Source organism: Homalodisca vitripennis, chromosome 2 (genome assembly GCF_021130785.1).
Source record: "Homalodisca vitripennis isolate AUS2020 chromosome 2, UT_GWSS_2.1, whole genome shotgun sequence".
Classification (NCBI taxonomy): Eukaryota; Metazoa; Arthropoda; class Insecta; order Hemiptera; family Cicadellidae; genus Homalodisca; species Homalodisca vitripennis.
In genome coordinates this window covers 100002444-100129069 of record NC_060208.1, presented here as the reverse complement: position 1 = coordinate 100129069, position 126626 = coordinate 100002444, and the positions used below count along the sequence as shown (strand labels likewise).

Sequence of the window (126626 nt, the reverse complement as noted above, 5' to 3'; positions counted from 1 at the left end):
AATACAAAATAATTGAATCGGAAAAAGTAAGCGCTCTGTGGTGTAATGGTAGCACATTCACCCGACAAGTGAGAGATCCGGGTTCGACTCCCGGCGGAGCAAGTACTTTTTGTGATTCAATGTGATTGTATATATAGGATAGTCGATGCCAGATGATGTGGAAGGGCTACAGATTAAAATAGATTTTTTTCTTCTCTTTTAAGCCTCAGCTTTATGCTATGTTGGCTTCGATGTACACTGATTTATTACACTGGTATTTATTTGCAAAGTACTCTATCAATCGTGTCTATGCCTAATTGGACCTCCCCGGGATTTGAACCCGTGATCTCTCAGTTAGAGAGCCGAGACTATATCCATTAGTCTACGGAGGACGAAAATAGATTTTCTTTAGTTCTCAGTTTTTGAAGTGAAAACTTCTTTAGGCGCGTTGAGCGTTTTGGTAGAGGGTAAAATCCTCGGTTCGCGTCACCGACATGCTAATGATACTAACCTGCATGAAAAAGTCAGTCTCGCTGTGTTTTTTAACCGTACACTTGGCCGCGGACTACTAACCTGCATGAAAAAGTCAGTCTCGCTGTGTTAAAACTGTCCCGGCGGAGTATGAAAACAGACTGCGAAAATCAGTGACCTTTACGGCTTCCTCTCGCGATTTAAAAGTGAAGCCAATGTCGTACAATTCTGTAAGATGCGTCAAATTAAAGCTCTTAATATTGGCAATCTATTGGTTACATTTTTAAATATTAAAAAAATTTCGAAATAATTTTGATTATTGTTTACATTTTACATAGCGTTTACAATGACAAGAAAAAAGTAGTAAGCGAGGATTTTTTTTATTTTTTGGTCAGACAAAATTTGTCAGCGAGAAAGTTGTGTGAAAATAGATGAATATTTTCTTTGTAATTTATCATTTTTTTTATTGGAAGTTTAGTTTAGCCTGTAGTAGCGTATGAAGTGATGAGTGAACGTTTCTGCCGGAACTGTAGTTGGCGCATTGGCTCACTGATACCGTATTAACTCAATAAATTAGTTTATTGTGCAATAAAAATACCTTTACGAAAGAACCAAGTTAATTTAACTAATTTATTAGTTTTAAAAATATTGTGGGTTTAATTGTTATTGCAATTATATACTTTATCCGTAGCAATAACTGTATAATTACAACGGTGTTCAACTCACTGTTGTTCACTCGGTGTTTACTCACTTATAAATGAATAATGAAAACAACGAATATATTTTTAAACATTTTTAATATTTGTACGAATATTTGTATTTAAAATTTAGCATTATTCATTTTAATTATGTTTTTAATATTTAACCTCTTCATCATGAAATGAGTATTATTACGGTGTAAGATTTATCTTACTAGCGTAGTAAAATAGATTTCTAGTTATTTGATAATATTTTTTCGTGGATTTTAAAATTGGAAAATTAAAAACGCGTCACATTTACAATTACAGATGTACTGCTACTATAACGTATTGTTAATTACTCTCAACTTAATTTATTATTTAACCTCTTCATCATGAAATGAGTATTATTACGGTATAAGATTTATCTTACTAGCGTGGTAAAATAGATTTCTAGTTATTTGATAATATTTTTTCGTGGATTTTAAAATTGGAAAATTAAAAACGCGTCACATTTACAATTACAGATGTACTGCTACTATAACGTATTGTTAATTACTCTCAACTTAATAGTTCCGTTTTCACTTCTATCGGCAGTCCCACGACTGCTACTGTTTTTTTTTTTTTTTTCAGAATTAACTTATGTTCAACTCAGAAATCGGAGGTTACTATCTAAGGGACAGGGAGTTTATGAACAAGAATTGTGAGTTTAAAATCAGAATTCTGAGTTTTCTTGACAATTCTAACTCGGAAAAAAATTGAAATGTTTATAATTTTTCCTCTTTTTGCCACTCACGAACCTGCCGTCCTAAGTAGGCCACCTAGTTTGCTTAATGGACACACCTTTCCTGAATCAGAATTGTTAAAACTTCAGAATCGTTACTTAAAATCTGAACTCTGTGTGTTTTTTCATGTCTAAATTTTCCCTTCTTCTAACTGTATTCTTGAACTTTGATTTTAGACTTAGAACATTTTTAAAGTAGAATTTATATAAAAAACTCAAAGGTGTGGAAAATTTTCGTTTAAACGTTCTGTAACCGTGACCGTGGCCCTTTCACGCCATTTGTAGAGTATACAAGGATGTCATCGGAGTACAATACTATTACTAACCAAGCAAAATAAATACACATGCAACCCGTTAGTGGATACCATGTTATGTTACCTTGGTTATGGATAAATCTTCAACACCCATGGTCAATGTGGCCGAATGTCACTGTGTTCAGTAAGTTTAGGTGTAGTGTTCTAAACATTTTTCTGCTGGTCTAATTCACTTTTATTGTTTGTTTGTGACTTTTTCTTCAGTGCATATATTTCCCTTATAAAAAACCAAAGCTAACTAATCAGGTTTCACAGAGTTTTTAAGAAAACTGGGATATAATTACACATGTGGCAAGATAACCTGCAAATAGTTTGTACAACATACTCGTTATTTTTCTGCGATGAAGGATAAAGTTGTTAAAACATATTTGAAAATAATATAAATAAAAAAAGAAGGTACTTGTAATTTTGCTTAATTTTTGAACCTATACATTCAACATTTCTGTGCAGTACAACAGTCATTTTATTAATTACAGCAATACCGTGAAGAATTGAAACATTGAAGGGAAACAAGTGGTTTAAAGTCATAGGCGTATATGTAATGACCAAATAATTGGGGAGAGGGTACCACTACTGGGGAACCTGAGAATTTTCCGCATCTCCCTGTCAAGCTGGGGTCCGGGAGCATTCTCAGCAGTTAGTTTAAATGCTATTGATATTAAAATCTAAAAATTTAGTATCATCTTAGATCAAATTATTATTCACTTATGCTCTTAAAAAATGCTATAAATTAAGTAAAGATAAGCTAGGAAAACTACGCTATCTGAAAGGGATTTGCGGAGAACTCTAGAACTGTGGTCTAAAACATGGCTATATCTTAATAACTACATGAACGTAGTATCATGCTTGTATAATAGTTGTAATATATACAGTAGAGTAGGTTTTATTATTCAACATTCATTAGAAAACTCTTGATAGCAGTGGAAATAGTTTAAAGCATTCATATGCTAAAATAAATAATTGGTGAGCTTATTGTGACCATTGGATATAATTTAACGGCCGTTTCTCATTGATTCGTAGTAAATTATAACTTATATAGCTATGTGATAGTCAAAAGTCGATAAAAACAAATGTTTTTATATGAATTGAGGAAATACCTTAAAATTGAAATGTTGTCTTGCGTACTATGACTACTGTAATAATAAGCAGATTCGTTGCTCTCATGCAATATACTGTCATAGATACGTGCAGAAACTACTGTTACACATTTTACGTCTTAGCTCAGAGAAATTAACCTAGTATTTTGGTATTATAACTCATTCAAGCCTTAACATTTCATTTCCTAGATTTTCGTGGTTTCCATGTAGTTTCCTTCTTTCGCCGCAAGATAGCGTACATTTACAACGCATCAAGTGGCAACATAAGCAGTATCTTCGTATAAACTGATTGGTACACAATCAAACATTAAACTCTAATTGATTTACAAATTATAAAAGTTTTGACAACCGTAGTAGTTAACATAAAGACACGTGTGATGGTGAGTATATTCATACTACGTTTTACTGCCGATATCGTAGCCGATGTATTAAAAGGAACTCAAATGATGACACTAGCTGCTGCACAAAGTCTACAAACACCTTGTAGAGCACCTTGCGAATTAAAATCTTACACGTGTCTTTGACTGGCTAAATATACACTCAAAGAGCATATAGAGACAACAATAAAAATAACTCCTTTCCATCGCTTAAACCACGTTTAGCTGCTGTCTTACCACAAATTTACATTAAACAAGAATAAAGCGGGCAAACTAATAGAATTATTGAGTCGTGTATTTCACTATTACAAGAACACAGTCCGTAATTTATGCTGGTCATGCAGTTAAAAAGGCTCCGTTCTAATGTCAATATTAGTGTGACAGAAATCATAGTATTAGCAAAACAAATTTCATATAATAACATTCCCACTCCTGTGCTTAGGATGGTTTGGTGGTTTGATTGTGTACCAAAATGTATTTTGTGCCTTAGCAGTATTTTGGTAATTTTTTTGGTTTTAAATATTCTTATAAATTAACTAACCTGGGCTCATTTTTATATCCATCGTCTGATAAACATTGTTATAGTTTACTATGTTTGTTATTGAATGGTCGAGTTTCTATAGTTTATATTCATGTTAAAGAGGAACTTTATCCCACCCAAAGATGTGTCGTATTTTATGGTAAAAACATTTTATATCTGTGAACGTTCATAATTTTCGAAATTCTGTTTCTTGAATTTGTTTGTATATTAATTTAAGGAATTTGTAAATTTGAGAAACGCAAAGTGCAGTAAATGGTATACATATTGACTTACCCATTATTCGCTGTTATAAGTAAGTTAAGTGACATTTCTTTAGAATTGGTACTTGGAACGCTAGTAGCTCCACCCAACCAAAATATTCAGTTTTATTAAATTCAACTCATGAATTAGATATTATGATTTTATTTGAATTGTTTTACTGATCTTTTTGTGGTGATAGGTTTCTTACGGTTTCACTCGTATTCAAACAATTATACTGAAATTCTACATGGTCATTCTTAAGTTAACATATAGGCCTATTTTGATTTTTTTTATCCCTCCGGGCTACGCCCGAATGGTTTCTAATGTTGCGAAATATTTCATCTTGGTTTCTAATGTTGTATTACAGCAAACACATTTCATAAATTTAGTTTATTAAGTGTAATTATCTGTACTGTGTAAACACTGATTTATGACAGCACAACTATACTTTATGTCGAATTAAATTACACTACAATTCGTTTACAATTAATTATAGTTAAAACATTTCTTATTTGAGACTTTTCTGCAACCACTATTGAATACATAATAAATAAATATCCACTTAAGAAAATTAAAACGTTTAGTAAAAATATACTTTTAAATATTCATTTTGGCAAATATTCAGTGCTTTGTCGGTAGGTACTGTAATATAGATATAAAAGACAAAGTAACTATTTATTTCTGTTCTTATCTATTTCTTTTTTAAAGTGTTATAAAACCCATCTTAGTTGTCTTTTAGCAGAAGTAGGTTTCTCAGACCTGATGTGTATGTGTATATATTTTCTTGATAAGGAAACAAGGCGAAATCTACTATGGGACAAAAATACCAAGACCAGAGTAAATTAAAATGACTATAAATATACTTTTTGACAGATTCTCTTGGTCATGGTAACAAGGGAAACTAAACATTAGAGTTGGAAATATAATAATATCAAAGCGCAATCCTAGAAATGCTAAGCATCCGAAATTGCATTCGAAGTCGAGGTATTAGGTGATTGCTAATAATATTATTTAACCTTATGTACAAAATATATATCTCTCTTTAGTTAAATTTCGTGGTGTACATTTAAAATTTGAATGGCATTGGATCAGTTGATTTATAAATTGGTATATTTAGGTCTGTTAGTATATTCAATAAACATAGCTGATGTGTCAAGTTGTAACCCAGGAACGGCAATTGTAACACTTTCCGATAACATAACAGTGTTTACATACTTTTTTACTCTATGGTGTGAATAATCCCAGTTCTAGTTATACCAATAAGAACTATAACTTAATGTTTCTAAATTTATTAAGGATAGACTTCAGTGGCTTTATATTCGGTTTGGGAGTCCCTGTCTTACAACTGGGAGAGCGAACGAGTCACGCCTGGAGGTTGGAGCAGGGAGGCTGAGAAGTAGCTACAAACAATAGACAATATTCTTTATTTATAAATTCATAGAGATTTGTAACAGCGTCATTAAACTAAAAATAAAAATTGATATTTACAAAGTCAAGTTACATATTAGGTTAAGGTGATTTTATTTATCAGTTTTGTAATGGTCTTCAGTTTTTATCATATCATACAAAATCTCTTCTAAAATATTCTTCAACGGTGTACAGGGAGTTTTATAGCAGTCACTTCTTTACTGTACTCTTGAAACTAATTGCTTTACACTTCTTGATGTCTTCTGGTAAATAATTCCATATCTTTATTTATGGAACTCAAACAGAGCTAGTCTATGCACAGGAAATTTGAAGTTTGTTGGACCTCGAGTGTTGTGATTGATACTGGAACTGCCAGGTAATCCGCTCTCATGAACAAATACTACCGTCTCCAGAATATACAGAGCTACAACCGTTAATATTGACAAGTTGATGAACGATGGGCGACAGCTCTCTCTCGGCTGCAAGCCAGCAAGTGTCCTCACTGCCTTCTTTTGCATCACTAAGATGCGATGTAAGTTGCCTGTTGAAGATTTACCCCTCACTAAGAGACATAGCAGAGATGAGTTTCAAACAGTGCATGCTATGCTGTTTTAACAGTGGTAGTGGGAGGATGTTTATCCCTGAACGTCTGAATGGCGAGTGAATAGTACGGGCTTTGTGTCGATATTTTGACGCACTGTTTACAATGTTTGTTGTCAGACAATAAATAAATATTATTACCATTAAAACAATATTATCCTTAATTTACATTTTCAAAATGTGTATTCATGAATTATGGTGAATGAAACCATAAATAATAGTTTTCATGTCTCTTCACCAGAAAAAATGTAATTGTCCATATCAAGTTATAGCGTGTTAAACTGAAAACTGTAACAATGTTTAACTCCCTCAACAGGATAACATGAAGACTTCAGGCATTTATCTGTGCAGATGTGTTACATACAAAGCGTTATATTTTAAACACATAATGATAGCAAATGGTTAAAATACTGTTAACCTTTCAAATTCAGGATATGATTCCTCCGATTTAGGTCTTTATCTAATAATACTCCAAAGTACCTACTATATTTAGAAAATTTTACCTCAGCTCATGCAATGTTGCAATTTTTCATATCTAAATATATCGCCAGTATCTTAAAAAATCATTGTTTTTGAGCTTTTTTATGCACAAAACTATTTTAATATAAGTTTTGTAAAGATATTACGTCTTTACGGTAATTTACAGTTTGCGTGATACAGTTAAAGTGCTTGCAAATATAAATTTACTTCTAAATCAATAACCTTCCAATTTCAAGTCACTTAGAATTTACCTCCAACAGATTTTATGCGATATATATAATTTATAAAAATTAAAAAGCTTTTAGTATGGATAGCTTCAGTATCTACTTTGAATCTTTGATTAACCATACGAATTTCAGCCTATGTATTAAAGCCTCGTAATAGTTTTAACCAATTTACTAATAATAGTAATCACTCAATTCATTCTTGAAGTTCCTCTTTGTATTTTTAGAAAAGTTAGTGACAGTAGTTTATATTAGAAATGTAGTCTTAGAAGAGTTTAATATAACTAACAAGAATAAACCTTAGAACACTTTTGTAGTTTTTATTATTTATAAATACGTGAATATAGATTCTTCAAACCTAAAATGTACATTGTATAAATAAATACTACAAAAGTGTTCAAAGGTGTATTTTTGTTAGTTACAATAATTTACATCTAAACGGAAAGGAATAGCTGTTTTCAAGTATATAAATATCCAACTTTAATGTATTTATAAATGTAATGAATAATATAGTCGTTAGTATTGTTTTACTGTATTTGAGTACTTTTCAATATAGAGTTTTAATTAATTAGTAAATGACACAACTTTTATATATTTACTAACTAAATTACATAGCACTTTTTATGATATCATTTTCCACCTTTTTAATTGATAAACCACAAAAGATATTTGTACAGTAATAATAAATAACTTAATCTTATTTACATAGTGTCACTGTTGTTACTCTTTAGATAAATAATAGCTTGCACTAATTTACCAAAATAATGAGTATATCGTCACAATTGTTTTTGTTAGCTGTTGGCGTGATTGGTACCGTAACTTTTTTTTATTTCAAACTTAAAAATAATGAACCAAAATAGAAATCTGGAAATCTTGAGAAGTGCCGAAGGTTTGATGTTAGTGAGAGCGTGTGTTACTGTTTGTTGATTATTATTGTATTTAATCGAATAAGTCTAAAACTATTTGTTATCGTTGTGTAGAATATCAAGTAAATATGTGGTATTTTAAATATGTTATGTATTATTAATTTGTATTCTGTATGGCGTAACTCCCTTGTAACGGATTAAATATATTTTAAGTGTGATCTAGCTTATCTTCCGGCAATTAATACGCTGTTTGGCTTAACCCTTATGGTTACTTGGCTAAATACAAGTTTAAAATTATAATAGGCTACCAATAGCTTATATTAAATGTTACTAGATTACTTATTTTAAAGGTAGTTGTTGTTCTAATGTATAAAGTGTAACTTCAACTTGAATACCATGGAAAATAATCACAGGTTAGAAAATTCAGAAGATCAAGAACTTTCTGAATCATCAAAACACTATCAGGAATGTGATCAAACATCTCCCTTACACCATGATAATTTACAAAGTGACAGTGTGGCAACACAAGATAGTGAACCTAAGAGGGAATTAGATACCCAACATGAAGATGGTTCACCAGCACCTGGACCCTCTGATAGCCCTACTTTAGCCGAAAAGAATGGCTACAATGTGAATGAAGAGAGTGAAAATTGTAATGAAGAAGCAGCAGTATCTTTATTAGGAAATGAAATTGATCAAAACCACGAGGAAGAACCAATGGAAACAAATGAAGAATGTGGAATAGAGGAGGATAATGATCAAAGAATGTCAGACTCCCAGTTGGAGAATGATAAATTATTTGCTGAGAAAGCAGATCTAGACAACATCAATACTGAAGTAGAAGATGGAGATGGCATTAAAAATAGTGATGAGTATATGGAAGATGAAAGAGAAGGAATTAGCCCAACCATGGATCGAAGTAGCTGTGTTGGTAATTCAACAGAACAAAGTCAAGAGGTAGAGGATAATGAAAAAGATAAAATAGGAATTGATGAGAAATGTTTACCTGTACCCAGTACACCAGAAATTGGAGAAGAGATCAATAAAACTACGAAAGTTAGTAAAGTTACTGAAAGTGCTTTCCAGAAGTTGGCAAGTTTAGGTGTTATAACAGAGGAAAAACCATTTGTGGACACTAAAGAAAATGTTCTCAAGAAACTTGCAAGTCGAAGTGGCATATCAATTACACCAGCAGGGGGAACGTCATCATCTTTAAACTCTTCCATTTTAATCACTCGTACAAAACCTAAACACAAACCTGGTCCAAAATCTGCCATGCTGAAGCAAAAAGCAAAGAAAATAAAGATCGATTTGACTAAAGAGTCAACAGATATTGATAAAGACTTCAATTCACTTATAAGTTTTCTTTCTACAGCAGCTAAAGCAGAAGAAATTTCTGATCAACTTGATACTGTTCCAAAACATTCAAGTAATACAGAAATAGATGATGCAGATGATATTGAAGTAGATCCCAACTTAAATATCAATGATTCATGTGTTAATCAAGATCAAAATGAAAGTAGTGGTAGGGAAGTGAATGTAAGTGTAGTTGACAATCAGTCACTACAGGACATGGATGGAGAAAGTCATGATGAATCAAAATCCTTCAGCCATAGTTCTGAGCATCCAGATGACAGTGATGATAAGATTACAACAACCATTTCTAAAGTAAAGAATGTCATAGAAGAAGGATCAGCAGAAATTTTGCTATCAGCAACAAAAAATGTATTTTACAACAAAGTTCAGGAGTTCAATAGGGATATGAGGTAAATTTTCTTATACTTAAAATATAAGCTAACTTGTTTTATAATTTGTTCCCTTTTAATCATAAACACTCATAGAATAATAAACTTGACTTGTGAGAAATATCTTACAAATTTTCCTCATATTCATCGCCATTTTCAAAGTCTCAATATATTAGTTACTTCTTGTTGTTTATTGCATACATTAAAAATTACTATAACTAATAAGTTGAAATCAGATTCTAAGTTAAATAAATTGTAATATTGAATTATCCTTTGGATAAAAACAATCGAACCATTTGATAATAGCAAATTTTTTAAGTAGGCCTACATAGTATACTGTTAATATATTTATTTTGATATCATTGTTTATATTGTCAATCTTGTTACTTCCTATTGTGATGTGAAAAATATTTTGAAATGTTTTGTGAAGTACCATGGATAGGCTTTCAATATTTTAAAGGATGATCTTTAATAACTAAAATATTTTAGACAGGCATGAATAATTTATGCCAATAACTTAATTTTGTGTTACAGTATAGCTGCATTGACTGTGTTTTCTGAGATGCATCAGCAGGATCCACGTACTCGTAACAGAGGCAAGAAGCGCAAGGCAGCAGCTAACAGTGAAACCCTCGTAGATGACTCCGATCCTTCAGAAGAGAATGTGTTTGAGGCGGGAAAGAAATGTGAAGTAAGTAGGTCAAAAGCAAATGAGAAGTGTTATTTATTAGTGAATTTAGGATATTTTTCAAATGATCATTTGTATGTTAGTGCTCAGTAAGTATAAAAAAATAAGTGCCACTTGTGTTTAATTTCATGTTTCTCCGTAATAAATTTATTGATCAAATATTACACAAATTTTAACAACAGCTATTAACAGTGTAGCAGATTAAATTATATAACAATAAAATTGTAATAACATTAAACATTTTAAAGTAAATAGCTTAATAAGTATTATGACATGCAATACAAAAAAAAAATGTGCTCAGCTGAAATAAAATATATAGGGCCTACTGTTAAAATGATACAATTTGTATCATTACTGTGAATGTAGAAAAGACAAAAATATTTTATTCAGTTTTGGATGTTTGTATTAATCAGATCCAGATGTGGAGACATAGCCAACAAAAACCTAAAAATATCAAACATAAGAAAAAATATGAGGTAAAGCTGAATTTCACCCCATAAATTGACCTCTACCAAAGGAACATTTTTTCAAAAGACGCCAAAACTCCCCCTTGTGCTAACCTTCTTAAAGCTTGAAAATGTAAGTCTTACGGAGTTCCTAATATCTATCTCCTTTATGATTAATAGATTACTTTTGGGGTAAATATTTACTTTCGCAACTTCACACTATTTGCAAAAAGTCTATTTAAAACAAGAAAATAAATGTATAGGAGAGTAGTATAATACAGGGTTTGTCCGGAAAGTAATAGGACTGAGTCGATTTAAAAAAATTTATTGAGCAAATCATTACAATTCTTTAAAAACTTTAAAAATCGGCTCTTTCTGCGTCGATGCAGCGCTGCCAGCGCGATTTCCAAGCATTGAAGGTGTCACAGAAGGCATTCTCCGGAATAGCCTTGAGAGCCGCGGTGCAAGCTGCTTGGATCCCCTCTGTCGTCTCAAAATGCTTGCCTTTCAGGCCCTCTACCAAATCCAGTCGGTGCGCGCACTCTCCGAAGTACAGTCTCGGCGAAAGAAAATCAGTCCTATTACTTTCCGGACAAACCCTGTATGTATAAAAGGGAGGAAAGCCTAAAATAATAACTGTAATTACGTTAGAAATACCTTTGGCCACAGTGCTTGGCCAAAAGGAAAACATCCTCTAGAAAGTACCTAAATTCTAGTTCAGATCATGTGAGTGCTCGTTTCCGCCTAAGCCATAGTTAATTCAACATGACAAAGAAAGTAGACTTAGGAAAGTAGCCTACACGGGAACAGTCAACCAACACAAGGAGAAGTACTAAAATTTCAAACATAATTAAAATAATAATAATAGAGTAAAGAAGTAAAAATTATAAAAATTTACAGAATATTAAATGAAGAGTTCTCTTGAAAAGTTATGAAGAGAACTTCCAGTGACTAAAACGACAAAACAACAGACATTTGAAAACTATTTATTTCCACAACTTTTGTAGATAGTTTTGCCTTTGACATTTAAGCACTTATATTTTTTGACTAACTTAGAAATGCCTTCTTTAAAAATTCTGCCACACCTGCGCCTTTAACCAGCCAGTGACAGTGTCTTTGAGTTCATCATCGTCAACTTTTAGAGCCAAGCCAGAGCCAAACAAACTAGTCTTGGAAATTTGTGGAAATTGATCCAAAGCTCAGAGATTGTGAAACGTCAGTGTTTTCTAACTGTTTAATTGGTCTTCTCGATAAGTTCATCATTCACTGCTGATTAGAGGTGTGCCAAAAGAACTGGAACAGTTCCATCGGAACGTTCTGGAATCGGAACGGACCTGGAACAATTAACTTCTTCGAAACTCCATGTTCTGTTGGAACAGGTTACGTGCCTAGAAGTTCTGGGCGTTCCGATTCTGTTCAGCTTGGAACTCCATGTTCCGTTGGAACATTTTACTAGATCTGCCAAAATGGTTCCGACAGAACGACTAGGCTGGTAAATGTTCCATTAATTAACAAAGATTAATTTTATGGAGCTCTGTATCTATTTGCATCATAGATACAACTTGAGCAGATAGACTTTGTTTTTAAAATTCAAATATCAGAACTTGGTATTATATCGTACCGGAACGAAATCGGCCAGAAACTTAAATAAGTAGACAACCACTGTCGGAACGAAACGCATGGAACTAGAGCCTGGAATGTCCCGGTCGGAATGGTTCCAGTTCTGGCTAGCACACCTCAACTGTTGATGGCCTGCCACTCCTTTCTTCGTCGTGAATCAACTTTTTTTCTCTTTTTTTGTTTATCCATTTTAAAACAAACCCATTCAAGTATGCTTTGCAAAGCTATAGAAAATGAACAAGCACTTGTATGACTTTCTAACTGTCATGGCTGTATGCCGACTGACATGCCGTGCATGCCAATGTGTGAGATTGCACTACTACCAATGATGTAAGCGAACTGCGGTTACTTTTGTAGTATTTCTACAACAATAGTTAGGATTAAATATGGTTTTCTTTTTAATTTGTGAGGATTAAAAGGAAATATAGGTATTATTTAGTTTTAGTCCTTCATAGAGCATTACATAGTTATTGCACAATACACTTACTGTGAGGATCTTTGTCCTTTTGCTATGTAGAATAATATAGTTCGTTGAGTTTGTAATACTGTACTTTTAGTTAAGTCAATCATTTGTGATCAGATATATAGATATTACTGATCGATAGGCCTACTATTTCGAGGGATGTGTTTTATTCATCACCATCTGCAATGCATGCTGCTTTATGATAATGGCCAAAGGCATTACTGTTAGCCCATTCAATTAATAATTCTATTATGAAAAAAATATTCAAATTTTCTGAAATTAAATTTTTGTTGTAGTTTGTTTTAATTAAATTTTGTATAATTTTTTGCAGTAAAACAACTAATAATATGAAGTGGTTAAATTAAATAGTTATGTATTTTTATTTCTGTAATTATAATGCTATATTTTACAATTACCATATTACAAAATATGTAAAAAAAAGACATGTAAATGAAGCTTAACTCAATATTTGCATTGAAGAATCAACCCTTTCCACCGTAGCTACGCTATGTGTAAAAAGCTCAAGTTTGTGCCGTTGCTATTTGGCAGGTGGTCCAAAATCTTAATTTTTATCCAGAAGGAAGACATGTTGGTCTGAAAAAACTCTGCATGTTTCCTTTTTCTGTCAGAAAAACCCCTACATGTTTTCTTTTTCTGTCAGAAAAAAATAGCAAGGGCTGACTTATTGGCCACTCTGTATGTTCTTTAATATATTCATCTTATCCATAAGGGAATGTAGTTTAAAGCAGCAGCTATTCAAATTTGTTTTATTCTGTGATTAACCCTTATGTTTATATCCAGAACGGTATCACAATACTGGAAGCACTGTCAGCCACAGGTCTGAGGTCCATTCGCTACGCCCGGGAGATACCTGGGGTGAAGGAAGTGATTGCCAACGATCTCTCAGAGGATGCTGTAGAGGCCATCAAAAAGAATCTAGAACATAACGGAGTCCAAGATTTGGTCACTACTTCAAGAAGTGATGCCTCGTGAGTTCCACATTTTTTTATATAGATTATTTAAAACCAAATCAAATAACACAAATGTTTAAATTTTATCAGGATATAATCAACCAGGTCATGAAAAATCAAATGAAAGGTTATCTGATCTCAAATTCTAAGATTTTCCAGAAATAATAGTGGACATATTTTCACTGTTTTTCAAACTATTCAGGCTGGTAGTACAATACACTTTCTTTTCTTTTAAACATTGGCTAACCATTTTCTGTCACTTTTCAGCTGTTTATAAAACTGATTATGTACTACTTTAAGTTAAAGCAGTAGATGGTTATATGTAATTTTTCTAAAAAAAAATTTAAGGCACAATAATATATTGGTGAAATTGGGGTTTTATGAGTTTCATCTTTATAGTTTTGAGTCTTTGATTATATGTAATGTTTATTTACAAAAACATCAGATTTTCTACTAATTTACCATATATTTTGCTTTGTCATTTTTGCAATCTAGAGGATTTTAAAGTTTTTTTTGTATGAATCCTTTAGTAGGAAAGGATAATTTTTCTATCAATAGTATGGAAACAAACTTCTGCAAAATTAAAAATTATGTAATAAGCGGTTCAAACTTATTCTCGTACAACATGTTTTAATAAAATATCTTGTTTTAAAAACTACAATAAAATTAAGGAAAATGTGGTTTTGAAAGTATTTACCTTTTGAAGTTCATATATTCTACGGTATGTCTTTTTTTGTTAATCTCTGTACATCTGTGTCTGTTACGATTGCAGATTGGTAGCAAACAAACAATCTTTAAATTGTGGTTTTTTTTTACTTTATGTGTAGAAGACCATACTTTATAGATGAAAGTAGGAAAATATCATAGCTTTGTAAATAATATTTGACTTGAAGTTCATTCTTTTATTTCTACAAAAAAAGATTACTCATGTGATCTGGTGTGTCTATGCACAGATGTCAGCTGCTCGGAAGTAATCAAACAAATGATTCGTACAATGTATGTAAATTTGACTTTGTTTGTTTGTATATAAATTTATCCTCTATAACAGCACATGTAGCTTGAGTCTGAATAATTTTGTAACAAATTTTGAGATATTTTGAAATGTATTTGTTATATTTTTTATGTTGACATTATAAGTAATACAGATATATAACTATGTATGTTTTCTAAGCTATATATTAAGGAAGACCATTTTATAATTTATCAAATAAAAATAAAATGTAGAGAATATGATATAGATTTTATATTATAGCCATTTCCCTGAAAGTATGCAAATCCTTTTGGTAGCCTTATTATAAATAGTATTGTATTTTATTGTTTGCTTACTTTTTATATTATCAGGTAATTTTCAAAAGGGTAAATATTGTTAAGTATGTGAATAATACAAACATCCTAATATCAAGGAAAGCATAAGAAACCATTAAAATTGTATTTGTCATTGGCCTGTAAATGGTTATCAATGTTTTGACATTAAACTTTCATTATAAATTGTATAAACCCAATTTGATGTACCATATAATATAATATTTTTATATATATAATATAATTTATATTTTTATAACCAAACAGATTAAGAATCAAGATATTCATTACAACATAACATTCACAATTATACAATTATAAATAATGTTGTGTTAATGGGTTGCTCGTCAATATACAATGTCAATGACGGTCTTATATATTGATAAAGTCAGTGTTGTACCAGAATGCCAAGTCTAAATATATGTCTGAGTACTACTAAATTTTAAAAGCAATAATTATATGTTAAATTTCATTTACATGTTTAACAGTTACATCATTAACGAACAATACCAGTTAGTTAAAATAAGTAATTAAAATTGTATGACATATAAAAAAAATCCTAATTCACAAAATAACAAAACTACAATTCAACAGTTAATAAAATATTTATAAATTAAATAACGTCAACAAAATAATATACTATAATAACAACCAGTCAATAAACAACCTTAAAACACAAGATAAAATGCATTAATTAATCAACAACAATAACAGGTTACTAAAATATGTTCTATTCTAAAACCAAATCGGTTTAGTAAAAACTGCATTACAAAATAACACATAAATAACATAATATGAATAAACCTTTAACACTTTTAAACTTTTATTTTTCTTACTACTAGTAAGAAAAATAAAAGTTTAAAAGTGTTAAAGGTTTATTCATATTATGTTATTTATATTTATAAAACACTTTTCGAGGCTACATCTCTAACAAAATAACACATTTATACTACGGATTGTCATGCAAAAATTCAGACTCACTGTAGTAAGTTTTACAACTACTGCATTTTAAAAAATAAACATTTTAAGCTTCTTTAAATGATCAGGAAATCTTGATGGGTAAAAATCTAGATTTATTCCAGAATATATACAAATGTTAGATTGATCCTAGCTGAAAAGTTAAGAATACAACATTTTATTGACTTATCACCAGTAGAAATTTATTTTGGGTAGGCACGTTTATTAAGTTATTACAAATGTTCTCTGGCCTCAGCCTTATACGTACCAAATAACTATAATGTTAATATATAGACGTTAACCTTAGAGACATAAAATATTGTTAAGTTTGAAGAAAATTTGTACAACCATTGTACTCTTTACACGAGTTCTTTTTTACGAGGGTTAGGCTTTGTTGATTGCTTTGACTGGTGGCTTACTTAAAATTTGTTATTTCATTGTTACATTAAGACTAAAGTATTAGTACAATATGTATGATTCTATTCAATGTGTGGTATTCAAAAAATATATTTTGGACTTGATAACGCTGTAATAAAAGTGAACCCACCTGTTCATTTCATTTAACTAAATAACACTTTCTTTCATCAATTAACTGTTTTCCAATAATAATAATAAGTTTGTTTATTTGTCTTAAAACATGTTACATGCATTGACAAAGTCTAATTCAGCTAAAGACTAAATAGCATTGTCTCTAAATTATATTGAATAAGTGTAATACAAAAATATTATGTATATAATAATATAAGACATTAATCGTCTAGTTGAGAATAACACTGATTATATCATGAGTTTATCTTGAAACAATCATTAAAAGTCTTATTTTGTTAATATAAAAAAAATTCATCAATATTATAGAAAGGATTTTGTAACAGCTATTCATAAAGTTTATTTTTATAGATTTTAAGACGGTATTTTTCAATCAGATGTTTCAATTTGTTATGCACTTTTAAGTCAATTACAGCATAACTATTTAAAGATTTGCTCAGCCGACAATAGTCAATTGAAATGCTATTTCTGTTTCTGGTGTTGTAATTATGTGTTTGTGTATAGTTTATTAAGTCCTTATTATTTAAAATGTAACCTGATTAGTCAAACAAGTATAAATTAACTATTGTAAGAATTCCTTGGTCAATAAAAACAGGTATACAATGATCGAGATATTCAGCTTTACCAACTATTCTAACAGCTTTCTTTTGAAGCACCAGTATTTCCTGAACTCTAGCACTAATTTCCCTCAATCCATATCTCAAAATTGACTGAAAGTAGTCAAAATATGCAGTCCAAACATAATTTTCACTTATGCAACAAGATAGACGTCTCAGTAAAAAAAAATTCTAAATAATTTAGCAGACATAAAATCAATGTGAGGTCCCTGTAAAAGATCAATATGAGTTTCTAAAATTTTGATTACACTTGATTCAAGGTTAAAACTATTTTCAGGAATTGATTTTAAAGTAAACAAAATGTTTTGAGTTTTAGTTTCATTCATTAAAAAACCGTTTTCTTTCAACCATATTGATGCTTTGTTTATTGTGGTGTCGGTTAATTTCTTTAGTTTATTAAGGTTATTACTACTATTGAAAAAAGTTGTGTCATCAGTGTAGAGAAGCGTATTACCATCAACAGCCAATATTATCTCATTGATATATATGATAAAAAGTAAGGGTCCAAGTACTGATCCCAGAGGGACACCGTACTCTATTTTGACTTTCTGTGACCAATTTCCTTTGATATATACTTTTTGTGTTCTATTGGATGAGGTATGATTTTATAAAATCAAAGGCACATCTATGAATTCCATAATGCTTCTATTTGATTAAAAGAGTACAGTACTGTGTTCTACACAATCAAAGGCCTTACTTAGGTCACATAAAGTGGCCTTAGCAAAGGCTTTATTTTCAAAAGTTGACAGTATGTTTCGTATTAGCTTATCAATGGCATCAATAGTGGATTTACCTCTTCTGAAACCAAATTGTGATGGACTTAAAATTTTCTTTTCTTTTAAATAGTCACTTACTTGGTCATAGACCAATATTTATAGTAATTTAGACAAGGTTGGTATGACTGAGGTAGGGCGGTAGCTACTTGGATCATTATAGGGGCCTTTTTTTAAAGACTGGACAAAGTCTTTAAAAGACCGTAAGATTTTCCAGTAATAATTACTGAAACTTATCCAGTTGTGTTGATGTCCTTGCCGCAGTGTGAGGCCCGAATTTCAGCAATATACATAAATCTGTTTTTTTTTTTTTTTTTTTTTTTTTTTTTTTTATAACCAAAACAGTTGGCTTCACAGGATATAAGATTATTAATTAACATGGCAGTAAACAATGTGCAATGTAACCAAACAATATATGCAGACAGAAGTTTGAATGTATGTAACTGACTGATTTTGACTCTGCAATACTTAACACTCTGTTTAAAAATTATGTGTGATTTGTTTTTTCTTACTTAAAAATTATCCAAAATTAATTTCTTCACCCGTAACAGACTAGTGTAGTCATATGGACAGTTGTATGTGCAGCACTGATACAGAAAATAGTTACTGTCTGTATTAATGTGGGCTGTGGCTTGTTAATCATTTGGCAAAATTGGTTTCTGTTTAATAATTTTACATAATCGGTTCCTATTTAAGAAGTATTCACAATCTATTTCTAACTTACACAATTTTTCAATCATTTCTACTTAAAAATTTTACGCAATTGGTTAAAAATTTGTTGTACATTTTTATATTCTCCATTTTATTTTTTTGTTATAGGATGCTCATGTACCAGCGTCAGGCAAACCAGGAGTGGTATGATGCCATTGACTTGGACCCATATGGATGTCCTTCTCGTTTCCTTGATAGTGCTGTACAGGTATATACATGTAATTAATGTATTCACAATATTAACAAGCAATAATATTAAATGATAAGAAAGTTATGCAACATTTAATGTAACTGCTCCATGTGTCAGACTATAGACTATAGACAATTCTTTATTAACAATATCTTTGAGATATGTTACAGAGCAGGAAAAAAGAAAAAAAAGATTGGGAAGTGATAGGGAAATGTATGATCTGGATGAGGTCATATTCCAGTTTAAAGTTGATCATTCCATGTGAAGAACTCGTTCAGCGTGTAGAAAGCCCTCTCTTCCGTTCAGCATTGAAAAGTTCTCTTCATGGTAGCAGTGTCGTCCCTTTTCAGCCTGTCTGGCAGCTTATTGAACAGCTTCACTCCAGCATATGATGGGTTTCTTTGGTAATACATAGTAGGGTAGTTTCCAGGATATAAATTGATGTCACAGTCAGGATCATGCAGGTTTTGAAAATATCTCTGCACCTATCTGTAACTCTAATCCTGCCATTACTCTTTTTACTTTTTTCTGCTTAAACAGGACTCAGCGGAGGTTACCTTCTTTGTTTAGGGTGGTTCTTCAGCGAAGAACCACTCCAAACGGCAATTCCATAATGCAGATGGCTTTCTTATGGCTTCATGAGTGCTGGTTACTTTAATTCTTTTTAAAGCAAACAATGCGGAGCTAAGCTTTAGGCAGAGGCTGTCTGTGTGACTCTTCCAGCTTAAGTTTTTATTCACGATAACTCCCAGGTGTTTAACTTTATTTGTTGAATGGAGGCCAGGCATTTCATTTATGGACCCTTTTTTGCTACCCAGTGACATTTGTTTTGTTTTTTGCTCATGAAGGACAAGATAATTTTGTATGGTGCATTCTTGTGCTAGGTTCATAGCTATCTAGGTGTTTATTTCTAGTTGTTCTATATTACTGTTAGATGTTAGTAGAACACTGTCCTCAGCATACAAGATCATTTTCCAATATTCACTTAAATGTTCTGGAAAGTCATTAATGAACAAAATAAACAAAACTGGTCTAGGTACTGAGCCTTGTGGAACACCTCTGCTTACTGGCAGAGACTCAGACTGAACTGGTCTTGTACCTCCTTTTGAAGTTTCCTTTAGTTCCACAATTTGTCTTGTAGCTAGTAAACCACCTGAGTGCAGTGCCCAAACTTTGGAGTTTAGCCTGGTATAATATCGAAGGCTTTGCTAATGTCAAGGTATAAACTAGTAATAGTATTGCCAATTTCAATATTGTCTATTATGTATTCAATTAGGTCTATTATTGCAGTTTCCAGAAATAAATCCATGCTGGTAATCAATGAGTAATTGATTCTGTTGTATGTAGTTTGAAAGTCTAGTAAGTATGATTTTTTTCAATGAGCTTGGAAACTTAGGGGAATTAGATATGAGGGTAAATGAGATCGGTCTATAGTTAGTTATGTTTTATGTTTTTGAGGTCACCTTGTTTCAATTTCAGATGGATTTTTGATGTTTTTAGTTTTGTTGGAAAGATATCTTTTCCCATGAACAAATTTGTAATTTTTACTAGGGGTGTTAGTAACTCGTCTGCACAAGATTTAAGGATCTTCATTGATATCTTGTCTGTACCAGCAGATGTTGAGTTCTTTGCAGATCTTAGCAAGGCAGGCAAGTGATCTTATCTTTGCTTGCTGGACAATGATGGTGGTTCAGAAGTCACCTTTAAGTCTTTGATCCCAAAGTTAAATGCTTGAGTTTGTATTATTTTATTTGTATGTGTACTATAATTTAAAGACACTTTTAACACAAAATAATAACAATTAAACCAACACAATTGAAGGAGCAAATGAAACTTAATAAAAGTCTTAATGATCAATCTAACAAAGTAACTTCATTACATGTAGTACTATGTTACATGTCAAGATTTAAAATGTACTCAGTTTGTTTACAAAATTGTTTATTCTATGATTTTCTTGTTATCGTCATGGTTACCCTTAAGAGTAATGAACAATGTTTGTTTTATGCTTAGTCAAATCTCATGCAGTTACATGCACATGATCAAACTTGATGTTGCATATATAGAAATTAAGTGTTGTGCAAAATTTCAAATATTAATAGGTCAATTTGTTTTCAAGAAATCATATGAACAAACGGATATAAATTATATTTTTTCAACTTCTTGAGTGTTAGACTTTGTTGACGCTCAGTTAACTAGGTTACTACAGTTAGCTTTTATTTATAACTAGCTGGTTCCCGCGGCTTTGCACGCTTTTCGTGAGTTTGGCCCGTACATGAGCATTTCTGGTTCAAGTGAATTATATTTCCAACGCCGATTTAGAGTTTGCCTTGTTGCCACGATCAAGAAAATCTGTAAAAAGTGTATCTTTATATTCATTGTACACGTATATGTACTTTATTCTTAAGTGGTCTAACACTCAAGCTTTAAGTTCATCCAGAAATTTATTTAAAGACAAATATTAGTGTTATTAATGGAAAATAACAACTAAAGTGTGGGAGGAGAAGGTGCTTGCTACTCTCTTACTAAAAATATGCCTAATAATAGTAATGATAACATACATACGCGTTAAAGATTTTACAGTTTTAAAACAATTACAGAATATATGTTGTTTATTAGTCTTCCTTTAAATAATAAAAATGCATCATTCACTTCTGAAACTTTTTTTCTGAAATTCAGGTTAGACAGACTAGATCTCTTTAATTCTAACTTCTATTGTAACAACTCTGAAATTATTTTACATACATTTGCCATGGTTTCACTTACTAAAGGCAGAATTTTTAATTAAAATTCAAAATACCATTGTATTTATAAACCTTGTGTATTTACCCTTATTGATACATACCTAGGTATTTTACATAACTAAATATAACAGTTGGGCAATAAAGATACTTGTAATCATAAAAGCATCACTGGTGTAATTTCGGAAGTTAATGCATTTTTTGGTTTATCACATTTTAATGTTTATTATATTTATTTGAATTTATTACTTATTGCTTTTAGTTGATGTTGGCCCCTCCTTTTTAACAATATTTTTAACCGTCTGATATATTTATTTTTTATTATTATTTTATGTTTTCAAATAATGTATAATGTAGTTCAAAATAGTGATTGCATTAGTCCTAAATATATTATCCCATTAAATTTTTAGTTTTGTAAATTATTTAGTTTACTAACAATAATTGTAATATAAAATAACATTTTATGAGGTATTTTGAAAGAATGGATAATTCTAGAAACTGTGAAAAGTGGAAAAATTGTATAAAAATCAATAGATCTAAACTTTTATTAAATTTTATGCCATATTGGAATAGTTTTATTGATACATTTCTATTTCTTAATTAAGATGAGTGAATTCATCCAGGAAGATTGTTATAGATCAATACCTAGTTAAGCTGTTAGTCTATCAATAGAAGTTATTGCACATACAGGCAGACTGCCCTCTGATTTTTTTACCCGAAATCTGTAGGATTTTTCCTTAGATCAAGTGGAACCTGTATACTAAGTTTCAATTTCCTAGGACCTTTTTGTTTAACCCTTTGAACCCCAGGCGACGAAATATCGTCGCCGAGAAGATATGCGAAGACCCCGCGGCGACGATGTATCGTCGCCAATGAAGTTGCGAGAATCCCCGGGCGACGTAATATCGTCGCCATGGTATATGCGTTTAATACATATTTATTTGAAATCGTAAAATACTTATTTTATGAGTATTAATACATATTTATATGTATTTTATTAAAATACTAATTTTTTTTATTTATTTATTTACTAATTTATTTATTTAGGTAATATCAGTGATTTTTGTGTTGTACGCCTAGAGGTTTTTACAAGTCACATACTTTTATATAAAAAATTCAAAAAAAGTTTATTTTTAGAGATATCAATATAATTTTTTTTGTACATACACAAAACTAAATTTAGAAAAATAAAATGTGGGTGCCCATAGTAAAAATATTTCTTATTTTTTAATTTAAAAAATCTTAAAATCAATTTTTTTGCCTAAAAAATCTATATACATATATTTTAAAATTATTTTAATGCTGTTAAACATTTTTTTATACTTCAGACTAATCTTTTTCTGTGTATACAATTTCATTCTGGACATTTTGGTGTGTAATACAAGACAATAGCATAAAAAATAGCAAAAGTATTAATTTTTTACAAACAGTATGCAAAACAGCTGTTTTTGCTCCGGGGATTCTCGGTAGTTCTTAGGTCAAATGATTTTGGTACGTTTTTTCCACCATCAATATTTTGGTCTGGGGTTCAAAGGGTTAAATTCGTTGGAACAATACAAGATGGCTATTTTAGGCTTATGGCTATTTTAGTGACAAATTACTCTTTTTACAGGTGGAAAGACTCTTAGATCCAAGTGCTGTTTTTTCTCATTATTGGTTTTATTAACATCTGTTTTTAACTAAAATTTATCCTCATGGAAATTTATTTTTTTTATATTCACCTAGAGGCTTTAACCATATTGAATTTAGTTTTTTGTATAGTCTTTGGATTAATAAAAGTTGTTGTCCAATAACACAGGCTGTAAGGGATGGAGGACTGTTACTTGTGACGTGTACGGACATGGCAGTACTGGCTGGCAACTCGCCCGAGACTTGTTACGTCAAGTATGGAGCAATCAGCATCCGTAGTCCGGCCTGTCATGAGATGGTGAGTTACTTGTTATCATTGAGAATGCAACAATTATAACAAATTTCACTAAAAAACTTCCATATGTACTAAAGATAAATAAAAGTTTGTTTTTGAAAGGAGAATGTTACATCATGACAAGATACATTTACAATTGTTGATAGAACAGAAACTGTTAAATATTATCACATCATTTGCGTGTACATGCAATCTAATTCTAAGTAGCATTTCATTCTTTATGTACAAGATTGTATCTTTAGAGAAATAAAAGTACTGTATTGTATTGTATTCAGGGTGGCCACCTGACCGGAAATAATCCAGGAATTTAACAAACCTTAATTTTTCCATTTCTAAGAACTTATGAAATCAAAAAATAATTTGACACCTCTTTGAATCAGGACATGATTAATCTAAACACATCATATTTTGCATGACATGGTCTGTATAACTGTGAATAAAGATATACATATGTTTGTGAGTCCCATCTGACTCTGGTTGTCTCCACTAGTGTAGTGGAGTTTATCTTAGTTAGTTCTACCCCTAATTTGCGGCAAGCCCCCGAACACGTAACATACCATTGGACCATTGGAGAGTCGGCTGACCGATCATCTCGGGCCTCGGCCACAATATGAGCGGTAGCTGAGAGTGGTAAAGCGATAGTGGACCCGATACAAACTTTCTTTTTCTGTTTGTTATATTCAGTCACCAAAATGGTCTCTGAACAAAGTTGTCTAACTCTTATTCTTGAGTGAAAATAGCATTTTGATAAAACGTTTATTAGATAGATTGCTCAGGCCCATAATGTAGTGTCCACCATATAAACAGTCTTAGAGTTTGGTTTGGTGAATATTATCATCTATTTGACAGTTTGATAAGAGATGTAACCCGGCTTTTTGAGTACACCAGAATGTCAGTTGGATTTTTTTATAAGACACCTTTTCCAGAAGAAAATAGCGGGTTTGCTACAAGTAAAGCTGAGAAGGGAGCATTTGGGTCCGACATGATGCACGGCAATGAGAGAATGAGCTGAGGGCTGAGCACAAGGAGAAAAAAATATAGTGCAGTCATTGAAGCATTATTGCTCCGAATTTTTTTACTGTGAACCGAATTGCATACAATTTTGGAATTAGGTTCATCTTACCTTTAACTTCAAAAGTGAAAATGATTTGAACTCCGCAACCACCCTGGGGGTGGTTGCCACCCCTTCTCGGGGGTGAATTTTTTATTTTTCAAAATAACCTCGGATATCGATAGAAGGCCTAATTTTAAGCAAAAAAATCGTCTATAAAGTTTTTCGAAAAATCCAATACTTTTCAAGTTATTGGCAATTGAAAATTCACAATTTTTTCACGTTTTTCATCGGGTTTTTGCAAATATCTCCAAAAATATACGTTTTATCGAAAAATTTATAAAAACAAAATTGTAGCAGGTAAATAAGTAAACAATTTGGTTTTTTATAAAGTATTCTAAGTGCAATATTAAGCTAGATATTAAAGATCAAAGCCGTTTTTTTATTTTGTCTGAAATTTGATCGGTGTGGTCAATGCCATCTAGCGGCGAGCAGATGCATTTTAGGCATTCTAATAAAAAAGGGTTTTGTAGTGCTTGAAATAACTTTACAATGAGCACTATTAAAAGTCTTTTGCACGTAAAATAAGTGAGCTGTATTGCAAATAAGAGGAGCATCTAATGTTTTTTATTTTAAATCAATGGGTTTCATAAGTGCAATTTCCACCATAATTAAAATTAAACGTATTCCGCCTAGAATTAACTTTATTATGAAGAGTTTGATAGATTTTATCAGTTTGGCTGCTTCAGGACAAATATTTTTTTTTAAAGTCACGATTAAAAATAATTTCAAATTTTTAAAAAACCACCTTTTTTCATAATATCTCAAAAATGACGACAGATACGTATAAAAGTGTAAGATGAATAATGTAGGTATTTTTCTGACAAACAATTTGGTTTTTTTGTTTTTCCTGTCAAACAGAAAATTGATGGAGATATGATTGTTTAAAGAGCGCGTGGCAGCGCAATCACAGCCTCTCTTAAGCCCTTTAACCCTTCACCGTTTTAGAAAAAGGTTTTTTACTACATATTGCAATTAAGTATGTTGTAGCTCTCTTAATTACCTTTACAGTGGTTTTTTATAAATTGTGATAGCATGAAAATTGTAGGAGTTATGGTCCAGAAACTTATCATATTTTTTCTACTTAGTAACTGAAGATTTCGGAGTGTGAATATTTGGAGCAATGTGAAAGTACACAGTATAATAGAGACCCAAAACTATTGTAATGTGTGTATATATATATATATACGTAATATGGCTCATATATTTTGGAAACGTAGGCATGAATACATACCAATGTTCTTATATGTATATATAACACATTTGAGTGAATTTTATATAATTTGTAAATATTTTATTCAATAAATGGCAATTTTTTACTCTAAATTAAATTATTTTTAAATATGTAATCATAAATATTTACTGTTTTAATTTAGGGGTAGTTTTAAGGGTAGAAAAGCTTAAGAATACGATAATCATTTTCGAGAGTGTGGAATAATATTTAAATCCTTTTCATTTTATAAAAAAAACTTTTTAAACAATTTTTTACCAAGGGGTAGTTTTCAAGGGTTGAAAGGGGGTTAAAAATTTGATAATTATTATTGAGAATATAAAATATTACTTACTCTATACTTACATCTTTTTATGTCGTACCAAAGTATTTTTTGTGATTTTTTCAATTTAGGGGTTGTTTGCAAGGGTTGTATGATTTTAAAGGGGTTGAAAATGATTTTAATATAGTGCGCCAGGCGCGGCTCTGGACTGTTGTCTTAATCTCGCCCCCCTGGACATTGTCATTCGAGCTATGGCCAGGAAGAGTGCCTACTGTCTTCAGTAGACGGGACTCTGGTCGGGCTGCAGCGGTGGGCACTGCAGAATTGGCACTCTGATACAGGAGGATGTTTTGCACATGATCTCTGATCAGATGCCACAAAAGTTTTCCTTTGACAAACCCTTTAGGATTATTTTACCCTCAAGGGATGATTGGTCAGAGGGGAAGAAACCTCTTCCACCAGCGGAGCTCGAATGGTACACAGACGGCTCCAAAACAAAAAGCGGCACAGGCGCTGGAATTCTGGGAGTGAGACCATGTAGGGAGCTGGTGGTTCCTATGGGTCCGTATCCGACAGTCTTTCAAGCGGAGGTCGCAGCCATTATGGAATGTGCTCGTGAGAATCTTCGTCTGCGATATAGGGGCAAGACGATTAACATTTTCACGGACAGTCAGGCAGCGCTGATGGCGCTGGATTCTTGCGCAATCAAATCAAATTGGGCTGATTGGGATTGCTATCAGACCGTTTCCTCCCTTGCCAGAATCAACAATGTAACCGTTTGTTGGGTTCCTGGTCATGAGGGGATTCCTGGGAACGAAAGAGCTGATGCCCTGGCCAACCAGGGCTCAGCAACAATTATGACGGGCCCTCAACCGTTGTGCGGTGTTCCAAGGTGTGAATCCTCTAGGGTTGTCTCGAAATGGATTCGCGCGGAGCATGGGAGAAGGTGGAGGTTGCATCCGGGTTTGAGAGTGAGTAGAATGGTATTACAGTCACCTTCCCCCAAGGTGGCTTCGGACCTTCTCTCATTAAACAGATCAATGTCTTCTAAGGTCATTGGTCTCATTACGGGGCATGGTCACCTGAAGAAGCATCTACACAGAGTTGGCATCCTTCAGGAGGATCCGCTCTGTGGAAGGTGTAATGAGCAGGAGGAGACTGCTGAGCACCTGCTCTTTGATTGCCCTGCAATAGCAAGAGAGCGGTATGCCATCTTTGGTAGCTTGAACAGGGGTGGTGAGTTTTCCCAGGAGGACTTGATAGGTTGTTTTCGGCGTTGAACTGCTGAAGTTGTAGACTGGTAGGCCTCATGGTGTTTCCGGGGTGCGCAAAAGGCCCTTGAGGCTTAAGTGCATGGCAGTAGGCCGCCCCAAGGAAAAAAAAATAAAATAAAATAAGTGTTAGAAAACACACTACAATTACACCACTTACTATTAGATATGTTTTCTAGCAATAAAATGGCTCAATGTCAATTTTTCCATTAAGGGGTTCTTTACACCCCTTAAAAATAATAGGCGGAGTTCAGATCATTTTCACTTTTGAAGTTAAGGGTAAGATGAGCCTAATTCCAAAATTTCATGCAAATCGGTTCACAGTAAAAAAATTCGGAGGTAAGACCGTATTTTTCGCTTCAATGACTGCACTAATAGTCTGAAATTAGCAGTGGATTAGTGGCACCATGGTGCCACTATGCTGCTCACGTCTGTCGTGGCCAGTGTCGAACGTTCTTTGTCTGTGCAATACAAACATTAAACTTTAAATCGCCACTCTAACGCTCACTGCCCACCACTTGTCACTTGTATTGCGTCTCAGGTTGGTCATTGAACGATTGCTCCTCACACACATGTTCTAGTTGGACATCATATTACATAGGTTAAAAAAGAAAGTAATGTGTTTTAATATCACAGTCACTTCCAAACCTCGAATAAACTTTCTGCATTTAAACTGGCAAAAAGTCTTCTTCTTCTTTTAAGACTATTGCCACTTAAGCCTCAAGGGCCTTTTCACACTCCAGAAGTATACCATGAGGCTAACCATTCCATGTTTTCAGCAGATCGACAAACCGCCAAAAACAATCGATCAGGTCCTCCGGGGAAAATTCACCACCCTTGTCCAGACTACCAAAGATAGCATAGTGCTCCCTTGCTGTGGCAGTACAGTCAAAGAGCAGGTGTTCATCCTGCTCGTAACACATTCTACAGAGCGGTTCCTCCCAAAGAATGCTGACTCTGAAGATGTTTCCTCAGATGACCATTTCCTGTAGTCAGACCCATAACCCCAGAAGACACCGATATACTTAAGGAGAGAAGGTCAGATGCCACTCTGGGGGAATGACTGTAGGACCATTCTGCTCATTCTCGAATCCGTATGCAGCCTCCACTTTCTCTCATATTTAGCCTGAACCCATTTCGAGATAGATCCAAAGGATTCACACTTAGAAATACCACAGAACGGTTGAGGTCCCGTCATGTTGGACACTGAGCCAAAGTTGGCCAGGGCATCAGCTCTTTCGTTCTCAGATTCACTCATGACCAGGAACCCAACAGTCACATTATTGATACTGGTAAGGGAAGAAACTACTTTATGGCAATCCCATACAAGTTTGGAGTTGAACACACGAGAGTCCAACACCTTCACTTCAATGCTGCATGGCTATAGGTGAAAATGCTAATTGTCTTACTCCTATACTGCAGACGAAGATTCTCACGAGCACATTATATAATGGCTGTGACTTTTGCCTCAAAGACTGTGGGATAGGGACCACCAGCTCCGTACATGGTATAACCCCCACAATTCGACATCTGATTGACAGAATGCAAATTACTGATTGCTAACACACTTTTTACTTTTGTATGAAAAAAATATAGGTAGATAACAAATTACAGTAGTTTAATAAATAATATTTTAATTATAAGTATTTTCTATATTTATTTTGGCTTATCTTCATGAGTGTTGTGTCTATTCGTGGACAACTGTTGGCAGTACGCAAATTACCGATTACTAAAATGTGTTTTTTTATTTCTATTAATATTTCTATTATTAGTTTTGTAAAACTATTAATAAACATACAGTAATAAAATAACGTGATGCATAAATAATATTTTTATTAAAGTTTGTATTTTCCATATCTGTATTTGTTAACACTAGCTTGTCTGCTGGTTCTATGCGTAGACGGTAGCTGCTCGATGGTAGACAGATCCTGAATCTCTGTGAATTCTTTTAAAGTAGCATGGGATTCTTAGACGTTTCCCAAAAGGAAAAAGTTAAAGTTAAAAGTAAGAGTTCAGATAAAAGTATTTGGTTTATTTGTTGGTTGTACCGAACAGACCTTGTGTACCTGCAAAATCTCGCACTGAGTGTTCGTGCATCGCAGACCTTTGACCCTCAATGCTGGACTGGAGTCTGCCCCACAGTAGTTGTTCTCTTTATATTACGGTAATTATGAAGTTAACGACTGGTGCGGGAGTTTCATTTTATTAACCTATGCCTATCACACTTCTGAACAAAACAATACAAGGTTTCAGTGGGTGGAAATTACAAATAACAAAGTTATAAAACATTACTATGTACCACTTGGTAACTTCCAAAAAATAATGACCAATTAAAAGGAATAAATTAATTTCCAAATATTTTAACTGCTCACATAATCCACAATCAAACACGTAAATAACTTTCAAAACTAATTCAGTATATTAGAGTTAACATGCCGCGATTGTGTAATAGATACCATTGTTGAAGAGACTACACGAAATTGTAGATGGTGCATAACTTAACTGTCTGAGCACAGAACACTCAGATAAGCTATCTGGAGCAGATAACCCTGTAAATCATAGACAAGAAGCACAGTAAATAAATATAACTAATATATATATGTACATTTACATTAAATTATTATCAAAAATATCATTATTATAAATTTTATGAAAAATTATTAAAAAACAAAGTTATTTGTGACTTCAAACCCTAAAACCATATATATTTTTGTTCAGGAGGGTGAACAGAATACATTAATAACGTTGAAATTTTAATTGGTTTGTCCGACCTTTAACCCCACTCATACCTATTTTTCAAAACTGGTTATATGTATTTTCTAAAAATCACGGGAAAGTTATTAGGTACACATGATGTTATGTCGAGAAATGAGAAGACACAGAGATAAAAACTGAGGGGTTTATGTAGTGATGAAATGCTGCCAAATTTCTCGCATACCGCTAGCGACAAAATTTGCTAGACCACCCCAGCTTTGTAGCATTTCCTGCAAATACTGCTGGTGATGATAAACCTTCACCTTTGCACATAGTATAAGGATTAAATTGTTACAGTGTTTTATTTTATTTAAAAATGGTTTAGAGAATTAGAAATTTTTGACTGGGAAAACTGGGAATCAGAGGTTATCAGTGGCCACCCTGTCTGTCTATTGTAGTATTTACTTGTTTATGCTTATACAGTTATCTGTAAATTAGATATTGAATGCTGGCACGTATACTGTCACCTAATTTAGTAGGAATCCAGGGATTGCACAGTTTTGGTTAAAAAGAGTTTTTTTATATGGGAGCCAGCACCCTTCTATTCTATCCCTTTCTGAGTCTCTTTTCATCCTTTTCCTCTTGCCTTACAATACATGTTTGTGCTGTAGTAATTTGAAAGAAATAATAAGCTACAGAGCGTGACCAAATTATCTGTGACAGGCACTGAGGATAGCATTGCAGTGTATCGAGTCTCACGCAAACCGGTACGGGCGGTACATTGTGCCTCTGGTGTCGTTTAGTGCAGACTTCTACATCAGATTGATAGTGCAGGTCTACACATCGCCCGTCACATGCAAGCGAACCACCAGGTGAGTCTAGACTGGATATTTGTGAAGAGTTCTAGATCTTGGAATCTCATTATAACAAATTTCAATTATATAATACAAAATCCGTTACTGAAAATTCTTAAAAGTGGCATAATTATTAAGTTCTTAGCCACTGGTGCAGTGTAGCGAGTATGTGGTTATTGTGAAATAACTGTGGCTGCTAACCGCATAAAAATAAACCTGGAATATTCACAACATAAATTAAATAACCATATTCAAGCACTACGTTATATACATAATATCGAATCCAGAAGAAATTCCAAATTAAGTCGTGTAGGAACAAATAAATGAGGTAAAATATAACACGTAAGGTTGAGCATGTAGTTTTGTATATTTTTAATTCCTTGTACTATTAGAAACAACTTGTTTAAAATTTCTGAAACAAATTTGTTTACAAAGTGTACTCAGCTTTGTGCTACATTCACCTCTTTTAATATGGTTCACTTGATAATTATAATTAATTGCATCTGCTGGGCTATATGTTCCAGTAAACTGTCGATGGTGTACCAGTGCGCTGGATGTCATACGCACACGCTACAGCCGCTTGGGCTCGCTTCACAGTCAGGGACGAGCACACAACCCAAGTTTCACCTGGGCCATGGACCCCCGGTCAACACAAATTGCTTCCACTGTAATTATAAACACCATGTGAGTACTTTTATATGGTGCTTTATTCACCACATTTGCAACTTCTCTCACTAAAACCTATGAAATGTTTAATTACCCACAGAGTCACTGTTTATGATCACTTTATGTTCAAAACTGCTTTTTGAGATAGCATTGATATTGTAGATTTTTTGGGGAAGGTTATTACTTTAAGTTAAAATTTGTTAATGGTTAAATTCTTACAGAAGTTTTTAGTGTTCTTTTTTCATTAGGTTTTGAAATTACATAATTTTTATTTATTTGATATTTTTTGCCTTGTGAATCAAGCAATTCTTATTTATAAAAAAAATAATGTTAGTAAATTATGTCCTTGTACATTGTCAGGTTTTGGATAAAGGTATATGTTTTGGGTTAGTTTCTAAAGATTTTTTCAAAGTCTGTTAATTTTTGGGACTACTGGTACTAAGATTTACTATTTTCTTAAGAACTAACGACATAGATAGTTGGAGTTAATTTTGGTATGATACATAGCTTTGTTAGTTTTTAAATGTTGTATTGTAGTGATCACTTTATTAATTTTATTCATCTACACATTTTTATTGATTGTATGATTATATTAACACATACAATATGGCGAAGATGGCGCCGACTAGCAAAATCAAGTGTGGAACCTGTGCGAAAAATGTTCCTAAAAATAGTATGGCGATTTTGTGTGAGGGAAATTGTCAGTTGTGGTATCATAGTAAATGTGTTGGAATTGATGAAAAAGAATATGATTGCATAATAACGCTGGGCCGTAAAGTTGTATGGATGTGTGATATGTGCCGGCCATGATAACATCAAAGTGCCTGAAGTGAAAGACACTTCAATTGAAACTATTTCAGTTGAAAAGAACAATACATATTGTAATGACACTATAAAAATATTAACTGATCAAATTTTCCATCTGAGTGAAAATCAAAAAGGAATAAGTGAACAGTATAGTATCTTAAAAAAAGACAATGATAATTTACATCAATCATTAAATAATCAAGCTGACGCCATCAGTGAAATTTTTACTTATAACAGTGACAGGAGGCAGTCATGTGCAGGTAGATTGATGTTTCATGATAAAAACACATTTTCTAATATAGATAATAGACTTAATAATACTAGAACGTTGACTAATAGTAATAGAAGTAATAAACCCTATGATAGGCCTAACAGCCCTTCCAAACTTATACTCTCAGTCTCAGGGGATGAGCAAGTGTACTTGGATAATAAGGACATTAAAAACTCTAATCAAGAAAGTAATGGAGGATTTCAACTGTACAAGTCACGAAGAAAGCTAAGAGAAGAAAATAAAATTGAAAGTGATAGGCCTAGGCCTACACATAATGATAACTGGTTGAAATTTCAAGCTGGGCCTAATCTAGGTCGAGAAGTGGATGCAAAGAAAAGGAACCAAGTCATCACTGGAAAATCAACAGAGAAACATAACCTTACAACATCTGATAAAATGAGGTTCTTATTTGTTTCTAGGCTGAGTGCTCGAACTGAGTGTGAAGACCTGAAAACATTTCTGGATAGCTGTAAAGCGGGTGATTACACGGTAGAAAAGCTTAATTCAAAACATCCTGAGTTATATTCATCATTTAAAGTTGGCATTCCATCCAATTACTACAGTGACATATACTCATCTGATTTTTGGCCAGAGAATGTATTCGTCTCAAGATTTATAAACAAAATAAGAAAGACTAGATCTACTGAATCTTTAAACCGGGAGAATGGTCTAGCCCAAAAGGTTTCTTAACAAGTAGGCCTAGATCAAACCTTAAATTAGGTTAATGGAAAGTAGTTGACCCATATAAATATCAGTGTAGGCCCACAGCTTACCCTGAAAAAAATCAGTACGACTGCTTGGTTCCTATGCCTGCCATAAACCAAGAGTTAGCTAAAATTTTCTTCATAAATATACAAGGTTTAAGGGAAAAATGCGAAGAACTGGAACTCCTGTTATGTCAAAACAAATACTTTGTTGCATGCCTTGCAGAACATTGGCTAAATACAGATGAAATTGAACTATGGGTACCTGAAGGCTTTTCTCTGGGCAGCAGTTTTTGTCACAGTGTTCATATTCACGGAGGGGTAAGCATATATGTTGCTAATAACCATATTTTTAAGGAAATTGACCTGAAGAATTTCTGCAATGAACTCCATTTTGAAGTTACTGGTATAGAACTCACAGAATTCAATCTGATCGTGGTGTCCCTTTATAGATCACCAGATGGTAGTACTGAAATATTTCTGCAGTCATTGGAGAAACTTTTAATCTTTCTCTTTCGATTAAAGTGCAAGTTAACTTGTGTGGAGATGTAAATGCTCATTTTGACGTTACTACTAATAAAGCTACAGTAGAAAGATTTCTGAATGTATTAAGGCAATTTGACATATATTGCACAAACAACAAGCTTACACGTGGAAATTCATGCTTGGATAACATAATTACCAATTTGAAACCACATGAATATATTACAGAAGTCATACGACCATCTTTATCTGATCATTATGCCTTACATTTTGAGTTTTCAGTGAGTAAGCCAATTGTTTACACACATGATAGGCCTAGTCAATTAAAAACCGTTAGATTGATTACTCCCAAGAACATAAGTTACTTTATGCAACTCCTCGAATAGGAACAGTGGTGCCAGTCTTTTTCACCTGATTTAACAGCTAGTAACTGCTTTGAAAATTTTTTCGAACGATTTTTGACCTTATTTGAGACTAGTTTTTCACTCAAGAAGGTTAAAAAGTTAAAAGCTAGTACAGCTAATATGAGTTTTAAAAAAGGTTCTGTTTCAACTGGTTGGTATTCACCGGAGCTAACAGCAATGAAGAACCAAATACTACTTTTTAAAGACATGTGTAATAAATATAACAACGATCAGCTCTTGCTATTATTTAATAACCTGAAAAGACACTACAGACTTGCACTACGAGCGGCTAAAATACAGAAAAATGAAGAAATAATTGAACATTCGTACAACAAATGTAAAGCGGCCTGGAATATCATAAATAAAACAGCTAAACGCAGTCCGGTCAACAATCTTGGTAGCAGCATCCAGCCTGATGACTTCAACAACTATTTCATCACTGCTGTAGAAGATATAAGTTCAAAAGTCAAAGCTTCCCCGGAGAGTGCAGTGCAGTGTCTTAAAAGTGTAAATTTGGTGTCAGCCAATTCGTGTTGTGTCTTTTCACCAGTTAGCTCGAATGAGGTGTTTAACATAATAATCTCGTTAAAAAATTCTTCATCCAGAGATGTCTACGGACTGTCCAGTGACTTAATAAAAAAGGTTGCTTCGGTAATTATTGAACCATTAACTTATTGTTTTAATAGATGTATAAATTATGGTGTTTTTCCAAATAGTTTAAAGTTTTCTAGAGTGGTACCTATCTTTAAAAAGGGTAATCCAGATGTACCCAGTAGTTACCGTCCGATCTCTTGTATCCCAGTCATAGGGAAAGTCTTAGAAAAAATTCTTAAAATACAAATTTGTAAATATTTTGAGTCTTCTGGTTTGTTTAATGATAGTCAGTATGGTTATCGTCCTGGTAGATCAACTACACATGCCATTGATGGCTTAATTAATCAATTTTTACTGACCTTAGAGAAAAAAATGCTGCCCAGGTCACCTTATGTGACCTGAGTAAAGCATTTGACACAGTCAACCATGTAATTTTATTGAGTAAGTTGGAGTATTATGGTTTCTATGGCAAAGATTTGGAAATTTTGAAGTCATATCTTTCAGAGCGTAAGCAAGTGGTCGACCACAATGGCAGTTTGTCTGAAGTTTTAGAATTTAAGTTAGGAGTACCTCAGGGGTCTGTTTTAGGGCCTATACTCTTTCTAGTTTTAATTAATGACCTAAGCAATAATTTGTCCTGTTACTCTACAATATATGCAGATGATACAACATTGTTATCTTATCATAATGATGTGGATCAGCTAAACTAATTTCAGAAAACACATTGTTAGAGGCAACTAACTTATTGGTTTGAAACTAATGGACTATTCCTAAATAAAGAAAAAATGCAGCATCTGTTGGTAACCTTAAAACCAGAAGATCTCTTAGATTCATTAAGTACAGTGAAGCTTTTAGGTGTAAATATTGATTCTAATCTGTCATGGAAAACTCATATAGCCTATATTTGTAAGAGATTGTCTAGAGTAATTTATTTACTTGCAAACCTTAAAAATAAAGTGTCTCCAAGATATTTAAGAATGGCCTATTTTTCATTTTTTGAAAGTATTATAAGATATTGTTTAATTGTGTGGGGTAATGGAATAGGCATTCAAAAGGTTCTTATTGTACAAAAATAGCTATACGATTCATAACTGGCTCTAATCCGCGTGATCACTGTCGACCTCTTTTTAGGCAATTAAACATTTTAACTGTTGTAAATTTGTATATTTTTGATGTATTAATGGTAATAAAGAAAAGTCTGCATCTTTATACACAAAGAAATGCCATACACTCTCATAATACACGAAACCAACAAAGAATTGAGCTGCCTAGATTAAGACTTTCAAAATCAATGAATTACCATAAAAACATGGGAATAAGGCTTTCCAATAAGTTACCAGTTTCTTGGAAAAATTTAAACCATCGTAAATTTTCAGAGAGATTACATGAATGGCTTGTAAATAATCCACTGTACAACCTAGAAGAATATTTTTAATTTAATTTTAACACTTAGTCTAGATTGTGTATAGGCTAGTGAGTACTATTGCTTAATAGGATTAAGTTTTTTAAAACACTATTGTGACAAATTAGTCAACTAATAGTTTCTAATATTGACGATGTCTATTGCTTGTCATGTGACTTGCCGAAGGATAAATAAATGTCTTTATTGTCTTTACAATAAAATTGTCAGTTAAAATTTAAGAAACAATGTTTACTGCAATCAGATGGGAGGTCCTATCTGGTCAGCACCTATGTACAGTGCCAAGTTTTTGGAGAGCATGCTCAAAGTCGTCGAGAACGGGAGGTTCACCACTTCTAAAAGAATGCAAGGTAAGTTTAAACGTCTAATTTACTGATATATAAAATTTTTAATCAGTAGTAAAAAAAGGGACTAATGTCTCTAGTTATAGTCTCGTAATTTTGTTATTTTCAAACCATCTGGAAACTTGGACCCAACAATGTTTGGGTCCCCTTGATATTAGTGGCATTTTTAGACTAAATAAAATTTTAAAAGTAATTTCTATGCATATGTGATGTAATGTTGTTTTCAGTCACACTATTCATTGTAAAAATGATGTGAATTTATTACTAGTCTGTTTTTTATACCAAATACAACCTAATTTATAAGGGACTTTACATTTATTATCATGGCAGTTCAATTTATTTATTTATCTAATAGCCTATTTTATAATTATCTTATCATACAAAATTTGGTGATGAAATAGTGTTAATGGACTGGGGTGTTGGACAGGTATGCTGGAAGTGATACGAGAAGAGCTGCCCGAAGTCCCTTTGTATTATACTATCTCTGGTCTCTGTACAAAACTGCACTGTCAAGCCATTCCTCTCATAGACATCAGGTGAGTTGGCACAATAAACATTCAGAGGAACCAACTCATCAAATTTCTGTGAGCTTTTCTGTGACTTTTGCATTTTATATGAATTCTATATAGAGTATGATCTTAGTTACACTATGCACTATTAGAATGTGCAGGCTGTTGTTATTCTTAAGCTTGTCCATAAGATACGTATGAGCTTTTATTTCTTAACCCTTTGCACGCCAATAATAAATCCATTAACTTTCCTATGCCAAGACAAGTAAAAACAATTGTTTCCTATTCAAAGCTAATTTTTGTTATAACTAAAGTAGAAAAGTTGAAAGCAAAAAAGTCTGAAATGACATTTTTCTTAAAATTATTGTTTTATTAATAAAAATAAAAAAGAACTATTTACAAAACTGTTTATTTAAAATAAATTTAAATTTCACTGTAAAATGTAATGAAACTGAGAAGTTTGATAAACTACTAATTATTAGTATATTGTATAATCACAACACTATCACACGATGAAGAATAATAACGAGATACATGATAGATGCGCACTTGTGACAAGCGAGAAGGTAGTAAGTAATACACGCCACCGATATGTTTGGTTATGGCTCTGTAGGAGACGTAGATCTGACGAGCAGGTGGTCGGAGTTAGACAAAGGTCGTTCCCCTCCCCCAGCTGCAGAGTGAAGGTCGTTTATAAATACTTTATTGGCAACTGCGATAAGCACGGAGCGTGCACCAGGCATTTCAGAGGGCTTTTGTAAAATTAACACTCCATCAGTCGCGCGGATTACAAATGTACTCCAATTACAATGTTTTTTTTAATGTACCAGTTTAGGCATAAAACCATATTTCATCATCATAACGGATTAAATAAGTATTTTGAAGAGTTGTTTTAACAATGAATAACTTTATTTTGTAATGTTTAGATCTTGACAATTTTGTCTTATGTATCATGTATTTTTAAGCAAAGTATCATACTGTGGGCAAAGATATCATTAATATGTAAACTAAAATAAAATATAACTGTTTTTAAAAATTAAGAAGTTATTGGCGTATTGATAGCAACTTGTATGTAACATATTTGCAATAAAAACAAGAACAAATCAATAATAGAAGCAGATTGCTAGTTCAAACTTTTTTGTTATACAAATAAAATTGAGATATAAAGTAATGCTACACATTAATTTGCTTGTAATTAATTGTTTTATTTTAATTGCCACCACCACTTTTTATTTAAATTTTTCAGGTATATTAAAACACTTAACTATAACTAACTTACTATACACACTTAGGCCTAAAAAAGTGTATCATAATAACAGAGCTTTGTAAATTACTGTATGTTCAGTTTTGTGTTCTTTTATTCTTGGCACTGTACACACACACTTCTCAGGTGATCAGGACATACCCACTTATGGCACTTATTACACGTTTTCCTTGTTGACTTGTTCCTGGCTCTGCCGCAGATGTGACATCGACCATGCGTCCCTGCGGGTACTGCTGGTTGAGGCTGATTTTGATGTGCTCCGTCCCCATCAAGTTTCAATAGCAATCTTCCTGAGTTTCTTGCAGTGTCATACTGGCGACACATTTTATCAAGAACGTCTACACCATACTTGGTGTTATTATAAGTTGTAATGATAACTGGCTTCCTGTCGTCCCCTGTGGCTGGGTCAATGGCAGCATTGTTGAAATGGCCAACACGACCTTCTTCTTTTTAGGTACATACGAAACCAATGTACAATTCTTTTGAAATCCAAAGATACTACTTTTCAATTCCCTAGCTGCATCTGGTAAAAAGTTTGGAGGAACTTCACGTTTGTTTTTCCGTAAAGTTCCAACCATTGTAAGTCTCTTTTCTTCGCGCAGCTTCATAGCAAGTGGTACAGAGGTAAACCAATTATCAAGTGTAACATTCCTGTTTGTTCCTGAAATTGGCTCTACTAACCTCAGAACTAAGTCTTGTGTGGAGTTACTAATATTGAAAGGGCCATTTGGTTGCTTACGCACATACACCTCCAGGTTTGAAGCATAATAGTTAGTTGTAGATACAAGGGCAAAGATTTTCAGCCCGTATTTAGCAGGCTTACTTGGTATATAAACCCTAAAGATACAATTACCTCTAAACGCCACCAGCTGCTCGTCAATAGTCAGATAATCAGTGGGTTTGTAGGATGTCTTGCAATTTGAAACAAATATTTCCCGGAATGCAGCCAAATTGTCCAAGGACTTCCTTTGTTCTCTGCTATGCACATTATCGAATCTGAGGCAACGTAATAAAAATCTAAACCGGCTATTGCTTATAGTGAGATATACTGCTTCTACACCAGAGTCCGAGGAGTTATCCCACATGTCGTCTATGTTTCTTCTTCTGGCTTTCAGAACACCAGCAATATATAATATCCCAATCACAGCTCTTATTTCTCGATAATCTCTCGGCCTTTCAAATTTTGGTCTTACTTTTTGAATGTAGATATTTGTATAATCAACAATTTTTGTTATCATTTCATCAGTAATCATGCATTGAAGTGCCATTACAGGACTTTGTGCGTTTCTGGCGTTACCTTGAGGTCCTGGTCGATGAAAAGTGGGTATTATGATGTGTCTTGGAGTGCGTGATCTTTGAGGAACTTGTGGGTCCAAATACCATCTTGTTTCACGATCGTTACCCAAATAAAATTCAGGATTTACGAATGGGCCTTGTAGACCTGCTACTAGAGCGATACCTGGTATATCTGGTTCTTCTTCCATCCCCATGTCTGGAACCTCAACACAACCAGCTGGTGGAGTGTCTGGAGGGTTGCCTTCTTCATCGATTTCATCAGACGTATTCTCGTCGAAATATTCCACGTCGTCCTCTTCTGATTCATCTGGATCTTGGACACCAAGAACACTTTCACTGTCATCCTCAGTTTCTCGCAACCAACGTTGCAACTGCTCACGATCACGATCAGCCATTGTTAAATATAAATACTTTGTTTATTAATCAAATAACATAGTAGTATTGCAAATATCAATTATTTAGGATTAAAAAAAAAAACCATTACACAGATTACCATTTGATAAATTTGGAACATATTTAGTCACGCGGAGTACAACTGTACTCCAACACTGCAGTGCTTGACAAAACAATATGTGAACAATAGACACACTCCCCGAGACAGTTGCCTTCGCACTGGTGTAAGGGTGAAGAGGTGGGGGCCGCTGAAGGTCATCAGTGTTACCAACACTCGGGAAAATGCAAAACAAAACGCTTGTAGTACAACTGTACTCCGCGCGACTGATGAAGTGTTAAAAAAACTTTCTAAGAGACATAATCTATAATATCGGATATAACTGTATTTGGCATTTCGGTCAGTCTACTATTCTAATATATCCATGTACATCGTTCAAAGGGTTAATTTTGTTTGTTTTCATCATGTCAATCAATGTTAAAATAACACATTGTAAATGTACAATATTTTTAAAATAACAGTCTAGTAAAAGTAGTTGCATGGGAAATGAACCATTTGAACAATCATAAATGCAAAACGTGTTCCATAAACCAACAAAGTCTTGTAAAACTGTTAAATAAAAAGTATTGACAGTATTTGTCACATGCTTTTGTTTCACATGAATTATTTGAAACTTTATAGATTGCTTCGTTTAATAAAACTTGTATTGTTAGAAATGCTTTTCCTTAAAATGTGTATTTAACAGAGTGTTTGCCTGTCCTGGAAAAGTCACAGATTATGACTTTAAACCACAGATATGTTTTGTTTAAAATATCAGTTTTATGGCCTAATGATAATAAAAAGTTATGTGTCAAATTTTCATAAAAGATTCAGATTGAAGAATCTCTACGGAGACTCACTGTATTATTGGTTATCAGCTGCTTGGTAGTAGGTAAATTACCGATTGCTAATAACGATTTGAAAAATGATAAATAGATAATCATGCACTGAAATAATTAGTTTGATTTTTAGGTTCTGGAAGAGTGGGGAAAATTGGTTGTGTTCTCTATGCAAACTTGGGGGGGGGGGGGGTGGAGGGTGGGAGGGGGGGGGGGGGGGGAGGGGGTTGTAGGGGGGAAGAGGGTGGGGGGGTAGGGAGGCGAGAGGGGGAGGGGGGGGGGGGGGGTGGGGGAAGGGTGGCTAGGTGTTTTTAAAATGGTAAGTTAATTTTTTGGGTTTTCACTGTAAGGATGGATTCAAAAATGTATTGACTATAAATAGTAAAAAAAAATTTAATATTTAAAGCGTTCTTTAGCTGAATCGTCATGTTTTAGCCTTAGCATTATACGTATTGCCTGTTTTTGTTGTTTTAAAATATTATCCATATTTATTTATTTCGTTGGTTGAACCACACACTGCAATGCAAAAGGAAGCATGAGAATGAACCTTAGAAAATGTATGCTGTTTTTCTTTTCAATGGGTCCTTTAACATTCTCTTTTGGGGTGTTTTTAAATTTAAACAAAGTTTGTATTTTTTAATTTAATAAAGTAACTAAAATTATTTAGCTTTTTCGTTTTTATATATTTTTAACTTTTTTATAAAATTAAATTTGTCAAGATTTGGTTTTATATTTTTTCTGTAAAAACTAGTATTAATAGGAAATAAAATAATTGGCCTGATAATAAAAAATAGAGTTATGAAATTACAAAAAAATACTCTTTCAATAAAAAATAGAGTTATGAAATTACAAAAAAATACTCTTTCATTTAATTTAAAATAGGCTTGGGATTCCTCATGTGTTCCTTGAGAAAAGTCCAGTGTTAAAAGTATTAACAATAATACTTTCTCTCAAAACAAAATGAAACAGGTTGTGATGATTGGAAAGGTACAACTTCATATATACTGAGGGACAAAAAAAGTGGGATATAAAAAAGGGCCTGGCCAAGCTGTTGCAAAGAGTGTAACTCACCTCGACGATTTCTAATTGCTCTTCCCATGACATCCCAGATATGTTCTAATGGATTAAGATCTGGGCTGTGTGCGGGCCATTCCATTACTTCGATTCCACCTTAACGTAAGTAATTTTGCACCACCCTTGCAGTGTGTGGACGAGCATTATCTTGCATCAGCATGAATCTAGGACCCACAAATCCCGCAAAAACCACTACATGTTCTGACTAAACCTCTTCCACATACCTTTCAGCATTTAATGTAACAATTACAAGCTCAGTGTGAGCCTCTCTTGAAATTCCTCCCCAAACCATTATGGACCCACCATCAAAACTGTCTCTTGGCGATATTGCACATTGAGCAAACCTTTCTCCAGCCCGTCTCCACACTCTTTCACGATCGTCTGGTGATCTCAGGGAGAACCGAGACTCATCGGTCCACAGCACTGGGCTCCACTGCTCTGCGGTCCAATTTACGTGAGTTTGAGCAAACTCCAAACGAGCTCTTCGGTGGCGCGGGTGCAGCCTAGGACCTGTAGCTGGGCGATAAGCTCCAATTTCCACCTCCTATAACCTTCTTCTAATTGTTCGTGTGGAAACATTCACTCCACGGTCTCTCATAAGCTCAATATGAACTTCAACAGAAGTTCGGAACCGATTTCGCAAACTTACTGACACAACAAAACGATCATCTCTGGCACTTGTTGTTCTGTTACGGCCTGATCCCTGCCTCCTTTCATAACTTCCTGTTAATCTAAAGCGAATCATAGCTCTGCTTATGCTGGATCTAGGGAACCCTGTGATGTTTTCTACTTCTCGCAATGTTAAGCCACTATCATCTAGAGCAACGGCTCTGGCACAATCTGTTGGTGACAGAGGCATTTTCTGTTGTTGTCTAAGCTGGGAATGACCTGCAGTAATGGATAGACACACAGACTAAGGCAGGCAATGATCACAAACGGGTTGAAAGTTCACTTCTGAGCTGATAAGGAAGACATTATTTTAGACTCATGATAAGATTAGCATTATTAATAAAGTAAGCAAGATGTTTCAGGATAGATTTGAAGCAATCATGTGAGGAATCAGCTACAGATAAGAGAAATGTAGAAATATTTAATTTTAAATAAAATATTACACAGTTAAAATAATTTAAAAGCTTGTCCCACTTTTTTTGTCCCTCAGTGTATATTTGTTGTCAGCCGGTTATCATTTTACTTTGTGAATGTTCCATTAGACGGCCTCACAGTATCATTTTACTTTGTGAGTGTTCCATTAGACGACCTCACAGTATCATTTTACCTTTATAGTGTCCCCATTAAACGACCTCACAGTATCATTTTACTTTTTGAGTGTCCCATTAGATGGCCTCACAGTGCATTGGTGGAAACCATTTCTTGCATCTGTAATGACTGTTTAAGCTGGCCCATTCTCAGAAATTATTTAACTTTTAGTTTTTCAAACGAGATAGGTCCCCTCACCTAGTTCATACAGTGGAAAATGGTCCTGCGTCCGTACTAACAAAGAGAAACACAACAGTAGAAAAAACAATTTTACATTTCTGAATTGTTAAAAAATGGACAGCAACAAATATGTCATCAATTTATTATTATTTAACAATAATACAATAATTTAATTAATAATAAAACAATACCTGGCAAACAATATTCACTTTCTTTAGTATCATTACAAATTTTGATGTGCACTAGTCAAACTTTACCCATTTTATTAATTTTTAACAAATTTGGACTATTAATAATAATTGAAAAATATATCTAAAATAATGTAATTAAACGATTCACTCACATAAGCATAATTGTTTCATAATAAATTCAAACAGCTAATGATGTTATATATTTTCTTAGTGATTCGATTCCATTGTGCTTCTTCTCTCTTCCTTTTTTTCGTGATGTCAACGTAAGGCTGTCTTTCCTGTTCACTCATGGTTCGCCACTTTGCTGCAGCTAATGCAGCCATTACAGTATTTGTCACTTCCTCCCCTTTATATTTTGCACGGAAATCCTGAATGAAGTTCATGTAGGGGTCTGATGTTGGTAGTGGAACATTTAGAGAATTCTTTGGACTTTCACTTACTTTTCCGTAAGTATTTTTTGGGTTCCTTGAATTTTTATCCAATTTTCCTTGGGCCTCTGTGACATTCCTGGGACTTACTGTGACTTTTTCTTGAACATGTTCGAGATCTCTTGGGGTTTCTTTCATTTCTCCTTGAGCATTTTCCAAGCTCTTTGGACTTTCAGTTATATTTTCTGAAGCAATTTCTGAGTCGCTTGGACTTGCATTTATTTTTTCTGAAACATTTTCAATGTCCTTATTGTTTACAGTTAATTCCCCTTGAGAATAATTCTGGCTCAAAGTAGATTCCAACTTGTTGACACTCTCGTTTTCCATGTTTTACTTTTTGTTGTGGAGTTTAGAAACAGAACTACATTGGTAAATCAGGGCAAGTTTGCTTAACCTATTCTGTTGTAGGAAGTTTATTGTTTATAACAAACAAACAGGTGTATCATCAGTTAATAGTAAAGTTTACATATGATTACTCAATCTGTACAACAGTTTTAATTTGGTTTATTAGCATATTTTTATATTGTTTTGACAGCTGAACTATATTTTAGATTATTATATTTTATTATTATATTATATTTTAGATTATATTTTAGCATAAATAATTATAAGAAGTGTTTATTTTAGAGGTGTAAATAAAATGAGCAATTATATGCAAGTGACAAAATTATTATTTAATTAATCGGATTTCGTTTTACCACCAGTTTATTATTATTTATTAATATTTTTGTTTTGTCATTTGGTAATATTGTCGTTGATATACAATTTGTCTAATTATTGAGCTTTAATGGTAGGTTTTTTATAAACATTTACTATAATTATAAAATTTACCTACCTTAAAACTGTATTAACATTATGGTAGGTTTTACTTTTACTTGCTTTTTTTCCAACTTCCGTAATTGGAATTTCTTCCATAACTGCTCAGATATAAAGGAAAGGGAATGGTTGAGCACAGCCATGTACATGGAGATACATGAAACCCCTAATTAAATACCATTTTATCATTAAATAGTACTACTTTTTCAAACCTTAAAGGAATCTAACTCTGAAAATGTGTGATAAATTTCAGAGTACATCCTAGAATTTTTTTGTGTCAGTTTCAAGTCCTATATTATGTTCCAGTTTTATACACCAATAATGATAATTTCAGGGGGAGTGTTGCTCAGTCTGGAGGAAGGCACGAGCTTCTGGAGTCTTTCACTCATCTGGAAGATCTTCCTTTCCTCAATGGTGGCAACTTTCACCCTCAATTTGTCACTCAGCGCTTTTGAAGGACATCCAGGTATGATATTCCAAGATTAATTTTTGTAAGTAGACAAGATTAACAAATTATGAGGGTCATTTGGAAAGTAAGTCGCCAAGCCGTCTGGTAGCCGAACGAGTGGGAGTAGTCGCACAATCTGTGGTGGTGATTCGTAGCTACGTAGCACTGTGCATCTGGCTGTGTTACATTGAAGGTTGTTTATTCCAACCTAAGAGCTCTACAACAGTGTCCAAAATGGCCTCCACAATCAACTCCCTTTGACCATGAAATATGTAGTATAAACTGTGAAATATAGGTTACCGGTGAGAATTCATCTTGAATTTTGTCATGTTTATGAAGTGCAGTTTAAAAATTGTGTCAATTGTTTCATGAAGACCAAAATAATAATCATTATTAAAAGTGAAGTGGCTTACTGTTTGTTGTTTACTTATGACCTCGTCGAACAAATCAGTCATGAGGTTTAAAGAAAATTGAAGGTATTCAATCACAGATGTTATCAAAAAATTTGGTGCATGAATAGTTTAAGAGTTATTCTTTCAAATTTATAGTTTTTATTGCTGAAAAGTTACGTCTGTTTTATTTTTTAAAACAACTCTTAATTAACTGTTAAACATTTTTTTTTCCATGGCTATTTTGTCTAAACTTTGCTAAATGTACGTGGTTTTAAAAGGTGAAAACTAGTTTTCTGTAAATTCAATCTGTTTTATTAGATTTTATTTTGTGTTTTGTATATTTATTTTAAATTTTGTACCCATACTATTAAGTATTGTACACTATTTTATTTATTTAGATTAATTCAAATATAAATAATGTCCGGAATGATGTTTTTCTTAGCTTTTTTATAAACAATAAAAATTAAGTAAAATACACAAATTGTTTATAATTTTTGTTTATGAGTAAAAAATATTAAACATATATGCAAATATCAAATGTATTAACAATTATTTGTATTTTTAACTTTACAGATTGTTACATGATTAGATTAATTGGTTTGCAATCAATCAGTTGATCAGTGCATGAGCAAGCAAGAATAAAAAAGAGTAGCACGCTTAAAGTTACTTGTACAAGCAATGGCTGGCTAATGGCCAAGAACGACCCTGCTTTGATTTACGAACTAATTGGAACAAATGCACATGTGCTGTGCAAGACAGGTGTATCACTCGTGCCAAACTAAACCTCTGCTGCTTACTATTGTTCAACAGACATTATTGTGGCTCACAAAGTCTTTTCGTAACATTCACTAAAGGATTTACTATTATTAGAATTCTCAGTCACTAAAGAATTATCTGGAAGTGTCTTGTAGTCTTTATCCAGCAAAAACTTGGATTGTTCTTTTTAGTATTATTAAGGGGAGGCGGTACCCCACTATCTTTGTAATGTTAACATAGGTACCATTATCTCAGAAACTAATGGACCAATCAACCTAAATTTTTTTATACAACATATATAGGTATTTAAGCAACTACTGGAGTTTTTTTTGGTGCTTGTATCTTAAAAAATAAATTTTTTATGATTTTTTTTTCAAACCCATATTGAAATATCAAACTTGGAATTTAGAATATTTTTTTTAGGTACCTAATTATAATAGGAGGCATCTCAAAAAAACTCAGTAGGTGCCAAAATACCTATATAAATGTGTGTAAAAAGTTTCAAGTTGATTGTCCAAGTAGTTTCTGAGAAACGTGTACCTTTGTGTGCAAAAACTGTAAAAAAGTAAATTTGCGGGAAATCGCAAAAAACGAATATAATGACCTATTTAGCTAATGTTATATAATATTTTTACCTATATATGATATGTAATTGGTTTTTATAATTAAATGTGATCTTTATATTAATAGAATAGGCTATATATGCTTTTAAATATTTAGAATTATCTATATTGGAAAATTTGTATATCAAAAGTAAACGCGATGCGGGTTAGGCCTATAGTCATAACGGAGTGAAAGATAATACAAAAAAAATTAATTAGGCTATATTATTTCAAACATTTTTTGAGTTTAGAATACATTTATAAGAGAAATAAACAGAGAAAATTATGAAATAGAACTTATACCCAGCCACAAATAGAGTAAACAATAACAAAATTATAGAAAAAAACATGCAATTTATTTAACCGTAGCATTAGTGCATTCCTGGATCATATGCAGGCTCCTCTTCAAAAATCCTCCTCAATCCTTCTTTTTAAATTCCTGGTTTGTCTCCTTGCTTGTCTTTGAAAGTCACTTATCGCACAATTTGCTCGTCGCACTCGCTCGTAGTCAAAAAACTTTTTTCATTGCGTCAATTGTCCTCTTGCAAGGTTCAATGCCTACTGCTCTAAGCATTTTGCATTTTGCTATGTTGCCATCATTAAAAGTAGAAATAGCATCATAAAGCACCAAACTCAAGTGTGTTCAATGTCACAAAATCTTTTTTTGGCACTCTAGACCAGATGACATTATTGATGCTTTCATTGACATTCTGCGTCTTACCGTGTAAACATTTTCGAAGAAGGTCAGATTTGCTAAAGCCTGAAAGATTGGTTTCAAGGCTAACATTATAGCTGAAGGAATGCTGTTCTTATGAGAATATGGCTCTTTAGTGTGCTTTGCCTTGTTGTATTTTACACCATGTATTTTTTCTCTCCTGACGGGCAAAGGCCATGCTGAGGATTGTCGTCCGTCGAAAGTTTTATGAAAATATATGGCCCAAACCGCTGCCTTCATGTTCTGTAGGTTATCAGTATTTTTTCCTAATAGCATTTCCATAATAGGTTTGCAATTGATCAATTAAGCCATCTGTTAGTCTATTCTTTCCACCTAGTTTGCCGCCATCAGAAAGTGTTACGCCTTTTGAGTCTCTTTTTAGTTTCCTTAGCCTAGACCCCATTCTCTTTTGAATATGGCCTATACACTCCAGTTTCTGTATTTCCACTTCACCATAAGGTTGACTGTCTGCAATAGTTTTGAAACTATTTGTATCTCCATCACCTAAATACTCTAAGTACCTAACATTATACTTATTTTACTGATCGGGTGAAAAAATAGCTAAGGCTCCAGCTGACTCCATACCTCCGCTCGAGCCTTGATAATTTGCCGAACAAATAGCCTCATGTTGTTGTTTGTCCAAACAATTACAAAATTTAGATAACACTTCTATGTCCATAAACTTTTCCTGTGTCAACACTTGTACAAGTAACAATTCCGTTTAGAGAGCTTAAAGCCACGCCGTTGCCAAGTGCCATCAATACCTACTTTTAAGTCGCGTTCGTTCTCTTACCTAAGGTTTTATTTTTCCTCAACAGCCTCATCCACAGCAGTTTTCATGGATTCATCCATTACCTGTTTTAGCCTTGTCTTTTAAAAATTTATTATATCGAAACGGTTTTGTTGGAGGTTGCGGAAGATTTCATTACGCCACATAACATTTTGCCTGCAGCCATACCTTTCCCCGATAGACCTCAGTCCATACACTAGTCTAATATTTACAATCAAATAGAGTCTTTTTTTCTAAAATTAATATTCCTAGAACTATTAAATTTATGTACATATTTACAATGGCAACAATAAATCTTCCATCTCAAAAGCCAGGCCAAAATGTTGAGCAGCACGCACTTGTAAACCACTTTTCTTGCAATTTTTACAAAGTGATGAACTAAAAAGTTGATCTGATAAAATTTGCATGTTAATAAATTTCATTGTCATAGTTTTTCATCACAATTAAACATCTCATATTTATCTATGTTTATTTTCTTTGAAGAGCTTGACTGAGATTGTGTTGACATTTCAGGCCTAGGGGTAGACTCATCTTTTGACATCTCATTAGGGTTAGGACTGGCTGGTTTTTCTTTTCCTACCACCAACTCCTTTACGGGGTTTAGCATAACTACTTTTTAACACGAGGCATATTTATACATAAACAATCTTGTTAGCAATAATAAATATAAATTACTAACTAACACTCACTATATCACTTCACAAAGCACCAAAACACTAAGCAAAACAATAAACAAACAGTATTAAAGTCAGAAGCAGAACTCAAAGCTGATGAAATAGAAGTTAGTTCAGGCCTGCCAACACAACAAAAGCAAATTATAGCACACAAAAATAAAAGTCATATGTATAATAGTACATGTGTGAATAAACGCAAGCGCTGTCACAAAATTTCTTCCTGAAACATGATGTAACATTATTTTAAAACTTTTTTTCTGTAGGTTTACAATTTTCAAATATACATGTATTATATATCATTGTGTGCAGAAAAAGCCCGCTTAACATTTTAAAAAAATAAAAAAAAAAATGTGAAAAAAATATTTTTCTGGGTACCGCCTCCCCTTAATACTCTGTAGATTTCTTGCATTTCTTCCACTCCAAATAATGTATTAATACAAGTGCTGCTACTTATATTTCTGGCCTAAGGATGAAAATACAAGAATTTAAGGACAAAATCGGTCTTATTGTTTTTCAAAATATTTTCCATGAAGAATATACTTGTGCAGACATTAGAACCCATTTTCAAAGCAATTTTTCCACTCCCATTAAGGTACTTTTAAAACATGAGTTTTGAATAGTACAACTGCTTCTTTAGGTATAGGGAACCGTTGCCCACGTAGTTCTTTCTTGATGTTCGGGAACAAAAAAAGTCACTAGGTGCCAAGTTAGGGCTGTACAGCGGATGACCCATCAATTTAATGTTTTGCCCTGTCAAAAACTCCATTGTTTCAGTCGATCTGTGGCAGCTTGCATTGTCACTATGAAGAATGCTGGGTCTTTTCTTTCACTTTTCCCGAAGTTTCTCAAAGACTTCTGTCAAACTAGTAGTGGTGTACCGTTCCGAATTGATTGTCCTATGTTGCTCTAATGGCACAGTCGCCACATGGCCGGTAATGCTGAAGAAACAGGCAACCATTTTCTTTGATGTGTTTCTTCCACGAACAACTTTGGTTTGATTTGGCTCGTCTTGAAAGACCCATACGGTGGATTGCTGGCTGTTTTGTTTCAGGGTCATATGAGTATATCCATGTTATATCACCTGTGCAGATATTATAAACTGCTTTTGATGCACTTTGAGTGAATTTCTTCATTATTTTCTTGCATCAATCAACACGAACCTCCTTTTGAGTGTTTGTCAGGTTATGTGGTGTCCAACACGAACAAACCTTTTTCACATGCAAATGTTCATGTAAAATCATATTGATTCTTCTCATGCTAATGCCTAAAGATGCCTCAATCTCATGATATGTCACATGACGATCATGCATCTGCAACATTGTTAGATTGGCATTTTTTTGATTAGTAGGGCATTTGAGTGCATAAATCATGAATTATTGTTAAGAAAGCTATACAGCTATGATAAAAGAAATACAAAACTTAAATTGTTGTCTTCTTATTTGACTGTTAGGGAACAAATAGTTAGTTGTTAAAGGAGGAAATAGATTAAATTTTAAGATAATACAATATATTATTACAATCCTGCAGCCTGTTTTGTTTATTGGTGTAGTAAATTATTCTTTTGATGTTCCTTGTAATTCAGTGTTGTATACAAATGATATAACTCTTTTAAATTCCAACAAAAACACAAAAAATCTAAAATTAGAAGAAGAATGTCTAGCTATAGAACGGTTTAATGCAAATGGATAGGCTGTCAACCACAATAAGTTGAATTCATAACTTTTTCTCTTAAAATAGACAGCAGTAATGAGTTTGCTAAGTTATTAAGAATAAATGTTGACAATAAATTAAGCTCTTAGCTGTACACAAACTTATCTAACAATTATATATCTTTTAAGTAAACTAAAAAAAACTGTGTCAGTGAAGAAATTTTGATAACAGCATAGTATGTATTTTTACATTCTCATTTACGGTATTATTCTTTGGGGAAATAGTGCAAATTAAAAAAAAAATTTCGCAGAAAAATACTTTGAGAGTTATGAAGAATGTGTCTAAGGGAGAATCTTGTTCACACCAGTCTTGAAATAATTAAAAATTATTATTTTGCCTAGTTTGTATATTTATTTTTCATTACTCTAAGTTAAAGAAAATTTAGACAACTATACAAATAAATAACACTGTTCTTTACACTGATTTAACACTGTTTTGATTTAGCTATTATATAATTAAATATATAATTATATTTTATAATTTATTAATAAATATATTTTATTGTTTTTAAAATTTTCTACTAGTGTTTACTTGGATATTATTTTTTTTTCTCTTCTTCCATTAAGGAATGGGTTATTTTATATTATTAAAAATAATATGCTGTATAATTTATTGACTTTGTCTATAACATGACTTGTAATTAGACAGTATAAATATATTCTATCATGGCTCATTACCTCAGTGTGAGCCCAGAAACAGGCTAGGAAGGTTGTGTTGCTTACATGATAGTGTGTAGTGCTGATTCCTTTGTTTCTTTTCGCATATACCGTTCTCTGATCGCCATCTTTGTTAATTTTCTCTGTTGTGTATTGTATCGTAAGTGAGTATATGTAACTATAGTACAATGGAGGGGGAATAAACTTATTTAACACTTGTTTTATGGCAAAGAAGAATCCGATTCAAGTTCTAATGAATCGCTGATTCATTAGAACATCGACGACTTGTGTGAGAGAGGACATTGCTGTTAAGGGAAGGCGGAGTGTACACTTTTATTTTAAGTAAATAAATATTTTTTAAATAAACATAAACTGATTCGTGGGTATCACTGAGAATGGGAGCTGAAAAACCAGCAGAGTATTGAGTACGGCACTAATGTCAATGGGCTCGAATCCCAGCTCTGGAAATGATATCATCAATTCCAGTCAACAATAGAATTTTTTTATATCTTTTATGATTTTTTGATGTATTTTCGTCATGTATACCTGCATATCGTCATTTTTAAGTGATTCACACTATTTGTATTTTTGCGCATTTTAGATTTTTACATTTTCTCATTTCCCAAAGCAAATATGTTAAAGATACAGGAAAACTGTTTTTTTTTTGACTAAAAGGAAGTTGGCTGAATATTGAACATAATTGTTATCTTCGTTATGAAAATTTCACACCTCAGGTAGTTGGTCATGAAAGCTTATCAAAAACCTTTTGTGAATGAACGTCAAAATACTATTGCAGTCACACTAAAGCAGTGCCTGTAATAATAATTTAAATTTTGAATCGTAAAGTAGTTTATATCAACAAACTAAACATAGTGATTTCTTTCAGGCCAACTCACCCACCCTGGTCTGCTGTTTTTCGGAAAACTGAATGATACGATCACCAACTATGAGGTATTTGAGTTGCCAATCTTCATCGGAATGGGAGCAATTGGAGGTGTCCTGGGAGCTGTATTTGTAGCCATCAACATGAGGATTGCCACCTTCCGGATGAAGTAAGTCTCTTCTAAACCAAGTGTAGCCGTTTCTTGTGTTTTTTCCTGAATTTGCAAATTTCAAAAGTAAAATTGACAAAGAACAACATAACTTTGCTAATATTTATTATTAAATCTGAATTGAAGTTGAATTAGGATGTTAAATTGTTGTGATCTTCTAACAGTAATAAACATTTTTGTATATGTTTCATTACTTAATTTCCAAAACATGATTTTTGCTAGTACAATTTTTGTATAAATTTACATAATGTTTACGCTTCTCTATTTCTTCAGACAGTTATTGTCATACTTGTTTTGTTTATTCAATAAAATAACTTCTGTTCAATTTAAATTGATTAGTGACAGTTCACAATAATATTTAGTTGTCTGATTTCTAGATACTGTAGAAGTTTTGTTTTTTGTAAAATTGTGACATTTTATGTAGTAATTACTTTTAGTACATTTTCTAAAAATTGTGAGAAGTTCTATTAAAGCAGTTCTATGAAAACAACATCATAATGTAATAAACAATTTAACAAGTTATTGTCAATTAAATCATTTATGAGTATTTAATTTGAAACAAAAAGAAGGTAGTCTATGAGAATGTCAAATTTTGTGTGGTAAATTATTTTTTAAAGGTTTAAAAATTGTAGGATGTGCAAGTTTTGAATCAAACTTATGACAGTAAGTATTTAATATGCATTTTTGATGAAAATGTAATATTGCATGATGCCAGTAGTAAAATAAAAAAATCTTTTATTTCATTTTGTTCTATATTAAATTCCTAACTTATTCTGAAATATTCAACATTCATCCTTACAGTAATAAAACCTTGTTAACCAATAGCAAAAATATAATAGATTTTAACATTTTTCTGATTAGATATTTATCAACTTTACTATTTAAACAAATTTTAAACAGAAAAACTAAAATATGTTGCATATTACAAAATCAACAGATCTGTCATTGGTGAAAATTTAAAATTGTAATTAAAACTGTATTTTAATCAGTTCTTCACAATTCTTTAGTGTTATATATATATATATATATATATATATATATATATATATATATATATATATATATCCTTATTTAGTTAGTGTTACATAATTTAGTTACACCTTTACATATAAAATAATTTGAACACAATGAATTTGTGTTAGAAATACAGTGAAGTTCCGTTAATTACACTACATTACAAGCAAGGCACTTGGCATTGTGACGTTCTTATTAGTTTTTGTTTTAGCTTTTGAGGGAATTTGTTAGAGAGAAAGTTTTACATATAAAATAATTTGAACACAATGAATTTGTGTTAGAAATACAGTGAAGTTCCGTTAATGACACTAAATTACAAGCAAGGCACTTGGCATTGTGACGTTCTTATTAGTTTTTGTTTTAGCTTTTGAGGGAATTTGTTAGAGAGAAAGTTTAAGACTTACAAAGTTTCAGATTGTTCCCTCTTTTTAATAAAATTGTGTCTCAGTTGTTCAACTGAAATAACAATTCTCAAAATCAAATTTTGTTAACTGAAATACCAGAACTCACTTTTCCAAGTTTATGAACTTGATAAATAAAATTAAATCCTTAACGGATTATTAAAGTTATCAAATATGCACTAAAAAGGCCAGTTTTATGATTTCATTTATAACATATAGGATGGCAAAAATATTGAAAAAATTTAAGGTTAATTATTTTAAGGTTAATATGCAAAAAATATGTATTTTAGCATTTCCATAGTGGTTTATAGTTTATTTTCAATTCTCAAAATTATTCTACACAAATATAGACACTAAAGAAACCTTGAATAAAAGTTTTAGTAATTATTTTAAGTGGAAGACTGAGCAAAGAATAGCACTCAAGGTTTATAACACAAAACTGCCACTGATAGTGCAACTTCCAACGCAAGTCATTCTTGGAGAATACTATGCAACTTTCTTCTCTGTATATGTTCAAAAATATTCCCCTTGGTTATTGCAAAACTAAAAAAATTATGTCACAAAAAAAATAAAAGGCCATGTTAAAAATAGTGTATAATATTGTAAACATAATAGGAACTGTAGATAGAGAGACAAAAACCCATGTTGTAATAAACTCAGTTTATTTCAATATAAATCATATTTTAAACTCAGTTGATAGAGATTGACTTTAAAAAATTATCACATAGATGCTAAAGCAAACAAAAGTTGCCTCTGTAACAATGTCATCTGGTGCGGAAATAATATAGTCGGTTGTTAGTTGTTGTACTCAATAAAAACAGCTCACTCTATCGAGTAACAAAATAGCAAATTACACATTGACAATTAGTTCAGTATTTTCTGCCAAAGGTGTCTGACATAGATCAGAGAATATAATAAAACAAGAAAATGATGTAAACAAATTAATTATTTTCTAAAGGATTTAGGGACATATGTTTTCTACACAATCAATATCATAGTGTAATAACAGATACACACTATGAAACATACACTATTTGTGGTTGTCTATTATCCATTACAATCATCAAGGTTTATTGAGTTTTAAAAAGGTGATCTATAAAAGGCTGATCAGCCAAATGTATTTTACAAATCATTTAACAAAAGCTGTGTGGTTAAACCTCAAGTGAATCTAGTCAGTGTTAAGTTTCTTTTTACTACATATTAAACTATCAATTCTGATATTAACCAATAAATAAATATGTTACTTGTGTTTTCAAATACATTTTCTGGTCAGTTTTTCAACTTTGATACAGATAATAATAAAATTGTTCAAGTGTTGTATATAAATCAAAAGCTTAGATTTATTTCTATAAGATAACATGTATTTATTATAAATATATTTTTCAACAAAATAATTACATGTGTCAATTACAGTAAGTCCACCAATTATTTGTTTTGTTACTGAATCAAAACCGGTACAACAAGTCGTATGGCAGGAGTTAATGTCCGTTTTAGTGTTCACGGAACTTCACTGTTTATCTGTGTTTGCATGCTGATTGTTGATGTTGTCATTCATTGTTGTACTATCAATTCAATACTTGTGTTTTCAGATTCCCCAGTTCCTGTTTTGTAAGTTGCCCCTCCTGTTTCCTATTCTTCGCGAGTATATTTTGCTTCCTTTCTATGTAGTGATAACAACTAGTCGTGATCAGTTTTATAAATTAAGATACTTTAAGATGAGAAATTAAATCCCTGATGAGATTGTCCTCTTTAGGTGTGGTTTTATTGATTTTAAAGTTGTTTACCTTCACACGACTGATTCTCGCCTGTATTTCGATCACTTAGTTAGTAATTTCCAAATATATGCACAATCAATTACAGTTCTGATGGCACTAGATGATGGTATGCCTCACTGATTCCTACCACACTCACACAGTGGAGATTTATGAGTTTTGAAGTGCCTGTTGTTTGTTTCTTAAAATTATTAATTCAATTTATATTGCAAAGTAGATTCAAATCAAGTAATATTTAGATCAACTTTTATATTTTTACTCTTGAATTGGCAGTGATATTGTCTTAACTGATGTAAATTTTTAAGTATCCGTAATATTTTTGTGGAGTATATTAACCCTTTGAACGCCGATATAAATTTAGTAATTTTTTAGATTACGCTCATTTAAGGTGAAAAAATAAAAATGAAAATTCCTTAAAGCTAATTTTTTTTATTCATTCCTAATGACTAATAGTCACACACACAAAAAAAATTTACAATAATGTAATACTTGCATTAAAATAATCACATTTTTTCATAATAATGGAATATTTCAATCAAAATCAAATTTAGGTTACAGAGTAATCAAATGCATGTGATGAAAAATATGAAAACTATGTACAAGGATAAGAAAACAAATAAAGTGTAATATGCTGATCTTGATTAGTTTTATAAGTTCTGATAATAATAGATTTAGGCAGTTGTACGGTAAACTTCAAAACAAAAATCGGGATGAAGCCATGGGGTCTCGAGACATGACTTGCATCCATAATTACACAACAGAAAAGAAACAATAAAAACTTTATTATAACACCTAAAACATGGTAGCAGTAACTTTTTACAACTGTTTGTATAAAGAATGACTACCCAAGAACACTTCCCAAAGGCACAATGTGTGCTTCACTGACAGTCGGAAATGGCAGATAGTATCGTCATCTGCGTACAGACGGGAGTGGGAGAACAGCTGCCAGTAACAATACAATTTACTGTTTACCTACTGCGGCCAGCTGACCGCTGCAACTGGATTATTTGGTCAAGCCAGTACATTACTTTGTATTGTGGCTTATGTATTGAACTTATAAACTTCAAAAACAGTAATAAAATATATTTTTATCGATCGGCGGATTATTTCGTCTTTGGCGTTATAAGACCAAACAACATCGCGGATTATTCCGTTTACGGCGTGCTAAGGGTTAATGTAGTGCAAAACTGAAAATGACAATAATACAGTATATGACATATACTACATGGTTTAAATAAAGTAACGCTCACCCTCTTAATTGTTTTAGTGACGAAAATAAAGTTTAAGGCTTAGGAAATGTTTATTAGGCTACTAGAAGATTGCTTTTAATTTTTTAAATAATTTTGTCTGTTTCCCGGAATTGGGATGTAAGGGTCAGCTCTGAATACCCTCAGTGTGTAATCCATTAAATTAAAGAACACAAAGAAACAAATCACTTACCATTCATACAAAATGTAATTATTATTTAAAGCCATATTCGCCACAAAATATTTGTTCTTGTTCTAGATAAAATTTGTGTGTGATTAAAAATATTATGTATTAAAAACATCTCTTATTTTATCTTTCATCTTGATATCTGTTAAGGTTTCAAGATGGCGAATATTTAAAGTTTGGAAAAGGAATTGTTATATCTCAGTTATTATGCATTACAACACAAAAGTAAAAAGCGTTAAGCAATAAAAATCTTACTTGGAGGAAAGAAAATGCATAGACTAAAATATTACTGAACCATATGTGATCAATATTATTAAGAAAGAAATATTTAAGTTTCGGCACATATGGTAAATATTGAAGGTTAATAGAATTCAAATTTGACGTGCATAATTACTCATCATGCTGATTTTCACACAACATCTGTTTTTTACCACTTTCATGAATATAATATTTATATATTATTTAAAGTTTCTAAAGTTCATACTTGTTTTAGATTCAAGTAAGTACAATTACTTTTATTTGCCTCTATGTTGAATTTGTTTTGTTGTGAATCTTTTACAGGGTTCTGTAAAGAGTTTACAGTAAAAGAATTGTGTTTTCACAACCACTTGATGAAGAGCAATTTATTTAATTTGAAAATATTATGAATTATATCTCATCAATATATAGAATATGTATTATTTTTTGTTTTTACAAGAAAATAGAATATAATTTTCAAAAATAATTATTAGTATAAGTTTACAGTATTTTATTTTGTTATTTTTGTTACACAAAAATACTTTGCTTCTTTAATATTTTGAATGCTGACTTTAAATTACAAGGCTCTATATAAAATTTGGTCCATATTTATATTTTTCAAAAAATAATTACTGCACTTAAAAAGTAAATATATGTTTTATTATTATACATTATATTTTTATCATTACATATCTGTAGATGGATGGAATTTAAGAATTTCCCACCCTTCTTTCTAGCACTTAAAAAGTTATTAAAGTGTATTCAAAATTTAAATATTAAACAAAAGTTTAAACAACTTCTTAGAAAACAAATTGTATGAGAAACTGTTTCTATTCTAGTAAAATAATCTGTATACATTTTAAAAATAACTTAACACGTTTCATGTGAACATAACACTTAACAACACCTTTTACCAAATATTATAGCTTGTGTTTATGGTTTTTACAAATTTTTTATGTTTATAATGACATAAGTAAAAAAATTAGCAAGAAGTAAACCACACTTTACATTGTAAATCAGTTGAAGTAATGCAGTGTACATTATAACAGTGAATTACAAACACCCTGACAGATGTTACAGGATGAGCACACACCATTCAGATAGAGCCACTGTAATGTAGGTAATTGACAACATTCTAGAGTGTAATTTACAAACCTAGTGAATTTCGTCACAACATATAAAACATGGTCTGCACAGAAAGTGTTAAAGCAGAACTAAAGATCTTTAGTTTTAAAATATGAATGCAATACCTCTGAAAGCTTAATCTTTGACATTTCAGAGTGAACTTAAAATATTACTCTAGTTCGAAATTGCATGCAAGTTTTGAATAGGTTATGTTTTTTCAACGCTGATAATAATCAACGTGCCATAACTCTTGTAGTGATAGAAGACCTGCTTCTCTGCTGAGCAGCTTTGGCTAGTACTGATAACCCTTAAAGGCTTAAATTTAATACTTAGTGCAATATATGATTCTATAGTTTGATTTTTAAACATAGTCAATCTTATTAATTAAAACTACATAAGGCCTCACTGTAGTGTATTATATTTGTATTTGCAATAATTTAGAGTATGTTTCTTTCCTTTAAACCAGACACATTTGATATCCAGTCTTCACCAACACATGAACTTAACAAAAAGCCACAACTCCTAATTGTAATGAAACCTTTTGCTTCAAAACTGTTTCACTATTTTCATTGATTATACACACTTGCAAAAACCAAACCACTAATAGTAGCACCTGAGTGTAAACCACAAGTGCACTTTTGTTTGGCTGTGATTTTGTCTCACTTTTCCCACAGTTTTTATCACTAATTATTTCAACAGGATAAAATTGTAATCATAGTTTTACATTGATATTCACAAGTAAGACTTGTATGTGTACACAATGAAACAAAACACTTTTAAAACAACCAAATTTGTATGTAATACAATATGCTTAGGCATATGGACCATAGTGTAACTAGTGTTAATTGATTGATTTCTTGATCACTGGAAATGTACAAAAAGAGGTCAGGTCGATTACTATTGCCCAATTTTTTTAAAGTATTTATAAATTTGTAAGATCTGGAAACAGACAACAAAGTGTCACTTCCTCGGCCCACTTGGTTGTTTGCAAGTAGTTGCGTCTTCAGCCGTGCTGCAATAATTTTGTAAATTTATTTGTATTTTGTTATTGTTAATAGTTATTTATTCCACATCCAAGTTGTGTCTGCTTGAGATGTGGTCATCAGTAAGTTGCATTTTGTTTATGCTGATTATTTATTGAGTAAAGCAATCCAGTGCATTATAACCAAACCACACACAAAATGTTGTGAATGTTCCACCATAGTGTTCAGTTCACTCCACTTTCAATTTAAAGTATTCTTATATATATCTAATTAATATGCAATTCCATTTTTGTTTTCATTCAGTAATACAGTAGAACCCCTCATATCCTGCCACTACGGGACCGAGTCCCTGGCCGGATAACGATTCGGCCGGATAAACCAACCAACCTACAGTACACAGCACTTGACGAAACAAAACAATTGTACTGTACTGTACTAACCGCACTGCAAATAATCAACGAACTGTTTACAGGTTAAACCTATTAGCTCAACTGAGGACAACACAGGAAAATGTAAACAAATAGATACACCAAAATAACGCAAGAGTCGTGGGAGACTAGTGCGTGCAACTGCGCGTCTGCAAGCCGTGGTAAATAAATTTCGATATTGGCTTCCGGGAAGTGGCCGGATAAACCGAGGTGCGGTAAAACCGAGGCCGGATATGAGGGGTTCTACTGTAATGGAATAATTTATAGTTGACAGAAATTCAGCCAATGTGACTTGAAAATCAATTGATTTAAAATTGTAAGTTCCTCTTGCACTCTGAACATCTACACAATAGCAAAAAGGTTGCTTGAATATATAAAAAGCAAATCCAACATTATGCCTTTCTTCATAATTCAATTATTGGTTGATTCCAGTGTCACTGACAATGTGTGAGTGTGTGTACTATCATGTCCACCTTTGTGGCAGATATGTGAAGAAGCAGTGGATCAAGCTGTGTGAAGCTCTGTTGGTGGCATTCATGACAGCTACAGCTGGGGCAACCTCTATCTACTTCCTTGATGACTATTGCCATGGCCACACGGAGGACACCATCAAGTTTGCAGTCAAGGTGCAGTTTACATGCCTTACTTTCTGATAATCTATTGAGATTTTAAAATAAATGTGTTGTTAAGATATGTCAACTGTATGACCTAGAACTTGATATTTACTGTTGCAATTAGCTATAGTAACAAACATAACATGACTGGATAAAACAACACTTTCACCAAGAATGTTCTTGTAATTTAATTAACATTCTATGACAATTAAATCTTTTAAAAGTTTTGGTAAATTTAGGAATCCAGTATGATTTTTCAAGTATTTGTAGATAAATGTGTCAAGTGTTACTTTAGTGTAGAAGTTTTTTAATTTGTTTATAATCAATCAGTTAAGTTTCTCAATTTTCAAAAAGATTTTTTGGTTAAAAACAGTTACTTTATATAAAAATTTTGTTTTATCAGCTTTGAATAACACTTTATGCTGAAATTGGCATTTTTTTTTTCAAAATTACAGTTGTATTTTAGCAATCTTTAAATTTTTTTAAAATTAATGGTTACTTTTCTAATTTTTCAAACTATAGCCATTCTTTAAAAATTATTCTTGTCATAAAGAAATAAATTGTACAACAAGAATTGAAAGTAAATCAAATATTTATGTATGTGTACATTTAAAATATAAAGCAGGAACATGTAAGATTTTCTAAATTTCGGTAGTACATTCTAGGCAATGTGAAATTTATTTCTCAAAATCTGAAATATTAAAATGTTTCAATGTACTATTTACATTGGAGTGTATCAAAAACCTTTGTATAAAAGAAACTTGTTTATAATTTAGAATAAATTAATTATTAAAAATTCATATTAATTCCCAAAATTGTCTTTTATTATATATTTTTTATGAAACTGTGATGCACTGGTTTTTCTTGGATGTTATTATTTTAGAAAATATATACATTATGAAAAGGGAAACAATAATGTTTTTGGATTTTGGTACATAAAGGTTTTTTTGCAACAAACATCAATTATTGTTTGAACAAGACATGAAATAAAAAGATAAACACTACAATTTTTGGAGATTTGTGCTATAAACTTATTTATTCAGACGAAGTATATATTTTAGTTAACAAAAATATTCTACAATGGCTGATTTATTTTGTTCAACGGATCATGCTGTGAAACAGCCAGTCAAACAGTTTGATTCAATGACTGTGCATCTCTTCTGCTAACACCGTACACATTGTGACACCATTACAAGTTCATCTAACAACACGTAAACGTAGTTACAACGATTTATTCTTCTGTAAAGTGAGAAGTAATCATATTTACCAAATATATATATATATATATATATATATATATATTTGGTTATTTTACTAGCATATGATTCTTTTCTGACTTTTCAAACTACAGGCATTCTAGAAAAATTATTGTTTTGATAAAGAAATAAATTGTACAATAAGAATTGAAAGTAAATCAAATATTTTATGTATGTGTACATTTAAAAAAATCAGGAATATGTGAGTTTTTCTAAATTTCAGTAGTATATTCTAGGCAATGTTAATTTTATTTCTCAAATTCTGAAATATCAAAATGTTTACAATGTACTATTTACATTGGAGTGTATCAAATAATTTTATTGTTTTCTTACTTGTTACTTTATATTTATCAGGTTTTCTGCCCCGATAACCACTACAATGAGTTGAGTTCGTTTTGGTTCCAGAGAGCAGAAGATACGCTTAGATCATTGTTTCACGACCCTAAAGGTACAAATCTGTATTATATTTACAAGCATGTACTATATTACAAGCATGTACTGTTTCATGGCAGTAAAATAAATTACTTACGATGAAAGTTTTGACAAAGAAAAGAAGCAGTAATATACTCACCTTAGTCACAATATTAACACCAGTATTTTGTCATTACTAATGGATTGCTTAGAGGAACTGAGTGAGTAGAAAGTTAACAACACAAGATAAAAGTTGCTCAATCATGTACAGCCACACAAATAGTTGGTGCCAACCGATCTACATGGAACACTTAAAACTTGAGAATGGTGTATATGAAAATGCTTACTGTTTTGAATCTGCTGGCTGGGGGAGTAACAGATGGAGTTTAAACTGGTACTGAATTTGGGAGGATCACAGGATTTGGTGAACCACGATGGGCTAGTTCCATTCTTCTGTACCATAATCTACATTTTGTCATGTATCATTTTATACTATAATATGGACTTTGGTTGAAAAATATTATTAAACTTTATCTCAGCCCTATTCCAAAGTGGATTTGCGAAATATGGATAAAAATATTTACTACCAACTTCAATAATCTAGCACTTTGTCGTAATCATCTTACTTACATCATTATCCATACACATATTCTTTCTCTGTCTTTATGAATCTCATTTCATTTACCTGCTCTTTTGGCTTTATATTTGGCTTACTCAATTATTTATATGGCTGTTCCAAGATACTATTCAATCATTTTAAAGTGTTCCTGAACTTGCTATACTGCTTGGTGTGAAACTAAGATTAAAGTGTATTTAATTTTAAAATCATCACTGACTAACAAAAATTCTGATGTATGGACAGGTTCATACAATGTGGTTCCACTGATTGTGTTCTTCGTGTTGTACTTCATGATGTCGGTGGTGACGACAGGACTGAGTGTGTCTGCTGGCGTGTTCGTGCCTGCCTTACTGTCTGGAGCTGCGTGGGGACGGCTCATAGGCATCGGCATCCAAAACTGTTTCCCTGACTCGGTAAATCTACCATGTTTAAGTAAAAGTACTATGAGATCATGTAGAGAAATTCATGGCATGATCGGTTTATTTTTTCTAAACGGTCAAAAACGTGGTAATTATTACTATTACATGCTGTTTTAGAATCTATTTTACAGAATAAATTGTGTAGTATGTCCGAGTAAATTCCCGGAAAAACTTCTATAAGATATGTATAAAATTGATTCAATAAGATATATTCTATTAATTGTGTAAAAAATATAGGAAATACATTTTGTTCTGTGATCTACAAAATATTTTATCAGAACTGTTTTTGTAATGTGGATTCTACTATATTATATTTTCTTACATATCACTCATTTCATCACATGTGATAATATAGTAAAAATCATACCGTTTTACATTTTTAAAATGATACAAAATTTAACAGATCCCTTGTCCAGGTGCTATTTGATATAAATGTCTTTCAAAAAGATGTCCATATTGAAAAATTCTATATCAGAAAGGAATTCTGATCGTGGTTACTTAGAACTCAAAAAACTTGATTCAATTTCAGAATGGCCTTTTTACCAGGTTTTTCAAATTTACAAAGATTGTTCTAAACTCCTTAAAATCAACACAAATTTATTTAAAATACAATATTGTAATTTCATGCTGAAATCGAAAACTTACTTGTGGTGATTCATACACTCCCATAAAATGAATTATAAAACAATGTCTATACATTGTGATGCATGTTCAACATCTACTGAAAATTAATATAATAATTTATAATATAATTTATTTATATGTGTCTCTTCTTTATTTATCATCTATTTAAAGAAAAATAATAATGACCAGGTCATAGTAAAAGTTAACTGTGCTGAGTTAGTAATTATCATTCAGTAATATTCCCATAGTTTTGCAATAAATAAAAAAGAATAATGTCTACACACATATTTTATGTAGCTGATTAATACTATATTAGATTCAGTGGATCCTTGATAACTCGAATCTAGCATGCATAAATTTACTTCTTGTAACTGACAATTAATAGACAATATGAAATGTATTGTGATTAAAAACGTCAAGAAGTCTAAATGTTTGGACATTCTGTTAACCTTTTCAATACACATGTATATAGCCAAGTATTTAACATTTCCAAAGTAGATAACTTAATAAGTTTAATTTAACAACTCAAAGGTTGATTTGGATATTGGTTTTTCAAACAAATTATCCACACTTTACTTATCCAGTGCATGCCACCTTTACACCAGTATTGTTGTGTTAGTTAAACAATAGTTTAATCAGTAAAATCCCAATGTCCTATACTAGGACAAACTGTAGTTAGAACGGTGTACAACATCTAAGTCAATTTCAGTAATTAGCAGTTCTCTTGAAAGAACTGATTCTGATTTTCAGTCACATGACGTTATTACTTAGTGATTATCATTTTGTTTGAATCATACAAGTGAGTGATTTCCAAAAAGTAGAACTGTTCAGAAAAATCTTTTAACATGTTCCAAAAACAGTTTACTGCTGTTTCATTAGAATTTAGAAGACATTTACTACCTTTGGATGAAAGATAAACTTACTACAATAGGTTGTGACGCAAAGAACCGTCAGAACAATAGTTGGTGCCAAAGGAGACGTGACCAAAACAGGTAGACTTGTTCTTCGGCTAATACAGGAGTTAGGATGTGTTTGGTCAAAAAATAATGTTCTTCAAGTATTCATAAAAAAATTGCTCACAAACCATAAAATAGTCTGTCTGTAGCAAATAATAGGATGTGTTAAAGTGCACAGCTTAGCAATTTGTTTTTCAAAACGTAATTCTGTTTTTAAAATGTAATTCTTGTTTGAGCAACATCTTGTTCTGACTAGCAATTTTTTATATTGGTAATGTGTGGGATCCAGATTTGGTTGATTTCTAAGTTATAGATTGTGTCAGAAACCTAGTTAAAGGTACAATTAGCATAATATTTACACTTTAAACGTTATTTAGATATGTAATCGGACATTGAAACTCTTAAGCAAGTATCAACAAGTTTGAATACTCATAAAATAGGTTAAACTTGTCGAGTTTCATGTTATCAAGGTTCCACTTTATGTAGAAACATGTCATCATTTCTGTTTTAAAACATGTTGGGTTTACATACAGGTTTTAGCGCGCCCGACGGGTATGTCAAGGTTATATTGTGATCCACTAAGTTCACGCTGGCGTATTATGTGCTTTCACACAGCCTAACTGACTTTGGCGACAATGCTTCCTGCTGCCTGTACACCCTCAACAACTTTTCTATATTCTGATAACAAGTGTTTTCTTTAATAAGCAGCAGTTTTATTTAAAAAAAAATTATTTTGAGTATGTGACACTAGGAATAAATAACTTATTTCTCAGTTTAGAAGTAGTGATTTGATGAGAGCACATTCCCGGATATACGCTAACTTGCTGATCTCAGAGCCTACTCTAATGTATTAAATCTGTAGAGTTAGAAAAAAAAATTAGTAATTTTTTACATTTTTAGTTGGAAACTAATGCATTACATTTCATTAAACATAACACTCCTATAATTTTACACCATACTTACCACTTTCATTTAAATCATTTAATAATCTGACTCTCACATTTAATGGTTTTTTGTCTCCCCTGTGTATTCCCTATTACAAGAGTATTTTTATGCTATAAACATTTTTTTAGAATCCTGCATGCCAATCTTGTCATTTTCTTCAATTGGGTATTTACAAAATTTCTAAAAGTTGTTCTAATGTTATATTTTCTACCTAATCTTATAATTTTTTCTGATAATCTCAGCACATAAGGGATTGACCTAAATGTAAAATTTTCTTTGTATTTGTTTTCTGACTCAGGGTGTTTCCTATTATTTCCTTTGCACTTATATATGACTGAGGGTGCATCAATTTTGTATGAGATCTTATTCAACTTTCATTTTTCCTTTTAATTCATTTTTGTTTGAGCACAAGATCTTTGCTCTGTTAAACAAGTATTACAAATCTTCTTCTTTGACAGATTTTGGATGGTAAGATTGAAAGTAAGACACTGAAAGTTATGTATTTTCTTTTGATAATCTATTGCCTTAAAACATCTCTCTCTCTATCTGTCTTATTACACACATACAACTGTCAAAAGCAGTAGTTTCTGCTAAGGAGTTGTATTTATACATCGGATATTGAAACATTGCCTTTGTAACAGCATGCCAGCATAAAATTCTGCCTTTTGATATAGAAAGAATTGTCCAAATTTCTTGACTTGCTGAAAAGAGTATATAGGGGAGGATGTAAGAATAAAATCAGCTGAGCATGAGTGACATACATATTTTTGTGAAGGCTGTATAAACATTGAAGATGACCATCAAAGTGAATATTCCTCCACTTTCACTGGAGATGATAATGTTTATAGAGTTTGAGAAATTGTATCTTATGTACATTTGAGTTATTAATGTTTTTCCTCTGAATTCTAATTTCATTGATTATAAACTTGAAATTTTCCCATGAGATGTTCATAGCATTTTTTAAAATCATTTTAATATGCATAGTTTACACACTTCGTTTTTACTATGATATCCTTTGAAGAAAACTAAGTGCTACAAACATACTCAGGGACATGTTAAACTTGTTTGCTGAAAATTACAGTTTCTTAAACAAAATTGTGATGTGTTATATGAAATGTCCTTTCTTTACACTAGTAATGCTGCTCTAAAACTGATATTTGTAAAACTTACAAATAAACACAAAGCCTTTTTTGTTGTATACTGCAACCTGCAACCTTTAATGGGAACAATAAAAGAAAGAGCAAAGGGCTTGACACTTTCACCAGCAGTTCTGTTAACTGGAGAAAGAAGAATTTCTCCTTCATTTAATATTAATTGTTTAAAAGAATGTTTTGTTAATTAAGTATGTACTATATGGTATATAAAAGTGTGGTAGGATCGTAATGCAACCTAATGAGCATTATTTCTTAGGTAAATCACCTAACTACTTCTTTGTTAAATTTAATGGTAAAAAATTGTGTTTATTCAAAAAGATGTCTTTGAAATTCAAATATCTCAATAACCTAAATAACTCAGCCTGATAATTAAGAATTTTTTCAATTCCCTTGAACTTCTCCTAAAGCCTCGCGCGCACTACGACGGAACGGACGGAAACGACGGAACGGACGACTGGAAATTTTAAGATAGGGTGCGCGCATTAGGACGGAACCGCCGCTCCACGCCAGACTCGTCTTGGGTGTGTTTTAATCAAGTTCTTAGTCTGTGTTAAAACATTGTCAAAGATGCTTCAATGCTTAGATGAAGAATTAATTATTGTTGCTGCATTCGTAATAGAAGAAGAAGAGGCAGAGAGAAGACGAAGAAAAGCCAGGTTTTGGGTACATAACATAAACACTAAAAGGTTAGCTTTGGGGGAGTTTCATACCTTATTCCCAGATTTGATAGAAGACGATGAAAAGTTGTTTCATTGTCACCGACTTCTTCCCAACAATTCTCTCTTCTATTGACGTTAAAATATTCAGGATGACGCATGTTGTACAGCTCGGTGTAGTTTTGAACAAGAGAAATTAACTTGGAGACATCCATTTTGGCTCAGAAGATATAGCTGGAATAGAGAAAATTTCCTTCCGTTCCGTCTGAGGTGGGTGCGCTTACAACACCGGACGGGACGGATCCGACGTCGCCGACGGAGCCGACGCGCAGAATTTGTTCAAAAGTTCTTTTCCTCAGATAATCTGACTGACGTCCGACGCGTCCGACGCGTCTCTTCCGTCCCGTCCGTCCAAGTGCGCGCATCTCCATAACAATCAATACTATTCATATTTGAAAAATTCTGTCGTGTCCTTCCGTTCCGTCCGTTCCGTCGTAGTGCGCGCGAGGCTTAACAATCAATTTTAATTTTATCTTTACAACTTGAGTATTGTGTTATAAACACATTGATAAGTTGAATCTTTAATTTTGTTTAATGTGCTATTCTAGCTCTATTTCTACCTTCTATAAGCTGAAGTTCCAATCAATTTATATCTATTGTTTATTTTACTGTATAATAAAGTTTTTTTCTTTGGTGTTATTTTGTGTATGTTATGTGATGGCAGACACTGTAACACAATCTAGACAAGTTAAGTAACTTTCTTGGTCCTCTATAATTCAGCTCAGTAACCTTATTTGCTTGAAATGTTCAATAACTCGAGTTATTTGCCCGTTTCTTAAGGTTTGAGTTATCAAAGATCAACGTATATACAATAGTTTTATGTTCCAAATAGTCCATAACTTCTCCGTACAATTTTACACTTAATAATTATTTTACTTATGTTAACAACAGCTGCTGAATTGATGAATGTCTGACTTAAAACAATTACCAGTTCAAATCAATATATGTTATTAAATTAAGTAAAATTACATTTTAGCGGTTGATTGTGTAGCTAACAGAGGTCACAGAGTGAGCAGACTCACTACGAAACAGCTATCATAATATATTTACATCATTGACTTTCTAGAATGTAACCTGCATTCTTTGGGAGTTTTGCTGCAACCCACACTCAAAATGTTAATACTTAGAGTCACAAAATTATTAAAAAATCTTTTAATTAAATTAAATGGTAGTGCAGTATCAACACCACTAGTTTTGAAGTTGTTGAGAGGTTACAGCAATAAGTTTACAGTTAAGAAAGAGAGAGTTGATACAATCGGCACAATCATCCAGCCGATCTCACATGCACCCTAGAGTAGACTAAGCTAGCTATTAGATTAGCTGGCACTTATCATAGCAGGTCTAACATTAACACAGTACGTTGCTAGTATACATGCTTTATATGTTACAATTACAAAACTTGATGTCCAGTTTCAGTAACATTGTACATTATTAGTGGTTGGTGAAAGTGGAGTTTTTGTGTGTGTGTGTTTTTTTTTTTTATTAGAGCCTGTCATATCTGGTTGAAGTTAAAACCTGACGTTCTGGGTGAAAATATGTAGGTGACAAAGAGTACAGATTAAATACCAATGGATTCAGGGGTGATGAAATGTAAGCTATTAGCTTAAGGTAACATTGTGTTGATCAGCAGTGTTCTGGAGCATTGTCATAAATATAGGCTATTAGTCAGAATCGCTGGTGAAATCACTGTTTTACACGCACATACAAAATCAGCTATTTTACTCCCTCTATTAAGTGTACACATTTTCCTTTGTTTACTATTTTAACCTCAAAAACTCTGAGGCATTTACTATGTAGACTAGCAACTTATAAAATGATGGTTTGAACGTGGGAAAATAAGAAAATAACTTACTATGTCTGCACGTAGGTCATCAAACGTAAACTATAATAAGTTCAGGGTGTCTTAAAAATCCCCCCCTCCCCCTATTAACTTTCTTATGAATAAAGATGGAGTAATTTACTTTTGGGGATGTTTATATGGCCAACTGAGGAGTTTTTGATGTATGAAAATGTTTGGCTCATCCCCCCCCCCCAATGGACACCTAGCAAATAACACCTTATTACAAAGATATTAAATAAAGAAGAAGAATGGCACAAACTAGAGATCTCTAATTTTACCATATCAAATTTGGTGGCTAATTAAAGTTTGAATTGGTTTATAAACCCCCATTGCTTGTGAATAATTTTGTAACGAAATTAAATTGTAAAAATCTTAAAATTTCATCTCAATTTCACTCAGATGAGATTTTCGAAATAACTACCATATACTTCTTGACAAAAATAAGGCCTGGATTCAAAAACTGTGTCTCACATTTTTTTAAATTTTTTTACTGGTACCAGGCATCTTTGATCCTTTTCCTTAATTACCTACTTCATCACACATGAAATGTTACAAAATCTGAGATGCAGTTTGAAATAAGTGGTCTGGAACGTGTAGTATAAAAGTAACGTAAACTACAGGGAACCAAACAACGTCCCAACCTAGACTTCTAAACACTCTGTTTGAGTATAAATTATAAAATACAAAATTTCTAGTGTGAAGGGAAAAATAAAGTGCCATACTTTAAAATAAATTATTTTAAATTAACAAAACAAATTTACTTTATCTTTTTAATCAAGTAATTACAAAGACACGCATATAACACAAACACTGCAGAACATTTTTGAACATAGATTGTACAACTTTTTCAAAATTTAAAACATAATATACTTCTTAATTGTGTATAGTTTTGTGCAAATAGTTTTTTAAATTAACTTAAATACATTTACATAGCCGTATTTTTGAAGTGACAGTCTTATGTTATATAATTTCATTTCATTGCATTTAACACAAGTTCTGATGTTTCAAGGTAGGTTGGAATCGACTTAAAAAGAAGTAAAAGTTTGAACCGCAAGGTAGAATGTATGAGTTTTTGATGAAATTATGATGAACTAAAGATAACAATCAGTGAGTGAAGAATCTAAAGCTTGTAAGAAGGTTTATGAATTATAAAACAATCATTCAAGATTAGATTTGAGTTTAGAAATGTGTAATACTAATACAGCAACATAAGACAACATTTTAATAATTATTACAATTCTATAATAATTATTATTACAATGATTAGTAATCTGCTGAATTAAATTCATAGAACTGTATTGAGACAACAACCAATTGGGCACAAAGTCCAGATATAATTCCATTTTTTGTTGTAATTAAAGTGAATATTTGACATTCAGTTCATTTTGAGTAGATTAATATTGATAGATTAATATTGATTTTCAAAACAGTGGTTATATCCTATTAGTATATTAATGTGAAAATATTTCATGTTGACATTACATCACCTTGGGTTTTGGTATCATCAGGTTATTACTCTTTATTATTGTTATCATACTTTTTTCTTATATACATTATGTATAAAGAAAAAAGTATCAAGAGATTTTGAAATTTATATATATAAAATCTCTTGAAATTATATATTTTATATAAAATTTAAAAAATGTGCCCAATTGGGCACAAAGTCCAGATGTAATTCCATTTTTTGTTATAATTAAGGTGAATATTTGACATTCAGTTCATTTTGAGTAGATTAATATTTAATTTTTTTTATATGTTGTATTAAGTTAATTTTTATAACATACCAGTAATGAAAATGTTTAAAAACTATAAATATACTGTAGAAAGCTGCCAGCTGGCAAGTCTAAATCAACCCAAATCCTCAATCAATCAATTTAAAAGAATAAATGGGAACGTTACAACTGTGACCATATTTAGGCTTAGATCCCAAAATGGACTCGGATTATTATTTTAATGTAATTATTTTTATTATTATACTTATGTAAAACATTCAAATAGCTCAACAAAATAAAGTATAAAGCATCAGAAAAAACTCTCAGTCTTATACTCATATAAAACATACATCTAACACATGTTAAAAACTGAAGAATCACACACTTGAGGCACAACTTGGAGATTCACAAAATCAGCTGCTACAGCTTACTGAAAAATAGGCTAGTGACAATAACAAACAGTGTAGTCAGCTAAGAAGCTATTGGGCCCTTTTGGGTGTTTATTTCAGATGTAGACCCAAATGTATTCTTTTAGGTACATGTTAAAGTTAATGCACCCAAATGAGCCATTGTCCTTGAAGAGGTTAACCATTCCAAAGTGTTGGCCAGTGTTTTCTAACATCAGCATGAACATAGGAAATATCCATGTCATATTGAGATATGTAAAAGCAACTTATTTATTGCAAGCACTGTATAAGTACGGTACAGAATTATCTATTATTTATGGGCAGATTAACTGTATTGTAAGTTGATAGTAGTGGCTTAGTAAATTATAAAAAATAAGTAAAATCCCAAAAATTGTGCACAAAAACTTTGAGATAAAAATCACACATTTCCAAACATGTAACTATAAAATATTTATTAACAAGTCCTAATTTAGTAATCAAAATTATTGATTTTCAAAACAGTGGTTATATCCTATTAGTATATTAATGTGAAAATATTTCATGTTGACATTACATCACCTTGGGTTTTGGTATCATCAGGTTATTACTCTTTATTATTGTTATTTGTCTGTAATAAGATCACATATTACATTTTTTTTGTTCTTATCCGTCATGTAAAGAGTAGCCAAATATTTGCGTCACAAATATCATGGTTTCAATCACTCCAGATATGACAGGTTCTATTGTATGATTTTAATTGCTGTGAAAAATATGTTTCATTAAGAAGTAATGGTTGTTTAGTTGTATTTGTTGTTTAGTTTTGTTTTTTACAGAGTAATCAACTAAAATTGTTTTAATTTGTTATACAATTTTGAACTTTTGTAATAATTTCTTACTTTGTAATGCAGTAAAAAAAACTTGGTAAAAACTGACCAAATATAACATAAAGCCAAGACAGAAATGCTTCAAATGTTTCTCTATTACTGATAACTAAATAAATTCAGTTTTATTATAAACGTTTAAAAAACGTTAATTTTACACTTTTGAAAATAATTTCTGATGTCTTGGTAACAAGCCCTCAGATTATGTCAGTAAAAGGTACTAATAAATCAAATACTATAATTTTTGTTTCACAATTTACTAATTCTATTGATATCAATTACTAGGTATAGTTATGGCTGTTTAGTGTAATGAATACTTACAGTGTAACTTGGCACGCACTCACTAGAGCTATATGACATGGATGTTTGGTGACACGGAGTTGTTTAAAAATTAACAGTGTTAAATCTGATGTGAGTGCAGCCACTAGGATAGGATGATTAGCCTTCCTACAACTGTATAAAATTTCGTGAGAATAAAGATCATTCTTGATTAATTGATTCATAACTACCCAGAACAGTTCATTATAAAGGCCTTGAGTATTAAAAAAAAATAAACAATGATATATTGGAAAGTGATTGATGTTATTGTGAAATAATATGACATAATATAGCACAACAGTTATAAACATTCATCTATGATTGTCAGAAGATTAGTCATGCTAAACTTCAACACAGTCATCAGTATAATGGTTTCCTTCTATTTACTTAAGACAAGAAGCTAAGAAACCTCTTATTGTATGTAGTTCTAAAAGAATCTTTGCACTTGATCCAGAGTGACAGGTTACTCAGGATAGGCAAGATTGGGGATAGGGACCACCTCCTGTTGAAATCTCATGAGGAGGGTAGCAAGTTGTGTGTCAGTGATATGACCTTGGAAGAAGAGAAGGTCAGCTCTGTTCCGGCCTCTCCAGTTAAAGTGGGAAGGGGACAGCACTCCTTCATGTCCAGGCTAGGATCACCCCGATATCTCGACATTAGCGGTCAGTAATGTACTGTCTGGACATCCATAGTGTTGCCCGGACGTGACACATCAGTTTTTACTGTACCCAGTATAGATTCTACTGCAAAGTATAAAGCCTCCAAGAATGAACCCTTTTGGTGAACTAAGCTCAATAATGAGGTAGTCTTAAAGCAAATACAATAGTTTAACCAGCGTATTTAATTGAACATACGGATCTGCTTACATGGCACTCTATACTGTGAAAGTGTGGATGTCCTGTCTGAACATGTCCCAGTCTAGTGCTATTTGTACTGTCCTTGACATGTCATCCTCGTGTGTGTCAAGCTTTAGGGTTTTGTATATTAAAACACCAAAATAATAATGAAATTAAAGAAGTATTTACAACTTGATTTTGACCAAATATTAATAATAACTGGCAGATATTAATTTCTTTCCGTTTATCTCCAGCTGTATTCAAGTAGACTGGTTCTAATGCTTGAGATGTTGTGTCACCAGGCCTGGGCAGAGCCGGCGAAGTATGCAGTGATTGGCGCAGCTGCACATCTCGGTGGTATCTCGCGCATCTCCATCAGCCTGACAGTGATGATGATCGAGGCTACGGGGAACATCACATTTGGCCTTCCACTGATGCTGACCCTCATCACAACCAAGTGGGTCGGTGACCTGTTCACAGAGGTAGGTTAGGTTTATATTGATTTGTTTGGTTCAATGCGTAAGTGTTTATGTAGCCAAAACGTTATATAACAGTGTATTAGCCATTAGCAATTTATTAGATAAACTGAGATGGATTTTAATAAAATGAGTGCATCATATAATGTTGTCAATGCATTTATTTTACCAAAATATTTATTTTTTTAATCTGCTCATTGCAATTGCTCTCATGACAGTATTTCCGGGATATTTTATTTTCTCTGATCAGGACCTCCTGAATCATGTTTTACATATATTATGTAATTATAAATAACTTTTATTATTTCACATTTTTCAATAATTTGAAGGTTTAAAAATGGCGGTCATTCAAAGTTTGGAAAAGCAATTGTTATACATCAGTATTATGCATTGTATTCTTGCATTACACAAAGAAGGGTTTAAGAGTTTGCAGGTGATTTACAAAAATGTTTGTTTTAACATGTTTTTTACATAAAATACAGCTTTCAGTTAGCTGGCATTTAAAGTTTTAACTAGTATATAATATTACAGGAATAATTGTGAATAATAACTATCTTAATTAATATAGACTAAAACTTGTACAGAGACAGCATTTGTATACAAAGTGTTTAACAAAAACCCCCATATTTCAACTCCAAATAATTCAGGAAAATAATTTTGAACACCCAAAATACCCCAATATGGCACTTTTTGGGGGATAGGAGTCATTTTTTTAAATTATTTTAAATGTAAAAATAGGTTGATCCATATCTCATTTTAAAGATCTTTCTATTCACTGATCATTTTGAAAAAATAGTATTAATTTATTTCGCTTCTTGTATACAAAGTGGTCCAAAATGTCAAAATTGTACAGTTTCACAGTCTTTGTACTGTTATCTCATTAAAAATGTTAGCAAATCCAAATTTTTTATCCAATGTTACCAAAGAAGCATTCTTTCTAAAAATATGTACAGTTGTCACTCTTCAGCACATTTCCAATATTTTTAATAGTTTAAATTTAGGATATTTCAAACTTGTAAAACTTACAAAAATCCAAATAGCAAGCTATGAGTTTCATTACACTTATCAATTTCTCTCTTAATAGATTTTTTTTATTTAAATCTTGGCTTTAACTTGGATGGTTTAGAAGTGGAACCAAAAAACAGTAATTTACATAATGTTTTGTTGTTTTAAAGTGTCTTGAACTCCTATATCTTAGTGAATTAATTTTTTTTAACAGTTTTTACATCTTAGAAGATCCAGCTATGCTGGTAAGACAAATGACATAGTCAGAAATTTTACTTTTTTCGGTCTCCTATCGTTAGTAGTAATAGATTTAACAAGAACAAGATTCCAGCTAAAAAGATTTGCTAACACATAAATAAGCTCTAATATAAATAACAGTATTAACATTTTCAGCTATGAATAAATTAACTATAAACTAATTAACAGTATTAAAACCTATGTCAACCATTTATTTTGTAAAACATTCCTGAGTCAGATAACATTAAAATTGTAGTACACCATAATATAATAACAATCATTTATTAAACCAATCAAGAAATAAAACAATAAAATTAGTAAAACAATAAAATTAATAAATCCATTAACAAATCAAAAAATAAAATTGGTAACAATATAAAATATTCAAATAACAAAATGGAGATTAATTATTGAGTTTTTTATTATATTAAATTAAGTTTCGTAGGAGAAAACACTTAATCTTCATAACTAGATTATTATGTTTTGTCATTTAGAAATTCTGAAATTTTGTAGTAGGCCTTTTCGACAAACATACTTTTTATTTATTCTATCTAAGAATTCAACCTGTGGCATTTGTTTGAAATTGTTAGGCAATTTGTTATAAAGTTTAATACCCACATAATAAAAGCTTTTTTTCAAATATGGCTGTGGTGTGTACAGGATATATTAACAAATTGGTATTTCTAGTATTGTGTTGATGAATAGTTTTTTCTTTAGAAAACCAGTTCAAATTTTGATGATCTTGACTCAGTACTTCATACATGCACACACAAGGGACAGCAAGAATCTTCAGTTTCTTAAATTTTTCTTTACAAGAACTTCTTCTGGATGAGAATTTCATTATTGTTATAACCTTTTTTTGGATTTTTAACACTTTTTCTGCTACTTTTACTGAGCCCCACAATGTAATTCCAAACTTCATAATTGAGTAAAAATAGCCATAGTATAGATTCATCTTTGTTTTTAAACTTGTGATGTGTGTAACACAGCTCATATTGAAACAAATAGAATTGAGGTTTTTACATAAGTATCTATATAAGTATTTAAATAGATAAGTTAATCCTATGTTATCACAGTTTACAAGGTGTACTAGGTACCACAATGGAGGTTTGCACATTTGCGGCACATGCCTGCTGACACACACTTGCAGAATTGTCCTCTTGTCATTCAATATCATGTTTTAAACATCAGAACTCTATATACTAGCTTATAAAGATGCTGCCGCACTTGTGATACGTTTGACCTGTGGACTTCTTCTGTTGTGGCTGGTGTACAAGTTTTACCTATCGACCAAAAGCTGACATATCATTTATATTTATTGTTTATTGTTATTACGTTTATTATTAATTGAAGCTAACCTTTATTACATTTGCCTTTAGAATACACCATAAATAAAAACACTTTCAGTTCCTCAAATGTGCATTATTTATTCCCTGGCAAAAGTTTAAATCAATTTTTAATGCTGTAGATCAAGCAACCTAAAGGGGTGGACCCTTGAAAAAGTTAAACATCAGAAAAACTATTGATTGGTATGTGCATTTGAGGTTTTACGAAACAAGTTAATACAATTGAATAGTACTATGTTTATTCTAATATATTCATTATTCATTCCATATAGTATAATCCATTGTATGTGTGTATATATATATATATATGTGTGTGTGTGTGTGTGTGTGTGTTTTCTTCTAATCTGGTATTGTTAGCTGCTTCTGTAAAGTCTGTCACGAGATAGAATAGCAGTCTGAGACAGCAACTAAATTCTCGCAATTGGAATAAACAAACTGATTGTCTATTATGTCTACTGAAAAAACACTTATTTACAGTTTAAATGGTAGCTTTACCTGCGTTTTTCAGCTTGACATTTTTAAGAGCTAATAGCTCTCTGGCATAATGCTATAAAAGAGCAACTTTTTTCACTACCATTTAATAAATACCTCTCCTCTTACATTTCTCACTCAACTAATCATTGAAAAAAAACTTGATTCAACATATGTGTGTGAGTTCTATAAATCATATGTTTACTTTCCATCGTTCCATTTCCTATGGTTTTGGTTTTGTGCAGGGAGTGTACGAGATGCAGATCTACCTATTGGGGGTACCTCTGCTACCGTCGGCGCCACCGCCCCTCTCAGCTGACATCAAGGCAACAGAAGTGATGAGTGCGCCAGCTGTGGTATTCCCTGCCAAGGTGCGAGTGGGTCGGCTTATCGACATACTGGAGAATGTGCCTCACAATGGGTTTCCCATTGTTGATTCCGCACACACATCTAGTCAGGTTGGTATTTCCATCTGTCGTGAAAATATACGATCAAATTGAGTAAAATTTGCTGAATGGTAGAGAGGATCTTTTGTTTAAATTGGGTATTATTTTTGTGTTTATATGTTTATCAATGTCAAAATATCAGTAGTGCCATATGCTATTAAGCTCAGTTTGGTCTATCAGTGAAGTAAATAGTAATTTCAGTTTTGGTATTTTGTTGCTCTATGTAACCCAGATAGTTTAGGAAAAAACCATTCCTACTATTCCTAAAATCATTAAAAATCAATTTGCACATCTTCCACTATTACTAAGCTGTTCCTGTATGCTCTCTTTAGTTGAAATTAAATGCTTACTTTCACTTTGTTGATATTAATTTGATTTTAGTATATGGTACCTTTCATTATACGGAAAGCGTTTTAAAACTTGAATACTCTAAGCTAATGGTAGGAGAACACAATGGTGTACTAAACGCAACAAAACATCATAACAATTTTTAGCATCATTTCTCAACCATCCAAGATAAGCCAAACTTTAAATACAGATAATCTATTTACTAAGAGAGCTATTTGGATAGGTGTAATAAAAATAATTTTAATTGCAGTTTGAACTTTTTAGGTTTTACAAGTTTGATATATCCAAAATTTGAACTATTTAAAAGTTTTAAATGTGCTGAAAAGTAACAACTGTAACATATATGTTTAGAAAAGTACTTGTTTGTTAACCTTGGGTACAAATTTAGACCTTTGATATCAATGTTTAATTGTATTTGCCTGGTAAGTGAGCAGTCCGGATTTGAGTAATCTCAGCAGATCAAGTAATTTTTGTGAATCATATTTATTGAAATTTACTGAGGTTATTGCAATTTAAATAAACTTAATGAAGATATACATCTCTGTTACCTTAAAACATCTTTGAATTGCTTTCTACAAATCAGTATGTTTTAATTCCTAGTATGTTTCTTTCAGTTATCACTAACAACCCTTTATGTGTTGTTGTTAGTTGAATAAAAACAGTTTTATTCTTCTAATACACATAGATTATTTAGAATATCATATATAATTATCAGATGAAATATCATAAAATACCTTTATTTAATCAAGACATGAGCCTTGAAATAGTTAGTTGCAATATTTCCCAATATTTAATATCATTGTGTGATTTTGTTTTGTTTTTTTTATATATTATAATTTAAGTAAGGCACTAGCATTTACTTGAAAAAATTCAAGGGCTAAACTTTTAAAACCAAAATATTCCTTACACTATCCAGTATTTATTTATAGGAGAAGGAAACCCTCTCCATACCAAACCCTTTATCTCATATCCTTACATTAACCCTCCAAGTGATGACTAAACCACTTCAAAGTGCTAGGCCATTTTCGAACATATGACATTTCTTTTTTTAAACAACTTTTTATATACAAATATATGTTCAAATTGCATGTATTACATAATATGGTTTTTTTCACAAACATATGTTCTATAAGATCAAGTAAAAATAAAAATGCTTATCTTTTATCATAAAAAAATCTGGTACTGCTAACCGGTTGTGTAGTTTTTTATATTTTTATTTTTCAAAATCCTTGACGTATAGTTTTTACAAAATGTAGTAGTACTAGTTCTAAAAATATGCAAAATGTTCCAAATGTAATGCTGAATAAGAAAAATATCACTTCTTAACCTTTTGCACAACATATCACAATACTAATTGGTAAAAAACAAAACAATGTTTTTTCGCAAACATTTTACTAAAATGTTTACCACATCAACAAGTGGCAGTAAGTAGTTGAATAGTGATTATTGCCTCAAAATAAACACATATTTAGTTACTGATATGAGTAAAAGTAAGAAAAATGACAGATAAAGTATTAAAAATACAAAAAAATGGCTTATATACATATTTACATTAGACTAAAAAAAAATTAGGCTGAGTCACTCTCTGGTGGGGGTGCTGCTTGCATCACTATCATTTCCACTCAAATCGTCATCAAAACAGCGCCTAATGGCACGGGAATTACTAAGTTCACTCATAGCACAAATAATTACTCAATAAACAATAATATAAGTCACTTACAAATCAAAAGAATGAAGCAAAACAACAACGTCACAGAGCGTCGGGGCCGCGAGACGACCGTAACAGACAAACACGCATCGAAATCAGCTGACTATTCTTCTTACTCTTCCTCGTAAACTTCTGAATTACATAGTTCTAATTATGTTACTAGATAGGGAATTTATTCCTACATGTAGTCTTATAAACCACGTCGTTATTGAGCGAACCATTCGTCTGTGATATGAAAAAAACGAACATATCGCACAGTGCAATAGTAGCACTTTGAGGGTTAAGAAGGAGTTTGGTCTCCTTTTTTCAAGATTCATTATTTATGTTTTTAGACATTTTATATAAATGCAATTGACTTGTCAAAATACTTAACATATATTTGTTAAATTTATTGAAATACTGTCATATCTAAAAACTCTCTTCTATTTTTACTAACAAAACCATACAACAAAACTCAATAAGTAATAAAAACTTAACAACACAATTAAAATATACTACACCCTAACAATAATTATTATAAACTATTTACATATAATGACAGTGAATCAATAATATATGCAATATAAGCAAGTAACAGTGGTCTAAAATTTTTAATCAGTAGTGTCGCAAGAACAGTACTTATCAGTTGAACAAGATGCTTCATATTTTAACCAAGTAGTTATGGAATATTAAATTTAACAAGACTAACTAACCATGCTTTATTAGGTAGTTTATGAAAAAATTTAATTTCATGTTTAAATGACATTTGGCATATCAAATTTATCTTTGTTTCCCTTATCAAAGTTATGAATATCATATTGGGAATTCCACTATTAAAAATTGTCTTTACATTTTATAAGACATGAAAACCTGCAGTTCCATGTTGTCATCAAAGTGCTGCGAGCAATCCAGGTTTTAATTGCTGGAAACAGGTGGTAGTCGCTGGGTGCAAGGTCCGGACTGTAAGGCAGATGTGGAAACAGCTCTCACTTAAAAGCATCCAGGACTCCTCAAGTTCGATTTGCCATCTGTGGTCGGGTGTTGTCTTGCAAAAACAATATGTTCCAACTTAACTTTCCTCTGCACTTGTTTAATATTGCTCTTCTTAATTTTTGTAAGGTTTTACAATACCTTGCAGAATTTATGGTTGTGCCACGTTCTCAGAAATCAATAAGAAGAACTCCCTTTCCTGTCCCAAAAAACGGTTTCCATAATCTTCCATGCTGACATAATGTTTGCATACATTTCCTTGGTTTTTTGGGGAGTGTATGTACCCCACTCCATAGACTGTAATTTGGTTTCGCAATTCACGTGTTTTACCCAAGTCTTATCTTCTGTAAAGATTCAATCGAGTAACAAGTTACCATGTTTATCGTGAGTACCCAAAAATGTAAATAAAGCAGCCATACACTGATTTTTATGGGTTTCTGTTATAATTTTCAGTTCACATCTTACACAAAATTTATGGTAACCGTTCTGTGTAAAAGTTTCATGTAATAAACCAAACTTTTGAAATTTGAGGAAAACTAAGTGAGATTTCTTTTATTAGTCTTCTTTAATCTCCTCATCGGCTTTAGAAACTATTTCATTGGTCACAATGTCTTAGCTATTTTTAATCCAAATGCATCATTTACACACTCCATGTTCAGTATTCACTTCATAAACTTCACAGAGCTGTGGATAAATCTGAATGTGTTTATTGCGCTTAGCCAACAAAAACCGTATTACCGACCTCACTTCACAACACGCGGATTTTCAATTGCGTCATACATTTTAAACTGCTACTGTAAAACAACAAGGAGCAACAGTAACCTCTCTCCCTTTCTTCCTCAGCCCCAAGGACATCAGAGAACAAGAGCTCTCAAATCTGATCGGCTTCTGCAAAAGCCTCGGACTTTCAGGACACAAATTTAAGTAAGGGAGGCACAAAGGTCCTTTTAGAACTAAGCGCGGGGACAAACTGTCCTTTCTCAAAAAAAAAACCTCTCACTAGCACAGTTGGATAGCTACTGAACGCCCTGACATCAAAATGGCCACTAGTCCCGTCCCTAGCAGCTGCGGGGTGAAATGTAATATACTTTCTGGATAGCCCTCACATATAGATGCCTCGCATGGCCATAATTTGTAGTTCTTTGAATATGGGATAGCAAGATACTATATCAAGAGAACCTTTGATCATTCTTAGTGCTTTCTTTGCATTACTACAATTTCCCCATAAAAATTCCATATGTTAAATGAGGGTGGAGAAAAGCATAATAGACTGTTATTAGCATATCCGTACTGTCACAGAATTTTAATTTTTTAAGTAAATATGTAACTCTTGCCAGTATCTTAAAGATTACCTGAACATGTACATTCCAGTTTAGCTTACTATCTAAGTGTATACCTAAATTTTTTACAGGGTTAAAATTTAAATTATCATAACTATTAATATCTGAAGAAAAATATATGTGCCCTGTTTTTTTTATATTTTTTTTATTTACAATTAGATTATTAGACCTAAACTATTCATTAGCTATATCCAATAGCCTCTTCTGATCCAATAGTAAATTGTCTATATTTTTATTACTACTCAAAGAAAATCAGAAATCAGAATGCTTTATTGAACATCTTCAAGACATGAATTGGTGTAATTATACGTATTTGTTACATTGGTACATGTATGTCAAAAATATTGCAAATTATTAATATAAAAGTCAAGATTATTATATAATTTACAAGTCATAATTATATAGTAATAATAGAGACACATTCCTTATTAGTGTAGATTGATTCCTCTACAGTCGTTTCTTGAATGTATTCCCATTCTTGATGTAAGGAGGGATTAGGTTGAGAAATCTTGCATTAGCGTAGGAGGGCTTCTTGGTGTAGAGGGTAGTCCCATGTGTTTGCAGATCAAATTCATTGGCTTGCCTTATGTAATGTTCATGGTTATCTCCTCTCCTTGACATATTGCAATAAAGAGTGAAGGTTGTTGCCTCAACGATGTATAGAGATGCTACAGTCTTGAACGTTTCTCTGCGGCTGTCATGGGGTTGAAGATCGATCAAGATTCTCATTGCATGCTTTTGTAGGATTGAGACACTAATGTTATTCTGTAGCGAATGTTTAATTCAAATAGTGCGTGATATGCAATTTTCATAGCAGTTGTGTCTATTGCCTTAACCTTCCTCACAACGAAAGGAGCCGTTCCATATTTTTTGCAAAGAGCATCAACATGATTATTCCAAAAGTGACGATCATCAAATAAGTATCAGTCACAAAAATAAGTGTCAGTCCCAAGTACCTTCTAGTCTGTAATCTCTGGAGTTCTGGTGGACCTGAGACTTGTTCTTTAAAATTTCAAAATGTTATGTAATTAATCTTTGAACGACGTCAAGAGAAGTGTCGTCAGCATATAACACAGAAGAACATGACATATTATGTGCAAAATAGTTTGTACAATATTATGTGCACTGCTATTACAAACAAGAATGGCCCAGGCACAGAACCCCTATTATGACATTATTGAAATCAAATACATCTCCATCTTTTACAACCATATGCTTACGATCATAACGATATGATGAGAACAGATTCAGTTCATTATTTTTTACACTGTAACCTCCTAATTTTTTTTGGAGTAAGTTATGTGGAATACAATCAAATGCTTTAGATAAATATGTTAATAGGGATGAGGAAGCCATATTGTCTTCAAAACTATTTAAAACATTTGAAACTCCAGCTCTACAGCTTTAAACGTATTGTGACCAGGCATAAAACCAAACTGATTTTTACATACATATCCATTGATTAACTTATATATATATATATAGCTAATTTGAATGCAATGCTCAAATATTTTGCTCAAAATTGGAACCGGCAATACCAGACGATAATTAGGGTTCAATTTTTCTCCCTTCTTATAAATTAGAGTTATTTTAGTAGTAGGAAAAATAACTGTCAGAAGCATCTTATTGTATAAGTATAGTAAGGGTTCTAATATAAATAATATAAAATCCTTAACAATTTTGTTAGAAAACCCATAAAACTCTTCACACTGCGAAGAACTCAATTCTTTTACACAATTTAATACATCTTAATCTGTATTGCTACGCCATCTAAAATGATAGAGGATAAGTTATTATGTCTAGATAATAGATACTGATTTAACAACTGTAAAACACTCCTCTCATCATTATGTACATTATTTTCCAATAGATATGCTGAATTGCCAAAATATGACTTAAGGTGTTTTGATTCAACTATAGCTTTTTTACATTTTTTACCATTTTAACATGTTTTAGTTTTAGTAATATTTCACCCTATTTTACACTTATTATTAGAATTTGAAATGTAGTTATTGTTTGCTGTTAACTTTTCCTGCCTTATTTTAAATCTATAAGCTTTTATTGCAAATATATAATCATTCTTAAATATACTTTTCTTCAACTCATTATTGCAATTTCTATAGATTTTCTAAGTTTCAGAGTAAACTCCTTGACTTGTTATACTTTATTGAATTAGTTTTTATTGTTTTAAACTTCTCTCTATTGCTTCTCTCTGACAATTTAGACTCTCTCCAAGAGTATGCCATGAGTTACATACAAAATTTTTAAAGTACTAAAAAAATATCTCTTAGTATGAAATGACCTTTGTGTACAGGGTGTGCTTAAATCAGTTGGGCGACTGAAGGGCCTGATACTGCGGTCACAGCTGATAGTTTTACTACGCAACAAGTGTTTCAACGAGACACCCCCAACGAGCAGCGACGAGTTGAGACGTAAACTGCGTATGTTCCGTGACGCCTATGCCAACAATCAGCATGTAGAGGTACCTCATATAACTTGATATGACCAAATTTTTGCAGCAACCAGCAATATTGTGTGATATCTTGCTGTGATCTGTTTGGATTTTTAAACTCCCTTAATATGCCAAATATTTGAAGCTTAAAACCCTCTGTTATCTTGACTTTTCCATATTGGTAATCACATTAACACAGTAGAACCTTTATTATCCAAGCCGTGTGACTGAGCCTTGTTCGATTGTAGTACAGGGTGTTCAGTGAAATAAATGGTACCACATAACTGAAACAGAGTTTCACTAATGCTTTACCACAAATCTAGAATGTTACTATTTCTTCTACAGCTAGTCAAATACGTTTTTTTTCCAACATCATCTCTTTCTTTCTTACCTTTCTCATAGCTCTGGAAATATATCAACTTTGCTGCCAGATTGGGCTGAGGGTTTTTCATATCTAATAGTTTATATAATATCTGTCTTAACCCTTATATTTAATTGTTTTTTTATTCTATTTTGTTTAACTAAGTATATTTTAAACTATCAGAATCTATTAGAAAAAATAAAACACTTTTTGTGTACATAAAAATAAGAATACACTAAGCAATACCCAAAATAGTAAAACGATTTTTTTCATACCATTTTACATAAAAACCTTATGAAACAATAAAAAACATGTATTGTGAAACGATGCATAGTGATAGCTTTCAGTAACATTTACCAAAGTGATCGCAAAATGCAGAGAGTATTTCAGCCAGTTTCTGTTAGCAATGGTTTATGTGACCAAGAGTCTTCAATAGTTACAGGCTAAACTCGGCTGACAGTTGTTATATGGGAAGCTGCACAAGTTTCAGCTGGCTACTGCTTCCTCCCGCATAGTACAAGTCCCAGTGTTAACAATAAATTGTTGACAATATTTCATACACCTGTGTAACAGATCGATAATATACAGTACAAATTTAAAACGAGTTCACAGCAAATTGAAGAGTGGATTCAGTCCAAATCAATTCTCGTGATATAGTCACATCACTAATGATGTCAAATTATATGTGAACGTTAAAATAAATAGAGAAAAGGTGAATTACCTTTATATTGTAGTTAATTCAGTTGATTACTTTGTAAAAGTTACAAAAGAAATTCATATTTTATAAACCGTATTAACCGAGATATTAAAATTTAAACATAGTAGTTTGGGTTCGAGATTAAAAGCGGAGAGATCCTGGCTGTAGACTGTACTTTTGGTTAGCTACATTTTTGAAACAAAATAAATTGAATTTTTTTGCAATTAATACACTCCTCAAAACAATTAAAGGATCACTTTTTTAACAGAATGCACTCGGTTAACGGTTCGAAATTTTCTAATAATTTTTTTTTTTATTTCAAAGTCGGTGTTGAAAGTAAAATACATCGTATATGTTTTTTTTATATGATATTTTATTTTAGGCTAGAACAGTAAACAAAGTTTAAAACCGCAAAATTAAAACGAAAACAACTCTCTTAATAAAGTACAAATGTAATAAGAAATGGTCTGGTCTTTTGAATCTCACTTTCAATACCTTGTACTGCCACCTCTAGCTGATATAACCGCAAGAACACGTTGTGGCATGGTTCTGATGAGTCGTCTGAGGCTATCTTGAGGTAACCGCTCCCATTCTTCTCGTAATGCCATTTCCAGCTCATCCAAAGTCCTGGGTTGGTTTGGGCGGCCCCGGATACTTCGTCCTAGTTGGTCCCAGACGTGCTCAATCGGGTTTAGGTCCGGACTGCAGGCTGGCCACTCCAGCAGTGGTATGTTGTGTTCGCCCAGGTACTCACGGACCAATCTTGCTGCATGTGGTCGAGCTCCGTCTTGCATAAATAAAAAATTTTGACCTGCTTGCTCTGCTCTCGGACGAATATGAACGTCTAACACCTCGTCCACATAACGCTGGGCTGTCAAAGTACCGTTTCGGATTATGACAAGGTCTGTACGACCGTCCATTGTTATGCCACCCCACACTAATACTGAGCCCCCGCCAAACGGAACTCTGGGAGCTAGGCAACAGTTAATAAACCGTTCATTTCCTCTTCTCCACACTCGAACGCGGCCGTCATTACCAAAAATTGTAAATTTTGACTCGTCTGAGAACATTACCTTACGCCACTGTCTCAGCTACCAACGCCTATGGTCTCTTGCAAACTGCAATCTGGCTCTCTTATGACGCACAGTCAATCTCGGCACTCGGGCAGGTCTCCTAGATCTCAATCCAGCTTCCCGGAGTCGATTTCTAACAGTCTGATCCGACACACGATTTCCACGATTTCCAGTCGCCTGGCTTAGGTCGTTTTGAAGTTCTCTAGCAGTTAAAAATCGATTACGAAGTGCATTAACTCGTAAAAATCGATCTTCTATGTGCGTGGTAGATCTCGAGCGGCCTTGTCCTGGGCGTCTTTGAAGAGTTCCTAGCTCCTGATGTCGGTTCCATAATCTTGAAATTACTGATTGACTCACACCTAAGCGCCTACCCACTTCTCGTTGGGAAACTCCCACTTCTATCAAAGTAACAGCTCTACTGACATCACTCTCAGACAAAAACCGTCTAACACCCGCCATAACAATAAAAACACACAGGCCTAACTATAGAAGTCTAATCCAGACTGAACGAGATCAACTTCTGACAAAACTGAGCCTGAACCTTTCCTTATCTCATTCTTGTTTGGACATGATATCGAAATAATCGCTCTTATCTTTTACTGAATTAGTCAGAAATAAACAAGAATTATTTATCTTTGCTACCGAGAGGTTCCTTTATCAGTGTGCAAAGTTCAAACATTCTTCTGTTATTAATACTTGTTTTACAAGACGCAATAAAAGTGATCCTTTAATTGTTTTGAGGTGTGTACCTATGAGGAAGTCCTCATTAAACAGAATATCTGACTCAAATATTTTTCCATAAACGATTTTGTTTATGCAAAAGTTTAAGGATACCCAAAATGTTTAAATACCATTTACAATTTTTTCAACATGTCTTATAAAAAAAGATTTATGCCACTATGGTGAAAATAAATTGAAAATTTCCTTACAAATAATGGTGAATAAATTCAAAAATAGCTACAAGGCAGCATTGACGGAAATGATACAAAATTTGAGAGATGTTAAATCAATCCCCAAAAATAAGTAAGGTGAACATGGTAGATAATTTTTTGAAAACTCCTCACAAGTAAAAGGGTCTCTCAACTCTTCACAACAGGAAATTCACACAGTAATAAATCAAGATGTATCAAGCCAGAAAAGTATTAATACCTCAAGCCCTCACAAGACAAATCAGTGGGTACATCAAGAGATATGGATTTAGAATATCAGCGCAACCCATTGGTTGACAAATGCATTGATCTCGAAAAAACTATCACACAGTGTAAAGATATTATTACAAATCTCAAAACACATTTCCGACATAGTAGACATTTCTGAACCCATATTAAGTTAACTACCAAAGGAAAACTAGTCTCATCAACAACATATTCTCATCTCATATTTCTGAACCTACACCAATTAACCACCATCGTAAGGGACAACAACATATTTATTCACAACTGAATCACAACACCTGTTTTAATCTCTCCTAGTTTATTTAAATGCAGAAGCATAACATTTTGTTTCCTGCTATTCTTATAAAAATCACATATTGAAATTAAACTGCAAAGGAGTTATAATAAACTTATATATTTTATAAGAAAAATAATACATTCTCAAACATGAATACTAGTTGCTATTAATTGTGTAGTCTTGTGAAAGTGTTAAATCAAATGAGGAAAATTGTATGTGTAAGTATTTACAAATTAGTCTACTTATTACTCATAAAAACATATTTTATTACCAATATCTGGTGGTCATGGTGGCCAAAGATTCCAAGAAATTAGGGCATGAGTAAAGAACCCACGGAACAATTACAATTAATTTGATTTGTGGCTAGTCAACACCATCTTGTAGTCAACATATCAGTTTATTATCTTCAAGCAGAGCAACAAACTGACAGATGATTTTGAATAAAAAGCTATCTCTACATTTTTTTATAAGAAAATTGGGTCCACTACTCTTTGTCTCATCACAGAATACTCTGAAAATGTTTATGGTATCCCCTGATTAAGAAATCCTTGATTTTGAAGGGCCATGAGTAAAATATTAAAGTTATATTGGAAAATGTGTAACTATTATTACTATATAATATGTAATTACACACATACAAATGTTTTCAACGTTTTCTGGAGTGAAAGCGGAATGCGGTCTTCCTGAATGTTTACCGTCTTGAACCTAATTATGGCCCCTTTGAAATTCCAAGTACAACCTAAAAACAGTTGCACAGAATAGTACTTCAGAACCAAACACAATTTTGAGACGTTCTGCACACCCATCTTGAGATAAACTTATTTGAAAATCGTAGCCCGAAAATTCTCTCTCAATAACCCCATGACTTCATGAAATTGATCTTTCTGAACAGTCGAAACGAGTACACTGATAACCCAAGTTGCTGTGAGGTACTGATATACGCTCTGACAATCATAAGATTATTGCAGTATGCACTGCCTGCTGCTATTTCAAAACTTTCAGAGTGACTCATAATTATTCTTTTGATTTTAAATGAATGTTAGATGTATAAAAAAATAACCCGTTTTTAGTATAAGAATTTTTAAATTACACTCCCTATTTCATATCTACTCCCTCTAATCTTGCCGTAAACAGAATCCATTTCGAGGTGTGCTAGTAGGCTGTCTTATCTCTTTCAAAACAGAGCTTGTGACCACCAATTTTTGCCTTAAAGCTACCATGCAATAGAGATGTGCCAGGACACGTTTCACAATCCAGTAACTCAGTTTATGTTCTAGGTTCTGGACTCGACTGTACTTGGTCTGTCCGCATGTTAACAGTGTTACAAATTTGTAACTGAAGTGTAACAGTGTTGGTGTGTTGCAAGCTGCATGGAGGCTGGATTGACGTAAGCCATCACAACCCTTAGTTTGTCTTTGGTTAAGTTATGGTGTACCTGTTTTAACAATTAATTATAAAATTGTTTTACTGTAAACTGGCTTTACTTTGAGTATTTTAAATTAAGCGTTGAGGTTTTTCTAAAGTAAATTAAATTATTGTAATGAGCCAGTTTTTGAATGATGTACTAGTATAAGATGTGCTTAACTGTCATATTTCCAATAGTAAATACCAGGTGTTGCGAATATCTGAAATTTAAATTGAATATTAGTAGCAATATTATTCAAATGAAGTCATATTTATAGACAAAACTAACACTGAATACAAAATTAAACAAACAAGGAAATTATAAGAAACATTTTGTTTTTTTTTTTGTTGGTGACTAAAATTAATACTTTTTGTCCATTGCAGTAAATTTGTATAGAACAAGGATGCCTTTATTGTCTGGCAGTTTTATCAGGTAACCGGAGCACCTGATTGGATGTGTATGCTATTTTATTATCATGTTCTTGTAGTGGGTAGTTTGATTGAGTCGACTTATTGTAATAAACAGTGCACAGTTGTTTTGTCGTGAATCCTTGGAATATTTCAACATCTAAAAAATTGTAATAAATTGCAATTTATTAATCAGAATTAATATTTTTGTGATGTAATTGTAATCAGTTACTTGTAATCAGTGACATAGTTTGTAATTGGATAACCAACAATTGTGGTGCACTAGGTTAGTGGGGAACTGAATACCTATACTGATAGATATTATATTATGTAAATGGCGAGGTGATTTTTCTTTGTTTCTTATTTTTTGAGCTTTTAAATAAAAAAATAAATGCTGTTGGAGAAAGTGTGAACTGAACAGTTACTCATTCCGTACCCAAATAAAAATTTAGTGACCAATTTTAATCATGAGACTATGTTGTTATGACTGTAAAACTTTATTTCTTCCTCTCTGATCTGTAAATCACTTTGAAACTGTTATAATGTTTTCTTCCAACAGCTGATCTAGTAGTAGAATAAAGTTTGGTAAATACAGAGTTTCATTACTTGTAAGCCAATAATTCTATTTTGAAGTAAACAAAGGTTCAAAACAGTACAAAAGTGTTAACTAGTATACAAAAGCCGAAGTAATTCAAATTTTATTACAAACCCATACAATTACTGTTATTGTCATAAATATTAACAGTGAAGACATTTCAATTTTGTATAGTAATGATGCAACTTATATAGTTCTCTCTGGGAGTTTACTATTTATAAAAATTAATTTAATTTAAAAGGTTACTTTTTGTTTTCTAATAAGTCTGTGAGCACTTATGTTCATTATATGTTGTACTTTTCCAGAATGTACGAATAACAGAATCTGAGTATGATTTGATGTTGGACCTCAGGCCATATATGAACCCCTCACCGTACACTGTCAAATATGTGAGTGGTTTACACATGTTTTCCCTATTGCAGCCTAGAATTATTGAAATCATATAGATTACGATCCTTGAGGTTTAATATTATGAACAAAGTTTGAATGAAAAAGAATAATTTGGTTATAGGTATTTGGAGCATCCATGTTTGTAATTCAGAATTTACTTTTTTAATAAGTATTTTACATACAAAAGATGGATTCAGTTTTTAAAATAATTTACAATTTAAATACTTTGAGAAAAAAATGTTTTTGTGAAAAATGTTGAAATATCTTTTTGTTATATGTGCCAGAACTTCTTTCTTGCAGTAAAAATAAAAGAGTTCAGGAGGAAATTTGCTATTAAACACATTAAAACTAATCTTTAAACTTTTGTTTTGAATGATCTAATAAAATAAAATAAAACATAAAAGTGGGAAAACATTTTCAGCTGGCCATATGTGAAATACTATGTAATTGTTTTACTAAAAGAGCTTTTTCCATATGATCCATAAAATACTATGAAAGATTTGATTATTAAATGCTATGAAAGAAGAAAAATACTACAACAAAAGAACCATCTACCACTCCCATCGCACAATATCTAAAAATATTAGAATTGGATTTTTGTTTGGATTTGCTGTGTGGTCTAAAATTCCTTTAAACGCAATGTAATGGCAAACACTGTACAGTAATCTCATCTTAGTTCAGAGCAATGAGATTAAATTTTATATACCCAGACTAGAAGTAAATGTGCGTATTGTCAAAATAAAATATTAAAACTAAATCCTTTGTATAGTAGACCAACACCTCATAAAATAAGCTTAAAATATAAATAAAAATAAAGTCAGTAACTACAGTTAAATATTATTATCAACATTAAAAGAACAATTTGTTAATTGCAATATATTGATTATTGACTGTTATCTTGTATTTATTATTTTTGAACAATCTTTTCTTTTTCATAAGTAAATGTGATATATTGTGACACATCATCTCAAATATTATCCTAAACACATTGTCTCATTGTTTTAGTTTATTCTTATTTTTGTTACATTTTTTTAAGTCTAACTATGAAAATTAAAAAAATAATGTATACAATTAGCCCTAAGAAATAAATTATGTAAATAGAGCTTATTTTTTGCTATACCAGCTAATCCCATTGAACTTGGGAATTAGTAGTGAGATATTAGTATTAAATATAGCAACTAATACCAATAAATAAACAAGAAGTTACTTTTCTTTCTTCCGAACAAATAGTGTTTACTGAATAAAGTATGATAATTTTTGAAGATAAATTTGCTAAAGTGTCTGCTTTATTATTAAAGTCTGTCCTAATATGTAGATGGAATAAAATTTAGATTTCACATATAATTATAATTTCTTCACAATACATGTTCTGATTTAAAATGGACTTTAAGAACATATATGACTTTATAATGGGTTTATAATGACTTATAATTAAGAACATATAATGGATTTTAACAGATATCTCTATATCTGTGGAACTTGTATCACTTTAAGAAGTTTATCTGTTTGGTGTACCAACATTTTTACATGGTAACAAAGGATCAAGATAATTAACTTTTATTTTCACTACAATGTTCAGTGTAATGAGAACTTTAAAATTATGTATCACACAACCCATGATTACATTTAAAATTTCTCAAAAACCATCACCTCCTCCCAAATTTGGCCATTTTGGGGCATTTTTACTACTTAATTACTTTTATTGAGTTCCTTAGAGTGAAATTAGAGGCCATGAAGAGACAGTGTTGTAGTTACGTCATGGTATGATGACTATACATACCGTACAGGTGGACACATGGTCTGCCTTACTCTGTATGTGATTAGTGGTTATATTAAAAAAGAGTAAGTAAAGCATTTTATGTCACCTGTGTGATGATTTATTATTATAAATTAAAGAACTTATAATTAATAAAATGTCACAGAAGGCGTATAATAATATAGCATATAAATAACGAAGACAATCATTTGAACTATTATAAGAAAGTACTTATCACCACTTAGTGTACTTGGTAGGATTTTTTTTATACCTACATATTTTATATGTCTTTTGACATACATCTGGAATATTTGTATCAGTAAAAACAAAGTGAAATCTATTATTAACTGTATTAATTCATAATATCTTTTGTGGAATTTATAAGCAAAATTCATTTTCAGCAAAGTTTCCAGTATTAAAAATGGTTTGAAATTACATGTTACATCACATTTACATAACCTGAAATTAGTGGTCACAAAAAAACCAAGATGGTGGCAGAAAATGTTAAATATATCAAAATAAAGTATCTACTTCTTAACAATGATTAATGGTGATTTGATGTCACTAGTTTTAGAAATGTAGAGAAAGTAATGTGATGTAATTGATTGAATGCCTTGCTTTCAGAATGCCTCTTTACCAAGAATTTTCCGGTTGTTTCGTGGCCTCGGCTTGAGGCATATAATTGTTGTCAACGATATCAATGAGGTGAGTTCTTTCTCCAGAGGTTTTATCATGACAGAAACAGTTTTAAGGCTTTTTCTATATATGTTTCACTCATACAGTGGCATAACTAGGACTGGGAGGGTATGAATATGATTGGAAAACATACCATTCGGGGTCTGGAATAAGCCTTAAGTTTGAGTAAATTAGATTCGCTTTGTTCAAGTTTAAACATTTTACTACTGTATTTTAAGCAAGGCTGGTATACAAGTAATTTTATTTTTAGGGTAGTGTGGTAGGGGGTTCTATTACTCTTCTTTCCTCCTCCCTCATTCCACTGCTCATATGTGTGTTTAACCTTCCAAAATTGGAAATCTCCTGAAAGTGTCTAGTAGGTGTGAAGTCCTGAGATAAATAAATTTCAGACAATTCTACTGTTATAGTTTTGCACCTCAATTCCTCAAAAACTGTACATCTGAACAGTAAAAATAAAGGAGTGAATTACATTTATAGTAAAAACCGTTTTCTATAACCAAAAAAATTCTGACATCTTAAACTTTACAGAAACTGATAACTATCTATACTAAAAAGTATGTTTGACAAGTAAGCACCACCTTCGTATTAAAATAAAACAAGTTTACATTTCATAACAATATTATTCTTACATGCAAGCCTATGACCTTTTACTACATAATTTCCAAAAGTGTTAAGGCACTTATTGTATTTTATAACTGCATTTGAAGCCCATTCTCATTCAAGCTTGTCACCCAATGTGACAGCTAAAGCAACATGGTAATTTTTATCAGCATACCAAGGGCAATTTTGTTCACCAATCAGCATTTTGTTTTGAATTCCACGGCACAGCTTTATTAAGGTTTCACAAAAAGTTTCTGAATTTATTTACTCACCATCAGGTAAAAAATGGACAGTTAACTACCCTTTCTTGTATATAAAACATAGTACACATTATTTTCTGAGCTGAAATTGTTTGAACTTTACTTTTTGGATAATGTGAAATTTTGCTATTCCCTGGATTGATGCTTCGATTTCGGTATTAACATAGGCAACCCATGTTCATCAACCACTTAATGATGTGTAGGCACATCATTACGATAGGATCAAATTACGATATTCACAACACATCCTGAAACCAACGTGAGGCACTAACACTTTAACCCATTGTGGATCACTGACGGACTGGGCTCGTCACGCAGCGGCCGGGACTAATGGACAGTGACGAGCTCAGGTCGCAAAAGCGGTCTGCTTTTAAGTTTCCCTCCAAATAGTTCTATTAATGTCTGATAGATCGGGCGATCGTCTTCACTTGTTAACTAAGAGTGTTTAACAACGGTCTACGTTTAGAGTTTTCAAAAGTTTTATAAATATCCTACAGATCGCAGTTGTATGTCGAAGTTGAAAAACCATTCATATGAGTTTACTCTCTGCTTTTTAGCACTTCTGATTGGGTGTTTTCCTCAGTTGTTATTATAATACTTTTGAGGTTAGTGACACAGAACTAATCGACGCAGACGTACATGTTGGCGGGTTTAGTTAGTTGGGGGACAATGGCCCGGATGTTGTAATCACTTCGTCCGAGCCACTTTATTTAGACTATTGTCCCGAGTTAGCGAAACTAGACTTCACCAGAAGTCTCCTCAACCGCAACAGGAGGTCTCGGAAGTGCGCCCCTCCCAAACTCGGAGCAAAGCATAAAAAAAACAACAACATGCCACTAGTGGGAAGAGAGACTAAGAGAGACAAAATTTCCAGTACATAATATAATTAATCCGATGGCAAACATTCTCACACAAAATACAATAAAATAAATCCCCTTGCAAACGAAGTAAATTAAATATTTTAACTGCAGCACCACGGTGCACCAAGTAACTTACAAACTAAATTAAAAAAATAAATAGAATTCCAATATTGACAATTACATAATAAATAGAAATGTGACATATAAATAACATAGTTTCAGGTACGGCATGTAATAAATATAACATTTTAAACTGGTAATTATTATGAACCGAGGGGAGGGAAAAGGTTGTCAAATTTCTAGGCCCACTATTTTTAAAAAGTAATTTTATTTCAAGTTTGTAGCCAATATTAAAAAAAATATATTTAAAGCCGATTTTCGAAGGAGGCGGGGGCTTAGTTGCCTCCACGAATCCGAATTAAAGATGAAATCCTCTCCTACAGATCATGTCCCCTTGTTCAAGATGAATTGAAGCACAGAGACAGTCCAGTTGGAGGACGGCATTCACGGGGACCCTATTGAATCCCAACATAACTAGCAGATATTCAGGAAAGTTTCACTATAACCCGAGAAATAATAAAGACTTAATTATGTTTGGCACAAAGTATATATAAAATATTAAAATTTAACAATTAAAAATAACAATCTGTAGCTAACAGTACCTTTTAAGTATCGAAAAACTGTTTTCCCGAAAATAACTCAAGACACCAAGTATTATAAGATACACTACTTGGTGGCAATTTTAAATATTACATACAAAACAAATTTTCAAATATTTTAACATTTACTTATAGGCTAGAACAGCCATACTAAATTATTCAGCTTGGTAACATTTACTTGTAAAAATAATTCACTGTATTTTATTCATTCTGTAATATTAATTGTAATGTATATTATGTAATTTACAAATAATAACAGTACATTATTTCCCAAATAAATAATTAAATTATAATCCAAAACTAAGCAGTTCACGCTACTATAAAGCAATTAATTAATTAAACAATAAAATAGAAATCATGAATGTTGCCACCCAATTTTTGCACGCAACACAAAACACGAGGAAACAAAATTTGCAAAGTCTGTACTGTCTCGCTTACACTACATAAAGGCAAAATGATTACTAAATAAATAATTTCCGTTCGCCGAACGGATCAATAGAAAGCACTAGGGCAAAATATAATAATTTAACTGGCATAGTTAATAAATTAACAATTTAGAAAGTTACGAAATGACAGGATAGAACACTTTGCGACAAGAAAACGTACACAAGGAACACAAATAACAAAATAATAAATAAACTACTTTTAACTGATCAACGAAAATATATGTCTGCGTGGGAGAGAAAACCCACCAACTAAGTTAAGAGAGAGAATTAGAAAATACAATTACCTGCCGAAAGTCGGAGAACTAACCAGCCATGGGCATCAGGACGACCAGTTGACATTAAGCGATTCACGTCGCCTCTGCCGAACGTGTCCGACCGCTCCGACTAGTAGCAGCTGCTGGTAATCAGCTGGTCGGTAATCAGTCAAGGTCAACCACCTGACCTCGACCAATCAGTCCATCCAGGCAGAAAATAATCAATACGGTAACGGAATCACCCCCCCACAGACTGACAAAAGTGGCCGAGGTGGGAAAAAAAAATTGACAAAATTATCCAAACTGAGCCCCGACTCACTATGATTCAGACATCATCGCTGCCACCCCGGAACCTTGCTCTCGTGTTATCGTTCCTACATCACGGATACCCCAGCAGGCCCATGTTCCATCTGAACGAATACCTTCACAGCTGAATTTTCTAGTATACAATAGCGAGCGATACGATGTGGCACACCATTGCTGTTCGTGTGGCCGCTGACCGTAAATTAATTCTTGCCCGCTGGTGCCCGCGCGCCAAAACAATGCGATCCACAATGGGTTAACTGAACCGGAGGAAATGCCACAACCAATTCAAAACCTGAGCAGCATCATATGGCAACTACACATATATAAACCGATATAGCTCATATGGCACCACCAATGTGAGGCAATTAACTACACAATAAAATGAGATCTACGTCAATTTTCATGCATTATTTTATCTTTTTGGTACCCAGTATGAATACATCCCATTATTTGACCTTTTGATTAATTTACTAAAGGGTTAAATTACCAAAAGATGTGCTCATGCTGGGTATTGAAAATGTTAACTGGCATGCACAAACATAACTAATTACAGTTATGTGTCCTGTAGCAGAGAATTATAGGAACAGTTTTACAGAGTTTCTATTATGAATTGTAGAGTGAAATGGGTTTTTTCTCGTGTTACATTCAGCTATAATTTTCTCCTGATTCACTATGGATTGTCACCTTTTTTTACATTGGTAGCTCAATCTTAGTAAACCTATTTTATATTGTTGGTAGATGTAATGTTTGTAGTTTATAGGTGATGATTAGAGAAAAAACTGTTGTGCGTCAAGCGGTTGTTTATTATTGAGTGAAAAAACTTGTAGGTCAATTTGTAACAGAAACTTGTATGAGTGAAGAAAGTGACTGTTGTGATGAAAATAATTTGATAGGTAAAGACTGTGTCGGCTAGCAGTGGCATAGAGACATGTGATGGATGTGCCATGAGTGTGACATTGTACTGTATATCTCGAATGCTTCCAAGACTTTTGCACCACTAAAAGCACCACATGAAAATTGTTAATTTAGATATTCCGTACATATGTTGTCTTGTACAGGTAGTGGGAATGGTGACGCGCAAAGACTTAGCGCGATACCGAACGTGGCGCCATGCAGGTACCATGGGACTGAAAGAGCTGAGAGTAAGAGTATGACAAGGTGAGTGTTACGTATCTCCATGAAATCTATATTTTTACTGTTTTACCCCAATAAACATATTTTAAAAGCGTCATGGTAATAAAGAATTTATCACATTTTTTACTTTGTTATGAGTATTCTCACTTACGACCTAATTTCTTTAGTACTTGGTTTTTTCAAATGCCAAATTCTTTAGCCTTGGAACTGTAGTGAATTCTTTCCTTTTTTTTAAAGAGAGCTGTTGTTCAGTTGTTATACTGACCAGTGGGTTGTTAAGGTCTAGGAATGAGTTGCATTTGATGTACATCAGTGTTGTGGTTCAAAGATTGTGTTGCTATTGTTACTAACCACTAAAAATTGTTAATGTGAAATTAAACTAATTAAAGCAACTTCCTGAATTTTCTGTTGAATTTACAGATTGCTTTAAAAATTTTGAATGGCCACCATTTTGTAAAAAATAAAGCTTTTAACACATTCACTGCGGTTGACAAAATTACTGGCGACAGAAAATGCGGGAATTTTTGTTGTTTTTTACTTACCCAAAATGGAGTCGGGATAGCCGAAAGGGTTGTCCAAGGTATCCTGGGTGACGTCTTGTCCGTGCCGAGTCTGCTCGTAATCCGCACCGGGTGCCGGTCCCCGTGTTGTATGTGCTCGCAGCGCACTAGGTTTCGGCACAAACACTCACGAATTACACGTATATAGTACATGAATGACACGTAGATAGTACGTACATCATTACACGTATATATTACATAATAGATTAAAAAATATACAATATCAAAAACAGTTAACACTCCCCCTCCCTGAGTAAAATTAGAAAAAAACTATATACATCCCCACCCACCACCTAAGACTACAAACTACTTATTTGTCCTCGTGATACTTATCAAAGCAACTGAGTTCACGCAGACCTGGTTCGTCAGGGCACACTGCACAATACTACACTGTTTCCTTACGCTTGCCTTCTTGGTAGCAAACGCAGCACCTCCGGGTAACTGACTTGCTGTTTCCTTTGCACTTCGTTAGTTTGGAGAGACGATGCATGCTGTTGCACGTCGGTGTGATGAGCAGTGGGGCTTCCTTTGGAGGGAGCAGGTCTTCAAGAACACAAACTCGGAAGTCATACAGGGACAGTCTATCTGAGTTGTACATGTTGTACAGGTAAAAATAATTTACTACAACAACTTGGAGAAAGTGCACAAGAATTTTCTTGTGCCATCGCAGGGTCTTGCGCTCACAGGGGTAATAAGATACCATTTGGTCCAAGCGGTCAGTCCCCTTCATGTGAGAGTTGTAGTACATGATTGGTTTTGGCAGCGTTCGTTTTTGGTTTCTCCTGTTGGTGGTTTGGACCATCTTGTTGTCATATTGTGTGGAGATGTAGGTCACCGTCCGCTTATCCCTCCATTTTCCAATCATGACACTTTGGGCATAGTTCGCTATTGTTTCACGTTCGCCCAATGCCTTTGCCTTCACTGCTGGAGGTGTATGGAGTCTGTCGATGCGTAGGGTGCCGGTAGTTTAGGTTGAGTGACGTAGAAGTTTGGATGATAAGACAGAACTATTAAAAATTATCCATGAACAGGGAATGGCCTTTCCCCAGGAAGTCACTCATCAGCTTCATGACAACTTTGATGTTATGAGCTTTGCCTAAGAATGTTCTTAGTTCGGCCATCACTAAGTCCTTCCATTTGGTTATGAGAGACGCGGGAGTAGTGGTGGGGCCACAAAATAGTTCCAGGGCATACAGGTTGGTTTGTCTAATGATATTCTCTAAAAACACGGTGTCAAGAAGGAGATTGAACCAGTCTATTGGTTTATTGTCACCTGGAATGGGAACGAGCAAGCCAGGTTGACCAGTGAACGGCAGGTCATGTAAACCAGCCATGTCGCTGGCCGTGCCAGCCCACTGGGGGTGGGGGACGCCACCTTCACCGTCCCTAGAACTGTTCGAACTCGACTCATTGTCTTCATCAGATGAAAAATTATCGTCAATAACATTATCGTCTTCCTCCATTATGAGTACATACACTTACACAGTCAACAGACACTATAAACTCACACAATATCGCAAAGCACACACAACAAACGAAAATGGCGAACCGGCGACGAATCGCACCAACTGACTCACTGAAACAGGCACACCTCACTATGAGTGTTACAGCCTTCCCAGGCAACTGCTCAGCTCACACTGAGGCAATATGAAAGCAGCTGCCGTATGCCGAGTTTGCCCGTCCACCGACCGGCGCGCCATTTTCGCATGACGAGCATGCTTGTCACCCGCAGTGAATGTGTTAAAGTGCAGTTTGCAGCATACTTCTTTGCTTGACTAGTCCTTTAAAATGATGTGCATATCAGCCTATGTTTACATTACAAATTTTCTACTGACTAGTTGTGGAATGTTCCCATAGAAGAATAGCATGACACAGTACAACTTATAGTAGGAATTTGTGTACAGTAATCATGTGTGAAGTTTTATAGCTTCATCTGATATGGTTACAATAAGCCATTCTTGAACTTGCACATAAGATCAGTATTGAAACTTTTGAGCCCCACCATTTTGCATGGGATTAACCTTTTGAGGTCTAATTTTTAGCATGATATTGTACTAATTAATTAAGAGCTTTATAATGGTATACATATCAACCTATGTTTACATTTAAGGTTTTCCACCAACTCTTTATAGGCCATCCCCCTGAGGTATATAACTTTATTCCCTATGTTACTGTACAAAGTTTTATGTATATACGTTTACGAGAACAGAATATATTAGACCGTTTCAAGACTTTTCAGTACACTTGTATATATTAAATAATGGGCTTCCAGAATACATCTAATTTACGTGGTGAATATGTAGGGTGAGTTTATGATATACAATTTCAATGTATTTTTTGCAGTTTCTTTGTTTCTGCAATCTGATTTTTATAGACAGGTGTTTTTGACAACTGGTAAGAAGACAAAATCATCAGTGACCAGCTGTGTTGGACATTTAATTTTTGGAGGCAACTACAAAATATGTCTGAGCTGGCAAAGAAGTGACATGCAATAACTTGATAATATAGGTCCTCTAGAGACTCAAAACAAATTTTCAGCACAGAGTTTAATTTCACAAACTGCAGATTTTGAGATTCCAAGATCTTCTTCAATTTCCTGTATGGTCTATTGATGGTTTTTATTGATTAATAATGTTTACAAAATTTCTGGCAGATTGCAGCCTGACAGGTTTCAGGACTCTTCTATCAATGCAGCCATATTTGAAAGACCTAAACCACTATTTTTTTATGAGTATCAATAATAAAATTGACGCTAAAAGCTTTTTGTATCACAGAGATTACAGTATCTCAGAGTGGCCAATTTTTTATAAAACCTAATGCTAACTCTTTGCTCAAGACATTCATAGTGAAATTCAGCACAAGCACTTGTAATAACATACAAAAGCAGAGCGTTGTAACTCACTGACTGGCCAAACTGCTGCAAAATATATTGTATATCAGCTGCAATTCATTTTTAGCATAATTAGGTTAGTTTTTCATTTGTTTAGGGGTATTTCAACTGAATTATATACAGTACCTTGTAGGTTTCAAATTAGATAATTAGTTTTACTGTGACATACCATTTAATTTTGTTTGAAAAGTTTATTCATTCAATGTTAACTAAATTTTCCTGAATTCCAGAAAGCTTATTCAAATAAATTATAGAAATCACCTTGGAGCTATGTTTGCATACATATTAACAAAGTTTACAATTTATTAATTTATAGGATTACTTTTGTCAATTACAATTTTCTTATTTCTGCAGGTTAAGGGCCGGTAACTTTGCATGTGTAAAAGAAGACTTTTCACTCACAACAGTAAATGTAACTTTTAAAGTATTATTGTAAATACATATATAAATAAATGTTCAAAACTACTTGTATAATTCATAATTTATATTTATCATCAATAAAACAATGAATTATATTAAAGATTGTTTTAAATATCTGTCTTATAATTTAGTAAAAATATTAACTATTTGTGCAATGATCCGCCATAAATATGGTCTACCAGGACAATTTGTATCAGATAGGGAGAGACAATGAACTTGGGTGACAAATAGCCACAGTTTATTCAATCAAAATCACACAAAATACTTGTAAATATGGCACAATCCTCTGCCTTAAAATCTAACAATTTAAGTAATAAATTGATTTATTTTGTTGTAGAACAGTCTAGTCTATGTGAATGTTCATTGCATAGTACTTTTCAAATTAATTTTAAGAAAACTGGAAAGATGTAAATTATTACACAGAAATGGTTTTGTTTTTGGGTAAGCAATGACATGATGGACTGCAGACCTATTGGTGTGTACAAATTTGAACACAACAAAAAACATTTATTTCACTCTTCATTGCATATCTGGTTTTTGTGCTTTTGAACAATGGACAAAGGTATAGAACGAGATTAGATTTAATTTTACATTCCAGCTGCAAGTGAGTTAATAGTTTATTTGAAAATATTAGATCACAAAGTAGATTTCTAAAATTTAAATCTATTTTATATGACCTCTTGATACTTAAAACTGACATTTAAAAAACAATAGAATGTAACATAGTCTAATGAAGAAGTTGAATTGAATGCACACTTTTACATAGTTAGCTCAAGAAAAACGTTTTCAAATTGTTACAGTAAATCTGACAAAACTTTGGATGTTTGTGTGGAGTATATTCGAAAATGTGTAGTAAAAAAGTGTAAAATTAAAAATCTCAATGGTACGTTCTTGAATCTGGTAGTGTCTGTTTTATCAGGGTGTTTTTACCAACAACCAAAAGCATTAAACTGTTGTTGTGTTTGCCAGGACCATGCAACCAACCAATTCTCACCGCCAAAGTACTGAAAGGGGCAGAGCGTTGCATGGTGAGGAAGTAGAACCTGTAATCTGTCCTGAGCACCAAAAAAATGGCTCATTAGATATCCGCTTAGTCCCTTCAGTCATGAGGCTTAATTTAAAAATCCCGCTTATTTTTTTCTCCACAGCTTATCCTTCATTATTTTTTCCAACTGTCTTTAATTCAGTGATGTAAATAATTCTAAATAGAGTAGATTTTGATTTTTGCAACATGTTACATCCATTTTCATGGCTTTCCAAAACACAATAGAGTAAGTAAGTATGAGATTAACATCGTTCGACTGATAAGCTGAGAGGAGAGGAGTTTTTGTGTTACAGATTAATGTAGAAATGTAAAATCCGCAGATCAAAGACTTAATGATAATCAGTCTTCTTTTCATATTTAAAAAATAATAATATTAATATCAGTATTATTATCAAAATATTATACAATGATAAATATAACTTTACCAAAGATAAACTACTTATAATTTCATTAGAGTTTGCAAAAATATGTTCTTAAATAATAGTTTAGAAAGAGCTAAATTTATTTTTTCAATATTAGTAGTAGTTTAACGTAATTTAATGTAAACGAATAATTAGATTCCATGTAATAACTGTTGGAAAATACCAAAGATGGAGTTTGTTTTTTGAGTTAATTCAGATTATTGAAGATACTTGACTTGTGTTTTTCCTAGGGAGTATTTGATAGGTATCATTGAAATTAGTAGAACTGACTCAATCGTGCTAATTCGTAATGCTTTTCCCAACACTAAAATAAAACATTCGCTCTTGATGATTGCACAAATTTAATGGGACTATATTTTTAATTTTGGAAGTAATGGCAAAAACTAGAATTGTCAAGAACAAAAAGAAAAAAATCTCAAATTGAAATGATTGGTTGATTTAATTTGTAAAGTACTATTTATATGAATTTCACTATGGAATCAGTCACAAGATAATAAATTGAAAATTGCCGTAATGAGTGAAACGGGAGTCAAGAGAAGAAGTCCTAATAACAAAGCTGATCGAATGTGTACATAATTTCTTTTTTCAGGGCTGAAAATCGGAGCTCCGCCTGACAACTGTCTGTCGTTTCAAGTACGGCGGAAGGCATCGTTTACCGCAGACAGTCAGCTGTCGGACGAGATGTGAGCTTCGAGATGTATCACAGGGAACATCGGCGGCACAAGCAATGCGTAGTAGTGGATCACTGCCTCAGTACAAACTGTTAACAGTCACGTCTTTCTTTGGCTTAGTGAGACGGTTTGTCCTCCTTGAACCGATTCTGCATACGTTCCAACTTAATCCAGTTTAGGCCTAATGTTTTTTTGAGTGCAGCATTATATTTTATACAGTTCTTTTATTTGTTGTTGCCAAGTTTGGTCTAATCAAATAGGATCTATGTGGTATACTACATAAGAATAATGATTTTGTACTACAGATTTAGCCTCGTTAACAAAAATTTGTTAACACATATACATTATACATCATGACTAAAAAGAACTTTTTCAACAAAGCATTTAAAAAAGTAAACTTGTAGAATATGTTTGGGACCTACTTTATAGTGTACCGTATTCAAAAGTTTGAGGAGATATCTCTTAAAGGGAGTGGTAGCTCCTGACTCGATATTTTCATGATTTCCTTCCCCTACCTTTTTGATACATTATTGGGAAGCTAAAAAATTCAAACATCAAAAGCATTCCACAAAGAGATATGAAAGCATTGTTTTATATAGGTAAGGTTTGAGATCTAAAAATGTATAATAAGGGGTTTGTCTTTTATTTTAATTTAAAAAACTTGCTACACCAAGCATTTCTCATTCATAGTTTGACTTTTTAATGTTCAAATGAGACTTGTAAATATATTTGATTTATGAAATTGATATTTTAATGTTTAAAACGAGCATAATTTTTAATGTGAACCATACAGTAATAAGTCCCATTTAGTGCCAGTGCTTGCTTTTGTTACCATTTTAATTTAATAAGGGTATTGAGGAGAGATTTTAATTTATTTTAATTTTTATTTGGGAACCACTTCCCTCCTCCCTTTAGGAATATCTCTTCAAATTGCCATAAAGTAAATGCATTGACCCAGACTTGTTTGAAGTTTCCTTTTTAAATATAGAATTGTATAAAAATATTAGTAGAAGGTGATCTGGATCACTGTGTAACAAAAATCTATATAGAAAAATAGTGTTGAACTTGTCTTGAAATACATTTTGGTAAACTAATTTGAGTTTCAAACAAACACTTGCAAACTGCTAGAAAAGCAAACTGTTTGAAATTGATGTCAGTTGTTGATAATTGAATGTTAACATTCAAATTAAATTAATACTTTCCATTACAATGTAACTGTTCGTATGTGACATCAATACATTATGAACAGGCTGTACTGATGATTGCCCCATAGAGCAATGGTAAACATTAAGTTACTTAACTTCCCTTACTTTGCACATAGAATTAGACATGTTAGAATTGGGCCTTTGTAATATGTTTGGGCCTTCTACATTCTTTCTTTCTACACTTTCTACATTTTCAATAATTTTGGTTGTTTAAAAATGTTAATTATAAAATTTAAATTCTGAATTGATTATGTAAAATTTTATGTAAAAAAATTCATAAGGATGTGAAATGTTTTTACAAACCACATTGTTTTTGTGAGTAGAAAATCATGAGTACAGCTGATTTATATAACAATAATTTTAAATACAATTATTGAAATCAAAACATTTGTAGGCTAAACCAAACTTGTCTATATTGCAGCATTTAGATTGTTTTTGCACGAATAATTATAATAAATGTGTCAATTTAACATCACATATGAGGTAATTTTGAGAAGTAAGCAGCATTTTGGTATAAATAAGTAGAACAGTCACACAAGCACATATGGACATTTAGATCACAAAGTAGATTTTTTAATGTAAATCTATTTTATATGACTACTTAATACTTAAAACTGACATTTAACAAATAATAGAATGTAACATAGTCTAATGAAAAAGTTGGAATTGAATGCACACTTTTATGTTGTTAGCTCAAGAAAAACGTAGAAGTAACAGTGGCTATAACAGATATTTTTTGGAACTATCTTGCTGTGTGTGCTGTAGCTGTAAACAGCAACAAACAGCAAAGAAAAAAAAGGTTACGGAATTGTGACAATGAAATAGTTAAAGGTTTCACTGGAATTGTCGTGAAAATGCCACAGTTGCAACGAGCACCTGCCTGTCACGACAGCAACCATTGCTAAGTATTCTGTGCTGGTGCTGATACTGGAACGATAAGATAACTTTGGCACTATACATTATTATTATTATTCGGTGCATCTTTTAACCACATTGCAATTAAATAAATCCAATATGCTCGATGCAACCAGACATAAAGAATGAATATGGCATCTCATTGCAATGAAATTGTTAGCTGGAACCGCTTCACGGTGCTTGTAAACTCTTTGCAACGGTTCCATGTATGGAACAGTTTGGCACACCTCTACAGATATGGGGTGTTATGGCAGCAATGTTCCCATCACCCTCCTTCTATTTCTCGTCCCTCTCAAGTCATAGTAGATATGGTGATATTAAATATTAGTTCCTGTATATAGATTTTTTTAGATCAACACATAATCCAACCACTTTTATTCCTTCTCGGAATTTTTAATAACAATTTATCTAATCCATAAAATTCTTCCAATCTGTTCATTTTGTAATAGTAGAGGCAGAATCAAGCCTATGACTTACAAAATTGGGTTAATGTCATGCCTTTTTGGTCCGCTCTTGAACGTCCATGGTGTTTCCCCAGATGTATAGTTGGAGGTATTTAGCTATGCTTACGGAACCCAAATACTACTACCCTTTCAACAAATAAACGCTATCTGTGTGGCGGGTTGTGTTTACATGATAGCCGCTGAGATGAAGGCGCAATAATCTTTTTAACGTCAGTTTAAACTCATGATTTCGATTTGCCGAATAGTATCGATAAATAAGTTATTTTGAAAAGCACGTAAACGAGACTATAAAATTTAAAAAAATAAGTACTTTATATGTCCTGTTATTGCTATTATTTGAATTTCTCTAATTACTTAATTTTCAGTGAATTCAATATTTAGTTAATTAAAATACTGGAATAAATATAATTTTACAATAACAAATGTAACCGTCAATGATTGTTTTTCATCGGAGTTCTTTAATCCCTCAAATGGTCCTCCTCTTCTGGGTGACTGTCACTGCTGTCTGTATCCGAACCATCTCCAACTGATATAATATTGGATTCTATAATATTGCCAATCTGGGATTATGTGGCTGCAAAGTTCTTTTAGATTTTCTCCACGTGTGTGCACTTTACTGACCTCTCTTCTGCATCCATACTTGATATCTTGTCTTCTCAGAGAGCTTTAGCTTGAGACATAGATACAGTGTATTCCTTTTAGCTACATAAACTTTGACTCAATGGGTTGAGGTCTAGGTGGTAGGGTGAAGTTGTAAGATGTCATGACCCTCCAGCTGAACAGTTTTTTTCCAAGGCTTGTCTTGGCTTATATAACTGCACAAGTTTGTTCAGTTCAGGTATAAATATATCGTCACTGAATGGCATTCCGTTTTTTGAAAGCCTCACCTCCATCATGCTTCATACATTTTGAAATAGGCGCCTTATCAATTTGTTTTTTGTGGTAGGGTGCGTTATCGATGATCCGTAGTGAATTTGGTTCTAAATTCAGCAAAAACTTTTCCTTCATCCGGTTCAAAAATATTTCCCTATTCACGTTGTCGTTGTAGTCCCCACTTTGGTTGCTTACTTCAAACAGGTAAAAGCATTAGGCACGAACCCTTTCTCTCCACCTGCATAAATAATTATCAGTCTCTCGCCCTTGTGAATCGGAACGTGTATCCCTCTATTTGAACCATTAGATCAAGTTTGGTTAGATACACAAGACGATGTTATATAAGACTCATCTAAATAAATTATTTGGCATTCTTGCTCCCCGTAATGTTGTAATGCTCTGAAATATGTTATCCTTTTCTCGGATTTCTGGTTTTTCAATTAAGAATTTCCTCTTGTTTGCTGTCCTTCACCAAATAAACCTCAGTTCCTGTAATATCCACCTCAAACTATTCTCATGGTCCTGGAAGTTTATTTTTTTCCTTAGCGCCTCCCTCGATAGTTTTCAGTTGATATCTGATGTTTTATAATGTGAAATTGTACAATAATCATCTCACTACACACTTATCAAGTCATCTAAATAAGTAACTGTTCTACGTCATCGGCTTTTTTGTGTGTAGTAAAACTTACCTAGCATTGATTATTAACTTTCAATTTTTAAGCTCACCGTTTATTTGAGTCACGACTCGCTCTGATACACCAGTTGCTGGGGTAGTTCTTTGACGAGCCTTTGACAACGGAATATTAATGGTTTGATGGTCTGTATCTTCCTTCATAAATTTAAAAACATTATTTAGAGAATTATTCTACCTCTGATATTTGACTTTAGCTGATCATATTATTAGTAAAAACAAAGTTCCAGCAACTACCACACTCAGCACCGTCACAAAACAGGCTGATTTTTAGCGAGTGCAATGAGTTTATTGTGTTAGTACGATTTAGAGAAGGGAGGCTGTCGCTGATGAGTCATAGGAAATGTTTCCGGGCATAATGCTACCCCGCCACCCCTCCTGCCTATCACCGCACACTCAAGATCACGTGCGCTGGTAAAGTCCTTGAACTGTAAGTGACCTATCAGTTTTGCTGTACCCATTGTAGGTTCAACTGGAAGGTATAAGCCAACCAGAAGTAAACCCTCCTGAGGAGGTCAAAATAGGTAGTTACAGATAAACTACACAGATCTTTCCCATATTTGATCAAACATTTCAATCTGCTTCATATCGTCTATGCTTCATGTTGTCTTTCTATAAAGGTTGTTGTATCTTTATACAGTTTTTGTATTGGCATTTTCTTAATGAAGGATTTAGGGCAATAATTTTGTTGAGAAGCATTCCTACCAGGTATTCAGTCAGTTTCTTTTTTAGTTTTTGTTTCAACTTGAAGATTTATCTGCTGATTTTATTCAAAACTAATATGTTCTTGTTGGTTCACATAACAAATACTTTGATGTGTTATTTTGTGATCTATGAGTTTAGCCAACTTCTGTTCTGCTTTCTCCTTCTCTTTTTCTCGTGTTGTAGTTGAAGCTCAATTTTCTCTAATTTAAATTTCAAAAGTTTCTTTTCTTGTAATGCTACAGATCTGTTCAACCTTTTTGTGTTTAAACCTTTCTTCTATTTCAGCGCGTTTTCCAGCAGCCCTGTGATTCTCTCATTAGCTTCTGCTCAATTGCAATATTTTCATATTATTATGTTATGAATATTGTCGAGTAAAGAATGTAAGATTGTGATATTTTTATGTAAAAATTAAAATATCAATACTAATTAGGAAACAATGGTTAATTTTTATAAAATGGGGGCTTTTTATGTTTTTTAATGAATTGCATACAAATGTAATTTTAATGCAAAGGTATTTTGTTATTATTGATGTTGTAAAGGTTTAGCTTAAGGATTGAAATTGGCTTATATAACCATACTTAACAGTGTATTAAAAAATGTTTCTTGTAGCAAAGTCAAGTACATTTTTACTCTATTATTACACAGTAATAATATTGTAAATAAAAATGTATAAACATATTCTTGTGTGTGTATATATATATATATATATATATATATATATATATATATATATATATATATATATATATAAAGAAAATTGTTAGGAAAAAGAACAAAAATTGTCGTTTTAGTCATTTAGAGTTACAGTCATACACTCTTGGACAAAAGTTTTGTACCACACCAATAATTAACAATTACGGCTGTGGAGGTCCTGTTATCATGGCTAATACAGTAACCCCTAGAGCATCCTCTAAACGAAGATAATCTACCGCTGTTAACAAACTTCTTTCTTATCATATTTTCTATTTCCTATCTAATCTATAGTCCAAATTACAGATTAATGTCATTCTTGCAGTTTGGATCATATTATATTTTTTATTCTTGTGAGCAAGCTTGAACTGTTAGGAACTCTATTAGCATTTGCAGTCAATAAGCTGTAGAGTAAGTAACCTAAAATGTATGTTCACCATTTGACAACATTCAACTTTGACTTCTGCTGAGGCACTTAGAGCAATTTTGTTCGACACTAATGCTCGCAAAGATAATTGAGTAGAATATTTGGAGTACATCATTCAATGGTTGGGAGAGCTATAAGGCGATTCTAGAAACTGGACATGACAACAGAAGGCCAGTTCAGAGTAGAACAAGAGTCACAGACAGAACAGATGATCGATATCTTATCATCAGTTGTCTACATGGAAGAATGACTACTAGTACTCAGGCTGCAGGACCTGATCATGCAGGTACATAACGCGTACATTTCAAGTTGTACAGTACGTAGGAAGGAAATTTAAGCAGCAGAAGACCTGCTACAGGTCCTCTCTTCACCATGTGTCATCAAGACAACTGGAATGATTGGAAGAAAGTTCTGTTTTCAGATGAGACCAGAGTTAATGTAGCTTCTTCAGATTGACATCAGCGTGTCTGTAGAAAGCGGGGTGAGAGATTTGCTCAAACCTGCTTCTCCCCAGGATACACTTGGTGAGGGTTCAGTTATGTTTTGGGGCGGTATTAATTTTGACGCATTTTCAGAGCTTATAACACTTCCTATACTAGCTTTAAATGTACAAAGGTATGTGGAAAACATACTAGAAGAACATTTAGTTCCATTTGTTGGTTTTCACTTGAAACTGATGCATGACAATGCTTGTCTGCATTACGCTGCAGCAGTCCGAGGCTACCGTAGGGAGGTTGGTATAGAGATGATAGAAAGGCCACCAAAGAGTCTGGATCTCAATCTTATATAACACGTATAAGAGCGATGAACAACCCTCCAATTACCATGACTGCCTTACAAAAAGCAGTGATTGAAGAATAGGAGGCAATACCACAAACAGATATGCATTATCTTATTGCTGGAATGAGACAGGCTCAAGAGGTAATAAGAGAAAAAGGTGAAAACACAAGATACTGATAGAAACGTTGAATCAGGAAACCAGATCATGAAAACGATTTGTTGTCCCACTTAAACATGATTTTTCTTAATTGCCTTATTTGCTATGGTCATTTTTTTCAAATATTTTGAATAAAATATCTTTTTTAATTTATTTTCTCAGTACAAAATAAAACAGAAAAATTCATATTAACATTACGTAATAAATATATAATAAACTTTATAAACAAAAACTATAGGTGTGAAAAACTTTGTCCAGGAGTGTATTATTAAAACTATTGCATTTTGCTGGTGCAGTAGCCCTTGGAGCCTGTGCACAGCCAAAAAGACAGGGCTTGCAATATATAAGAACAAGTGACAATTACCAAGCTGCTGCGTGATCTGAGCCAGACGTTGCTTACTTCTCAGTTCAACCTGCTTTTAGTTTTTTATTTATTCTCGAACATAAGCATAATCTTTTGATTTACAATTTTGGTAGTTAATAATAATAATAATAAATAACAAATCACAAGGCTTTCAATTTAATTTAATTTTGTGCATGTTGAAATAAATATTAATAGTCTATGATATTACTATTATGGGTTTCTAAAATTTGTTATTTCATTTAATGTACCTTTTCATCATCATTTTCAAGGAGTTATATTTTTGTGGCCAAATTTTAGCTTTTACCCATCTGTGTTGTTGGTTTTTTTTTTTTCTTAATAATCATAAATGGGTCACAAAACAAAATGTTTACAATGATGATCCGTGTTAGTTTGAACTTAATCAGTAGAATCGGAACGATTGGGACAAAGCAGTAAAAATAAATTATATTGTATATAAAAAGAATAATAGTTACCGTACCAGTTTTGTGTACAATACCTTACGCTTGTGTTAGACTCTGTAGATATATTGATTTTGTTATCTTGTCTGTGAACGTTGTTTATTTTTGATGTTGGATGTCATTGTGTTCCCAGTTTGTTGTCAGTGACTCTCACACTTGGACTTAAAACTCATTTTATGAGTATTTTGTTGTTCCTTTTTGTGAGAATTGTTTTATAAGGTAAGTTTGTGAAAACTTGTCAGATATCAGTTATTTTATAAGTATGTTCCAATTTTTTTTTACCATAAAATGTTGGTTTGTTTTCAAGCAACAATAAAAAGACAAGAATTGTGTACAACACATGACTAGGCACTGAGATATAATTTACTAATTGAAAATCATTCTTATCCAGTGTGAAAATTGTGATATTTTACTTATTTCACAAACTTACCTCTTAAGTTACCACTATGATTAAAATGGGAATACTCAAAATATAGGTTGTTTCCGTTAAAAAAGTCTTTCTTATATAAAGTGTTGTGGAAAAGTTATTTTTAGAAGTTTAGAAAATATATATAATTGTTATTTATTCTCATAGTAGGCTAGTGAATTTGTTTTATTTTTTGCTCACCGTTCATTTCTAGATGACAGATTTCTGTTTGTACAGTAGTAGTGTTAAAAGTAATATAAATATATATTATATATCATGTGTATTAAAAGTATTACTAAAAGATTTTTTTGAGACCCAGTTGTAAGTAGAACTGTTGATAAATTTTTAGAATTTAAAGGTAAATTTTAAGATTTCTCAGTTGTTTTCAAGTGGTGGATTGGCAGCACTGAGTCACGGCGGCCCCCACTACCTTACTGTGCCTACTAGCTAGACTTTTTTTTGTGGACCAACCGGCCTTTTATAGCGGCAAACTCGTCTGTTAATTTTTGTAGTGTCTGTTTTTTAAACTAATTTATTAATCCGGGTTTTGTCCATAGTTATGCTTAGAGCTGTTGGTGGCAGTGCATTATTATTAATCCTGTCTAAACCATACTTATGGTATGGCTTATTCCAAATTTAAAACATTGTTCAGAACTCCCGTTGTTGAGGCACATAATTTTGTTGTTGAATAAATTTTAATTGTTCTGCAAAATAGTATTGCTTATTTTTTATTTCCCAAATTCAATTTGGTTTTAGAGGTAACATTATACCTGGATTTTTACATAATCTTTTGTTGTTAAATATTAGTAATTGGTGATGTTTTACATCACAAAGTTTGCAACATTAAGCATTCAAATACATGCTCATAATTTCTTGTGTTCACATGTTTAAATAAATCTTATGAACGATTTATTTTGTCAAATTGAAATTTATATATTGAATAAGTAAAAAACGAATGAAGATTAAAATATCCGGTTTGTGTCCGAAGTTCTTGAGTTTATTGTTCATTTTCCAATTATGTTCGTATCACAATTTGGCATTTGAATGCTTTATTAAATTTTCTTTTACATTGCATTCACTAACTCATTTTATAAAAATAAAAGTTAATAATAAATTATCATAATTTCATATAATACTAGTGTAAATTTCAGCAAGTCTCAAATACTAACATATGCTTCACAACTCCCAACTACCACATTGTCAAATTATATTAAATTTTAATTGATTTAAAATTTTTTTAATGTTTTGTATAATCAGGTTATTTAAACTGAAAATCATTTGAGAAACTCATTTGTTACCGGTTTCCATTAAGTTTCACAATATTTTCAATACACAAAAATATGTACTAAGAATAATGTGCTAGGCTTCCTACAAATTAACACATTACAAGATTGGATCATCGTTACCAATTAATGGTGATTTATCATGGAAATTCTGCAGTCAGTAGTAAAAAATGGACAAGAAACTAAGAAGTCTTTTTATTAAGTTCTTACTATTTTTAATACTTGTCAAAAAATTAGTACTCAGAAAATATATTTAATAATAATCAAATATTGGGTATTGCTAGACTTTCCTAACTTTCTAGTAATACAAAAAAGTTAATTTTACTAAACGATTGAAAACATTATTTTGAGTGTATGTTTTAGGAAAAAGGAATGTTTGTGAAACAGTTTTTTATTTACGAAAACAAAATAAACTAAAAACATTTACAATAACTTTCTAATTCTCAATCCTTTTCACCAAACAGTTAACTAGACTTTTATAGTTTTTTATGTGTTTACATAACTTAAATGCTGACTGAGTTGATGAAAACAAACTGCAATGCAATACAAAACATTCAACGTTGTAAACAAGTTGAAGTAGTGCAGTGTCTATATTATAACAGTGAATTGTGGCGTTTGTAAATGTGATCCTCAACTCAAGAGAACTTAATCAGTAATTATTCCTTTTTATTTCTGGTCAGGTCAGGTTGAGAGTTTTTATGTGCAAAATAAACAAGAGTGTTTGTAGTATGGAGAGTAAAACTGGTGTAGTTTTAGTCTAAGCACACTTCTAATATATCATTTTGTTTGTAACAAAAGAATTTTTTTAAGGCTTATTGCATTACTATTAAATTTGTCTTTACATATTAAAATGCACTGCCCTCAACTGAAAGCACTGATTGTACCGTAACATGATTACAGTAGTGTTATTTATAATCACCTTAGTGATTCCTATATAAAAATAGTTAGACTTTGTATGAGAATCATTAAAATCTATAGTTTTTATTCATAGTTTTGTCCTTGTTCTATCAAATAGTGACAAATTTTGTTACGCTCAATTTTTTCATGTTTGTTTAAAAGTTTCAACCATAAACGTTGTAACTGTTTCCCTTTGCAAAGAGTGAAGAGGGTGCGGTCGATTCATTAATTTTACAAGTTTTATTGTGTTACCTATTATATGAAACATTATTTAGCCGAAACTCCATTTTTAAAAGCTATGACTCAAAGATGCTTGGCTGTATTAATATATTTTTGGTTGTCTTCCACAAATAACTTGTGCTTCTTACTCATAACTTAATGCTCCATTATTTACTCATACTAACACTTGTGCCAATGTTCTACAAATCCTTCATTCCCTTTATAGTGTTTTTGTGAAATTAGTGTTCCTATATTTACAGTACTGAATATTTTTATTGTTTCCTTGAATCAATGTAATAACTGCCAACTGATACCCTCTTGTACTAGAACCTTGTCCTTCAACCCCCTCCCCTTTTATTGACCAGTCTTCCAATGCCAAGTTGGTTTCCTAAGTAGTATTTTTTTAATTAAATCCAGTCTTGTAAGTAATATTTAACATATTCATAGTTAAAATATACTATTTTACTAGGAAATAAATAGTTGATGCATATGTATTTTTATGCTTTTAATCTTATAGAAAATATATTAATATCGCTGGCTTCTTTGAAGTAGGGACGTAGTTTTGAATTCATTGATGAATTTGTTATCAATAATTTTGTAACATGTGGTTGGGGTCTTATGAAGAATAATGTGGTTGGCCTTCGTTTTTTGAACTGATATTTATATTTTATTTTGTTTTGTACTCTAGTAACTCTATCTGATATATCCTTGCAAAGGATTTTCCCTTAGGAAATCCAAGTATTCAAGGTTGAAGGTTAAGAATGAGGCGTTAACAAAGTGCATATATTGAATTAAACATTTAAGAAAAAAAGCAAAATACTTGAATGCAAATGTTTCAATGAAGTAAATATGCGTAGTTTCATTTTATTGTTAAAAAGATCTTCCAACTAGTTTTTAATGCATTTGTGAAACAGAAACAAGATTTAAAATTGTGACATCTCTGTTTCTTACCTGCCTTTTGAGATTTATTTCATTATGTATTTTTATCTTAAAAGTACTAGTAACTCTTAGCATTAAATACATATATATATATATATATATATATATATATATATATATATATATATATATATATAAACTTTCGTTTTTTAGAATATTTAATTATAACATATATTGTTCTAAATGGATTTAAACAACTTTACCCTTACATCTTAAAACAAATAAAGACATCAATCTTCATCAAACATTTATGAGACAACATTGAATAAAAATAGTAGGGGTATTAGATATATTTTGAGTTTAGGAAGGCTCTACTTTAGGGACGATTCCTAAAGTTATAAATACCAAGAAATTAGGTTCTACTAAGCTAGGAACACTTGTCAAGAGTCTGTCTCCAATTGGTAAAAAGCATTAACTTTGGGATCACTCTGTGATGATGGTTGATGAAGATCACCAGACAATGTATATTGCATCATCAAAATTAATCATGCTCTTTAAATTCTTGTGTAATTTTTTTTCGATTTCTCAATGATTGAATAATTTCTTACCCATTAAAATATGTTATAGATATAATGTAATCTAAATAATATAATATACTCATTGTTAAAACATAAACTTATATATGACAAAATCAAATCAGTAACTGTTATTTCATCAATCTGAGTTGTTGGTTTATTTCACAAGCAGAACACTCTGTTAGTATGAACAGTTTATTTATAAGACCCCAGTCATATGAACAAATACAATAACATTTACTGTAGTTAAGGATATGTTGAGATAAGTTTTCTAGCGTACTTGTAGTTTGAGTTAACCGTCACTTCGCAGGAGACGTGAGACAAGAGTCAAGTTTGCGGGAAAGCTACTGGCCTAATATTTCTGAGACACTGATTTTGTTGTTATTTTTTATATAAGAGAAAAATGTTATTGAAAAATGGATGAGTGTGCGCGTGCGAATGTCTGAATGTGCACGAGTCGATATGTTCCTGTGATAGTAATCAGTGTTTGTCGTTTAGTCGGACCGTTCCGTTCTTGTTCTCGTTCACCGATGTTTGTTGAACATTGTGATCATTTTTCTGTGTTGCGTGTTCAATGTTACCTTAGGCTAAGTTGGCGATCGTGTAATCAGTTTTTGCTGTTCTTAGGACATTAGGAATGCACAAAATTGTTCCATTTTGAGACTTAAACAATTTGGAAATTGATTTATATATGTGTTCAGTTGGTTGTCGTACAGTTAAAACCATTGTTAACATATTATCTTTCAAATTACCAATCTGCTCGCAATTTCTTGTTTTCATCTTGTCCCTTGTCCCATTTTAATTAATTTTAAAATTAAAATTTGAAATCTCTGCTGTAAATATGTTAAAGGCTTTTTGTATATCGTCCAAACATGTCAAAATTAAAGTTGATTTTCTGTCTATTAAAGACTCACTACCTTATTATTTGCATACTAGTTTTTAAACATATACTTTACACACACCTACTTCTATTCTTGCAGTTTGAACAAGTTCTTTAACACCTTAACTGCGACTCTATACTAGTGATCCTGACTAGTCGTACTAAACCTGGCGCACTAGTGCATCTACCGCAGTCAATGTGTTAAAGATTAGAATTTTCAAATAAATAGCTGTAGAACTTTTAATCAATTTAAATAGTTTGACTTAATCCCAACTATTTTAGAGTTTATGTATTCACAATAAAGAGGGGTTCGTGAAGCCCTGTAATTACTAAGTGAAATAATATTGCGATTAGAGATAAAAATTTACTTCTAACGTAGGAAGAAATCATGTTTGGACAGTGAATTATAATATGCTGCTTGCATTTTTAATTTGTTGTCACTACTTTAAAGATTTTGTATTGTCGATTAATTTCATTGATAAAGTTTTTATTATTAAAGCTATAAAAAGTGGTAATGCTTCTGTCGTTATACTACGAGATTTTAGTATTTTCAGATTCATTGGCTTCCATTGACTTAGTCCTCGATTTTGATGAAGTCTTACTGTTTCCGATTCGTTAGCATAATTCCAAGCTAATTTTAAATGTTAGGGTAGAGGATAGCGTAGCCGTTATTGTTAGACTAGTGTTAGACCTGTACTGATAAGCAGGAGTTAAATCGTTTTAAATCCAAAAGTAAATTTTATCTTGAATTGTTAATGAGAAGGCACCTAAATATAACGTGTACTAAACAATGTAAGGTACAAAATTAAGAATGTGTTCATCATTTGATTTTTACGATTTTTACATACTTTTGTGATGTTTTTAACACGTTTATAATTCATTGATGTTTGCAATGCTTTTTAAATTTTACTGTAGTTTGGTTTAGAGTCAGTTGGTTTTTTTACCGAGGTTAGTTAGTGTGTCAGTGTAGATAAGTAAAACAGTTATATAAGTTTTGTTTCTGGTTGAATATTTAAAAATGTATTTCATTTATTATAAAAATACTTTTAAATGAAGTTGACGGTTGTATTTTGACTATTATTTGAAGTGAGTTTAAGGTTACAAATAAGTAAACCGTACCTTAGTAATTTATAAAATATTTATGGTATTAAGAGTAGATTACAGAGCATATTAATATTTCACTGTAATGTTTTTGTCAATACCATTGTACTTAGTTTAAGTTTCTGTTTGATTACTTATGTACACTCACATATCTTAGATGGTAGCTAGACATTTGTAACAGGATTTTATATTTGTTATGTTTGATTTGTGAGGAATTATTACTTAAAGAGGCACAGGCAAGAGACAATGTAAAGTCAACCATTTCTATTTCCTATTTATTGGCCACTGGTAGGCCTTTCACCAGATGACATTAAACTGACATTTAGTGAGTTTAGACATTTTTCAGAGATTCCATAAAAATTCATACTTTGTTGTTTGTGATCTTGATACCTACAATTTGCTTTGTTTTTTTCTAAAACAGTTAATAATATAAACATTATGTCGAGAATTTTCACATAATGAGGTTCAATATATCAAGATTGTTTGGGGCAGACTTTGATATATAGAGGTCCACAACAACTATAGTAATAATGAAGGCTTCATTATGAATACTTATCAGGAAATGTGCAGTAAGAAATGTCGAGAGAGTATTCGCTGGTACAACCCAAACTCCTTTGCAATGTCACTGTTTTCTTATTCCTGGCGTTCACAGTCTCTATTTTTACACAAAATACTGTCACAGCTGATTATCTAAGATGGATAGTTAACTTAAATTCACTCGAATTACGGTAAAGATCAAATCAAACTGAGGGTGAAGTGGTGATTCACCACTCGCGACAACAGTAAGCAAAGGAGTCTCAGGTGGGCATTACAAGTCTCAACATAACAAGTAAAGACTGAAGTTCGATTTGTTGTGAGAATAAACTAAAATTTCAATAGATATAGATTAATATTAGGCAAAATTAAAGGTAAATTTGATATATTGAGGATATTTATGTTAAAACAGATTTAGCAAATAAAGTCCTCATTCATCTTGTCCCATTTTGTACTACTTATTTGTGAGAACAAACATTTTCTATTCATTTTCATAAAATTCATAAAAAGTGTTAATTGAATTAGCTGAAGCATGTTTAACCACCATTAAAGTTGAACATTTCAACAATTCTTTCCAAAACTTCAGACATAATAAAACTGAAGAAACAAATGCATTCCTTCCATTGATAGTGATGGGTTATACAGTAATGCTATATGTTCATCAATAGAGATAGAGGAAAGTCCTATACTTAATACCAAATATTATTGAAAATAATTGCAAATACGATATTTTATATTTATCTTACAATGTTAATAAACATATTTGAGTACTTATAACAAACTTATTTGATTAAAGTAGGACTTTAAAAATCAGTTTATGAGTTCAAAATGATTTCTAAATTGTTATTACTGAAATTAAAATCGGTAAAAAGATAGTTTTTAACCTTTAATTGGTACTAATTTCTATGAACGTAAAGGTATGAAAATGAGTAATTGATAAATTATCTGCTTTTATATACTTTCACGATAAGCATATTTCGTATATTTTTGAAAATACCTGGTACTTAATCAAATTAAAAATAAAACTATATATTTATATACAATTTAATAGGAAAACTAAGAATAATTAGCATAATGGGGTGTTAAGTAGGTTGGGGGTCCTCGAAGACTGTAGGTTTTTACGTGGGGGTCCGTGTTTCGTTTGAGAACTTCTGCTTTAAATAACCATTTCTTCAAAATTAAAGCCCAGGTACACCACTGACTTAAGTCTAGAAAGAAAATATTGGAACTTTTAGTTAATATGTACTAAGTTGAACTATAAGTTTTTTTTAATCTAAAAGTTTTTTTGTAAAACATATAGGTTTATCCTTAGAAACTTTATTTTAACTAAAAGATTTGTTTTGGTAAAATTTTATTTATGTTCATTATAATTATCAATTGCCTGGAAACAGATTTTTATTTGATTTTTTTCTGTGCCTCCTTCATTGATAGTTTCCCACAATCAGTATGTGATATTTGTTAATTTAGACGCAGATTTATATATTTTAGCTTTGCTACTCTGCATGTGGTCATGTACATTTCGGATCTAGCATCTGTGATTCTTGTCAGAAGGTTTCTGTCTGTGATGTGTGAAAAGGTATTTCTCTCTCCTTTCGTAACAATGTCTAATTTTCCATTTTGACAGTTTTTCTTAGTTTTTTTTTATTATTAAGAATTCCTGATTGACTTAGAGCATAAACGTATTTGGGATATTAGAAGACTCGTTAATATTATATACCTAATGTTGTCAAAAATGTATTACAGGCATCACTTTGAAAACATAATTCCAAGAATAGTACAAAAGTTACTCTATTGCTAGCCCTCCTGTCTTATGAATAAATCCATAAAATTAGCTGCTAATCTTGTTACAGGTAGTTAATTCTTTATTACTTAACAGTTTTGAAGAATAGGCTAAATCTTTTAAAGAAATGTGGGAACAATTAAAATGCTTGATAAAATAGGTAATTTTACTCTATTTTAAATTCTTATATTTCTTTCTTATTACGTTACAATTCAGTGTGAGAGAGGAATACCTAAGTTAGACTGTAAAGATAGATTTAAATCAATTACTATATCTAAGAACATTTGTTGTACATTTCAAGAGAAGAGCTCTGCTCCCAAACTTGTGCCAACCTCTATTCCGACAGGCCTGATGCTATAGAGCAAGCAATATATTGGCCAACCACTAATCCGAATTATCGACCCAGAGGAGCCTGGGTACGCTCGTGCTGCAGTTATGTTGCTCTGGCTATCTCACCGTTTTATTAGTTAAGAAATAAAATCTTAGAGCAATAACGTAAACGATTCTCAATAAGGAACAATCCTTAGTTAGTCTGTACGAGTGCAATAATAGTTGAACAGCGGGGGGAATTTCCCACCTCCCTGCATTGCAGTTGGCACCAATGATGCACCCAGTCGGGACGGCACTACTGTATTGTAAGAAGCGTAGCTCTGCTTGTAGGTATACAGTGCTCACTTCACATAATCTATTGTCAATTTTCGGTTGTTTAAGACAAGTATTGTACAATAAAGAAAACATTAGTTTATTAGAATTTAGAATGCCATTGTTGGAATTACTGTTGCCTAGGTTATCTAACCCGGAGTCCAGATTAAATCTGTCTTTCCAAAAGAAAGAGTTTCATTTTAATCCTTTTTCAAATCTAATTTTTTCTTCTAGAGTTCAGTCTTACCTGAGTGCTCACTGCAAGAGTTTTTTTGATGATCCAAATAATGGACATCTGACACCACCGCTTAAACTTGCCAGCCGCTTCTCAAGTCACAACCTGAATTGTTATTGGATATATTATTTGTTTAATGTTTGACAAGATACACAAACATAACACAAGATAACTGCCAATGAGTAAATACCCACCCTTCTACAAGGATTCCTTCAGCAACACCAAGATCTGTTACTTTTGTACAATCTGGTGAGTGGTAACGTAAATAGTGAGCAGTGGTGTAGCGAAGGGGGGGTCCGGACTCCCCCCCCCTCGAAATTTTAAGACATATTAAAAAATAAAGCATGGAGCAGGAGAAAAAAGGACAGTTATCATTACTCTTGTCTACAAACATTAAATTGATTGATTTCACTGATTGAAGTGACCGTTGTTAAAAATATAATTTTCCTTTCGTTTAAATCATAACGTATCAAACGATACTTTTGGGCTGGGCCTTTCGGATAGTGTAGTGTAATCACGGTATTTCTATAGGGCGCGGTCACGTGGCATTGCAAAGTCACCTGAACTGTAACACGACGAACAGTTTAAATTAGCGACCACTTCGTTCAAATTCGTCGTGGGGACGTAAAGTGACTGCTTAGAATTAAGTTACGACGTTGATTTTAGGTGTCATTAAACTGTAAACGTGTACATAATTATCGAAAAAAATCACTTTCGGTCGGAAAATGCACTTGAAAACTCTACTGATTAGAACTTCTACTAATTTGGACTTCAATGATTGAGAAACGTGGGGTTTTCGATTGAGTTAGGACGACGATTTTTGTTATCATTAAACTGTACACCGTACCTATATAATTATCGAGAAAAAAAATCACTTCCGGTCGGTAAATACCGAAGAAAAGCTCTCTACAGATTCAAGTTTTGACGATTTCCAAAAAATCCCCTTCGGAGACATTGGGCCACTGACGGCCGAAAACCCTTTAGAAAAGAAGGGCGATTTTTGAGCTTTGCTCGGGTACAGATCAAACTAACGGTCGGAAAATGCACCGGAAAAACTCTACTGATTAGAAGTTCGGCCACTTTGGATTTCACTGATTGGGGTATTTATGAATGAGTTATAATGACGATTTTTTTGTATCTTACACTGTAGACGAGTATATAATTATCGGAAAAATCACTTTCGGTCGGAAATAAAATACATCTGAAAAACTCTAATGATTAGAACTTCAACTACTTCAGACTTCAGTTATTGAGGTAAACGTGGTATTTTTTATTGAGTTAGGACGACGATTTTTTTTATCATCAAACTGTACTCGACTACCTATATAATTATCGAGAAAAAAAAACACTTCCGGTCAGTAAATACCGAAGAAAATCTCTCTACTGATTCGTTTTGACGATTTTGGATTTCATTGGTTGAGGTAAAAGTGGTGCTTAGGATTATGTTAGGATGGTGATTTTAGGTATTAAATCAACGCCGACTAATACATATATAATTATCGAGAAAAAAAAAACAATTAAATCACTTTAAATTAGCGACTTTTTTTCTATGGAGTCCCACAGGGATCTATACTTGGACCAGTCTTGTTCCTTGTGTACATCAGCAGGCGGAACTCATCGCTCCTGAGAGGGAAAATGGTCCAGTATGTTGACGATACAAACGCTCTGCATTAAAGCTTCAACAAAACATGAATTAGAAATCATTTCCTTTTTAGAACTGAATTCATGTATTCAGTTTTTTTCTAAATTAAATCTGAGGACCAACAACTTCAAATCAAATGCACTAAATTTCTGTTTGCGGCAAAGAGAGATTGAGGATCGCGCTGCTGTGATGGCGGACGATGTCCTCATAGAGGAAACTGATTCCACCAAGTTCCTCGGAATGTACCTTAATCGAAGTCTGACTTGACAATCACACTGAAAGTACCTGCTCAAAGGTTTCTTCAAGCATTTATGCTCTACGGAACCTTTCAAAATTTTGCTCCCGGGATGTACTAAAAATGCCCCATCTAATGTACGAGTTGAGGCTATGGGGCAGCTGTTCTAAATACAAATTTGAGCGAGTATTTAGAAGTCAAAAGAAAGCTGTCCGCATCATTTCAAAATTGAAATGAAATTCATGCATAGATGCCTTTAGGGAGCTTGGATTACTAACTTTGCCCTGTCTCTACATCCTCGATGTTGCCCTGTACTGCCGATTTAAGTGCGAATTCGTCCGGGGCAGGTACGTCTATCAATACGGGACAAGAGGCAGGGACAACCTTCGGTTACATCCGCACAGAACAGCCGCATTCAAACGTTTGCCATCCGAGGTTGGTGTTAAGCTGATCAACAAGCTCCCTGATGAAATCAAAAATTTGAATGAACCAACAAAATTTAAAGCTCGATTGAGACACTTTGGTGTCGAGGGTGTTTTATTCAGTGGAAGAGTTTATGATGAGCCGCTGGGATGAAATTTAAAGTAATTCGATCATCCTCTATTTCTGGTGGCAAAATTTAGAAGATTTTAAAACGTATGGCTGTAAGTATGTATCAGTCTTAGGAATGAATGTGGACTGTGTATGAACGGGTATGAATGGGGGCAATTTAAAATAGATACACATATTTCTAAATAATTTAATTTGGCGATTGTATGCAATTTTTATTATTGTTAACACAATAAAAAGTATTATTATTATTATATTATTATTACCTCCGGTCGGAATATACCAAGGAAAAGCTCTACTGATTCAGATTTTGGATTTCACTGGTTGAGTCGTTGAGATAAAAGTGGTACTTAGAATTATGTTAGAACATTGATTTTAGGTATCAATTGAACGCCGACTAATATCTATATAAATATCAAAGAAAAATTGAAAAATCGCTTCCGGTCAGATAATACACCGGAAAAACTCTACTGATAAAAAGTTCCGACTACTTTGGATTTCACTGACTGAGGTATTATTTCATTTTCCTTGGTATATTCCGATCGGAAGTGATTATTTTTTTTTTTTTTTCTCGATAATTATATATGTATTAGTCGCGTTAAATTAATCTCTAAATTCAATGTCCTAACATAATTAATTATAAGTACTACTTTTACCTCAACCAATGAAAATCGTGAACCACTCAAAATCGTCAAAACGAATCAGTAGAGAGCTTTTCTTCGGTATTTACCGACCGGAGGTGTTTTTTTTTCTCGATAATTATATAGGTAGTCGAGTACAGTTTAATGATAACAAAAAATCGTCGTCCTAACTCAATAACCGAAGTCCGAAGTAGTTGAAGTTCTAATCATTAGTTTTTCAGGTGTATTTTATTTCCGACCAAAAGTGATTTTTCCGATATTTATATACTCGTCTACAGTGTAATGATACAAAAAAATCGTCATTATAACTCATTCATAAATACCCCAATCAGTGAAATCCAAAGTGGCCGAACTTCTAATCAGTAGAGTTTTTCCGGTGCATTTTCCGACCGTTAGTTTGATCTGTACCCGAGCAACGCTCGAAAATCGCCCTTCTTTTCTAAAGGGTTTTCGGCCGTCAGTGGCCCAATGTCCCCGAAGGGGTATTTCATTTTCTCCACAGAATATAGTTGAGTCAATTATACACTTGAGTGAAGCTCTATTGTGTTCTTTTTCTTTCTTATCCAGTGAATCCAACATCACTTTGGTGCCATCTACCCGGCCAGAATCGAACTTCGTAAAGTTTCTGTAGCTATACAAGAAAATTTGTGGTACTAGAGTTGCTGTGAGAGTTTAATTTGCCTATTACATATTTCCACTATTACATATAAGGCGTAGTTACTAAAGCTCCATGTTTTTGGTACTGTATTTACCTTTTACCAGTGAATTCATTGGCAAATAACACACAAAACGCCCCGGATCCCCCGGTTTCGGACCCCCCCCGAACGAAATTTCTGGCTACGCTACTGATAGTGAGCCATAGTAACGCTGTATGGTTTGGGGTGTTTGTGGGTTTGATGTATTGTTGTTGCTATGCATGTGACATTCCACTTATTGTCACATGGTAGCACCTATTGAAAATTTATAACTTCACTGTAAAAAAATGTAACTCCTCTTAATCACACACTGGGAACCTTGTATATTTTCTTAAACTTTATGTACAAGGTATGCCAAAACCGGAAATCCTGAATTCAGAACTCAAAAAGTTTAAATACGAACTAATAGAAACATGTATCACATGGTACACAGGTTATAAAGCTGTAGTAAAAAGAATTTTGGTGAAATTGATTGTTTTCAAAGAGATTTACTATTTCAAAATGGCAGACCAAAACATAACTAACTCGTAAATTTGGGTCTACAAAAAATATTCATATTATGTTCAACTTTAAAAATAAAATAGTGAAATCAAAAAAAGCTTAATCTGCGTATTGATTTCCTTAAAAATGACATGTGATATGAACATATCCAAATTTTCTCTACTCACTATTGGAAAGTTAAAATAAACATAACTGAAAAAAGTATACAGGATACTCAAGATTTAAACATACTGCTCTGTGAACAGAAAGATACAGAAGATATAAAATGGAGGGAAATGTACTGGTAAATCAGTTTGACCTTAAAACTCTTAAATACATCAAAGTGAGCTAGTGAACCATTTCATTTGTATGAAGAAAATTAGTCGTGTACAATCTAACGATATATTATTAAAAAGACAGTAATATTACTTGTTGTGTCTAAGATCAGACAGAAAGAAAGCCAGTATGTATAGAAGTGATCACACATCTACACATTCTAATGGGTTAACAGATTTCTTCTGACAGTTGGTGAGAGGCAGCAGAACAATTAAAAATTTATTACAATTTATATTATGTTGTTAAAGAGCATCCTTAGACAAAACAAATTGATCATAGATTGATGGCAACTCATCTGGTCGGTATAATTGTTATTAATTTTTGTTATGGTTTACTTTTGACTTTTAGGAAATGATTCCTGTAGAAACTTAAATGAAAAATGTTATTTTCCTTTACTTCTTACTTTATTCTGTTGCGATTTTTTAACTTAAATTATGGTGTCAGGTATTAAAAAAGGTTATTTACAAGCTTAGTGAAGATTTTTCATCAAGATGTCAGGAGAATAAAGTGCTGGTTTGGAATCTGTGATAAACTAGATTGTCAACAATCATATCATGAAAGTAGGAGAAGAGAATGCACGTCTGAGACGAGGTTGAAGCAGAAAATGTAAAGCTTGAGACAGGAGATGAATCAGCAACACACCTCCTTAATAAACTTTTTTATGTCAAGGCCTAGCAACACATCAAATCAAGGTGAACGTTTGTCCT

General features: G+C 32.5%; 2 protein-coding genes across 3 annotated transcripts; both read left to right on the top strand.

Annotated features, from left to right (window-relative positions):
• Positions 1–8051: 8051 nt before the first annotated feature.
• On the top strand, positions 8052–37424 carry LOC124354435. The gene is made up of 9 exons (XM_046804882.1): positions 8052–9823; positions 10337–10493; positions 13821–14008; positions 19005–19104; positions 23623–23751; positions 31041–31189; positions 31696–31855; positions 36765–36870; positions 37292–37424. The coding sequence occupies exons 1-9, from the start codon at positions 8454–8456 to the stop codon at positions 37402–37404; spliced, it is 2472 nt and encodes an 823-aa protein (XP_046660838.1). The 5' UTR covers positions 8052–8453; the 3' UTR covers positions 37405–37424.
• An 8030-nt stretch (positions 37425–45454) lies between these two features.
• Positions 45455–107058, top strand: LOC124354434 (H(+)/Cl(-) exchange transporter 7-like). 2 transcript variants are annotated; one of them, XM_046804881.1, is made up of 13 exons: positions 45455–45614; positions 52778–52943; positions 60822–60963; positions 62562–62655; positions 63481–63650; positions 74327–74506; positions 77805–78017; positions 84685–84852; positions 89772–89792; positions 91118–91201; positions 93583–93663; positions 98098–98197; positions 104100–107058. In XM_046804881.1, the coding sequence occupies exons 1-12, from the start codon at positions 45470–45472 to the stop codon at positions 98191–98193; spliced, it is 1560 nt and encodes a 519-aa protein (XP_046660837.1). In that variant the 5' UTR covers positions 45455–45469; the 3' UTR covers positions 98194–98197; positions 104100–107058. The 2 variants fall into 2 exon arrangements, 1 of the variants encoding a protein (XP_046660837.1); XR_006921682.1 differs by lacking the exons at positions 98098–98197; positions 104100–107058 and having other exon boundaries at positions 89683–89792; positions 93583–93620.
• Positions 107059–126626: the final 19568 nt, after the last annotated feature.

Bases quoted from the DNA above. Each gene is read 5' to 3' on its own strand.
- LOC124354435 (XM_046804882.1), top strand. From the start codon at position 8,454: ATGGAAAATAATCACAGGTTAGAAAATTCAGAAGATCAAGAACTTTCT. The intron at 14,009-19,004 runs GTGAGTTCCACA...TTTTTGTTATAG, and splicing joins ACTTCAAGAAGTGATGCCTC to GATGCTCATGTACCAGCGTC. The intron at 36,871-37,291 runs GTAAGTTTAAAC...GGTGTTGGACAG, and splicing joins CACTTCTAAAAGAATGCAAG to GTATGCTGGAAGTGATACGA.
- LOC124354434 (XM_046804881.1), top strand. From the start codon at position 45,470: ATGATAATTTCAGGGGGAGTGTTGCTCAGTCTGGAGGAAGGCACGAGC. The intron at 62,656-63,480 runs GTACAAATCTGT...ATGTATGGACAG, and splicing joins ATTGTTTCACGACCCTAAAG to GTTCATACAATGTGGTTCCA. The intron at 93,664-98,097 runs GTGAGTTCTTTC...TGTCTTGTACAG, and splicing joins TTGTCAACGATATCAATGAG to GTAGTGGGAATGGTGACGCG.